The 144,179-nt window shown below is 35.5% G+C and overlaps 3 protein-coding genes, 1 long non-coding RNA gene and 2 pseudogenes across 6 annotated transcripts; 3 read left to right on the top strand and 3 right to left on the bottom strand.

The window, feature by feature from the left end:
- Positions 1-25,949: 25,949 nt before the first annotated feature.
- LOC114194845 (rust resistance kinase Lr10-like) lies at positions 25,950-53,565 on the bottom strand. Its single transcript, XM_085665334.1, has 4 exons — positions 52,717-53,565; positions 52,115-52,153; positions 27,908-27,931; positions 25,950-27,266 (listed from the first exon to the last, which is right to left on the bottom strand). Exons 1-4 carry the CDS (start codon positions 53,444-53,446, stop codon positions 26,005-26,007), a joined length of 2,055 nt encoding a protein of 684 aa, XP_085521460.1. The 5' UTR covers positions 53,447-53,565; the 3' UTR covers positions 25,950-26,004.
- Positions 53,566-70,623: 17,058 nt separating this feature from the next.
- On the top strand, positions 70,624-73,055 carry LOC114194095 (rust resistance kinase Lr10-like). Its single transcript, XM_028084151.2, has 2 exons — positions 70,624-71,462; positions 71,635-73,055. The coding sequence occupies exons 1-2, from the start codon at positions 70,718-70,720 to the stop codon at positions 72,723-72,725; spliced, it is 1,836 nt and encodes a 611-aa protein (XP_027939952.2). The 5' UTR covers positions 70,624-70,717; the 3' UTR covers positions 72,726-73,055.
- A 1,199-nt stretch (positions 73,056-74,254) lies between these two features.
- LOC146884152 (uncharacterized) lies at positions 74,255-76,208 on the bottom strand. The gene is made up of 3 exons (XR_014984020.1): positions 76,100-76,208; positions 75,940-76,002; positions 74,255-74,487 (listed from the first exon to the last, which is right to left on the bottom strand). It is a non-coding gene; the product is annotated as an uncharacterized LOC146884152 (long non-coding RNA).
- A 9,379-nt stretch (positions 76,209-85,587) lies between these two features.
- On the bottom strand, positions 85,588-110,872 carry LOC114193422 (uncharacterized). Of its 3 annotated transcripts, none has more exons than XM_085665336.1 (4): positions 109,998-110,872; positions 109,118-109,138; positions 101,223-101,258; positions 85,588-85,724 (listed from the first exon to the last, which is right to left on the bottom strand). In XM_085665336.1, the coding sequence occupies exons 1-4, from the start codon at positions 110,779-110,781 to the stop codon at positions 85,708-85,710; spliced, it is 858 nt and encodes a 285-aa protein (XP_085521462.1). In that variant the 5' UTR covers positions 110,782-110,872; the 3' UTR covers positions 85,588-85,707. The 3 variants fall into 3 exon arrangements, with proteins under 3 accessions (XP_085521462.1, XP_027939014.2, XP_085521461.1); XM_028083213.2 differs by lacking the exon at positions 85,588-85,724 and adding an exon at positions 95,861-96,048; XM_085665335.1 differs by lacking the exons at positions 85,588-85,724; positions 101,223-101,258 and having other exon boundaries at positions 101,812-109,138.
- Positions 110,873-111,257: 385 nt separating this feature from the next.
- Positions 111,258-125,302, top strand: LOC146884151 (rust resistance kinase Lr10-like; annotated as a pseudogene).
- Positions 125,303-128,622: 3,320 nt separating this feature from the next.
- LOC146884150 (secreted RxLR effector protein 161 pseudogene) lies at positions 128,623-129,372 on the top strand (annotated as a pseudogene).
- Positions 129,373-144,179: the final 14,807 nt, after the last annotated feature.

Raw genomic sequence — 144,179 nt, 5'->3', positions numbered from 1 at the left:
TCTACCAAGGCAGGGAATTCCTTGATAGAAAGCAGGGCCACCATGAGCTTGAGGTCACCACTCAACCCATTCTCAAAATTTCTACACTGCCAGTCTTCTGCCATCTTTAGGGTGTGAAATTTACCCAAGTGTTTGAACTTTTCAGCGTACTCAGACACTGACATGTCTCCTTGCATCAGCTGCAAGAACTCAACCTCCTTCGCATACCTCACGCTATCTGGGAAGAACTCAACATAGAACTTCTTCTTAAACAGTTCCCAGGTGACGGTCTCATGGCTATCCTCCAACATCATCTTCATACTGGACCACCAATGCACGGCTTCCCCAGCAAGAAGATACTCGGTGTATGCGAGCCTGTTCTCTACAGGACATCTCTTAGCATTATAGATTCGTTCCATGTCCCGCATCCACTGATCAGCTCCATCTAGGCTAACTTTGCCATTAAAGCGGGATGGATGGTGTTGTAGGAAATCCTCCAAACTCCACTCTTGCACTCGAGGAAGTGAAGCTTAGGAAGAACCAGCGGCTGAACGGTTTTCCCCTATCTGATGCAGAGCTTCCAAGTGCCTCTGCTAAGTTGCTTCCACTGCTAGTCTTGCAGACTCCATCTGTTGTAAGGCTAGATTCTGCTGATTCACCATCTTAGCATTCTGCTGCTGCATGGCTGCTATCATCGCCTCAATTGCTCCTACCAAATGAGGATTATCTGAGTTTGGGACAGGAGGTGGAGGAGGTCTAGGTGCCATAGCTCTGAGCACACAAGGAGGAACCATTAGATTAGTCGACAGGTACAACAACTCAACCCAAACACGCTATAAGGAACACACAACAGAAGCTAAGCAAGCTCACACATACAGATCCTAGAGAAATCACGGCTCTGATACCAAAATTTGTAACATCCCGTTTTCATAGTTTTTAAACTATTAAACAAAACATTTAAATTTTTGTAATTCAGAAGCGAATGATGACATAGGCCAGTATTACACAATACAGTCATCCTCAAATATAACCATAAGTACACTAATCAACCTATACTGCCCATACATTACTAAAGAGGTTACAAAATACTCGATCAGTCAAGCAAAAGAAAGAAAAAGAGGGGTCACATATGCTACTGGTACGTCTAATGCAATCATCTCACGTCCCGGAGGGTGTATCCTCTCCTGCACGTTTATCTGCTCACGCCATCCAAACGAGACGATCATTGCAAAGATAGAAGACACACACAAACACGCCATAGAAACTAGAAGGGTAAGCTAACTTGAATAAAGAGTAACCATGCAAATTATTTTATGGTAAGACAGAAAAACAGGATTCATTAAACAGTCTATCAAGAATCATCCAACTAATTCCAACTATAACACCACATGCCATTCTAGACTCGGTATCCGGATTATGTAAGTGGCATTGGAGCTCTTGGTGACTTGCACCTGAGATGGTTCCTAAACTCTGCAGAGTTTCAGGCATAAGGGGTATTCACCCAACCACTCTCAAGGTAAATCCCATCACCTCTATGATGGATCGGATTCATAGACCAGGACCTCCTGCTACTTCCCCCGATGTAATCCATTGTACTCTACTTGAGTCTTAATGGTTACTGGAAGCGTCAGGATATCACCAATCTGAGTCCTCATGCCCTTACATTTACTACACCACATTCCTTAGGATTTCCCTTGAAATCCTAACTCTAACATACTTCCATTCACATCAAGTTCACACTCAATTCCTTCATACAGTCTAACATGCATAAGGATCACATACATTATCAATCATTATCATCTTAACGCAACCTATCTAGCATCAAGAAATCAAAACAGTGGGAAAACCAGTCTTCTGCAGAGAATCTCGCTTAGGCTAGAGGGTCTCGCCTAAGCTAGTGAGTCAATTTTGCTTAGGCGAGTTGATCTCGCCTTGGCGAGACATCATACAGTGGTGAATTAGAAATCCTGGGCGAACTCTCGCTCAGGCTAAGCTGGCTCGCCTAGACGAGATGTTATCTCGCTCAGGCGACCCAGCTCGCCTAGGCGAGATTTCGCACAATGACATGGGTGAGCTTTTGGTATTTTCGCTTAGGCGAGACCATCTCGCCTAGGCGAAACTACCAGCAAATCATCCCTGTTCTGCACATGCAAGCTTGCACCAGGACATCCCCCACTCAAATACACACATCAACAGTTTCAAACACCAATTAAACAAGCAATCATGCAATTTAAAGCACTCACGAACACAATTCACATCAAAATGAGTTATAGAGTTAGCTTCCCTTACCTATTCTTGAGTTAAAGTTTTGGGTGAAGACAACCTAGGTGAGGGGCGCAGAATTCCTTAGCTGAACCTAGGAGATGAGAGGCTAAGAGTGAAGGTAGCAGAAGGATTGGCAATGATCACTTCTCCAGAATCTGAGTATGGAAAAACTGAAACTGTGAGATGGTGGTACAGAGCAGATAGGTTGGGAGAGAATTTGGGCAGCGGAGAAGGAGAAAAAGGAAGTGAGGAGAAATGGAGGAGGTGGCTGGTGTTTCTAACAGAGAGAGAGAGTAGTGGAAAAAGGGGGTATCACACATATACCCATCCTATTCATTATATAAAATTCTTGGCCAAGACCCTAACCCCAAGACTTAGCAGTCTTCAAATCATACAATTGGTTAGCCTTGGACTCGGGAACATGATGCTCACACGAACCTGCCCGCTCGTGGTCCTGCCTCTATGAACCTCCCTGCTCGTAGTCCTACTCTACGGACCTGCCCGCCCGTAGTCCAACACATGTGATCCACCAGCCCCGGTACCTCCCCGCACGTGGCATCTCTCAACGTGAGCACGGAACATACGAACCTACCTCGCTCGTATCCCCACGTGAGAGTAACTTGATATGAACCTCCCCGCTCATATCATCACATGTCAATCACATCCATGAACCTACCCGCTCATGGCACAGCATCTCCCGATCCAAGTAAAACATCATTATCAGTTAAAACAACACACACAGCTCATAACCTGGCACGCAAGCGCCTGGCGCATCCACCAGTATCGTCTGGCGAAACAGGTTCAGGCCGCCTGGCGATTTACGTCCCACCGCCAGGCGCTATGGCCTCCAACAGAAGCTCGCTGTCTCGCGTCCGCCTGGCGGGTCTCGTCTTATCGCCAGGCGCCAGCCTCTACAGACTCCCTTTTTGAGTCTTTCGACCGCTTGGCGCACTCAGTTAAGCTGCCAGGCGCTGTGACAGTACCATACCAGTCATGTTTTCATCTCTCTTTCCATCTATCCCACATTACCCTACTCCCTCCAAGGTAACAAGACAATCTTGATTAACTCCACTCTCACTCTGGATTTCCTAGCCAACCTCTTGACGGATTACAGTACCTATAACTCCCATTCCAAACTCCCTATCACCTCTATAATGCACCAATTTCTTCCAACATTATATCGTAAGTTCTCTTATCTTCTAATAAAAGCCACACAATATAGTTTCACATACCATATTCTCTATTCGACTTGTTGTATCACAGCACCACACCTCCTACTAAGTTAATTTTATAATTTATTTTACACAATCATGGTAATACCTCAAATCTTATTCCAACTATCTCTTATTCCAGCGATGCCACTCCAACCAATGTTTTCACGTAAGCTTGAGAGTTATCATTAAAACTTTTATCTTTACTATTTCAAACTAACCTTCTTACAACCTTACCATATCACGTGCATATCCTCACACTTAATTCATTTCCCTTAATTATATACTACAGAGTATTTAACCCTTACTGTTTTACCAACAATCGTCTACAACCATGGCTTGTCCCAATTCTATTCCCTCTTTTAAGCACTCAAACCAGACCTGCACCCATCGCCGCCTGGCGGCACGTAGCACGCCGCCAGGCGGTACACCAGTGTTCTGCAGCAGCGCAGACTCCCATTTCCTATGGCGTACCCAATCCAGTTTCTAGTTTCCATTCCTATCAATTCCATCCATCCGGACGCAACAGACCTGCATTACGCGCTAGTTTCTCTCCTCAATTTGATTCATAAAGGTGTCTCTATGTTTACACTCATGTGTAACCCCAATCGATTCATACCCTATCGTCTCTCAACCTTGCCATACTCTAAATTGGTATTCAATTTCGGTCCAGCAGAGTATTCAATCACACCCACACACATCAATCACAGAACCCATATACACACTTGTACAAATAACATTAAAAACATACAAAGGAACGCGAACGCTGTCACGCCGCCTGGCAGGAATTCATCGCCGCCAGGCGGTTCAAGCCAAAACAAGAACAGACGCCCACCTGTGATGAGCCGCCTGGCGGTAGGGATCAAACCGCCAGGTGGTTTCTGGGAAAAACCCAGAAACCCAATCGATTAGTGCAGAAAAACAAGTGAAAGGCATGTAGTTTCAATCACCAAAGCACAATACAATGTATATATATCTAAAGCATCGAAAACAACTCCCCTTACCTGGATTCTTTGCCCAAATTCGAATCTGTATACCTATCCTCTCACTAAGCCTCCTTAGCCTTTGTTTCCAGTCCAAGCCTTGGTGATTTCAGCCCTACCACTTCTCTCAATCAGCCCCAAAACTCAGAAAAAAACCTTGCTTATGGTGAGTACGAATTTACAGTGCACTATTCCTCTGTTTATGACCTTCTCTCTTACAATCACTCTCACTTATTACCCTTTTAGTGCCTTAGGCAAATTTTAATTAAGAATTACACCTATGCTAGTCCAATGTTCAATTAACCTTCTGTTTTCCAGCCCTTAGGTTACCTCTCCTTTGGCTGCTAGGTTTCTAGTCCTTTCACATTCATGCAAAAGAAAAATTTGGCATAAAGAACTTATTTAGTTCTCACCAAGGTTTGAACCCACACTCATGCACATATCCAACTAAGACCAAACCATCCAACCAATCCTTATTTTCATGATAAGGCCTACAATTCCAAGAGTTTATCATCAAACCGCACATTCAATATATAAACACACAAAAACGCATAATTTAAATAACATCCAAGTGACACCCATAGGACTCGAACCCAAGTCCTTACACACAATAAAAGTACTCTCAACCACTTGAGCTAGTACCTTTCCACGTCATAGTCCCTCACATTTATTGCTTTAAATGTTCTCGCTACCCGTCCTAATTAAATAATTAATTAAATAACTATTTAATTTTCCCGGGTCTTACAGATATTGAGGCAATCTCTTGGCTTTGAGCATGGTGTCAAGAATGATGCTTGGCCAATGGATAGGAATGTGGTTGAGCATAGAATAGATGATCATAAGATCTGCTTCACTGAACTGTGCGTGATTTGTACCACGTGGACATAAAATCCAAACAATAAGGTAGTGAAGTAGACGCTCATAAACTTTGAGAGGTCCTGCTAGCAATTGGCGGCCTATTTCTTGATCTTGTCATCGCATAAAGGATCTATAATCGAATATTCTGTTGAACCCTTCAATGCCAGCAGTGAGGATTAGAGATGTGCCATCATGAATGGGAAATTGAGCAACATTTTCCCAAATATCATCATCTAGAATGATGTCAACACCTTTCACCTTTGTAAAATCCACTCCATCTCTGAATTTGTAATTGAAGTAGAAGGCTCAGACTAAATCGGGGTAGTAGGTGCCTTGCATCTCAGTGAAGAATTTTACCCCTTGTTCAGCAAGAAAGGCAGGAATTGTGAAATGGCGATTGACAAACCATTGAGACTGGATGAATTTCGGAGTGATAAAGGGCTTGTCTTTCCATAATGTGATGAATTCAAATCTTCTATCTTCATCTGAAATGCATCCTTCAATAGAGGCAGTCCTAGGTGCAGTTGAGAGTTGAGGGGCACGAGATGCAGTCCTTCTGCGGGTAGGAATCTTCCTACGAGAGGGTTCAGCCATTATTGAGGTAAAGGAGAGGGAAGCTTTGAGAGTTTTTTAGAATTTTGAGAAAATAAGAGGTTCTTGAGTGTTAAAGGTGAGAAAAGAGTATTCTAGCGACCAAAATGGCTTATATTTATATAGAAGTGTCTCCAACGGCTATATACATGCATTTTAATACAAATCTAGCCGTTGCAACGGCTAGTTTTTGAATTTATTTGGTCCAACGACGTGTAATAATCGATTATCAAAAGGTGATAATCGATTATTGGTTCAAGAACTGGGCAAAATATGAATCCTGACGAGCTGATAATCGATTATCTTAAGTGATAATCGATTATTCCAGAGAGTTTTGAGTTTTGGCTCAAAATTAAGGATAATCGATTACTGCCCTAAATAATCGATTATTCCAGAATGTTTTGGGATTTTTAAGAGTGGCTGATAATCGATTATTGACACTTATAATCGATTATTGACACTATTTTTCGAATTTTTAAGGATTTTGAGTTTTTTTTGGCAATTTTAAGAGATCTCTAATATGCCTAAGTCTCTTCTTAGTTCATAAAATCTATCTTTAGCTAAAGGTTTGGTAAAGATATCAGCTAATTGATGCTTTGTATCTACGTATTCTATCTCATAATTCCCTTTATTTATGTGATCTCTTAGGAAATGATGCCTTATTTCAATGTGCTTTGTCTTAGAGTGCATTATGGGATTTTTGGTTAAGTTAATAGCACTGGTATTATCACATTTCAGAGGTATATGGTTTAGAAAGATATTATAGTCTTCTAATTATTGTTTCATCCAAAGAATTTGAGTACAACAGTTTCCAGCTGCTATGTATTCAGCCTCTGTAGTTGACAAAGCCACACAAGCTTGTTTCTTAGAGTGCAAGAGACTAATGAACTTCCTAAGAGGTGACAAGTACCACTGGTACTTTTTCTATCTATTTTACAACCACCATAATCAGCATCTGAATAGCCTATCAAATTAGGAGATGCTCCTGAAGGATACCAAAGTCCAAAACATGCAGTTCCTTTTAAGTATTTTAAAATTCTCTTAACAGCAGTAAGATGTGATTCTTTTGGATTGGCTGGAAAACGGGCACACACACATACAAATTGCATAATGTCAGGCCTACTTGCAGTAAGATATAACAAAGAACCTATCATGCCTCTAAACATAGTATGATTTACCTTTATTCCTGATTCATTTTTGTCTAAGTAGCAGGAGGTTCCCATAGGAGTACTTGCTTCCTTAGCAGTATCCATTCCAAATTTCTTAAGTACTTCTTTACGGTACTTAGATTGATAAATGATAGTTCCATTTTCCATTTGCTTAATTTGTAGACCCAAAAAGATGTCAGTTCTCCCATCATTGACATTTCAAATTCTCCCTGCATTATGCTTGCAAAGCCTCTACATAGTGAACTATCAGTAGACCCAAATATTATGTCATCTACATAAATCTGAACTAGCAAAATATGCTCATTTACTCTTTTAATAAACAGAGTTAAATCAATTTTACCTTTTTCAAAATCATGTTCTAACAAAAATGTACTTAATCGTTCATACCAAGATCTACGTGCTTGTTTTAATCCATACAATGCTTTCTTTAATTTATAAATGTGATTAGGAAACTTATAGTCTTCAAAACCAGGTGGTTGTTCAACATACACATTTTCTTTTATAAATCCATTTAGGAAAGCACTTTTGACATCCATACGATATAATTTAAATTTCATGAGAGAAGCATAGGCAAGAAGTAAACGTATAGCTTCTAACCTGGCAACTGGAGCATATGTCTCATCATAGTCTATACCTTCTTCTTGTCTGTATCCTTTTGCTACAAGTCTGGCTTTATTTTTGGTGATGTTTCCATCTTCATCCAGCTTGTTTCTGAACACCCATTTTGTGCCTATGACTTGGTGTGATTCATCCCTAGGAATGAGTTCCCAAACTTCATTCCTTTCAAATTGATTCAGCTCTTCTTGCATTGCTATACACCATTGATCATCTTGAAGAGCTTCTTCTACACTTTTGGGTTCTATCTGTGAGACAAAAGCAACAGTCATACAGAAATTTGACATATTTCTAGTAACTACTCCCTTTGATATATCTCCAATGACATTTTCCAAAGACAATCCTCTAGGTGATTTCTAGCTTTTAGCTAGATCTTCAGGTTCAGTCAATGGATTTTCTTTTAGATACATCTCATCAAGAGCTTCTTTAAAATATTCTTCAGTAGATGATGCATTATCAAGATCAATCAAGTAAATGTTATTGTGTCTCGTACCTTTTAAGGTTACTTCTTTGGAGTCCTTTTGATGAATAGTGCAGTAATCACTCTCAAATATTACTTTGAGTCCTTTATCACATAATTGGCTTATATTGAGAAGATTGTGCTTTAGTCCTTCCACATACAGTACATCCTTGATCTCCAAAGTATTTCCTCCACCTACATCACCTGTTCCAAGTATTTTTCCCTTGTTGTTATCCCCATAAGTGACAAATCCTTGTTCCTTTCTTTTAAAGTTCTTAAACTTCTTTTTGTCTTCAGTCATGTGTCTTGAACAACCACTGTCAAGATACCACATTGATTTTCTGGATTTAGTAGTCATCTGCAAAATAAGGAAACAATTCATTTAGGTCCCCAACACTTTGTTTGGGTCCTTGGGGTTAGAATAAAAATTTCTACTTATGAACAGGCACCCAATGATACTTCCCATTTGGAACACCATAATGTTTAATATTGCATTTGTTTGAAGTATGACCCTTTTTCATGTAATAAAAACATGTAGTAATACATGCATATGTATTCATAAAATGAGATGTTCCTTTTTCCACCCAAACTCTACGAGTTCTCTTAGTTTTATTTTTAAAATTATGATTATGACCATGCTTGGTCTTATTTAAGTTTTTCTTGAGATCAATTTTTCACAGTTTTTATTTTCTAAGGCATCTTCAAGATGTTTTTCCAAAATACATATATCAAACATATAACTTTTACATGAAGCATATTCAACAGTTTCTTTTTCTTTATTTTCTAATATTGAAATTTTATTTTTCAAAAATTCTTCTTCAAGAGAGATTTTTCAAATTTATTTTGTAAATCTTTAAAATCAGATTTTAACTTTTTATGAGCAGTATCCAATTTACTAGATTTAAGAAGTAATTGTTGAAAAGCATCATACAAATCATCATAGTCATTTTCATAGCAAGTAGAATTTACCTCACTATCAGAATCATCGTTGTAACATCCCGTCAGGATATTACTAATTTATAAATAAATAAATGGAATAAATAAAACAGCGCGTTTAATAATACCTCATTTTCCCAAAACGCGAGAAAATTTAAAGCTTTATTAATTGAACGGATAATTTTAGACCGTCCATTACATAATTAAAACCACAATGTTATTAAGTCACCCATCCGGGTTTACAAATGTTTCCAAAACAAAGTAATACAAGTAAAAGTTTCCCAAGTCAATCACCTCTCCGCGACTAAGCTGCGCCAGAGCCACATGCATCACCAACATCTGCTCCCGTGTACCGCGTACACGATCATCGCCACACACACACAGATAGGGTGAGCTTAGCAGATAAATCACATATATATACAAAGCTATAAACATATATATATATATATATATATATATATATATATATATATATATATATATATATATATATATATATATATATATATATATATATATAAATCAGTATACATACACATAACATCACTTAACTTAACTTTCCACATTGCCCTATATTTTCATTTCCGCAATCTGATCCCCTATACGGTTATTCGTGTTCTACCTCGTCTGATGATTACTTCAAGGTGACTTGCTGCCATACCTATCGGCCACAACCGATAGAGCACGTGCGGGAAAACATGCTACGGATCATACACCGCAACGCCAGGTAGAGTTCCCGTATACGAACATAGTCCGTATCGTCCCAAGACTACCAAACTCGTCAGCCAACAACTGAGGAGGGCAATCTCTCTGGACCTATCCGTACTGGCCACAACCAGCACACTCATACCGGCAACACTCGCCAACCCGAGCCACAACTCAAGGGTTTCTTGTGTTCATCCGCCATCCCGAGCCACAACTCAAGAGATGCTATTTTGAGCCACAACTCCAGGAATACCACGTGCGTAACTCCTATCCCGAGCCACAACTCAAGGGATACGTTCCGAGCCACAACTCAAGGAACTCCAGCGATCCCACCTTTAAAGTACCATTAGACGCCACATAGATCACACATACACAATCCAAATTCAAAGCCGCAGTAGTGCGAATCGCTTGGCGGGGGACACGTGCCGCCAGGCGCTGCCAGCTTCCAGACCGCCTGGCGGGGACACGTACCGCCAGGCGCCAAGCGCCTCAAACTCATAAAGTCTGCAACCACCGCCTAGCGAGACGGTCTACACCGCCAGGCAGACGTTGTTCCAGGAGCCACTGTTCGTGTTGCCGCCACCTGGCGGAGCCTATCCAACCGCCAAGCGCCATCCAGTCCAGAACCCCATTGAGTCCTTGCCATCGCCTGGCGCTACCCATCCCCGCCGCCAGGCGCTGTATCAGTGCAGCAGCACTCCACTTGAGTTCCCTGTCGCGAGTTTTCATGGTTCACTACTTCTAGCTTCCAATGCTATTCTCACTAACTAACTCATGACAAGTCCCTTAGACTTGACTATTCACAATGCCCTTGCATCAATGGTAGTACCTTACTTGAAACCATTTTCCTAGTCTAGATTCACATACTCTTTTCATAATTTTAGTATAACTCACCCTTTTCTCCAAACAGTACTCATGCTCCTACCATACTTGTCCTCTTTTCTTCCCCCTTTTTATAACCTACTTAGATATACAAGTTCATCTCACTATACTTTATGCTTAATTCTACTTTACTCAGATTACAGTACCACCATCCAACAAGACCTCTCAAGGTCCAATGTTGCCCTCACACAGTTATATGACTCATACCAAAACCTCATATTCACTGTTCCATTCATTTAAGCCTTCGATTAGGTGGTTATACCTACTGTTGATCATCATTACCCCTCTATAAGGATCACCACTGCCTTTTGCCCCGATCAGATTTCACCCAGAATCCCAGAAAAACCAAAAATGAGTCAAAATACCTCGCACCGCCTGGCGGTTCAACCAGTCCCGCCAGGCGCCTCATCAGCAAACCCAGAAAATAGTTAAGACGCTTTGCGTCGCCTGGCGACCGAGAATGTGCCGCCGGTCGGTTCCTCTTCTAGGAACCCAGAACACACCAAATAGCATGAGTCGCCTGGCGGTGGTTCATCACCCGCCAGGCGGTTTCTGGAAAATTCCAGAAACGCAAAATTATGAAGTCATTAACAGTACACAAACATCAATTATACCATATAGTTACACATTTATGATCATATGCATAAATTTTACGGAGTCCAGCTCCCCTAACTTGGTTCTCCTTTGCTTAAGCTTGAAAATTTGTAGGATTCCCCCTTGATCACCCACCTTCCTTGCTTCCTCCCTATTCAGCCACGTAAAATCACACCAGAACCTCTCACAGTCTCTCAGATTTTCGCTCTCTCTTTAGGTATAGTTTACCAGCTTATCAAACCATAGCCCTTAACCTAATTTTCCTTTTTAATATGTGCCTAAACTAAGGGATTAATTACCAAAACGAAAATGGCATTGAATAAGACATAATGTGCCATTCAATCCCTCCCTATGGCTGCCCTTCCAGCCTTCTTTGGCTGCCCACTCACTTAGGTTTCCTTCCCACCTTTCCATATTCACGTCAAAACCAAAATGCCAAAAATGTAAAGTTTAATGTAAGTTCTCCAAGGCTCGAACCCACAACCATGTAATCACCAAGTCTATATCAAACCATTTAACCAATTCATATTTCTTGCTAGGAATCACAATTCAATTATCATAACATACAAGAACATGTTTTCATAAATTAAAATAACAAAACCATAACATCAAAAGTTAGCATACATAGGACTCGAACCCAAGTCCTTTCACACAATCAAAGTGCTCTCAACCACATGAGCTAGCACTTTTCCACATCGTACCAACCATAATTTAATGTCATAATTATTACCCCTCCTGTATTTATTAATTAATTATTTATTTATTTAATTAAATTCTACGGGTCTTACAATCGTGATTAACCATCAAACATAGATTTGCTTCTTCATTATCAGAATCGCTAGAATTTGATGAGCTTGAGGCATTGTCTTCCCATGCTATGTATGCCTTTTTTTTTAAAGAATTTTCTTCCCTTCTTTTCTTCACTTTTCTTTGAATTTGGGCAATCAGCCTTGACGTGTCCAGATTCTCCACATCCGTAACATTTGAAATTTGAGGATGATCCTTGATTATCCTTCTTGTTGTTCTTGAATTGATTTTTACCTTTGGCCTTCATGAATTTTGTAAACTTCTTAATCATAAGTCTAAGATTTTCATCATCATCTGAATCTTCTTCTTCCTTTTGCTTTTTGCCTTTAACCACTTTAGTTTTAAAGGCTATGTTCTTCTTTCTTCCAATATCTTCTTCTTCATTTAGTCTGCCCAATTCAAGCTCATGTTCTCTCAACTTTCCAAATAGAGCCGCCATCGTCATTGTCACAAGATTTTGTGACTCCGTGATGGCTGTCACCTTCGGCTGCCAAGTCCTGTTCAAGGATTTAAGAATTTTTATATTTAATTCATCAGGGTCAAAAGTTTTACCTAGACCTGTGAGATGATTGACGATATATGTGAATCGTTTCTGCACATCGTAGATAATTTCTCCTTGTTGCATCTGAAACATTTCGTATTCTTGGATCAAAGAGATCTTGCGTGCCCTTTTCACGTCGTCTGTTCCTTCATGGGTCACACGTAATATTTCCCACATTTCTGGTGCACTAGCGCAGATTGAGATCCTGTAAAACTCATCTAGGGTTAAGGCAGATGAAATTATATTTCTAGCTTTTACATCATACTAGGCTCGTCTATTTTCGTCTACTGTCTGGCTTTGGTTCTTGCACATCATTTACAATATTAACTGGAACAAATGGACCATTTAAAACAGCATTCCATATACCTCTATTTATAGATTCCAGAAAAATTTGCATCCTAACTTTCTAGAAAGGATAATTTTCACCAGTAAATAGAAGAGGTTTGTTGATAGACGCACCCTCAGCAAAAGTTTGATTTTGTCCATCAATTTTTGAAAAATTTGAATGACTATCAAAGCAAACTCTGATACCAATTGTTGGTATCGTAGAGCGGAATGTTTACGCGTTTGGACAAAAACCAAGAGGGGGGTGAATTGGTTTTAAGTAATAAAATTAATACTTTAAAAATTTTCCAAAATTTATCAATTAAATCAAATATTAATTTCTTGAAACACAATAATAGATGAAATAAAGAGATAAAGAAGAATATTGAACACAAGTATTTATACTGGTTCGGATCAAAAGACCCTACGTCCAGTTGTTAATCTCTCAAAAACGAGATTAACTAAATCACTAACAAATAATAGATTTACAATCAGATAATAAAAGAGTAAGGAAAGAAAACACCTCTCTTGAACACACAAGAGATGAACACCTTTCTCTGAATCACACAGAGAACCTTGACCTTAGCTTTCCTAACAACAACAGCAGCACTCAATCTCCTAGAACACCTCTCAAGAAAAGTTATCGCTCTACCCACACTAGGTTTTTCAAAGCTTCTTTTGAGAACACTCAGAGAACTCTCTTGCAGTCACAACACTAGCACTCTAGCTTCTAAAAAAGGTAAGTGAGAAGTAACTCTGATGTTCGTTAAATAGGGGTTCCAGAAATTAGGTCAAAAAGTTGAACAGTCACGCCCAACTTACCAGGATAATCGGTTATCACTGGTGACAATCGATTATTCCAATGTGGTTTACGAAAAACAAATTTTTGAACAGATAATCGATTAATAGAGGTGATAATCGATTATTCCAGTGCTTTCTTGAAAAAATTGGTTCAGCTCAGGATAATCGATTATCCTAAGTGATAGTCGATTATCACTGATTTTTCGAGAAATACCAGAATTTTATTGTACAATATTGATTCTAACTGATCTAATTACACTTTACAAGATATCTTTAAACACAACAATACATATTCTTCATATTGACTTCCAGATGGCTTTCAGGCTTCTTTTATCATCATCAAAATCTTGCTTCAACAAGCCATTATACTGATGAATGCCCTAGCTTAAGAGGAACTATTATGGAGGAACCATCTTAAGCTTTTGCTGCCAACATGTGTGGAGGAAGTAGAACATCTCAAAATGATTATGACTTGTCCTCCAATAAGTATGATCCAAGTTGGAAAAATCATCCAAATATGAAATGGGATGATCAACAACATGAGCAACCCTATCTTCCTCCTCAAATGCGATAACAACCTCAACCAGATGTTGCATCGCTGGTAGAAAAATTTATGAATGTTATGGTTGAGCAGAATGGTGAAGTAAAAAAGATGATTATTAACTTGACTCAAAAGGTGGAAAAATTAGAATCTAAAGTTAATCAAGGATCAAGTCAACTACCTGTACAAACTGTGGTCAACCTGTGTAATGTAAGTGTTATTACTTTAAGATCGGGTAAGCAGGTACAAGGACTTGAAGAAGCCCAAGAGAATGAAGATAAGGAAAACGAATTTGCACCCATTGATAGAAGTGGAGGATCAGGCAAACCAATACCATGTACACCTGAGACGCCTATACCCACTAATGACTCCAGGTTAGTATCCTCTAATTCTTCTTCTTCTAATTCTTCCCAATCTTATTCTCCCCTTCCTCCCTATCCAAATCGTTTGAAACCGAAAACTAAGAAGTTGGAGGAGTTGGACCAAGAAATCTTGAATACTTTCAAGAAGGTAGAGATAAACATCCCTTTGTTGGATGTTGTGAGGAAAATTCTGAAATACGCTAAGTTTCTTAAAGAACTTTGCACCAATAGAAGGGTGTTAGGGATAATGAGGTTGTGAACTTGGGAAGAAATGTATCAAGCTTGATCAAGAGACCTATCGAAATACCACAAAAATGCAAGCATCCAGGTATGTTTTCTGTCCCTTGTGTTATAGGAAGTACTAAGTTTGACAGTGCCATGATAGATTTAGGAGCTTCTATAAATGTGATGCCTTTTTTAGTTTTTACTTCTCTTCATCTTGGACCTCTTAAGACTACAAGTGTGGTCATTCAACTGGCCAACCGTAGCACAGTTAACCCTGCAGGTTTGTTAGAAGATGTGCTTATCCGAGTGGACAAGTTATTTTTTCCTGCAAATTTCTACATCTTGGACATCAACAACGATGAAGGAATGAGTTCAACTACAATAATCTTGGGAAGACCGTTCATGATGACAACACATACCAAGATAGATGTGCATGCAGGATCATTGACTATGGAGATAGGAGACGAGAAGATGTAGTTCAATGTGTTGGAAGCCATGAAGTACCCGATTGAAGACCATTCTTGGTTTTGTATTGATTTACTAAGTGATGTAGTGAACAATTTTGCTTTTGGTTTTTTGGATGTTTTTTCTGGTTTTTCTTCTTCTTTGGATTTTTCTTTTTCGGATATGTTGTACACAATTTTAGATGACAAAGAAAACTTTAAAACAGGTGATATTAAGGACACAGTTTCACTAGATGATACCTATGTGGCATCCGAGTGTGATGCTGAGGTGGTTGAAATTACCTTAGGCAATAAAATGTTGTCGTCTATGGAACAACCACCCACCTTGGAGTTGAAACCCTTACCATCTCATTTGAAATATGCTTATCTTGAGAGGGATGGGAAACTCCTTGTTATTATATCTGCTTTGTTTACTGATGAGCAGGAACAACATCTATTGCAGGTTATCAAAGATCATAAGAGAGCAATAGGTTGGACGTTGGCAGGTATTCTTGGTATTAGTCCTTCTTTTTGCACGCACAAAATAATCTTAGAGGATGATGTTAAGCCAGTAAGGCAGCCTCAGAGGAGATTGAATCCTCAACTGATGGAGGTTGTGAAGAAGGAAGCCACTAAGTTGCTACAAACAGGTATTATATATCCTATTTCTGACAGCACTTGGGTGAGTCTTGTACATGTGGTCCCCAAGAAATCTAGGATCACCGTGGTCAAGAATGAGAAGAACGAGTTGATTCCTACTCGTATTCAGAAAAGCTGGAGGGTCTGCATTGATTACAAAAGTCTAAACTAGGCCACCAGGAAATACCATTTTCCCTTACCATTCATGGACCAGATGTTAGATAGGTTGGCAGGTAAGTCTCATTATTTTTTCCTTGATGGATTCTCTAGGTATTTTCAGATCTGTATAGCCCAGAGGATCAACATAAGACCACCTTTACTTGTCCATTTGGTACATATGCTTATAGGAATATGCCATTTGGCCTTTGCAATGCTTTTGGGACATTTCAGCGATGTATGATGAGTATTTTTACAGATTTATTGGAGTATTGTATTGAGGTTTTTATGGATGATTTTAGTGTATATGGTTCATCTTTTGATAATTGCTTGTCTAGTCTTGCAAAAGTCTTGGAAAGATGTGAGGAAACTAACCTTGTTTTAAATTTTGAAAAATGTCATTTTATGGTGGAACAAGGTATAGTTTTAGGACACGTTATTTCCAAGAATGGTATATTTGTAGATCTTGCTAAAATTGATATTATTTCATAGTTACCTTATCCCTCTTCCATGAAAAAGGTTTGATCTTTTCTTGGATATGCAGGATTTTACAAGAGGTTTATCAAGGACTTGAGCAAGATAGCCAACCCTATCTCTAACTTGCTACCAAAAGGATGTACCATTTGACTTTGGAGAGAGGTCTAAAGATGCTTTTGATACATTGAAAAAGGCGCTTACCACCACTCTTATCATCCAGCCACTTGACTGGACATTACCATTTGAGTTGATGTGTGATGCATCAAACTTTGCAGTAGGAGCGGTGCTTGCACAAAGAGATGGGAAGCTACCACATGTGATATATTATGCTTCTAGAACATTGGACACAGTGCAAGCTAACTACACCACAACTGAGAATGAATTATTAGCTATTGTGTTTGTGTTGGACAAATTCAGACCGTATATACTTGGTTCCAAGGTAATTGTTTACACTGATCATGCAACATTTAAATTCCTTCTGAAGAAAGTAGATTCGAATCCAAGGTTGATTAGATGGATGTTATTGCTCCAAGAGTTTGACATTGAGATTTAAGATAGAAGTGGGGCACATAACTTAGTAGCTGACCATCTTAGTAGGATTTAAAATGGAGAAGATATCATTCCTATTCAAGATAACTTTCCTGATGAAGTCCTCATAGTATTGACTGCTGTGAAAGGTATGTTTCCTGAACCTTGGTTTGTTGATATTGTTAACTATTTGGTTGTTTATGCTATTCCTCCCTCATTCTCCAAGTCTGAAAGAACCAAGCTGAAAAGTGAGGCAAAGTACTATATATGGGAAGATCCAATCTTATGGCGCATTGGTAGTGACCAAGTCATAAGGAGGTGTGTTCCAAATATTGAGATACCTTATGTGCTTGAGTTCTATCATTCATCTCCTTTTGGTGGACATTATGGTACACAAAGAATAAGTAGGAAAGTGTTGGATTATGGATTATATTGGCCTACTATCTTTAAAGATGCATAGAGGGTATATGAAAATTGTGAACAATGTCAAAGGGCAGCAAGATCCATTACAAGAAGGGATGAAATGCCTCAACAACCCATGCTATATTGTGAGGTATTTGATATTTGGGGTATTGATTTTATAGGACCTTTTCCTCTTTCTTTTGGATTTTCTTATATCTTGCTTATTGTAGACTATGTCTCCAAATGGGTGGAAGCCATAGCTACAAGGACTAATGAGTCTCGAGTTTTCATGAGTTTTGTTAGGTCTAACATTTTTCGTAGGTTTGGGATACCACAAGCCATCATTAGTGACCAAGGAACTTATTTCTGTAATAAGCTGCTTGAGAACATGTTGAAGAAGTATGGGGTGACACATAGCGTTGCTACACCATATCACCCCCAAACTAATGGGCAAGCAGAGATCTCTAATAGGGAGATTAAAAAGATACTAGAGAAAGTAGTGAAGCCTAGTCAAAAGGATTGAGCCACAAGATTGGATGATGCACTTTTGGCACACAGGACAACCTATAAAGCACCTATAGGTATGTCATCTTTTAGGGTGGTTTTTGGAAAGGCTTGTCGTCTACCTGTGGAGATTGAACATCGGGCCTATTGGGTCGTGAAAGCCTGCAACATGGATTTGGAAAAAGTAGGGAAGGAGCGAAAACTTCAGTTGCAGGAACTAGAGGAGATTAGGCTTGCAGCCTATGAAAACTTAAAGTTCTACAAAGAGAAAACCAAGAAGTTCCATGACCAAAAACTTATGGCTAGAAAGGTTCAAGGTAGGCCAGAAGGTGTTACTATACAAATCCAAGCTTGGTCACATGAGTGGTAAGCTGCGCTCCACTTGGGAAGGACAATTCATTGTTACAAAAGTCTTCCCTTATGGAGCAGTGGAGATCAATGAAGAATCCTCAAAAAGAACTTTTAAAGTAAATGGACACAATCTTCGGATATTTAATGAAAATCAAGATATGGTGAATAAGACGATGGATGGGATGAACTTGACTTCTCCCGCATACCTTCCGTCTTGAGGAGGTAAGTACACTTCATACTTTTTCTTTGCATTATATATTGAATACATTGAGGACAATGCATGGATAAAATGTGGGGGTGTGGGGAGAAAATATATTTTCCCCCTTTTTCTGATTTTTTTTCTATTTGTTTTTTTTTCTTTTCTAATTTTGTTTTCTGTTTGTTTTCTTTAAAAAAAAAAAACTTTCCTGCTTTCAATAAAACATGTTGACATTGGATTTTTGGATTTGATTCACTAATTGGAACGATCATAATTCTGGGAAAATAAGAGTCATGTGCTATGAGTGGATTTTTTTTTTGAGAGTTTCTGAAATAAATCTTTTGTGGAAGAGTTTTGACCTTGTGAGTTTTGAGCTTTACTATAAAGGATGGACTACCATGTTTCACTCTTATTTTTCTTGTATGACTTGCTCATGTTTTGTTTATACTCAAATGTTTAGCTTGATTCTTTTGTTTTGTATCTGAGGTGACTATGCATGATTTGATATGACTGATGCATTTCTTGTTTTTAGTTACTTGGCCAAATAAGCTAACCATGACATTGATCCATTGGTAGACCCTTCGAGCTTTAAACCTCTTTTTCTTGTTTTGAGTATATTGCTAAACCTTAAAAAGAAAAAAGACCATGTTTTTCCTTACCTTAGGAAGAAAGAAGGAGCTAGTGGATTATTTTAAGATTGGTTGAGAAATAAAGTGTGGGGGTGAGTATTTCCCCCCACAAAGTTATAAAAATGGTAAAAGGAAAAAAAATTGTTGATGATAGAGTGTTGAAATGAACAATGATTGCTTTTTGAAAAAGAGCAACAAAGAATAAAAGAGAAAAAAAAAGACAACAGGGATTGTTTTTGAAACTATGCTCCATAATTCTTTCTACCTTACTCGTTCAAAAACAAAAAAATCCTAAAAATATTTCCTACCTTTGCCTTGGCCCCGTTATAACCTATGAAAAGTCCTCATGATTTTTGAATGCATGTTTTCTGAAAGCTGTGAATATTAGAGTCTTGCTAAGCATTGAGAGTGTTTAATTGCATGGGTATTTTGAGTTGAAACACAAGCCAAAACACTTCAAATTTCGGTGAGAAAATATACATTTAACTTGAGTGTTTCTCTTTCATATTTGATTATCTTGTAAACTCAAAAGATTAACTCATGTGTGAAAAACTGAATCTTTCCATTCGTATGTGCATGACAACATGATTACTAGAAGATTGATTTGTTTCCATTTGTATTCATTCCTTTAATCCAGTGAAGATATAGAATAAAATACCTTAGAATAAACTTTTGAAATTGTTCAATTTTGCCCAGGAGTGCAAAAGGATAAGTATGGGTGTGTGATGAGTTCAAATTTTTACCTTCACTTAATATTTATATTTGGGGATTTAATAGAATTTTTGTGCTTAAGGATTGATTTAACTAGAATTTGTGATTATTGGATTTATTGAGTACGTAAGGTAAAAATGGCGTAAAAATTGATTTTAGTTGCATAAAATATTGTTGGATATTTTAACGTTTGTTGATGTAGTTGAAGTTTAATTTGAGTCATTAAAAGTGTGGATTTGAAATATTCAAAGTTACAAAATAAGTCCAAAATCAGAAAATTATGGAAAAAAATAATTCAAGAGCTAAATGCACCCCCAGTTTTTACTTTACACATTCCTCTTGCAAGTGGACCACAAAAAACTTGTTCTGCACCCCCAGTTTTTACTAAATTGCACCCCTCCTACCACTTAAACTTCATTCAACCAGATCATGCCATGTGGCAATCCTCCACTAATTAATCTGGCCAACCACATGATGACACGTGTCATGATTCTTCACTCACTAAACTGACCAACCATACATTGCCACGTCACCATCTCCCAAAATGGAGGGCTAAGCTTTTAAGGTCAATTCCACTGTAATTTCTTAACTGGATTCTGAGGTTAGATGAATTTATGTATTTGTTATTTTGATTATTGTTGTGGTTATTGTTTATCTATGTTGTATGCTTCTTAATTGAATAGAAAATAATTATTTTAAATCTATACGCATGCTAATCATATGTATTAAAAGGTTTTAAAATTCAATTGAGACTTTACTTTGATTTTATTTAGAAACTTTCATTTGATTAAATAAGTTTTTGCCAATAATTGAGCCTGTACTTTGATTAAAGGTAATCACTTTAACTAAAATTAGTCAAAACTTTACTTTGATTAATTAAGTTTTCTATTTGGTGAGGAAACAAAGGAATAAACATGATTAGGCATAGTAAAATTTAATTGAGAATGCACTTTGGTTGAATTTACTATGGATAATCTAAATATTCTCACTTTTAATTGAGACTGTACTTTGATTAAAAGTGAGAATGCCAACAAATGAATTGAGACTTTACATTGATTGATTCGTAAATCAACAACAATAATTAATTTAACAATAATCTCTAGATAACTGATGAAGAATCCTATTTTGAAAAAGCAATGAAATTGACCTATTTTCTATTATTGTGTTTACAATCTTTTATTTGTGTGACATATTCATTCTTTGCATATCAAAACCCCATATTTTTATTATTACTAGTTTTAATTACATTTATATAAGAATCAAATATTTGAAATCCATTCTGTATTCATTAAGACACGACTCAGGGTTATCTTAACCCTAACTAGTTTAATCACTACTAATTTGGCAATACTGAAGTTGCTAAAGTTAAGTAGTGGTAATTTGATCAAATCAACGACACCGATATCAGAGGCTCACAGATTTCAAGCTTCCATATATAGTGTCATCTTCAAGTCCATTGAGCACTTTGGTGTGGATGTGGAAGGAGAGATTGAGGAGTCTACTAGTCTTCTAAATCATATTTCCACACTAAATATGCATAAGATGAGATTCACCAACATAGGCAACAATTGGCTAGTTGAAGGAGATCATGGTGCAAATATTGATGTTGGAGCCAATGACCATGAAGCGGTGGTCCTGTTCCTATTGTTAACTACCACCGCTGCTCCAATACATAAAGCAGCTGAAGCTATTGATTATAGCAACTCCATCCCATTCATCACTGCTTTATGTTAAAAAGAAAAGAGTTGTTCCTCTCTCTAGTCAGAAATAGTGTAAGTAAGTGAATCAGGATAGATCGACAAGCTAGTGGAGGAAACCAAGGGGAAGATGAACGCCAACCCATGGCAATTGAGCTTTATAACCCTCCTAAGAACACTGGACCTACATACTCCCAATTTGAGAGAGTGGTTCTCAACCAGCTTCAAGATCTCAACATGGCACAAAAGGCACACCATGCTTATTACACAACAAGGTTTCAAGACTTGGATGATCAACTGCACAATGTTCACGAACTCCTCTCCAATGTATACAATAGAGACAACCCTAGGAATGAGTGAAGAGCATGGCTCATAGGTCATGCATTGCATTTTCATTCTACATTTATGTTTGTGTCTGTTTGTTCCAGTTTTTTAATCGACTATTTTCAACTTTCAATCAACTAATTATATTATCTAAGCTTCATGATGTATTCTTCATTTCTGTTTTTATTCTATTGTGATTGTATTCATATCAGAATCCGTGATACACCTCTATGTTAATGCTTTAATGAAAATTTTCATCTTTTCAAATTAATCTATGCATTTAATTACATTTGATGAATCCAAAGGGGGAAAAATGAGTAAATTTAAGTTTAATTGGAAAACCTGAAATGAATCTGCTGAAACAATGTAATACAACAAACTTAATCTAAAATCTAAGTTGAGTCACATTATTAGTGATAGGGGGAGCATATGCATATGTGATATGTATGTATGCTTGTGTGCTTTTGCTTGGATGTATGCTTGGTATATTGGTATCTTGTATGCAAAAGATTTTTCAGGTTTCTATATGGATCTTAGCTCATCAATTCAACTCGAGGATGTTTGCTTCATCAATTCAAGGGGAGAATGTTGGCACAAGCAAGCTTGAAGCAAAGAATTGATAAAGCCATATGCATGAAGATCATATGTGTTTGATGAAGATTGATGAATATCCACTTGAAGATTAAGTTTTAGTGTGTTAAATCTAAAAATAACATGTTAAATGTAATGTTTTGGTGTTATATCATGTTGGTAGGCTATATGACACAAGTTAGATGATTTGGTTGGATGTATGTTTGGTATATTGGTATCTTGTATGCAAAAGTTTTTTCAGGTTTCTCTGTGGATCTTAGCTTATCAGTTCAACTCGAGGATGTTGAGTTCATCAATTCAGGGGAGAATGTTGGCACAAGCAAGCTTGAAGTAAAGAATTGATAAAGCCATGTGCATGAATATCATAGGTATTTGATGAAGATTGATGAAGATCCACTTGAAGATTAAGTTTTAGTGTGTTAAATTTGAAAATTATGTAATGTTTTGGTGTTATATCATGTTGGTAGCCTATATGACATAGGTTAGATGTCTTATTAGTCTTGGTGTGTCTCTTTTAATTTGTTAAAATGGGTTTTAACAGGTTAAAAGGCTTGTAGTATATAGTTTCTAGTATGAATGCATTCGATTAGTTGAATTATTGTTCAATCGACTGATTTAACTTAAACCAGACTATATATGTTGTGTCTTCGAGAGCAGAGTTACGTTTCTGATTTTTTTAGCACAACACTTTGTTATTCTTCTCTGGAAAACTCTCTCTCTCTACAATACATAGCTGCAACTTATTATTTGAAGATCTTGGTTGATCTTGGAGCCATTTTGACTTGTGAGTAGCTTGAAGAACACATGTATGGTTGGCTAGGGACAACCACCATCAGATTTAGATGTTCTTATGCCTTTGGTTGGTTTGCCTTATGTGATTTCAGGTTTGTAAGTGTGATTATTGCAGGGTGTGCGTCTAGATTTTTGTGTGAGTCAAAAATCTTGTGAGTTTTTTTGTTCAAAAGTGTAATCTTGGGGTGTGATTTGTAAAACTTTTGAATATAGTGAAAATCAGGCTCAGGTTGTCCTGGTAAATTGGATATAGCTCTGTGATTGAGTGAACCACTACAAAAATAATTGTCCAATTCTCTCTTCATCATCTCGCTCACTTTGAATCTCTTTAAAAACTCAAGAAAACCAAGCAATTCATTCTTTGGTGAGATTTAATGCGTTCTTGTGTAATCTGAGGTTGTATACTTGTTAAAAATATTCATTGGAACAAGTCTTGTATGTGAAAGATTATTGTTTGAGTTAAATTTGTGAATTCTGCATTATGCATAAATCTCGAGTATTTTAACTGACTTATTTGTCTTTTTAATCGATTGTTTCATAACTCAAGAACAAATTAGTCTGATGTTTTATTTTTTAACTGATTGAAAGTGTACTGGTATACTACTTTTACATCCTAACTTTCCAGTCTATTTGATTCAATTGAGAAAATGTTTAAGTTTTCAAAAAAGTTTAAAACAGCCAATTCAACCCCTTCCACCTTCTTGTTAATATAATTTGTCATGTCTTAAAATTCCTACTACTGTTTATAGCAAAGTCCTTTAATTCAATTGCCCCTTTATTATATAACTTAAGAATTTAAGATCAGATTCTTGTGGCTTATGTGGACTGACTTTCGTAAATCAAAATTGACTAAAACACACTTCAATTGGTTCTAATTTAACTTCTTCAGAATCTAATTTTAATTTACACATAAAAAAATTTTAACATATGAAAGGCAATTAATTCATTTTATCTTTTTGGTTTCTTCTCCCATGCGTATTTAGATTGAGCTTTTTATTCAAACAAGAACTTAATATTGTGTTAGACATGAAAATTGAATACTTTGAGGTCAGTTTCATATGTCATACTCAATTTCATTTCTTTTTCTTCACCAATGTTTGATTGCAAAATCTTGGTTTGCATTCTTGCTTCTTTTGTTATAAAGATAATACCGGGAGTGCAAAAGATTAAAGACAACCTATCAACATGGATGCTACAGATTACTTCAACATCAACAGTATCTGCACTTGGAATAGATTTTGCCAAAATTTATAATGAATCAACCTTATATGAGTAAGTAATCACAGAACTTTAGTTCTGCTAGATTGTCTTTGAATACTATTAAAATTGATCTCTTTGATTTTGTTGCAACTCAATTATCTGAAACTAAAGTTGTTTGACTCCATATTTGGTCACTAATACTAAATAGATATTTAATATCCTTTTTTGTCATCAGTATATGAAGATACTAATAGTGTTCCACCATACGAGTTTAAGGAGTGCATTTTTGTCGTATGGAATTGGTAACATTGGACACATTGTTTTACTTATACTTATTGGAGAAATTTAGTTATAAACAAACCTGCTAAAATATAAGTTAATATAATATCATTTGTGGATGAAATAGATTTGAAAGACTCATTTTATTTCACACTCATCAAAACTTTTTGTTCTGTAGGCCCCATTCCCCACAAAAGTTGATCCACACTTAAAGAAATTATTACAACGACAATCAGCACAAACCCAAGTGTCCCACGCCATATCGTTGACTATCTTGCGATCCAATGGTTGGAGTTTGAAGTTGTGGGTAGTTGATATGACAATCATAGTGAAATGAAATTGGTGGTCAACAACTGACTAGTGCCAAGTCGCACGTCCCGATCGGTTAAGCATTCATGTGCTAAACTATTTGCTATTTATCTTCAACCAAACGCGTGAGCATGCCTGTGACCATAGTTGCTTTGTCAACAACAAACTGAAAATGACATTGAGACCCTTCTTTGATTTTTTATTCTCCTTGAAAGCAAATCATCCACTTCCCACACCAAACACGATCATAGTTTGACATAACATCGATCAACACCAGACATGACTTGGCATTCTCATCCAACGGTTAGGCTTCGAAGTCGTGGTTAGGTGATGCTATAAGCGGTCGTCCGACCACGTCGGTCGAACGAGAACGTCATTAACCAAGTACATGTCTTTATAATTAAGGTAAAGAGGTCGGTAATCAAGTTTAAAAAGCAGTTGGGCGTGGGCCTCAATTAGACCAACCCTACACCCGAAACATTTTTATTACAATACGTGTTTAGAACTAAATTAAAATAAAGCTAATTAAAGCAAATAATTATATTGATTTGATAAATTCCTAGATTGTTTGCTTACATTCACATATAACCCTTCACTATTACCAAGCTTACAACACAATCTCAATTATTCTAGAATTTAGTACATACACATACCATAATATATATTTATTTAATTTATTTATTTCATCTAAATTTAATTTCTCATTTGTATTATATTTATTATTATACTTAATCGACTTAGGTTTTTATATATACTATAGTTTAATAAACACATCGAAAACTTTGAACAAATATTTAAATTTGGTAAATCATAATATTTAAAGTATGAAGTATAAACATTAGGAAATAACTCACACAATATAAACATTATAGAGGAAAAATGTTCAAGTCAAATAAGTTGGATGAAAATAAATAATTTACACTATCAAATACTTTCATTCAATGGAACATTAGAGGCTACGAAATAACTTGAAGAACCAACAAAGTCAGACAATGTTGTTTCGTGAGAGCACGTTCTTTGACTATCTTCCAATGTTTCATGTGGATACAGAGAAGGTTTTGGAGGTAATTTGAGGTTTTCAATGTCTCCTTCAAGCATTTCCACTACTTTATTCATGGAAGGACGATCATTTGGTTTCAACTGTATACACCAAAGTGAAACAATGATTATCTTTTTTATAATTTTGTTCTCAAAATCTCTAACATCTTCCATTTCTAAATCTTTCCCTTTATTAAGTTGATCATAAATCCAAAATGGAAAGTAAAGTTGACTTGAATGTTCTGCATGGGGGTTTAGGTTTTTCCTCTTGCTTGCTATTTCCATCAAAAACATTCCAAAACTATAAACATCTGATTTATTTGATATTCTTCCAACATTATTATAAAACAACTCTGGAGCCATATACCCAATTGTTCCTCTTGCTGCTGTCATAGTCACAACACTTTTGTCTGTTGAATATAGTTTGGCCAATCCAAAGTCAGAAATCTTTGGAGTGAATTTTTCATCAAGGAGGATGTTGTGTGGTTTGATGTCAAAATGCAAAATTTGCATGTCACACCCATGATGTAGATATGAAATTCCATGTGCTACTCCAATTGCTATATCGTGTATTGTGTCATAGGTTAAATGCATATATTCTTCTTTAGAAAATATAAATTTATCAAGAGATCCATTGGACATAAACTCGTAAACAAGTGCACGTTTTGAGCCTTCAGCACAATATCCAATTAAATGCACTACATTGTGATGATGTATTCTTCCAATTGTTGCAACTTCATTGATAAAGTCTTGTCCATTACCTTTTGATTTTCTTAACACTTTTATGGCAACACAAGGTCCACTCCGCAATTTTCCCTTAAATACAGAACCATAACCTCCTTCACCCAATTTTTCATTGAAACCTGTGGCCATCTTCTTAATCTCCTTATATGAATATCGAATAGGCATCAAGCTATTTTCCTCTAAATAGTTTTCAATATTTTCATATACCGACGAATGCCTTCTTTTCCATTTATGTACCAAAAGTGCAACAAAGAATATCGTGCCAGCAACATATCTATATAGAAAGTATCGAACACAATATCCCAAATTAACTAATCCTGGTTTAAACTGAATGACATATCCGTCCTCTTCAGTGAAATAAGTTCCACCATATCGGTCTGGTCTAAATATTGGTAAAATCAATCCTGTGAATTAATATAACAAATGTGATCAGATTGTAATAAAAAAAAGAAAAAAATTATTGACACCTTTAAAAAAAAAAACACTTACTATGTTCTTTTATTAATATAATAATAAATTATTATATTAATAAAAGTTGTTAAATAACTGTTTAAAAAAAAGTTGTTCACTCTCTTACCACATATACAACATATTGCAATTTTTAAAAGTATATGTTACTAGATTGTTCGGTGTGAAAGGGATAGATGTCATCATAATAAAAGCTTAATAGTAATGTGAAACTATTATAGAACTATTTTGGAAAAAGTAGTTTCTATAAATAAAATTAGTTATGTTTGGACAAATTTTTTCAAAAGCATTTTTATAAAAGAACAATAAAAAGATAAAAATAAAATCAATTTATCAGTAAACTAGAAACAGAAGTTCTAAAAATTAGTTTATATATAAATTAGTTTTAACTTTTAAGTAATTTATTAAATTTTTTTTATATATTTCTTAAAACAAATATATTTATATAGAAACTTGTTCCATCATACTTATTATTTATGAAGTATAGAAATAGAGCAATGGAAGCCTCTGATAGAGATAAAGTAAAGTATTGTTTCCTTTTTACTTAAAACAAATGTATAGAAATAGAGGAACTCACCTTTTATGATACTAGAAATAACCACTGCACAATAAAAATAAAAAATCTGAGTTAATGAATAGAATGGCAAACTTAAAAGTAATGTTATTTTCTAAACCGGGTCAAAATAAACAATGATATAAATCTAGGTGTCGATTTGGTGTTTTACTATTTTTTTAAATCAATTATGTCTTACGGTGAAATCTTGTTTGGATTTCTTAGATCAGCATTCGAGGGAAGTTCCACATCACTTGCATAGATTATGAGAATTCGACTTATATATCTATTAGACAAAATGTCAATTAGTTTCAAGGTGAAAATCAAAATGATATGAGAGCCTCTAACTCATTTGTTAATCACTTACCAGTAAACTCGTTTGATTTAGTAGGCGATATTAAACTTTTCAACATCTTCTCCTTCACATTAGGAGTTGTTATAGCACGATACATTTTTTGTGGGGTTTGGGACCCTATTTGCAGTCTGATTTAGTTTGAGTCCTTTTTACACTATATCGGTTCTATCGTGTCTTCTTGTGATCTCTCATGCGTAACTTTCTCTTCTTCTTTATGTTTCTGTTTTGGTTTGATTTAGGTCATGTACTCTACTTTGTTTTTTGGTTATCTTCTTTGTTGTGTTATTTTTGATTTTATCGTTCTTTGTTATTCTGTTTTGTAAAACTTTGGTTAGTGAAAATTAGGACTCTCTACATTCCACTAGCATATTTGATATTGTAGGACAAATTCAAAAGTTTCTTGTACTTGTCACATGACATGATCCATTCCTCTATTTCATTAAGTATATTTCCTTCTATATGGATCTTAATTTTGGTACCTCACATATGTTGTCATATGGTCCTAAATCATTTTTGTACTCAAATTCCATCTTATATCTTTTATGACTATTGATGGCTCCTTAATTCCATTAACACTACAATAAATTGTTAATGTTAAGAGAAAGAAGCTATTAGATGAATAAACTTATTCACTTTTCGTTGTTGTACATGTGTATTATTCATGTCATCAACAATACAATTTATAAGTTTACAATGTTTGTCTGTTGTACTCACAATGGCTATAAATGGCTAGTACATTAACTACCTGATGATTATAAACGGCTAGTACATTAACTACCCAACGACTATAAACAGTTAGTATACTAACTACCAACAACGACTATAGCATAAACTTTATTCTATTTAAGCTTACCTAACAAAACTCCCCCGTAAACTTAAATGCTTCTTTTATCCTTCATCTCAATAAAATTCTTACAGTTATTAAATAACACAATAGGCAGTGGCTTTGTAAACATGTCTGCAACTTGATCTCGGCTTCCCTCGTGCACTAGCTCCACATTGCCTTCTTTCACGTGTTCTTGAATGAAATGAAAACGCACATCAATGTGCTTGCTCTTTTCATGGTTCACCTAGTTCTTTGCTAATTCAATGGTTGACTTATTATTCACTCGTATTACAGTCCCTTTTTCCTGTTTCATCTCCATATTGCTAATAAGATTTCTAAGCCACACTACATGACATACACACCATTATGTTGCAACATATTTGGCTTCACATGTTGACAAGGTTAATATGGACTTCTTCTTTGAAAGCCAACTGAATGCCTTGTTGCCATGAAAAATACATCCCCATATGTGTTTTTTCAATCATCTACATCTCCGCACCAATCACTATTTGAGTACCCCACCAATTTATATTCTTTCGATCTAGTATAGAGTAAACCGAGTGATATAGTTCCTTGGATATACCTCAATATTTGTTTTAACGCCTTCCAATGAGAGTAGTTCAGTTTCTCAATATGTCGGCTCACCACTCCAACACTTAGCATCAGATTCAGCCTTGTGCATGTCATATAATGAAGACTTTTAACCAAGCTTCTATATTTATTGGCATCTACTTGTTCTCCTCCATCAAACTTTGAAACTTTTATACCCAGTTTCATTGGGGTTGAAACTAGGCTACAACTCGCCATCTTGAATTTACTTAGAATATCTTGGGCATACCTTTCTTGAGACACAAAGATGCCTATCTCAAGTTTTTTGACTCCCAACCCGAAAAAGTATCTCATGTGCCCCAAGTCCGTCATCTCAAACTCTTTCTCCATGGTTCTTTTGAACTTCTTGATTAATTCTGCATCATTACCCATGAACACAAGGTCATCAACATAATGAGCTATAAACAGTATCCTACCTCCATGTTTCTTTAGTGCATGTTCAACTAGGCACTGTTCATATTTATTTTCCATGAAATAAGTGTGAATTCGGTCATTCCAAGCCCTTAGAGCTTGTTTCATGCCATAAAGAGCCTTCTTCAGCCTCAACACCTTCTTTTCTTCACCTCTCCTTATGTAACCGAGTGATTGCTCAATGTCGACCTCTTCCTTTAACATATCATTAAGGAAAGTTGATTTTACGTCCATTTGGAAAATAGGCCGTTTGTTTTGAGCTACTACAGAAATTAGTAGACGAATAGTCTCCATCCTAGTAATAGGTGCAAATACCTCGACATAGTCAACTCCTTCCCTTTGTCTATAGCTTTTTGCTACCGATCGAGCTTTATATCGCTCTATCTTGTGCTGTCATTTTCTTCTTGAAAACCCATTTTACTCCAATGAGTCGAGCTCCTTTTGGTAACTCAAATAGTTCCCACGTGTTGTTACGTTCTATAGCAATAATATCCTCGTCCATTGCCTTCTTCAATTTCTCATTCACCATGGCTTCTTCAAAACTAACATCTTCAAAATCTTCCAAAAGACACGCAACATTTATCTCGTTAGTTGTATTATATATGTCTTGTAGGTTCCGAGTTATGGCCTGCAATGGCTTTTCTTCCTTGTTAGAAACCTCTTGTTGTCTTGCTAGAACATTGGCCAAACTTGTCGAGCTTCCAAAAGTAGTTTTCGAGCTCCCACTTGTCATTGTCGAGCTTTGAACTATTTCTGTCAAGTTGTTCCATTCATTCTCATCATCTATTACAACATCACGACTCACAAGAATTTTGTTTGTTAATGGATTAAACAATTTATACCCCTTTGCATTTTCATCATATCCAAAAAAAAAAAACAAGTTTCTTACTTATGTCCTCGAGCTTAGTTCTTTTGGTGCACTAGAACATGAGCATATGCTACACTACCAAATACCTTCAAGTGAGATACACATGGTTTCTTTCCACTCCATGCTTCATGTGGTGCTTTTCCATTCAGCTTTGCATGAAGGCACCTGTTCTGCACATATACTGCACACTACACTACTTCAGCCCAAAATTCTTTTGACATATTCTTACCTTTCAACATTGCTCGAACCATGTTAAGAATGGTCTGATTATTCCTTTTAATATTTTGTTATGGTGACTATGGAGTTGTTAAAAGTCTTTAATGTTGAGCTCCTCACAATATCTCATGAACTCAGGTGATGTGTATTCACCTCCTCTATGTAACCGAACAACCTTAATTGTTGTGCCCGTTTCATTTTCAACCATTACTTTAAATTTCTTAAACACCCTAAATACTTCAGATTTCTCCTTCAAAAAATAAACCCATGTCTTCTGAGAGAAATGATCAACAAATATTAACAAATACCTCTTACCACTGAAAGATACAAGAGTAATTGGTCCACAAACATCTGTATGCACCAGGCCGACCTATTCCTTCACCTAATACTTAGTTATCTTTGGAAAACAGGGTTCTCTAGTGCTTGCCAAGTACACAATCTTCACATAAATTGTTTTTAAATTCTATATTTGGCAATCGACGCACCATTTCTTTTTGTACTAGCTTTGTCAACCCTCCAAAATGCAGATGGCCAAATCAAAAATGCACTTCATGGTGTCATCCTTGACATCGAATTTCAAACATCTCAATTGTAGTTTATACATTCTATGTTTTTTCATTTATACTCAGGTAATAAGGTGTTCGAGTTTATCTCTCAACTCCAGTTCTCTGTCTTTCATGATGACTGAGTATCCTTTATCCATTAACTACCATATACTCAATACATTACTTTATAGGTTGGGTACGTAATACACGTCCGAAATTTTCCCAATTCATCCATTCTTCTAAGAAAAACATATCGTTCCTCGTCCTTTTACCATCACCTTGGAAGCATCTCCAAATGGCACATCTACAGCCTCAATTTTGGAGAGCTCGTCAAACATGTTTTCATCTCCACACATATGGTTTCTAGCTCCATTGTCTAGATACCAGACCGAGTAGTTTTCTTAACTTAAACCAAACTTGGCATTTGTCCTATAGCTCATACTAAGCTTCGTATTTGAGCTTCTTATTAGCAACATCTCATCTTCATCAATTTCCTCCCTTGCCAAACTCTTCCCACCATGTGCCAAGCTCTTCACATCATGTGCCAAGCTTGCTTCTCTACTGGCCATCAAGAATATTCCTTCTTGTTCTTCAACCTCTTATATAAGAAGATTGGTTGATTTATTTCTTCTATTTTTGAGACCGATAGTCCTTTGCAAAATGACTAACCTTACCATAGCTCTACCTAGTGATCGAGCTTGCCACACTTGTAGCACTCACCATTGTTGCTTGACCAAACTCCTTAGCCTCCACCTCGACCTCGCTAATTTTACACACCAGCAGCGCTGTCTTCGTAATCATGTCGGCCTTGACCACCACGTCCTTGACCTCTGCCACGAGTGTTCTGAGTTCCAAACGCCTTTTTCTCCTTGAAATTTATCCTTGCTTGGAGTGCTTGGCCAAAGTATTCCTCCTTCGTCTTTCTTCTTCTTTGTTCATGGGCTTCTTGGGACCCAACAAGATCCACCGTCGTGAGTTTTGAGAGGTCTTTCGATTCCTCTATGGCACATACAATGTTATCGAAGTCAATTGTCAATGACCTCAAAATTTTCTCAACAAATCAGTTTGTGACAGTCTGCACCCAAGATTTCAACTCAACCACCCTCTTCGTTCTCCTTCATCAGAAACCTTTCAAATTTTCCTATGAAAGCTTGAAGATGAACCGGTTTCACACGATCATCTCCCTTATATGTTTTCTCCAACATCTCACATGCCTCTTTTCAAGTCGTAGCATTTACTAACTTCTGAAGGCTTGTATCTTCCACAACTCGGTACAATGCATACATAGTTGTCTTATCTTTGACTCGTCTTCTTTTCAACACAAAAATCTGGGCGACTGTCTGTTCATCACAATCCGCTGGCTCTTCAAAGCTACCTTTAAATACACCTCGTACATCTTGGGATCCGAGGTAAGCCTTCATTTGCATGCTCCAATTATCATAGTTGGATTTTTGTATCAGTTGGGGTAAGGCCATATTGTTGTTGGCAATCACTCTCTCTTACTGTTTGTTTCACTTAGACACTCGAGCAATTGACTCTTGTTTTTTTTTTACTGAAACATTCAAGAACAACCTAGCTTTTTAGCTCCCTGGCAATCTACCTAGCTCTTGATACCACTTTGTTAGGAGAAAGAAGCTCTTAGATGAATAAACTTATTCACTTTTCATTGTTGTTTATTATTCATGCCATCCACAATACAATTTATAGGCTTACAATTTTTGTCCATTATACTCACAACGACTATAAATGGCTAGTACATTAACTACTCAATGGATATAAACAACTAGTACATTAACTACCCAACGGCTAGAAACGGATAGTATACTAACTACCAACAATGGTTAAAACATAAACTTTTACCTAACAGTTAATTTATCAACGAAAAATAATCTGTTGAGAAAATAGAATTTATCAATGGATTTTATTGATAAATTTTATCAAAAAATTTAATAATTTTCATTATGTGCCGCAGTTTGTGTCTTTCAAATGTTTACTATATATTCCTGATCTCATTTTGAGTATTGTTGTAGTTGATCAATTAGGTGACTTATGTTACTTAATCTTGGTTTTTAGTAATTGTTATGTGTGGGATCTTTAATCTAGGAGGCGTAGATAGGAGTAGGGATGATAATTGGGCGGGACGAGGAAGAGTTTCACTATCCCACACACATCTCTAGAGAAAAAAATCATCCTCATCCTCATACCCAAATCTAATAGGTAATTTTTGTCTCATCCTTATCCTCACCAGGAAAACGACTATATACTCATACCTGTACCAGTTTTCTTACTGTTCTAATTTAAATTAATTAATTTTTATACAATAATGAAAAACTACGGTAAAAAAAAACATAATATTATCAAATATTCAATAATAAAAAGAGAGTTGCTTCTTCAACATCAAATATTTAGAAAAAAATTATAATTGTATATATTTCAAATTACAATATCAAATAAAATTTCACGAGAACCAAAACATTTGTTAAATTTTCAAATATTAATGAACCTAGTTGATAATATTTAAAATATTTTTAAAACATATAAAAAGAAAACATATATTAAAATTAAAAAATATTTAAATGTTTGTTTACTTCAATTCTCAAATTCTAATGAAATATATTTTTTATACACTAATAAATATTATAATGCATCGCTTGATCAAAATCATACAAAGAACCAAGATTAAACTAATAATAATAGAATTTTAGCATAGACTTTTCATATTTTGAACTTCAATATATGTTGGATGGTGATAAAAATATTCATAGCAATTACATTAAACCATTATATTATAGTAAATAAAATTTATTTAAAGAATTTTAATGATAAAAATTACACGTATGATAATGAGTTAGAAAATTAAAGTAATTATATAAAAAATATCAAAATAATACTCTACATGATAAAAATAAACAAAAAATAAAAATATTTAAAAAAATATCAAATGTGTGTCTTATAAACAATTTGAGAGACCATTGAATGAAATCGCATAAAGGAAATCATAAGATGCAAAATACCTTAGAGATGTAAGAAAACTTTTCAAATATCAATCTAATCGATGGTTGAGATATAAAGAAAATTTTTTGAGTGAAACAAATAATAGAATAAAAATGATAATATTTTAATATTACTTAGCAAATGAAAGGTTTATGTTAAAGAAAACTTAAATTAAGACTGTTAAACATTCTCATGCAAAAAGAAAATATACAATAAATAAAAATATTAAAAAAATACCCAATCAATGCGGGGATTTCCCATCAAAACAGGGACGAGTTCGGGCAATACCCATGGGGACGAGTTTATTTGTCATCCCTAGACATGAGGAACTTTATATGTTGGATGATTTGAAGAATGCAGTTGTTGCAACATCCATTGTTGATTTATCATTTTTGTTAAAATTTGAATTTTACATCATTTATCATATATCTATAGTATTCTTGCCTTGGACTTGTTTCTTTATCTTATTTAATTTCCTTAGTCTCCACCTGAGTATTAGGAAAGTTACAAACCAATGATACTTTTTATTGTTGTGGTTGTAATTAAGTTTGTCAAATTTATTGTCTTGCCTTTTACAAGTAGTGTTTGTACCTCTCATACATCTTCTGACTTAGTTCATTATGATCCATAGAATCCATTCCAAAAGTGGATCCTATATCATGTCTTTTTTATTGATGATCATACCTCTTATTGTTAAATTTAGTTTATGAATCATCATTATGAGTTATTTTTATGTATATATTATATTTTGTACTGTGGTAAACTAAAAATAATATTTTTTTTAAATGTTTTCAATGTAATTTGTGAGTACATTTCTAATAAGTTTTTATAAATTACTTATCATAAAGGGTACTTTTTTTTATCATAATTTTTGTACTTATACTCCCAATTAGAATGGTGTTTCTAAAAGAAAACACCACCATAATTTGATTCTACTTGTTCTCTTCTATTGCATGCTTCAATTCCCAATGAAATATAGGGTAAAGTTGTTATATGTGTTTTTTTTTTGGTCATGGGATGGTAAAAAAAAGGATTATTGTTGCTATGATCTGTATAATTAAAAACTCTATGTTTTTTACAATTTATTTTTTCTTGAGGACATTCCATTTTATTCACTTTATTTTAGGTCCCATAACCCTACAAAGTTTGATCTCATTGTATTGATTGCTTTCTCAAAAAATTGGTGACAATGTTTTAAATAATTTTGAAATTGAGAATTATAGGGATTATATTAGTGCTACTACAACTTAAGATGTTACCATGACTTCCTAAGAACCTTTTGTGATTACTGATCTTCCAAACCCTTAGTATCCTCTAGATGTTCATAATTCCACCTAATGATTTTTTTTGGCTAAGTATGTTTTTAGCCCTTGAACCTTGATGCGAAATTGAAAATTTTCACTGTCACAAACTTTGATACATTTTAGACTTCAAAATTTAAAAATGAATGCATATACTCATTTTAATCCAATTACATTAAATTTGTTTTACGTGTCAAACATGTTTCATGCTAGCATTTGAGTTGTTTACATCCTTTGACACGTTCCCACTTCAATGTCTACTAGGAAATGTGTTATTTCATGGGGGTTTAAGTTTCATATTGTCCTAAAGGTTATATTCTCTCTCAGTACCCTTATTTAGTTGAATGTATGATATGTGTGTGTGTCTTTTGATAAATATTGTTGACAATCTAGTATATTTCACCATTACTTGTTGTGATATTTCTTATACTGTGCATATTGTGAGACAATATATTTCTACATAATCATAGTACATAATCTCTTTCTTCATATATCGTAACAATTTCTACACAATCATAATACATAATATCATTCTTCATATATTTTTTTGATTTCTACAAGGTATCAAGAGCTTGAAATGATCCATGATTGAGAAGGAATTCTTGCAATAGTTCCTCTTTCCTAAATCCTAAACCTTACACCCTAAGCCCAAAGCCCAAAGCCCAAAGCCCAAAGCCCTAAGCCATAAGCATCTTTTACAATTTTTAGGCATTTCACCATGTTTCGTTAGTTTTCTGCATATTTTGTTTCATCTGAACGCAAATTCATTTTTTGCTTTGAGGCATTTTGGAAGTTTCCATACCATGTTATTTTTGCCATTTTAAGGTACTTGCAATCCTCTAATACATGGTGACTCGTAAAGATGATTCTCTTTAGTCTATTGGCATGTAATTGAACGGTAAAAATTATTCTTAGTGGAGTTATGTTATTTAAAACTTGTTTTTGTGGAAAATCTATGTGGGGTTATGTTTCAGGTGTTAAGGAATAATCGATTGACACCCAAACTGATGATTATGATACTACTTGAAGAGGTATGAGAAGTTGATAACTTTATAATTATCACTTGGGTCAATAAGATTGCCATACACTTGATTGACGCTCAATTTGAAAAATATGATACTACAAAGGAGGTATGGGATCTGTAAGACCCGAGAAAAAACTAAATAATCAAATAAATAATTATTTAATAAACATGGGTAATGGGAATCTTTATGACAGTTAATGCTGTAAATTATGATGTGGAATAGTACTAGCTCAAATGGGTGAGAGTACATAATTGTATTAGGAGGACTTGGGTTTGAGTCTTGTGTATGTTATTTGTGTGTTATTTTATTTGTGTTATTATTTTAATAATATGCTTGACCGTGATGTGTGATAATATAATCCTAGATGAATAGGAACTATCACGAAACATGAATTGATTGATTTAATGTGCATTGATTTAGCAAGTGGGTGGTGGTGTGTTCGATCATTGGTTTATACGAAATAAGTTCCTTTTTGCCAAATTTCTTTTTGTCATGAATGGGAAGGAACAAAAAACCCTAGCCGTCTTGAGGAGGAAATGGAAGGGTTGGGAAACCATCTAGTAACGACCTTTGAATGGAAATTACAACCATTAATAGTTAAATTATGTTTTTTAGCTATTAATAATAATTAAAGCATAGTTAAGAGGAAAACTTGAGAGAGGGAGTGTTGGTTTTTGAGACTACAAATTATGACTATTGGAAGGAGGGAATTCTAGGCACTTAGAGCATAATTAAAGGCACCTTGTTGCGGGGAGTTCGAGAGTTAGCAAAAAGAGGTCATTTGAATCAAGAAGGAACCCTAGCAATTTCATTTGGAACAAGGAGTACACAGTTAGGGGAGTTGAACTCGCACTTGGTTACGAGTCTGTTAAATGTGTATATTGAATGAATTGTAATTGTACTCTAGTTTATTTTTGGTCGTTTTTGGGTTCATTTCTGGAAATTTTCCAGAAATCGCTTGGCGGGTCTTCAAAGCTGCCAGGCGACTTGTGTGAATTGTTATGTATTTATGGGTTCCTATGGGAAACCGCATGACGCATGAACTGGCCGCTAGGCGACGCAACCTTTCTCACCCAATTTTTTGGGTTTTATATAAACAGCCTGGCAGCGATGAACACCCGTTAGGCGACCCGAGCAAAATTGGCTCGATTTGGGGTTTATGCATGTTCTGGATGATTCTAATCAAGGGAAAATGGTTATTAGGGTTTATTTAATGAATGTACGCTATGAATTTATGATTCATGTTGTGATTTTGATGATTGGATGATGTTAGGAGTCTTTGGATTAAACAAGGTTCACAAGGATCAATAAATTGGAAATTATATTTTAATGGCAAAATGATGGTGAATAAATAATGTAATGTATATTGATGCATGCTAGAAAGTGAATTAGGGTTGAAAAATAATAGTTGAGTTATTGAAGCGAATAGTAGAACAAAATTGATTATCATATGCACTGCCTGACGGTAAGGGAATGCGTGCTGGTTAGGTTGTGTCGTACTGGGGAAAGGCTATCGGGGGAAACTAGTGGACGCAGAAATGTGAAAATAAGAGGGAACCTGGAAAATTAGTCTTTTATACATATTGGAAGGGGTAAAGATGGTTTGGGTATTGGAAGAATAGGGACCCCAAGGATGTACAAATGAGGTTTAGCTGATTGAGAATTGAGAATAAATGATTGGAGAATATATCTTAGGAATTATAGTTCCTTTATTGGGTTGCCTAAGTTAAGTGCATCATTTAATAGTATACTAGAGATTACTTGTTATGTTGCATGGTGTTAGTAGAAATTCAAGCAATGTTTGAGGAACAATGAGGAAAATAGGTATGTCTTGCTGAGTGTGATATATATTTGAGGAGCATAGTTTGTTCTTAGTTAATGTTAAGGAATGGCTAGTTAGGTGTGAGCATACATGTAAGACTATGTATTTGGACAAGTCATAAGAAATGGGGTTCAATATCCTTTGAACGTGAGAAAATTAACTTGGTAATTTTGTAGTGGGTCCATGATGCCTATAGGGTGTTAACATATATTTTGTGGTGCCAAATCAGTATTAGTCACAGTATTGGTATAGCGCCTGGCGGAAAATATTGAACCACAAGGAGACATCTATAAATTCAAAAAACTACTAGAGTGTGTGGCGCCTAGCGGTGAGGTTCATTCTGTTAGGCGATACCTGCAAGGGTTGAGGCTTTTGAGGCGCTTGGCGCCTGACAGCACGAGGTTTCCGCCAGGTGGCCTGCAACTAGTTTTCGCTTGGCAGTGCTTAGGAGCGCCAGGTGATAACGTAAGGGCAACGACTTGTTTTCTTTGCATGATGCGTGGTCTACAAGAATTTGGGTGATACTTTAAGGATGCATCTTGCTAGAGCATTCCATGAGTTGTGACTTGGAATGACATTCCTTGAGTTGTGATTCAAAATGGAGGGTACACATGTGGCGATCCAAGGTTGTGGCCTAATGAGTGGTACCAGTGTGAGTGTGTGAGTTGTGGCTCGTACAGAAGGTCTCCACCTGACTGTGCAATCATATGTTGTGGCCGGTGATGTGCTCATCTTGTGTAGAGAATACGAATTGTGGTTCATAATGGGAACTCCACCTCGCGCTATGGAGTGTGGTCCGTAACATGATATTGTCACATTGTTTCTATGAGTTGTGGCTTGTAGATGGTCAAACCAGGAGTTATGGCCTGTGGTAGTGAAAGACATCTTAGGGTTATCATCTGAAGATGTAGAACATGGATAAACATGGTGATGGCCATGCTTTATGGAATAAGAGGATAAAGTTTCTATGATAAGTGTGTGTATATATTTGAAATGTGTTTTTATATATATTTGAATTGTTAGCTCACTTTATTTGTTTGTGATTTACGATTATTGCGTAATTTGTTACACGAAGCTTATGGTGTTGCAGGTAGTGCTGGTGAGGCATAGCGACGGAGCAGGGCAGCATGGGGATTTCATTTTATTGATATTTCTATTATTATGTAACTCGGATTTGATTTATCAGTTTTTGGAGATGTAAAACTTCGAGTTTTAATTTATAGTTATTATTAAGAAGCGTAATAAAGGTTTTAATTTTCCCACGTTTTGGGAAAGACATTATAATAAATGTAGTTTTGGTTTTCTTTATTATTATTTCTATTTTCTTTTATTTAAATTAATAATATCCGGTCAGGATGTTATATGATCACTTATCTTGATGGTATACACAGATATTTGTGCACTAAAGCAAAATGACATGAGCATTCAAGACTTTTTTTCTGTCATGACAACCCTATGGGATCAACTTGCCTTAATTGAACCTATATAATTAAGTGCTTTTTCACCGTATATTACTCTTAGGGAATCACAAGGTTTGGTTCAATTTCTTATGGCTTTGTGTAGCGATTTTGAAAGTTTGTGTGGTTCAATTTTGCGTCGTAGCCCTCTACCTTCTGTTGACAATTTTGTTAATGAATTATTAGTAAAAGAAATTAGACTTGCTTCCCAGCCCCATACCAACATAGGCTTGCAAATCTCAAGGTACATGATCACCAAATATATCTTCTGACAAATGGATCATTAATTCAGGTGCCACTAATCATATGTCACATCATTTGCCTTCTTTTGTTTCATTATCACCTAACTCATCCATGTCAATTGCAATTGCTAACGGTGCTTCGGTTTCGTTACATGGTATTGGTACCATTCCAACACCATCTTTGTCTTTGTCTAATGTTTACTACATACTTGGTCTTATTATGAATACTGCTTTTGTTGGCAAAATATGTGATTCTGGATATAATATGTATTTGTCACATCATTTGCCTTCTTTTTTTTCGTTATCACCTAACTCATCCATATCAATTGCAATTGCTAATGGTGTTTCAGTTCCGTTACAAGGTATTGGTACCATTGCAACACCATATTTGTCTTTGTCTAATGTTTACTACATACTTGGTTTATTATGAATACTGCTTTTGTTGGCAAAATCTATGATTCTGGATATAATATGTATTTGTCTCTGTAAGACCTGTGAAAATTAATTAATTAAATAATTAATTAATTATTAAATGCGAGTAGAAAGAGCCTTTATGGCATTAATTATTGTTTGGTGTGACGTGGAAAAGTATTAGCTTAAGTGGTTGAGAGTACTTTGATTGTGTGAGAGGACTTAGATTCGAGTCCTATGTATGCCAATTATGTGTGGTTGTTTTATTATTAATTTTAGGTTAAGTATGTTTTTAGTCCCTGAACTTTTACCCAAAATTGGAATTCATCCCTACTCGAAACTTCGATAAATTTTGGTCCCTAAACTTTAAAAATGAATGAATATAGTCCTTTTAACCCAATTTTTGTCAACTTTTTTTTAGGTTTCGAACGCATTTCTCAGTAAATATTGAGCTGATAATGTGTCAAACGGTGTAAACAACTCCAATATTAACATGAAACACATTCGAGATGTTGAAAAAAGTCAACATAAATGGGTTAAAAGTACTATATTCATTCATTTTTAAAGTTTAGGGACCAAAATTGATCAAAGTTTCGATCAGGGATGAATTCCAATTTTTGACCAGAGTTCAGGGACTAAAAACATATTTAACCCATTAATTTTTAATAATATGTATGAGTATGGAATTGGTAATGTAAGCTTATATTGATTGGAGTGTCTCATAAAACTTGACTTGGTTGGATTGGTTGTGCATTTGATATGATAATTGATAAGTTGTGGGTTCAAACTTGGTTGGGGAAGACACTAGAACTTTATTTTTTTTAAGTGTAGTTTTGGAGGGAATATGAGAGGGCAAAAGAAAACTTAGAAGGCGAAGCCAAGAGAGGCTGGAAATCATCCTATAATAGTAATTATATGAGACTTAAACATACCATAAAGCCTAAATTCGTCTCAGCCCATTAACCCAACCATAACACACATATAAAAGGCAAATTTGAGGTGGAAAGGAGGGTTTTTGCAATTCTTTTCGTTTTGGCTTGAGAGGAGAGCGAAAATTGAAGAGTGAGAGACTGAATTGGGTGTGCAAGGCTGAGTTGGGAGAGAGAGGTGGAAGCAAAGAACTTGGTGAACCAAAGGATCCCTATTCTCTTCTCAATTTCAATCAAGAATTCAGGTTAGGGGAGCTAAACTCAAATTTTGTGTTGTTGTATGTTATTATATGATTTTGATGAGACTTTGCACTGAAATTCGTGATGCACATGAGGGAATTTGGGGGTTGTGAGTTTGGTACTGTTTTATTTGAATTTTGAACTAAATGCATGAAGGAAAGGGGTTTATACACTGTATATACGGGAATGGTGTCAAATTGAATGCATGAACTAAATGCACACTGTTTTATATAGGAATTGTATGGAGTCTACATTATACCTATGTGTTGTTGCAATGTGTGTAAATTGAATTGGTCTGAATAGAAATGTGTTTTGGCATGTTGTGCATTGTTTAGAGTGAATTGTGCACGTGAACAGACTTGAAACCTTGTAAGTCTCGCCCAAGCGAGTCCATCTCACCTAAGCGAGAGTTGTAGAGTCTCGTTTTTGGTTCTGGTTCGCGTTACTCGCCTAGGCGACCATGGATGGGGTTGAGCGACTTGGTCTCTCGCTCAAGCGAGAGACACTCGCCCAAGCAAGGTCGCGAGGAAACCTGGATGTTTTGAACGCGACTTCTCGGCCAGGCAAGAGGTTTTGGGGTATTGAGCGACAGGTATGCTCGCTTAGGCGAGAATGGCTCGCCTAAGCGAGGTCACGATGAGACTTGGTGTTTGGTTGCGTGAATCCTCGTCCAAGCAAGGAGCTTTGTGTGTTTCGAGCAACTAGAGGTCTCGCTCAAGCGAGGAGAGCTCGCCTAAGCGAGATGACGAGGTACAACCACTATTACACACTCGCTCAGGCGAGGTGGGCTAGCGTAAGCGAGACTGACGTTCTAGCTTGGGCGAATTGACATGGCTTAAGCGAGAATAGCGCGGAGCCATGTGTTTGTGCACTGTTTGGACTGATTCCTTATTATTTCCTAAAGGATAGGATTTATATGCTTGTGTTTGTGGTTTAGGCTTGAAGGACTAAGTCCAATAGGGGTCTGGGATGTGCTTGATGGTTGGACGCATGATGGGCATGGAACTGTGTAGTTCCCGTCGGTTGCTAAGTGGCGAGGAGTCCTTAGTATGGTGATTACATGTGTCGGGCGCACGATGGGCAAGGAACTGTTATGTTCCCGTCAACTACTATTGGGTGAGGAGTCCATAGTATGGTGATTGCGTGCGTGCCAGGGTCCAAGTTAAGAAGGCTTGGATGTTTTACTACATACGAGGAGTCTGTAGGGCAGGACTATGAGCTGGATAGGCTCATAGGGTTGGACCACGAATGGGTTAGTTTCGTGGGAGCACAGTGAAGTCCCAAGACCTAGTTCATGTATATGACTCATGAAGGACTGTGAGATCATGGATGGGTGATTTGAAATCAATGAAATATTTAGTCATATTATTTTTGGGATGGGTGGCATATTTATTTCATGTATATTTTTATACATTGTGCATAGCTCACCCTTTATGTGTGTGTGTGCCGATGATCGGATAACTTGTTATCTAAGAGCAAATGATTTGACAGGTGGGCCAGGAGATGCTTAGAGGCGGAGTGCAGGGCTATCTGGGTTTTTGAAAGGATTTTCGTATTTAGACTTTTGATTTAAATTGTATTATGTTAGATTTTGGTGAATTTTGTAATAATATAACTGCGAACATATGAATTATGTTATATTAAAGTTTTAAATTTCCCGCGTTTTTGGGAAATGGTATCATATTAACTGAGTTATTTTTTTTATTTCCTATTTTATTTATTAAAAATTAGTAATATTCTTTAGGGATGTTACAATTGGTATCAGAGCAAAAGTTTTGGAAATATTTTAAAAATATTTTGGGGCTTTTGGGGAGTGAGCTTATTGTTTGATTGTGTGTGTGATTTAATTGTATTTTGGTAAGAGATGAACGACTTTGTTTAACTAAGTGAATTGGTTTTAACAGTTGTAATGTGGCGTATCCAGGCTATGGCTGCTAACAGGAGGAGAAGGAGTAGTGGTGTTGATGACATCGCGGAGGCTATTCACCGGATGGTGGATGCGATGCAGACACTGGTAGCAGCGCAGCTTGGAACGGCGATTGCACCAGTTAGGGTGCCGACTATGGAGGACTTCTTGCGCCACAAGCCAGCGGAGTTCACTAGCAAAGCCTCTCCCGATGAAGCGGATGCGTGGCTCCGCAAATGTGAGAAGATCTTCAAAGTGATGAACTACGAAGATGAGCAGAAGTTGTTGTTTGCCACATATTTGTTGAATAAGGATGCAGAGTATTGGTGGGCAGGAATGCAACAGCAGATGCAGACCCGAGAGGAACTGATAGATTGGACAAACTTCAGGACTCGATTCCTAGAGAAATATTTCCCTGACACAGCCAGGCAGGGCAGAGAAGTTGAGTTCCTTGCACTACAACAAGGGGATATGACGGTGCAGGACTACGTGAATAAGTTTGAGCACCTGCGAGATACTCTTCACAGAACATTACTGAGGAGTGGAGGTGCCTGAAGTTTGAGCGAGGACTCAAACATGAACTGAAGAAGGTGGTGACGCCTTTGAGAGAGAGAAGGTTTCCAGTCTTGGTGGAACAGGCCAAGAGTGCTGAGCACCTGGAGAAGGGCCTTGGTCCCGTTGCTAGACATCAGAAAAGTGTTGCAAAGGCGAGGCAAATGAAAAATACAGCCGACCACAAACATCTCAAGGTCCCACTTGCTACCAGTGTGGCGGACCCAATTGAAAAGGAATTGCCCACAGCTGACAGGTGGAGTAGGATGGTCAGGCGACCATCGCAAGTGTTTCATCTGTGACAAACATGGGCACTTTGCAAATAATTGCCCAGAAAAGAAGAGTCTGAGTGTGAAGAAACCCGTAGCATCACCCGTAGAGAGGGCTAGAGCGGTCGGTAGGGTCTTTGCCTTAACCTCCATAGAGGCTACTCGATCAGGTAACCTTATCCTTGAGCCTTGCTTATTGTTGGGTTATTTAGTGTTGGTGTTGTTCAATTGTGGAGCAACACATTCTTTCATTGCTAATGCGTGTGTGGGGAGATTGAATTTGGTGAAACACGATTTTGGGTGTGAGTTGCTTGTTTCAACTCCTTCCTCGGGTCAAGTAGCTACCAGTTCAGTCTGCGTTGAGTGTTCAATGGAAGTGGCAGGTCGCAGATTCAAGGTGAACTTGGTGTGCTTGCCTTTGGAAGGACTGGATGTAATCTTGGGGATGGACTAGCTGTCTAACAATCACGTTATAATTGATTGTGGATGGCGCAATTTGGTATTCCCAGAATATAAGGGATTGGAGTTAATCTTAGCCCAGAGAGCAATAAATGAAGTGGAAGCTGGAACCACCTGTTTTATGATAGTGGCTCATACAGAGAAGAATAGCACTACCGAGAAGATCAGTGTGATTCCAATAGTGGAGGAGTGTGCGGATGTGTTTCCAGATGAAATACCAGAGTTGCCACCGAGCAGGGATGTAGATTTCACCATTGATCTTATCCTTGGAGCTGGCCTAGTATCCATGGCACCCTATAGAATGGCACCAACGGAGTTGGCTGAGTTGAAGAAGCGAATAAAAGACTTGCTTGAGAAGAAGTTCATCCGGTCGAGCGCATCACCTTGGGGAGCATCGGTACTCTTAGTAAAGAAAAAGGACGACAGTTCGAGGTTGTGTGTTGATTACTGTCAGTTGAATAAGATGACCATAAAGAATAAGTATCCACTGCCGAGGATAGACGATCTGCTGGATTAGCTAAGGGGAGCCGCAGTGTTCTCTAAGATTGACTTGAGATTTGGATATCATCAGATCTTAGTCAAACCGGAGGATGTGTAGAAGACGGCGTTCAGGTCATGCTACGGGCATTACGAGTATGTAGTGATGCCGCTCGGGGTGACAAATGCTCATGCTATTTTCATGGACTACATGAACAAGATATTCCGACCGTACCTGAATCAGTTTTTGTCGTGTTTATTGATGACATACTAATATACTCTGAGAGTCGGGATGACCACACAGAGCATCTGAGAGTGGTGCTGTGAATTCTCAAAGAGCATAAACTGTATGGGAAGCTGTCGAAGTGTGAGTTTTGGCTAGATGAGGTACAATTCTTGGGCCATGTAATCTCAGCCCAAGGAATGGCTTTTGACCCGGCGAAGATTGAGACAGTGGTGAAGTGAGAGAGACCACAGACAATAACCGAGGTGAGATGTTTCTTGGGTCTATCAGGTTATTATAGGCGTTTTGTGGAAGGGTTCTCCAAGATGGTGAGTCCATTGACTCAACTCACCAGGAAGGACCAGTCTTTTTCTTGGACAGACGAGTGTGAAGTCTGTTTTGAGGACATGAAGAGGAGATTGACAACTGCACCTATACTAGCTATTCCTGACACAGCCAAGACGTTTGAGTTGTACTGTGATGCTTCATACCAGGGCCTAGGTTGTGTGTTGATGCAAGAGAAATGGCCTATCGCTTATGCATCTCGTCAGCTGAAGGTACACGAGAAGAATTATCCTACACATGACTTGGAATTGGTTGTGGTAGTTTTTGCTCTCAAAATGTGGAGGCACTATTTGTATGGGGCATATTTTCAGGTATTCAGCGATCACAAGAGTTTAAAGTACTTGTTTGATCAGAAGGAGTTGAATATGAGGTAGAGGCGCTGGATGGAATACCTGAAGGATTACGACTTTGAGCTATTATACCACCCTGGTAAAGCTAATGTCGTAGCAGACGCTCTGAGCAAGAAGAGAGCTCATGTGTCGGCCATGATGATTAAGGAGTTTGAGCTGATTGAGAAGCTGCGAGATATGAATCTGGGATTGGATATGGAGGCAGGTCATATACGGTGCAGCATGTTGAGGATCACTAATGAGTTCCTGGATGAGGTTCGGGTGGAACAGAGTAAGGATCAGGAACTACAACAGATTATTAGTGAGTTGGGTACAGAGAAGAGAAAGGACTTCAAGATGGGCAGAGATGGTATCCTGCATTTGAAAGAGAGGGTGTGTGTACCCAACAGTCGGGTATTGAGGAAGATGCTCTTGGATGAAGGGCATAAGAGTCGTCTTAGCATACATCCAGGTATGACTAAGATGTACAAAGACTTGAAGGCGACCTTTTGGTGGACTGGCATGAAAACCGATGTGGCAGATTATGTAGCATCCTGCTTAGTGTGCCAAAAAGCGAAGATCGAGCATCAGAGGCCAGGTGGTACGTTGGAGCCTCTTGACATACCACAGTGGAAATGGGACAGCATTTCCATGGACTTTGTTACACACCTGCCAAGGTCGGTGAGGGGGCATGATTCTATTTGGGTAATAGTGGATAGATTGACAAAGTGCGCTCATTTCCTGCCGATCAATCAGAAGATGTCCATGGATAAACTAGCAGAGTTGTATGTCAGGGAGATAGTCAGGTTACATGGTGTGCCTACTAGTATTATCTCAGATAGAGATCCGAGGTTTACATCGAGGTTCTGGCAGTCGCTGTAGAACACCTTGGGCACTCAGCTGAGAATGAGCTTGGTATATCATCCTCATAATGATGGCCAATCTGAGAGAACCATACAGTCTCTGGAGGATTTACTGAGAGCATGCATCTTGGATCACCTCGGGACGTGGAGTGAGGTGCTATCACTGGTGGAGTTCACTTATAATAATAGCTACCATTCCAGCATTGGGATGGCACCTTACGAGGCCTTGTATGGCAGGAGATGTCGGACACCTTTGTGTTGGCAGCAGGATGGAGAGTCTATGGTACTTGGTCCAAAATTCTTACAACAGACTACTGAGAAGGTAACGGTAATACAGGATCGGATGCGTGCAACTCAGAGTCAGCAGAATCCTACGCAAATAAGAGGAGGATGCCACTTGAGTTTGAGGCTGGTGACCATGTGTTCCTCAGGGTTACACATACCGCAAGTATTAGGAGAGCATTGCAGTCGAGGAAGTTGACTCCTCGATTCATCAGGCCGTATCAGATTACGAGGCGAATTGGACCGGTGGAGTACGAGATTGCATTGCCACCTCACTTGGCAAACTTGCACAATGTCTTCCACGTATCACAGTTGAGGAAGTATGGGGCGGATCCTACTCATGTGATGGAGCAGGATGATGTCCAAGTGCGTGAGAATCTAACATTGGGAGTTGGACCGGTGAGAATTCTAGATTCCCAAGTCAAACAACTCAGAGGGAAGGAGATTCAGACTGTGTAGGTTCTCTGGGACGAGCCAACCCAGGAGATGACTTGGGAGATGGAGGATCTCATAAGGAAGTCTTATCCTCACCTTTTTGCCGGTAAGTCTTATTTTCGAGGACGAAAACTTTTAAAGGTGGGGGAAATGTAAGACCCGTGAAAATTAATTAATTAAATAATTAATAAATTAATAAATACAGGTAGAAAGAGCCTTTATGGCATTAATTATTGTTTGATGTGATGTGGAAAAGTACTAGCTCAAGTGGTTGAGAGTACTTTGATTGTATGAGAGGACTTGGGTTCGAGTCCTATGTATACCAATTATGTGTGGTTGTTTTATTATTAATTTTTATAATATGTATGAGTATGGAATTGGTAATGTAAGCTTATACTGATTGGAGTGTATCACAAAACTTGACTTGGTTGGATTGGTTGTGCCTTTGATATGATAATTGATGGGTTGTGGGTTCAAACTTGGTTGGGAAAGAAACAAGAACTTTATTTTTTTAAGTGTAGTTTTGGAGGGAATATGAGAGGGCAAAAGAAAACCTAGAAGGGGAAGCCAAGAGGGGCTGGAAATCATCCTATAATAATAATTAAATGAGACTTAAACATACCATAAAGCCTATAATAATAATACCTATGTGTTGTTGCAATGTGTGTAAATTGAATTGGTATGAATAGAAATGTGTTTTAGCATGTTGTGCATTGTTTAGAGTGAATTGTGCGCTTAAACAGACTCGAAACCCTGTAAGTCTCGCTCAAGCGAGTCCATCTCGCCTAAGCGAGAGTTGCAGAGTCTCATTTTTGGTTCTGGTTCGCATTACTCGCCTAGGCGACCATGGACGAGGTTGAGTGACTTGGTCTCTCGCTCAAGCGAGAGACACTTGCCCAAGCGAGAGACACTTGGATGTTTTGAGCGCAACTTCTCGGCCAGGCGAGAGGTTTTGGGGTTCTGAGCGACAGGTATGCTGGCTCGCCTAAGCGAGGTCACGATGAGACTTGGTGTTTGGTTGAGTGAATCCTCGTCCAGGCGAGGAGCTTTGTGTGTTTTGAGCGACTAGAGGTCTCGCATAAGCAAGGAGAGCTTGCCTAAGCGAGATGACGAGGTACAACCACTATTACACGCTCGCTCAGGCGATGTGGGCTAGCCTAAGCGAGACTGAGGTTCTAGCTTGGGCGAACTGACATGGCTTAAACGAGAATGGCACGGAGCCATGTGTTTGTGCACTGTTTGGAGTGTTTGCTTGTTATTTCCTAAAGGATAGGAATTATATGCTTGTGTTTGTGGTTTGGGCTTGAAGGACTAAGTCCAATAGGGGTCTGGGATGTGCTTGATGGTTAGACGCATGATAGGCATGAAACTGTGTAGTTCCCGTCAGCTGCTAAGTGGTGAGGAGTCCTTAGTATGGTGATTACATGTGTTGGGCGCACGATGGGCAAGGAACTGTTATGTTCCCGTCAGCTGCTATTGGGCGAGGAGTCTATAGTATGGTGATTGCATGCGTGCCAGGGTCCAAGTTAAGAAGGCTTGGATGTTTTACTACATATGAGGAGTCTGTAGGGCAGGACTATGAGCAGGATAGGCTCATAGGGTTGGACCACGAATGGGTTAGTTTCGTGGGAGCACAGTGAAGTTCCAAGACCTAGTTCATGTATATGACTCATGAAGAACTGTGAGATCATGGATGGGTGATTTGAAAACAATGAAATATTTAGTCATGTTATTTTTGGGATGGGTGGCATATTTATTTCATGTATATTTTTATATATTGTGCATAGCTCACCCTTTCTGTGTGTGTGTGTGTGTGTGCGCGGATGATCGGATAACTTGTTATCCGGGAGCAGATGATTTGACAGGTAGGCCAGGAGATGCTTAGAGGCGGAATGCAGGGCTACTTGGGTTTTTGAAAGGATTTTCTTATTTAGACTTTTGATGTAAAATGTATTATGTTGGATTTTGGTGAATTTTGTAATAATGTAACTGCGAACATATGAATTATGTTATATTAAAGTTTTAAATTTCCCGCGTTTTTGGGAAATGGTATCATATTAACTGAGGTATTTTTTTTATTTCCTATTTTATTTATTAAAAATTAGTAATATTCCTTAGGGATGTTACAGTCTCCATCTAAATGTTTTGTACAAGACCGTACATCTTTGAAGGTGATTGGACTATTTCATAGGCCAGGTGGACTCTATGTCTTGAATCAGTTCAATGACTCAATAGTTGCAATCTCTAATGTTGATATATCTTCGTTTCATTTGTCTTCTTCTTTTTCTTCACCTTTTTATTTTTGGCATTCTTGTTTGGGTCATATTTCTTCCTCTCGTTTAAAGTTTTTAGCGTCTACTAGAGTCTTGAGTACTTTGGACAGTCATGATATTTTTTATTCTAGTGGTTGTAAACTGGTAAAAGTTTCCACTTTACCTTTTAATAAAAGTATTTCTTCTTCTCTTACCCCTTTTAATCTTGTGCATTCTGATGTGTGGGGACCTTCTCCTGTATCCACCAAAGGAGGTTTTAGATTTTGTGTCTCTTTCATTGATGATTTTACTCATTTCACTTGAATCTATGCTATGAAACGTCAGTCTAATTATTTCACAATTTTCAAAAATTGTAGTGCTATTGTAAAGACCCAACACTCTACTACCATAAAAATCTTTCGTTGTGACTTGGATTGAATACACTTTGAATGATTTTACCTACTTGCCTCTAATGGAACTATACATTATAACTCTTACACTAACACTCCTCAACAAAATGACATTACTGAAAGGAAACATCATCATCTTGTTGAGACTACAAGATCATTCTTGTTATCTGTTGATGTTCCAAGTGTCTTTTGGAGGGAAAATATTTCATAAGCAAACCAAACATATTAAAACATATTGTCATTATACTCATCAACATCTTCAACTTGGCACTATATCTTTACCATTTATTCCTTTGTCCCCATAAATTGTAGATATTTACCAAGTCACACTCTGTTTTATATTTTTGTTTTTTATTTGACAAACTCTCAATATATTTAGCTGTGCATTGTGAGTTTAAGGGAATGTTAGCATAAGTCCATGTTTTAGATCTTTTATTTATGATTAGTTTTGAGTATTATATAATACATATCTTGTAACAATTTCCACACAATCATAATACACAATACCCTTCTTTATATATTTCTTATTTCTAAGCCATTACATTTAATGGCTATCATCTTTTCGTCTACTCATATATTGTTGCTTTATTTGAAAAACGTCAGCTCATTAAATATTTTTTTTTTTGACTGATAATGTTTTATATTTCACGTTAATATATCGTGAGTTTTAAGAAAATATTATATATATATATATATATATATATATATATATATATATATATATATATATATATATATAAAGATAATTTAACTTTTATACTGTTGTTATATTTTTTTGTCTTATATCGTTAGACTTCCTACACCTCTGTTACCCTTCTTTATGAATTTTTATCTTTTTGTTGTTTTTTATCTCAATTATCACTATTACAAATCTCCACAAATAATATGTTATAACTATATAATACGAGTTTAATTTTTTTATTAAAAATCATTAAAATTCATATTTATAAATTTTCAGAAAGCACAATATTAAATATATCAATTCAATATTTGACAGAGAAGAAAATTCAAAATGGAGGGGAAAAAAATTTTAAATTAGAAAATCAACATAAAAAAATCAAATTTAAATTAAGAGATTATAAATATGAATATGATAGGTATGTAGAATCAAAATTAAAATTAGTTGTTGGTATTACGTGCCGATTCAAACAGGTAATCCAAAGAGGTAGGATTCTTACCCTCTAAAGAATACCGCAGCCGCGAAGTAGGTGTCGCCTCTATTGAAAAAAAAAGGAACAGAGTATCAATATCAGAGAATCACAACACAAGAAAGACTACTTATAAAATCTCACAAACGTTATGATCATACTGTCTAAATGCTTATATTTCTATTTGATTTTCATTGCTTTTAATGAAAATAAAATAAATAACAAAATTGTCATATTTATAATAACATTTTATATTAACTATTAAATTTTATATTAATAAAATGTCCAAACAAGTAACTAAAATGATAGAACAATACAAATTATACAATACAACTATGACATAAATTAGTAAAGAAGATATCAAACAATTCAAATAAAAAATGTCAAAATTTTGAATATTAAAAAAATTAACTAAAAATGTTCCAATTTAGTAAGAGTTTGAATTTAATTAGAAGTAAAAACAGAAAGCCTGTCTTACATCTGTATATTATGCAATCAAGCGTGTTAATGGAAGAATTGAAATAGCAGCCATGATCTGGATCAGACATTATTTTTAATTAATAAAAAATATTGAAATTTATTTAAAGTTGAAAATCAATTAGAATTAAAAGCAGAAAGCCTTTACACCATACCAGTGATAGTAATGGAGCATTGAATGCTCTGGGTGGAAGGATTCAAAAAGCAGTCATGTTTACCAAATCTACAACGACCCTCACAGAGGAGAGGAAGCCAAGAAATCTCAAATCCATAGGCAAGCGCTGTGTGCATCATGGCGTAGGAATATCTGTTTGAGTGCAAACCCCTCCAAGATGTGGGAGCAACCAGCTTTACTTTACAACCAACTTTTAAATCCTCTATTAATAGGTCATCAGCCACAGCGTATATGTAACCTTTGGACTCCCAATTCACGCATCCACCAGTATCCACGTACTTACGGTTTCCATTCACTGGATGACTACAATTCAAAAACACTATATAGTCATAATAATACTTATCATAAAGAGTTTCGTACATATCTAAGGTGTCGGTGTGAGAATGAGTAAAATTGGATGGAGACAAAAAATAGCGAGGAAGGGAGGAGCAATTTGTTGGTTGAAGTCCAGGATCCACCACTCGGATTGTGAAATTATTGTAGTTGATGGCCTGCACATGAAATCTTCCAGATAACAAAGATAATACGGTTATATTGTTTTCACAAGATAGCTCATACCGACCGCACCCTTCTGGGTCTCCTTTCAACCGTAATGGATACGATATGTTCCTGATTTTCCCACAGGAAGAGGGGGGGCAACCATGATCTTCTCCGTTTATTTTGTGCAGTAGAAACACCAACACCGTCACTGCTATCTCTCTCCACATCATCACGCCCTAACTCTTTTCTTTCTCAACTTCTACTGCCAACAGAGTTAGAAGAAGATGATATTTAAAGGCAAATTTAACAGGGTTTGAGGTAACTTGGTGGGGGAAGAGATGTAAGGCCTATTTTTGCAAAAACTATCATGTGAGTTTTTTAGTTATAATCAAATTGTATTAACTCATAAGTTAAATATATGCTATTTATGACACTCACCTAACTAACGGACTTCATTTTTCCTTAAAAAAAAATAATAATGATACAGTGACATAAAGAATTTGACTATTTATCTTACAACCATAAGTGCCAGCTAAGTGAGTATTTTTTTTCTAATCGAAAATCATATTCACATTGGCAAGAGGCTCAAAGGAAAGAGAAAGGAAAGTGTTTGAACAAAGTGGGTTTCAGAAAGGTTGGACGTTTTAAACTCCTCTCTTTCTTCAAGTCCTCTTCTTCTTCTTCAATTCCTCTTTTTCTTCTTCTTCTTCTTCAACTCCTCTTCTGCTTCAATCTCGCGTGAAGTTCTTGAACTCTTGTTGTTGGTGTTGACTACATTATTGATGTTGAAAGCTCTTTTGTTTCTCTTCAAACCCTTATTGTTAGATCCTGCGTTATTGAAACCCAACTCAATTGTTGAAATTTGTCTTCATCTTCGAACTTCTCATGTTGAAAGTTTGATATCGCTGTCGTTAGGCGATCAAATTACCACTACTTTAGCAATTTCAGTATTGCCAATTTGTAGTGAAGAAAATAGTTAGGGTTAAGATAACCCTGAGTCGTCTCACAACGAATACGGAATTGATCTCAAATATCTGATTCTCAAAAATGCAATTTAAAACTAGCAACTATAAAAATAGGGGGATTTTGATATGCAAAGAAAATGACACGGAAGATTGTAAACACAGTAATAGTAAATAGGTCAATTCCACTGCTTTTTCTAAATAAGATTCTTCATTGGTTACCTAGAGATTATTATTAAATTAATTATTGTTGTTGATTTACAAATCAATCAATGTAAAGACTCAATTCATTTGTTGGCATCCTCACTTTTAATCAAAGTACAGTCTCAATTAAAAGTGAGAATTGTTAGATTATCCATAGTAAATTCAATTAAAGTACAGTCTCAATTAATTTTACTATGCCTAATCATGTCTATTCCTTTGTTTCTTTACCAAATAGAAAACTTAATTAATCAAAGTAAAGTCTTGACTAATTTTAGTTAAAGTAATTACCTCTAATCAAATTAAAGTCTTAATTATTGGCAAAAACTTATTTAATCAAATGAAAGTTTCTAAACAAAATCAAAGTAAAGTCTCAATTTAATTTAAAAACCTTTTAACTCATATGATTAGCATGTATGTAGATTTAAAATCATTATTTTCTATTCGATTAAGAAGCAAAGGACATAGATAAACAAAAACCACAACAATAATCAAAATAACAAAACATATAAATTCATCTAACCTCAGAATCCATTTAAGAAATTACAGTGGAATCAACCCTAAAAGCTTAGTCCTCCATGGCTTTGATGGAATACATGATGATATGAAGGAAAGAAAATAAAAGAAAGAATGAGAGATGTGGTGGAGATGGTATCTGCCAAAACCAGAGAGTTCTAAGTGTCTAAGCTGTAAGCTGTAAATTGTCAGTTCGTGTGTTTCTGGCGTTTGCGTGGTGGTGTAGCAAGCTTCTATGGAGTGCGATGCGGTGAAGATGGAGACGGCGCGGTGCTGCAGAAGTTGCGTTTCGTTTCCGGCGTGGTGGTGTTCGTTGTTGCAGCGGTGGCTGTGCAAACGGTGGAGGCGAGAAGTCGCGTTGCTGTGTTGTTGATGGTGGCGGCACTGCTGCAGTTGCGTGGTGGTGCTAATGGTGGCTGACGAAGATGGTGCATGAAGGCTGCTATTGGACGCGAGAAGAAGATGGTGGCGCCGCCGCTGCTGCAGATTGGTGGTGGCCGGCGAGGTTGGCGGCGGCGGCTGCCGTGGAGGGTGGAAGGGAAACTAGGGTTAGGGTTTCATGTGTGAGATGGAGGAGATGATGACGTGGCAAGATCTGATTGGTTAATTTGGTGAGGGTAGGATTATGACACGTGGCTTGTTCTGGTTAGCTAATTTTAAGAGGTGGGGATTGCCACATGGCATGATCTGGTTGAGTGGAGTTTAAGTGGTAGGAGGGGTACAACTTAGTGAAAACTGGGGGTGCAGAACAGGTTTTTGGTGGTCCACTTTAGAAGGGGTGTGCAAATAAAATCTGGGGGTGCATTTAGCTCCTGATTTATTCTTTTTCAGAATTTCTTGATTTTGGACTTATTTTGTAACTTTGAATATTTCAAAATCACACTATTAATTGACCAAAAATAAATTTCAGCTGCATTAACAAACGTTAGAATATCCAATAATATTTTATGCAACTAAAATCAATTTTTACGCCACTTTTACCAAACTTACTCAATAAATCCAATAATCACAAATCCTAATTAAATCAATCTTTAAGCACAGAAAATTCAATTAAATCCCCAAATTTAAATATTAAATGAGGGCAAAAATTTGAACTCATCACACACCCACACTTATCCTTTTGCACTCCTGGGCAAAATTGAAGAATTTCAAAACTTTATTCTGAGGTCTTTTATTCCATATTTTCAGTGGATTAAAGAAATGAATACAAATGGAAACAGATCAATCTTCTAGAAATCATGTTGTCATGTACAAACAAATGGATAATATTCTGTTTGATATCGCTGTCGTTAGGCGATCAAATTACCACTACTTAGCAACTTCAGTATTGCCAGTTTGTAGTGAAGAAAATAGTTAGGGTTAAGATAACCCTGAGTCGTCTCACAACGAATACGGAATTGATCTCAAATATTTGATTCTCAAAAATGCAATTTAAAACTAGCAACTATAAAAATAGGGGGGTTTTGATATGCAAAGAAAATGACACGGAAGATTGTAAACACAGTAATAGTAAATAGGTCAATTCCACTACTTTTTCTAAATCAGATTCTTCATTGGTTATCTAGAGATTATTGTTAAATTAATTATTGTTGTTGATTTACAAATAAATCAATGTAAAGACTCAATTCATTTGTTGGCATCCTCACTTTTAATCAAAGTACAGTCTCAATTAAAAGTGAGAATTGTTAGATTATCCATAGTAAATTCAATCAAAGTACAGTCTCAATTAATTTTACTATGCCTAATCATGTATATTCCTTTGTTCCTTTACCAAATAGAAAACTTAATTAATCAAAGTAAAGTCTTGACTAATTTTAGTTAAAGTAATTACCTCTAATCAAATTAAAGTCTCAATTATTGACAAAAACTTATTTAATCAAATGAAAGTTTCTAAACAAAATCAAAGTAAAGTCTCAATTTAATTTAAAAACCTTTTAACTCATATGATTAGCATGCATGTAGATTTAAAATCATTATTTTCTATTCGATTAAGAAGCAAAGGACATAGATAAACAAAAAACCACAACAATAATCAAAATAACAAAACATATAAATTCATCTAACCTCAGAATCCATTTAAGAAATTACAATGGAATCAACCCTTAAAGCTTAGCCCTCCATGGCTTTGATGGAATACATGATGATATGAAAGAAAGAAAATAAAAGAAGAGAATGAGAGATGTGGTGGAGACTGTATCTGCCAAAACCAAAGAGTTCTAAGTGTCTAAGCTGTCAGCTGTAAAATTGTCAATCGTCCGTCTGCTCCCTTAAGTCTCTTTATATAGGCTTCCACTGGACTTTGGGCTTTATCTGTCAGTTGCTAAAATCTTTTATTTTTATTTAATTAATTAGCAACTTAATTCCTGCCCAATTTACAATTCTGCCCCTCTCATTTAGCCATATTCGCAGTTTTGACCAGAGTTGACTGCTGACTTTGACCAGTTGACCAATTTGACTGCCCTATCAGATGCTGACACGTGGCAGTGCAGATTCTCTCTCCAGAAATTAGGGTTTCACTCTCACACTCTTCTCCCTCCCTCGTGACGGCGGCTGCTCCGTTTTCCGGCGAACTCTTCTTCTCCGATCTGGTGCAGTGATGGTGTTTTGCGGTGGTGATTGAACAAGGAAGAAGAAGATGCGCGTTGTTCGCGCTGGCGGTGTGCTCGCGGAGGTTGTTGCTGTTTTGGAGATGGTTCGACGGTGCGTCTGCCATGGCTGGAATGGAGCTTGCGCGATGGCGGCAGCGGGACTCACGGTGGCTAACAGATCTGGTGCGGAGGTCGTGGCTGAACGTTGCTGGTGCAGTGGTGACGGAACTGCGGCGAGAAGCTGCGCGCTGTTCTGGTTCGCGTGCGCTGCAGAAAAGATGGAGATGGTGGTGGCGCCGCGCGAGATGCAGAGATGATGGAGGCTGGTTGCGCGGAGCAGTAGCGGATCTGTTGCAGCGGCGTGGTGGTCGTGGTGGCGGCTGCCATGGTGATGGAAGGAGAGGAGAAAATTAGGGTTAGGGTTTTGGGAGATGAAGATGATGACATGGCAGAATCTGATTGGTTAATTTGGTGAGGTGGGGATTATGACACGTGGCGGCTTATGGTTGGCTAATTTTAAAAGGTGGGGATTGCCACATGGCATGATCTGGTTGAATGGAGTTTAAGTGGTAGGAGGGGTGCAACTTAGTGAAAACTGGGGGTGCAGAACAGGTTTTTGTGGTCCACTTGAGGGAGGAGTGTGCAAATAAAATCTGGGGGTGCATTTAGCTCCTGATTTATTCTTTTTCAGAATTTCTTGATTTTGGACTTATTTTGTAACTTTGAATATTTTCAAATCACACTATTAATTGACCAAAAATAAATTCCAGCTGCATCAACAAACGTTAGAATATCCAATAATATTTTATGCAACTAAAATCAATTTTTACGCCACCTTTACCAAACTTACTCAATAAATCCAATAATCACAAATCCTAATTAAATCAATCTTTAAGCACAGAAAATTCAATTAAATCCCCAAATTTAAATATTAAATGAGGACAAAAATTTGAACTCATCAATTAAAGAAATGAATACAAATGGAAACAGATCAATCTTCTAGAAATCATGTTGTCATGTACAAACAAATGGATAATATTCTGTTTTTCACACATGAGTTAATCTTTTGAGTTTACAAGATAATCAAATATGAAAGAGAAACACTCAAGTTAAATATATATTTTCTCACCAAGATTCGCTCAAGTGTTTTGGCTTGTGTTTTCACTCAAAATACCCATGCAAGTAAATACTCTCAATGCTTAGCAAGACTCTAATATTCATAGCTTTCAGAAAACATGCATTCAAAAATCATGAGGACTTTTCACAGGTTATAATGAGGCCAAGGCAAAGGTAGGAAAAACTTTAGGATTTGTGTGTTTTTGAAATAGTAGGGAAGAAAGAGTTATGGAGCATAGTTTCAAAAACAATCCTTACTTCTCTTTTTTTTTTTCGTTTATCCTTTGTTGCTCTTTTTCAGACAACAATCATTTTTCATTTCAACATTCTGTCATCAACAATTATTTTCCTTTTTGCCATTTTTACAACTTTGTGGGGGAAATACTCACCCCCACACTTTATTCCTCAACCAATCTCAACATAATCCACTAGCTCCTTCTTTCTCCCTAAGGTAAGGAAAAACATGTTTTTTTTTTTAAAGGTTTAGCAATATGCTCAAAACAAGAAAAAGAGGTTTAAGCTCAAGGGGCTACCAATGGATCAATGTCATGGTTAGCTTATTTGGCCAAGTAGCTAAAACAAGAAATGCCTCAGTCATATCAAATCATGCATGTTCACCTAAGATGCAAAACAACAGAATCAAGCTAAACATTTGAGTATCAACAAGGCATGAGCAAATCACACAAGAAAAATAGGAATGACACACGGTAGTTCATCCTTACAATAAAGCTCAAAACTCACAAGGTCAAAAACTCTTTCACAAAAGATTTATTCCAGAAACTCTCAAATCAACTCAATTAGTAAATCACAGAAACAATCCATTCATAGCACATGACTTTTATTTTCCCAGAATTATGATCGTTCCAATTAGTGAATCAAATCCAAAAATCCAATTTCAATATGTTTTATTGAAAGCAGAAACTTTTGTTGTTTTTTTTTTAATAAAAACAAACAGAAAACAAAATTAGAAAAGGAAAAACAAAACAAATAGAAAACAAAAACAGAAAAGGGGGAAATCTCCCCACACCCCCACACTTTATCCATGCATTGTCCTCAATGTATTCAATATGTATAAAATGCAAAGAAAAAGTATGAAGTTTACTTACCTCCTCAAGGTGGAAGGTATGAGGGGGAAGTCAAGTTCATCCCATCCATCGTCTTATTCAGCATATCTTGATTTTCATTGAATATCCGAAGACGATGCCCATTAACTTTAAAAGTTCTTGCTGAAGATTCTTCCTTGATCTCCACTGCTCCACAAGGGAAGACTTCTGTAACAATGTATGGTCCTTCCCAAGTAGAACGCAACTTACCACTCATGTGACCAAGCTTGGATTTGTATAGTAACACCTTTTGGCCTACCTTGAAATCCTTTCTAGCCACAAGCTTTTGGTCATAGAACTTCTTGGTTTTCTCTTTGTAGAACTTTGAATTTTCATAGGCTGCAAGCCTAATCTCCTCTAGTTCTTGCAACTGAAGTTTTCGCTCATTTCCTGCTTCTTCCAAATCCAAGTTGCATGCTTTCACGACCCAATAGGCCCGATGTTCAATCTCCACAGGTAGATGACAAGCCTTTCCAAAAACCACCCTGAAAGGTGACATACCTATAGGTGTTTTGTAGGCTGTCCTGTGTGCCCAAAGTGCATCATCCAATCTTGTGGCCCAATCCTTTCGACTAGGCTTCACTACTTTCTCTAGTATCTTTTTAATCTCTCTGTTAGAGATCTCTGCTTGCCCATTAGTTTGGGGGTGATATGGTGTAGCAATGCGATGTGTCACCCCATACTTCTTCAACATGTTCTCAAGTAGCCTATTACAGAAATGAGTCCCTTGGTCACTGATGATGGCTCGTGGTATCCCAAATCTGCAGAAAATGTTAGACCTGACAAAACTCATAACAACTCGAGAATCATTAGTCCTTGTAGCTATGGCTTCCACCCATTTGGAGACATAGTCTACAACAAGCAAAATATAAGAAAACCCAAAAGAAGGAGGAAAAGGACCCATAAAATCAATACCCTAAATATCAAATACCTCACAATATAGCATGGGTTGTTGAGGCATTTCATCCCTTCTTGTAATGGATCTGGCTGCCCTTTGGCACTGCTCACAATTTTCATATACCCTCTGTGCATCTTTAAAAATGGTAGGCCAATATAATCCACAATCCAACACCTTCCTACTTGTTCTTTGTGTGCCATAATGTTCACCAAAAGGAGACGAATGACAGAACTCAAGCACATGAGGTATCTCGATATCTGGAACACACCTCCTTATGACTTGGTCACTACCAATGCGCCATAAGATTGGATCTTCCCAGATATAGTATTTTGCCTCACTTTTTAGCTTGATTCTTTCATATTTGGAGAAGGAAGGAGGAATAGCAGAAACAACCAAATAATTAACAATGTCAGCAAACCAAGGTTCAGGAAACATACCTTTCACAGCAGTCAATGCTAGGAGGACTTCATCAGGAAAGTCATCCTTAATAGGAATGTTATCTTCTCCATTTTCAATCATGCTAAGATGATCAGCTACCAAGTTATGTGCTCCACTTCTGTCTAGAATCTCAATGTCAAACTCTTGGAGCAGTAGCATCCATCTGATCAACCTTGGTTTTGAATCTGCTTTCTTCAGAAGGAATTTTAATGCTGCATGATCAGTATAAACAATTACCTTGGAACCAAGTATATACGGTCTGAATTTGTCCAAGGCAAACACAACAGCCAATAATTCCTTCTCAGTCGTGGTGTAGTTAGCCTGCGCTGTGTCCAATGTTCTGAAAGCATAATATATCACATGTGATAGCTTCCCATCTTTTTGTGCAAGCACCGCTCCTACTGCAAAGTTTGATGCATCACACATCAACTCGAATGGTAATGTCCAGTCAGGTGGCTGGATAATAGGAGTAGTGGTAAGCGCCTTTTTCAATGTATCAAACGCATCTTTGCACCTCTCTCCAAAGTCAAATACTACATCCTTTTGCAACAAGTTGGAGAGAGGGTTGGCTATCTTGCTGAAGTCCTTGATAAACCTCCTGTAAAATCCTGCATGTCCAAGAAAAGATCGAACCTCTTTCACAGAAGAGGGGTAAGGCAATTGTGAAATAATATCTATTTTAGCAGGATCTACAGATATACCATTCTTGGAAACAACGTGACCTAAAACTATACCTTGTTCCACCATAAAATGACATTTTTCAAAATTTAGAACAAGGTTAGTTTCTTCACATCTCTCCAAGACTCTAGCAAGATTAGACAAGAAATGATCAAAAGATGAACCATATACACTAAAATCATCCATAAAAACCTCAATACAATGCTCCAACAAATCTGTAAAAATACTCATCATACATCGCTGAAATGTTCCAGGAGCATTGCAAAGGCCAAATGGCATTTTCCTATAAGCATATGTACCGAATGGACAAGTAAAAGTAGTCTTATGTTGATCCTCTGGGGCAATACAAATCTGAAAATACCCAGAGAATCCATCAAGAAAACAGTAATGAGACTTACCTGCCAATCGATCTAACATCTGGTCCATGAATGGTAAAGGGAACTGGTCCTTCTTGGTGGCCTGGTTTAGTCTTCTATAATCAATACAGACCCTCCAGCTATTCTGAATACGAGTAGGAATCAACTCGTTCTTCTCATTCTTGACCACGGTGATCCAAGATTTCTTGGGGACCACATGTACAGGACTCACCCAAGTGCTGTCAGAAATGGGATATATAATACCTGCTTGTAGCAACTTGGTGACTTCTTTCTTCACAACCTCCATCAGCTGAGGATTCAATCTCCTCTGAGGTTGCCTTACTGGCTTAGCATCCTCCTCCAAGAGTATTCTGTGCATGCAGAAAGAAGGACTAATACCAAGAATATCTGCCAAAGTCCAGCCTATTGCTCGCTTGTGATCTTTGATAACCTGCAATAGCTTTTGTTCCTGCTCGTCAGTAAGCAAGGCAGATATAATAACAGGGAGTTTCCCATCCCTCTCAAGATAAACATATTTCAAATGAGATGGTAAAGGTTTCAACTCCAAAGTGGGTGGCTGTTCCACAGATGGCAACATTTTATTGCCTAAGGTAATTTCAGCCACCTCAGCATCACACTTGGACGCCACAGAGGTATCAAATAGTGACACCACGACCTCAACATCACCTGTTTTAAAATTTTCTCTTTCGTCTAAAATTGAACCCGAAATATTCGAAAGAGAAAAATCCAAAGAAGAAGAAAAACCAGATAAAACGTCCAAAAGTCCAAAAGCATAATTGTTCACTACATTACTCAATAAATCAATAAAAAACAAAGAATGGTCTTTAATTGGGTGCTTCATGGCTTCTAGCACGTTGAACTGCACCTTCTCATCTCCTATCTCCATAGTCAAGGATCCTGCATGCACGTCTATCTTGGTACGTGCTGTCATCATGAATGGTCTTCCCAAGATGATTGTGGTTGAACTCATTCCTTCATCATCCTTCATATCCAAGATGTAGAAATCTGCAGGAAAAATTAACTTGTCCACACGGACAAGCACATCTTCTAGCACACCTGCAGGGTTAACTGTGCTACGGTTGGCCAATTGAATGACCACTCCAGTAGACTTAAGAGGTCCAAGATGAAGTGAAGTAAAAATAGATAAAGGCATTACATTAATGGAAGCTCCTAAATCTAACATAGCATTGTCAAACTTAGTACTTCCTATAATGCAGGGAACAGAAAACATACCTGGATCCTTACACTTTTGCGGCATTCTGACTGTAGGCTTCTTAATTAAGCTAGAGACATTTCTTCCCATGTTCACTACCTCTTTGTCCATAATACGCCTTTTATGTGTACATAATTCTTTGAGAAACTTGGCGTATTTAGGAATTTGTCTAACAGCATCCACCAAAGGAATGTTTATCTCCACTTTCTTGAAAGTATTCAGGATTTCTTTGTCTAACTCCTCCATCTTTTTAGTTTTTGGTTTCAAACGGTTTGGATAGGGAGGAGGAGGAGAATAAGGAGAAGGATTTTTAGAGGAAGTATTAGGGGATACCAACCTGGAGTTATCATTGGGTGCAGGCATTTCAGATGTTGCTTGTGTTGCTTCATCTGATCTTCCTCTTTCATCATTAGGTACAACTTCATTGTCCTTATCTTCATCTTCTTGGGCATCCCCAAGGCCTTGTATTTGCTTACCCGATCTTAAAGTAATAGCACTTACATTTCGCGGGTTGATTACAATTTGTGCAGGCAAATTGCTCGAGCCTTGTTGAGACTTCATCTGATTTAACTCATTTGCCATTTGTACAATCTGGTTCTGCAAGTTTTGATTGGATGCTTCCATCGTCTGTTTCAACTCATTGATATGTCCCTTCATCATGTCAGCCATCATTTTCATCATTGCTTCCATGTTTGAGTCACCAGAGGTTGCAGTTAGTTGTGGTTGTTGCCTCTGTTGAGGTGGAACATAGACTTGTTGGTGTTGAGGCTGTTGATTTCCCCATTTCTGGCTGGGATATTCCTTCCAATCTGGGTTGTACTTGTTGGAGGGCAAATCATGGTTGTATTGCTGACGAGGTGGTCTATTATTGCCATAGATGTTTGCAGCATATGCCTGAGGTTGTTCATTGTCTAACATACCTGTCTCTTTTAACATAGAACAAGCCTCTGTAGGATGATTAGTAGAAGCACAAATTCCACATAAAGTAGAAGGGATAGGCTTTTTCTGTAAGTCTGTCAAGGTCCTTACCATGGCTGCTAAGTCATCCAACTTCCCTTTTAATTTCTTGTGATCTGCAAGATATGAAGCTTCTACTCCATGGGTTCCCTTCAATAGAGTTATAGAATTACTCCTTGTGGAAAATTGTTGATGGTTCGATGCCATAGTTTCAATCAATTGTCTTGCATTTGTTGGCGTTTTGTCCACCAATGACCCTCCACTTGCAACATCTATCATTTGTCTATCCATGATACTCAATCCCTCATAAAAGTATTGAATGAGGAGATGCTCGTTTATTTGGTGATGAGGACATGAAGCACATAACTTTTTGAATCTTTCCCAATACTCGTGAAGACTTTCTCTTTCTTGTTGCCTTATCCCATAAATATCTTTGCGAATAGCAGCAACTCTAGATGCTGGAAAAAACTTTTCCAGAAATAATCTTTTAAGAGTCTCCCAAGTATTGATGGATCCTGGCGGAAGGCAGTATAACCAATTCTTAGCGGCATCTTGCAATGAGAATGGAAATGCCTTAAGCTTGATGTGTTCCTCTGTCACTGTTGTAGGTCTCATGGATGAACAAACAACATGAAATTCCTTCAAGTGATGTATGGGTCTTCTCCTGCTAATCCATGGAATTTGGGTAAAAGATGGATTAACCCAGACTTAAGCTCACATTCTCCATCTGGATATTGGATGCACATGTTTTGTGTAATTGCTGCATCCGGTGAAGCCAACTCTCTTATTGTTCTTTCTTCCATTCTATCTTCTTGAATTTCTGGTTCAGGTGATGGATCAGAAGATATGTTAATCACCGGAGGTGATTCTAGTGGTACACTTTCAGTGGTAGGTTCAGATGATGATGGTGCTCCTTCAGTAGAACACCTGAGATCAAGTCTCCTACGTGATTTACGCAAGTTCCTTTCAAGTTCTGAATCAAGTTGATAAAATTGACCCGGATTGGCCCGAGTCATGCACTATGCAGGGGTGTGCAAATACAATCTTGGGGTGCATTTAGCTCCTGATTTATTCTTTTTCAGAATTTCTTGATTTTGGACTTATTTTGTAACTTTGAATATTTCAAAATCACACTATTAATTGACCAAAAATAAATTTCAGCTGCATTAACAAACGTTAGAATATCCAATAATATTTTATGCAACTAAAATCAATTTTTACGCCACTTTTACCAAACTTACTCAATAAATCCAATAATCACAAATCCTAATTAAATCAATCTTTAAGCACAGAAAATTCAATTAAATCCCCAAATTTAAATATTAAATGAGGGCAAAAATTTGAACTCATCACCTATACAAGTTCCAATTCCTCGTAAAATTTGAAAATCCTAAACCTAATTTAAATTTTTTTTGTCTGTTTTCAATTGGGGGTTTTATCGTAAATTTCTTTGTGTAGTTTCGGTCACTCATTGCACAAGAGTGATATTGGTTGATTAGTAAGCACTCTACCGTTATGCAATGGTTATCTGTGTTTCTTCACCGATTAAGAACAACAGTGAATCCAAATCCCTTAAATGGTGAAGGTTTTCAAATTAACTTAGGTACTTATTGTCAGAAGTACTTGCAAAGTCAAATGTTAATAAGTGTCAACCCATGTGATTCCTTTTGCACTTTTGTGATACCTCTTAGCATACCTAACTAAGTACGTGTTCACTTTAAGGTTTTCAAGTAAACATGATATTTCCTGCATTTACATGTTGGTTGAATTAAGCTCACACGAGGCACTTCATGATTCCATTGTAATATGTATGTCATACACATGAGTAAATAAGTGCGAACCCAGGTATAAGTATTTGGACACCATGTTCCCAGACAAAAAATACTTCATAAAATATCATTTTGACAGGTTGTGTAACATCCCTAAGGGATATTACTAATTTTTAATAAATAAAATTCGAAATAAAATAAATATCACATTTAATATAAACTATTTCCCAAAACGCGGGAAATTTAAAACCATAATTAATACCATACATAATCTGAATGTACCATAGCATTATTTACAAATGATATTAAAATTAACATAGGAAATATTTACATCAAAAACAAAATAGTAAAGTTTCTTTCAAAATCCCAAGTGGCCCATGCTCTCCGTCTCTAAGCAGCTCCTGGCTCACTTGTCACATCATCTGCTCCCGGATAACAAATTATCTGATCATCGCCATACACACACAGATAGGGTGAGCTATGCACAATAAAACATAAACAGACATATGTGGAATAAATATGCTTCCCCACCCAAAATAATATAAGTACGAACTCATAATTTCCAAATCACCCAACCATGACCTCATAGTCCTTCATGACTCATATGCATGAACTAGGTCTTGGGACTTCCCTGTGCTCCCACGAAACTAACTCATTTGTGGTCCAACCCTATGAGCCTATCCCGCTCATAGTCTTGCCCTATAGACTCCTCGCATGTAGTATAAACATCCAAGTCTTACACTTGGACCCTGGCACGCACGCAATCACCATACTATGAACTCCTCGCCCGATAGTAGCCGACGGGAACATCACAGTTCCTTGCCCATCATGCGCCCAACACATGCAATCACCATACTAAGGACTCCTCGCCCATTAGTAGCCGATGGGAACTCAACCAGTTCCATGCCCATCATGTTTCCAACCTCCGAGCACATCCCAGACCCCTATTGGACTTAGTCCATCAAGCCCAAACATCACACCACATGCATATACAATCGATCCTTATGGTAAACAACCAAAACACACTCACAGGCACATAGAAACACAATAGTTCACATAAACTCGCTTAGGCTAGGGACCCCTCGCCCAAGCTAAACCCTCTGCTTCGCTTAGGCTAGTTCGCGTCGCCTGAGCGAGCTTAGAACAACCACAAACACACGTTATCTCGCTTAGGCGAGATTCTCTCGCCTGGGCGAGCTGCACCATCGCTCAAAGTAATACCAACACCTCGCCTAAACGAGAAACCACTTAAATAAAATCATTTCACATCGCGACCTCGCTCAGGCGAATGTCTCTCGCATGGGCGAGATGAGGTCGCTCAAAACACTAATACTTCTCGCCTGAGCGAGATATTGCGCTCAAAAGCGCCCAAGTTTCCTCACAACCTCGCTTAGGCGAGCTGTCCCTCGCCTGAGCGAGACTAAGTCGCTCAACACCAAACCAAGGTCGCCTGGGCGAGCAGTGCGATCCAAACCAGACGTGAGGTTCTGCAACTCTCGCCTGGACGAGATAGACTCGCTTGGGCGAGACTTGTAGAGTTCCCTCACTGTCACACACGCATCATACCAAAATAGTGTCAATTCATGCCCAAAAATATACCACCCAACTTGCAATCGATACTAATCTAATGGTAATGGCAATAGCACCCAAAACCACCCTTTCCAATCCCAAATACAATCAGAAATAATCAAGATTATCAAAACCCTTATCTCGCAACCTATTACACATACTTAATCATGCTTCTAACCCCAAATAACTCCAATTCACAACCACAGCGCAATAAAGTACGAATTTTACCAATCAAATAGAAATCAAAGGAGACACCAATGACTTTAAATCACAACACTTAGCAGTTTATTTACATACTCAAAATACAGCTCCCCTAACCTGAAAGTTTGATTGGACTTGGAAGAAAAATGGGATTTTCCTTGGTTTGCCTATGACGTGCCACAGTCTCTCTTAACTCAGCCCCTTTTTCGCACCCAAACCTCACCTCTCAACCTCAATTTCGTGCTCTCTCTGCAGCAGCTCACCACAATTGCCAAAACCCTCCCTTTTTTCTTAGACTTTGGCTTTTATAGGTGCCTTTCAAGTAGGTTTTAAAAATAAAATGGGATTGGGCTTAAGGTGGGTTTTTAATTCCTCTTAATGTCAATTATTTGATAATTTTTCTAACCCCCTTGGTTGCCCCCACATTCACTCCAATCCAAGTTTAATAAAAATAAAGGTTAAGTTCTGTCTACCAAGGTTTGAACCCGTGACCTTCCACCCACAAGAACGAAGCATATCCACTATGCCAAACCACATTTGGTGATATACACAATCAACATAAGTTTACAATACCAATCACCTACTCATACATATTCTTAAAAATTAATAATAAAATAATCACACATAATTGGCATACTTAGGATTCAAACCCAAATCCTCTCACACAACCAAAGTACTCTCAACCATTTGAGCTAGTACTTTTACATATCACATTAAACAACAATTATTATCATAAAGACGCCTTCTACCCGCATTTATTAATTAATTACTTATTTAATTAATTAATTTTCCCGGATCTTACAGGTTGGGTGAATGAGTAAAGTTTTGGTCATCTTTCTGGAAGTATTTCAAGTTTTTTTTTACTAAATATTACATTGCATTCCACTGTTAATTATTTACAATAAGTTCTACTAATAGACTATTTCTTCATCATAGGAAGAGTTTCAACAATTTAGACAAGACTACGTATGCGTATGGATTCTAGATCCAGAAAATATTCACCGTGATACAATTCTTCACGTATTAGAGTACAACACTTTTGATTTCCCAACAAAGGAATGAAGCTGTAAAAACTTGTAGTATTACCATTTGAATATATTGTAAATGAATATCTTTATAACATTACAAGCTCAACGAAAATAGTTTATGGAAAGTTTGATTGTTGTAGAAGGTAAATTCGTGCCCTCCTATTTGTTGATTCCAATGTGAATATTATGTACCTTCTTTAAAGCTATTTAGTGCCAACCCACGATATTTGAATTGCGCATTATGTGTCGATGTTGATTATACATGTCCCACCATGATTGTGACTGATTCGCATTATTACTAACATGTAACCATAAATGGCTGAAGAAGTTATTTGTCGTATTAACCATGAATAACTAAAGCACTTCTACTCTTTCTAGGTTAGAATAGCATATAAGTCCACTATGATAAGCATTTGTGAACAAGGAGCCAAATAAGTGTTAACCCATATTGTGTGTTTTTCACTTTCTGAACATGGTTAGAATTGTAAATATTTTCAAGAATAATTTTGGACTCCTTACATTATTTATGTACATGTAGTCATGAATAGTTAAAGCACTTGTCCTCTTTTTAGATGAGAATAACATATAAGCCTAGTTAAAACGCAAGTGTGAACCAAGGGTCAAAAAAGTGCTAACCCACGATATGTATTTTTCACTTTTTAAACATCATCAAAAATTCACAACATTTTGAACAATAATTTTGGAGTCCTTGCCTTATTTATGTACATGTAACCATGAATAGTTAAAGCAATTGTCCTCTTTTTAGGTGAGAATAACATATAAGTGCAACATGAAACACAAGTGTGAACTAGGGGCCAAGCAATTGGAGAACTCACCAAAACAACCAAGTTGTGAGGTGAATTCGGTAAAATAACTGAGTAACGTGGATAGGTCGGCTAGACAACAAAGTAGCCCTGAGAGGGGCAAGGAAAGCTCGAATAGACCAATAAGGGGCATGTAAAGCTCAAATGGTTAGGGGAGTTGCCTTGACATATTGCATAACTCGGTAGAACATGTGGATAGCTCGGTGGAGCAAGTGGACAACTCAAAAGGAGATCGGTATGTTGATATGAACTCGGGTAAGAACAAGTCGAATAATAAGATAGTAAAGAACATGGTTAAAAACAAAATTGTCGCTGAGAATGTGAAGAACAAGTTAGCCACAATGAGAGCGAAGTACACGTCAGAACAAAAGAAGAATAAGTGGGCCAAAGAGAAGAGCAAGTCAACTACAAATATAATGAAGGACCTGACTATTAATGAAAGGAGCAAGCATGGTGGAGACTGCATGTGGCAAAGTCGGGATGAAGGGTAGAAAAACTTAAAGAAGAATTTAAGTTTAAAGGAAAATTTTGTTAAGTAAACTTAAAATGGAATAAAATTAAATGAGTTGTTAGTTAATTTGTTTAGGAGTTTTGTGTATTTTAGATTGCAAGGGTCATGGGTTTATTGTATTGGTTAATAGGAAATAATTAGAGAGTTTAAGGCTTGGAGATGAAAAACCACACTTAATCTATAAATTATAATCATTTGTTTATATAAAATATACAAGGAAGCGATTTATTCACATAAAAGTTTATTTCATATATGAGCATAGGGAAAAACAAAAAACTAGGTTTAGGAATTTAAAACCAACCAAATTAAGGATTTTTCCCTCTCACCAGCGTGGAAAAGAAATTGTTAATTGAAAAGGTGACTCATCAGGAACAGCTAGGATGCCATATGAGGGAGTAAAAAAATGTTGTCAAATATGGTTTTCAACAGATATTTTCCTTTTATCTTTTCTATGTGCTTTCCGCAACTGATAAAATACTAGTTAGAAGTTTTAGCATAAACTAAAAGAGGCACCCAGCTTGGTTTGTTAAAAATAATCGCTAAGTAAACGAAATGACAAGTGTGCTTCTCCTCCAACGTGATTCTGTATTGATGAAGCTGTTGCTAATGCTTATTCTTATCAGAAGTGGCAGTCCTCATAACGAGTGCCATGAGAATTTGTCTTGTGGACCGGACGAACCCCTTATCAGATTTCCCTTCCAACTGATGAAGGAGATGGAGGAGCCATGCACTTATCCCCGTCTTTGTCTTTCTTGCACTGAAAAAAATCAGACCATGCTTCTGCTTCCTACCATCAAACTCCAGGTCATTGACATATACTACGAAGATCAGCAAATTTACTTAACTGACCCCGAAAACTGCTTTTCCAACAAGTTTATGCAAATCATAAATTTTGTTCAGAGTTACCAATTTGAATCGCCATTTGATGGACCGCACAACTTGAGCTTTTTGAACTGTACTTCAGCTGGGCATCGACACCCCAGAAACCGCTACGGGGATTATTCATATTCCCAAGATTCGGTCTCCTGTCCCATTTTCATTTTTGATTCTTATGGAAATGTCCTCGATTTGGATCTAACATCCTGTACCAAGATGTTCGACATCCCTTCGCCACTCAATTTCATCGACTGGTATTACTTGGCTTTAACATGGACCAAACCAAATTGTTCTGAGTGCGAAGAAAATGGCAAGAGATGTAAATGGAAAACCAACAACAACACAGAAGGAGACATCGAATGTTTTGAATGCACACGGAAAAGAATTCACGTTCCTAAATCTCTTATTTTTTCTTTTACAGGTCAGATGAGAGACTCTTACACGTTCGCTTTTTAATATTGTTTTGTTCGTATTCCTACAAATTTGAATGCCAACAAGTGAATGGCATTAAAAAGATTTGAAACAAAGACTAAAATAAATAAACAAATCTTTCTGTTCTCTTTTCTTAATGAAGTCTCCAACGGCTATTGTAGGTTCGATCTTTTTGGGGCTGCTGGTCATTGCTGTCTTTAAGAGCTTCCTCTATTTTAGGAGAAAGCAAGAAGATCAAGCAAGAGTAGACAAGTTTTTAGAGGACTACAGGGCAGAAAAGCCTGCAAGATTCACCTACGCTGACCTTAAAAGAATCACCAATGGCTTTAAAGAAAAGCTAGGAGAAGGAGCTCATGGGTCTGTGTTCAGAGGAAAACTTTCGAGTGAGATTCCAGTGGCTGTGAAGATCCTCAACAATACAGAGGGAGAGGGGAAAGAGTTCATCAATGAAGTGGGGATTATGGGCAAAATCCATCACATCAACGTGGTGCGTTTGCTCGGCTTCTGTGCAGAAGGATTCCATCGTGCTCTTGTTTACAATTTCTTTCCAAACGGTTCCTTGCAGAGCTTCATATTTCCACCAGAAGACAAGGACCATTTCCTTGGCTGGGAGAAGCTTCAACACATTGCTCTCGGTATAGCTAAAGGGATTGAGTATCTTCATCAAGGTTGCAACCATCCCATTATTCACTTTGACATCAATCCTCACAACGTGTTACTTGACGACAACTTCACTCCAAAAATATCTGATTTTGGCTTAGCCAAATTGTGTTCCAAGAATCCCAGCGTGGTGTCAATGACAGCTGCTAGGGGAACCTTAGGATACATTGCACCTGAAGTCTTCTCCAGAAACTTTGGGAACGTGTCTTACAAGTCTGATATTTACAGTTATGGAATGTTGTTGTTAGAAATGGTTGGTGGGAGGAAGAATGTGGACATGTCTTCTCCAGAAGATTTCAGTGTTCTGTACCCAGATTGGATCCATAACCTTGTTGATGGAGATGTGCATATCCATGTTGAGGATGAAGGTGATGTTAAGATTGCAAAGAAACTAGCAATTATTGGGCTTTGGTGCATTCAGTGGCAGCCAGGGAACCGTCCATCCATAAAATCTGTGATACACATGCTAGAAACTCAAGAGGAAAACCAGATTGTTGTGCCTCCTAATCCATTTCACTCAGCAACTTCCACTACAGTCAAGGGACCCACTTCGACAAGACCACCTTTACATTTGGAAGTGATTGAAGAATGATTTAGAACGGAAAAAATTATCTTTCAAAGTTATAGAAGATGAAGCAACCTAGATCGAGCAAACCTAATTACAAATAAAAATGAAAGTTTGCGACATAAAAAATTAGTTGAATTGAAGTCCTCTTCTAAAGCTAGTTTCTACTTTACTAGGGTTGCCCGGGTCTTTCTATTAGTGTTGTTGGTACTTTTAGAGATTCAACTAATGAGTTTATTTTGGTGCTTTTACTTTTTTTAATGTTGTTACCAATGCAATTTTTGCTGAGGCTATCACAACAATGATCCCTATTCAACTTTCCCATTTGAAATTATGAAATTCATGGTTGGAATGTTACTCACTTGTCGTGGTTCAAGTTTTTTATTCAAACTCTGAGGTCCCTTGGAAGATTACAAGTAGATGGAATAAATACAAGTCTATAAATGGTTTTATGGATTTTAAAACATCTTATAGTTGATAATTCAGTTAACGTAGCAATTAATGCCATATTTGTTTTTCTTTGGTGAAAATCTTTATCCTTTTGTTTTCAGGAGGTATTTTAGGAATAGATTTAGCTTTTCGGAATATGATTGGTGAGTTTTGATATGCCTAAGTAGTAGGACTAGCAACATTCATAATAATGCAAGACATGTTCTTATATATAAAAAATAAGAAAAGTTTGAGAAAGATTTAAGTACTTAATGAAAATAAACACAGAAATAAATACGCAATTGTAAGGGAACCATAGTTTACTTGAAAAACTTGAACTAAAAATGAAGTTTATGACGAGAGACAACAAAATAAACTTCACTAGCCCACAACATTACAAACTTCGACAAGGATATACAAATATCCTATTTGTTGACCTTTATTTGATAAATATTGTTTACACTATAAATTACACTTAGCATCTAAAACAAACCTTATTGACTACCCACTAATCTTATGAGCAATGGTATGTATCCATTAAACAATTTCTCTTAATGTAACTTTCATCATTATTTCCTGAAAAAACCTCTTCTTTTATTTTACTTTTATGATTTGTCGAACTCATAGCTTTACACACTCTTTCTCAATGTATTTTCAATTATCAGTAAAAATTGAAATAATATGAAAATACATTTCTAGGAGTGTTCTAACCCATATAAAAAAAATGTAAGATACCTGAACAAAGATACAAGTATTGAAGGTTTTGATGAATAACAACATTAGCTTATATTGAAGCTAAAGCAGGCCCTAACTAGTAAGATATGATGAAATACATAGCCTAAAACAAAACTCATTTAGAGAACAATTACAATGAATAGAAAGAATGACAGATAAAGGTTTGTTATGGTCAACAGTATAAGAAGCTTAAACAACTATCATTTCCCTTACAGTAAGCATGAGGCACATTGTCCGTGCAACAATAAGCAACATTGACTTGTTTGCATTCACTTAGTATGCTTTTTTCCCAATTAGGTAGCTGTATAGGTGTTGTGTGTAATGTCCCATTTAATAAATAAATCAAATTAAATAACACATTGCATAAATCATAATATTCAAAGGATACGAGACTTAAAGTATAAAGGATAATACAATCATCCAAAATATCCCAGAAGAAAACAAAAGGCACTACCTAATGCCAGGAACAAAAATATAAGAGTTTCAACTGATGACCAAAAGGTTGCTCATAGAGCAAGAGATTACAATATATTAATAGTTCTTCACAACATGAGTCCAACATCAACCCATGACCATCAAACTGCAGCATCCTCATCGCCACTATGATCACCAGGAATTCCCATGTCTACTCACACCAAGGGATTGGTGATCATTGCAAAAAGAAAAAACCACACAAGAAGACAAACGCAAACAAGAAGGGTAAGCTAGAATAAAAAGGTTTTATCATACAATTGAGCGTGCAATTTAAAAGTCAAGAATACATGAATCAACCAAGCAAGACTCTAAGACTCAATTATTCAGATACATATAATCAGTCAGATTCACTACATGCTTGCACTTGTGGTGGTCTCTACTGCTCTGTAGAGCCATTGCCAATGGGTTTCACCCTACCACGCACAAGGTTAGCCTTCAAACATCTAAGGCCATTATCCTGCCAAAGACTATGGCCTCATGCTACTCTCACCACTTGAGTCAGTACGCTCTACATGAGACTAACTGACTCTTTAGAGTTTCAAGATGCAATCCTTACTTAATTATATACTGAGGCGCCACCACGAAACCTTACTAAGAGGTTCATGGAATTATGTCCATTACCTGAGGCACCACCATGAGCTCTCACCAAGAGGGTCATGGAATTACGTCCATTACATGAGGCACCACCATGAGATCTCACCAAGAGATTCATGGAATTATGTCCTTAACATGAGGCACCACCATGAGCTCTCACCAAGAGGATCATGGAATTATGCCCTTTACATAAGGCACCACCATGAGCTCTCACCAAGAGGGTCATGGAATTACATCCATTACATGAGGCACCACCATGAGATCTCACCAAGAGATTCATGGAATTAGGTCATAATCCATACCATAGTCATGTCTCACCAACCAAACATAGAATTATCATGCATACCAAATCTCATGCCAATATTCAACCAACCATCCAATCATGTTCCTTACGCAAAATCATACCAAACTCATCAATTCCAGTCCCATTGTGTCATATAGGATACATACAAGGCTTCATACATAACTTTATAAAGTAACCAGCCAACCAATCATTAGAAACACACATTTATCAAATCACCACTATCAGTCTCACTCAGGCTAAGGAGCTCTGGCTTAGGCGAGAGGAATCTCTCGCTCAAGCGAGCGGAATCTCTCGCTCAAGCTACCAGATCTCGCTTGGGCGAGATTGCGAACAGTGGGCACGTCGAGGTCTCGCTCAAGCTAGCCTAACTCGCTTAAGCGAGACTACTCTCGCACAAGCGAGTGGCCTTCGCTTAGGCGAGCCCTCGAAACAGAAAGAGAGAGAGATGGGTTACAGCTATTCTCGCTCAAGCGAAAGCTCCTCGCTTAAGCGAGAGCTTTATGTTTGAGCGACCACCTCGCTCGCCTGGGCGAGTTCAGCAAAACCCACCAGCTCTCCCTTATGCGAATGCCAAATTCGAATCACAGCCACATCACAAGCAATTTATTTTCATACGACAAACAACATGAATCAAGCATCCATCACGTAAAACAAACCAAGCATGCAAAGGTAACTTAAAAACAGCAAAACCCTATCTTCCCTTACCTGAACAGAGGCTAGTAGACCACGATAAACACCAAACAGTGAGCACCACAGCTCCGAGAACAGCTTTGTGAGTTGAAAATACAACACCCAAACCAAAATGGGATTACTACGATGAAAGTAAAGCTAGAGAAGAGAAGATATGGGTTGAAGACCAACTTACGTGGAATAGAGATGGAGTTCAACTAGCTTAATGAAGAACAGGGCCAAACCCTAGCAGAGCTCTGAAAAGAGAGATGAGTGAGTGAGGAAAGAGGGGTTGTCTTGCGAAATGGGGCAGAATGAGAGGTTTAGGTCTTGAAAAGGGATTGGGGCACCCTGTAGGCTGATCCTTAGGCCCAACAGATGAGGCTAGGCCCTTAAACTTTTAGGGCAGAAATAAGTGGGTCTTACATTGTGTTAGGCATCTTCCTACAGTTTTACAATCCTTTCTAAAGTCGCAATTAGTCTCCCCTTTGCACTATAATTTGTACCTGTATACTCTTAGTACTTGCATAAATAAAGCTTGCACCCTACACCCCACTAGCTTTGCATTTTGAAATAATTCCTTACTTTAAAACATGGATCATAATTGATAAGTACATTAAGTATTGGATTAGGCATTGATACCGATCACTGCAGGAGAATGTAACGTTTTCTAGTTTATGTTTCATCCAAATCCATACATTGACCTGTGTCATTCCAAAAATTTCTTCTAAGTCTACCCTCCCTTAGTTAGAAATGATTTCGTTCCTATGTTTCCAACACTATTAGAATTTTTTTATATTTCATGAGATTTTTCTTGCAAATTTGTTATTAAATTTTGCAAAAAAAGATTTTTTCTTGTCATTTTTAAGATTTGTAATTCGCAGATAATTCTTTCGTGGATAATTATTTCTTACAAAATTATAGATTTCGTAAGTATTTCTTTCAAATTTTTTTGTCAAAAATGTTTTGTACAAAATATTTTGCAAGAAAATTGGTAGCAATTTCTTGCAAATTATTTTTCATAACAAAATTTGTAAATATTTCCAAAAAAAAATTCAAAACAAAATTGACAAGAAATTTGTTTTTTTAGTAATGCAAATTTCTCAAATAATTGCTAACCATATTGTTTTTCAGATTTCATTTTGTTTTCTATTTAATTGTATAAAGTGAAAGTGTTGAAAGTTAATTCTAAAGTTACCATGTATGTGTAAAGTGAAAGTGTTGAAAGTTAATTCTAAAGTTACCATAATGCACTACAGTTACTCCAATCCATCTATCACATACATCCTAGACAGATTGTGTTATTTTGCATACAAAGAAAAGATGTTTGATTTCTCAATGTATTTAATTTCTTAACTTATTTATTTCTCTTTATTAAAAATCTTGGCAACTATTGTGATAAATGGACCACAAATACTTTTTTCTACATTGATGTTAAGTTTGTAATGGTTTTATTTTTATGCAAGAGAAATATACTTTTAGCAAATTATATTTATTGGGAAATGTGCTTAGGTTTAAAGATAAATATAGTTTAGGAAGTTGGAATTTGCTTATAATTAAGTTCACCAATATTTTGTTTATATTGAAACTAAATAGAGAGTACTCATAAGTCTCTGTGTTTCGTGGAACAAACTAATGTTATTTTGGAACAGACTTTTGTTATATATTGTGAGCATGTACTATTAATTAGCCATCGGCTAGAGTTTTCTGCGTTATTACGCGTAGAAGATAAAAGACAACGTGAATTGGAAAAATTTAACTCACTACACCCAAGCTTCCATTACCCAGTTGGACTTGTGTGACTGTGAATTTCGAAGAATTTGATAAGGTGGTGTTGTATGAGTGTGACTCTTGTTGAATTGTTGTTTGGGGAATTTAATCCTTGGCACTTAATATGCACGGACCTTGACATTGATAGAATTAAATGTATAGTTAATCTATAGTTATGACAGGCACCTAACTAAGGGACTTCACTTTTCCCTTTAGGAAAAAGAAACAAGACCAAGCAAGAGAGGAGAATTTTTAGATATGCAAGATTATACGCTGACCTGAAAAGAAATTTCCATGTTCTGTATCCGATTAGATCCATAACCTAGAACGATGTGAGATGTTAAGATTGCAAAGAAACTATGATGAAATAAATGAAATTGTTAAACTAGTAGTTAAACTAGTCGTCTGACGGGAAGGTTTGTTTCGTACTCAAGAGTCACAACAAGAAGAAAGGAGTTGATATCAGATCAGTTCAAAAATAAAATAAATAAAATACTCATTTTAAATTTTTTAAAAATCTCAAAAAAATTATTTTACTATCATTATTTTTTTAATTAATTATAATATTATATTAAAGAAAAACGGTCTCAATAATTTTTAGTACTCGTGTACTTATATTAAATTAATTATGTTTAAGAAAATAAAGACCTAAAAAATATTACTTTATTACTAATATAACTCTATTAAATTAATTATAAGTTTATGTGTAAGAATAAAATTTAATTTAATTATTATTATTGTCTGTTAATTTTTATTAATATTAAAAATGATATTTAATGAGTTAAAATCATCTTTTAGTAAATTATAATTTTGGTTATATTAGTAATCAATCTTGATTCTATTTTCTTTTTTATCTCTTTATGACTTCTTTTGCTTCTCCTTTATCTCTTCTATTCTAGAGTCCTTTTACATCACTTGAATCTCATATTATTCTTGTGTACCAATCTTTTCATACTTATTTCTTTAGTATTTTTTTTCTTTTTCTATTGGTTTTCTTTTGCATATAGCTTGGTGAGGAACTAAATTTTTTTTACAAAATTGTTAATGAGATTAAGGTTTAGTCTTTTTGTTGGTGGATAATACATTAATCGAAGCATAATTCAAAGATGTCTTTTACATAGAAAGATAATTCAAGTTTAAGTAAAAAAAAACTTACTATCTAGTTGAGAAGAATAATATATTTTTTTAATTATTTTCATTGATGATTAATCGTAAAATAAATTCTGCAAGTTTGTGAAAAAGTTGATACTTGAGAAGGAGTAAGAGACTTGAGACTTCAAGACACTACAAGTCTACTTATTGAGTTTACTTTTGTGATAACCAAATTCAGATTTTATTGTTTTAACTTATTGTTTTATATACTTATCTTTAATAGTGTTTTATATATTATAATTTTTTATTTTATATATAAATATCTAAATATGTCAACTAGAAAATTTGAATTGGACTATTCAAAGATTCATAAGAAGAGAAGAATTAAGATTTTAATTGCATCACAAAAAGGAGCTACGGATAAATTTATAAAAATAGATAAGAAAAATGAATTAGAAAATACCAGGTGGGTGCTCTTTAAATGAACAAAATAATAACAATACAAATATAGGTTAAAAAGAGAAAAGGGAAGTAATTAGTGGTGAGGATAATTTTGATTCTCAAAGCCATAATAAAGAGTATGAGATTGACAGACTAGTTGATGATTCTACTATTGATAAAAATATAAATGATTCAAGTCAATGAAAAAATATTGATACAATGAGAGATTTATTAGTAGAAAAGGGTTCTATTAAAATCAATTATAAGGCCCTATTTTCTGCCTTAGTGTTTTAAAGGCTGCCCTTAACCTAATGGGCCTAAAGGTTGGCCCAAGGAGTAAAAACATACCCTAATCTGCCCTAACAGTCTCACTTTCCTTCACTTTCAAAAACAGTACACTTCTTGCCTCCTTGAGCAGCTACGACGCTCTGCTAGGGTTTTGCCGCCAACATTCTTCGAGCTAGCCCAATCCAGATTCCAACCACGTAAGTCAACTTCGATCTCTTACGTCACCGTTAGGCAAACTTTTACCGTTAGAGTTAGTAGTAACTCGTGCTTATTCTGTATTACCGTTTGTTTCCCAGCTCTTTGGCCACCTTAGGACAGTCGTGCTCGCTGTGTGCATATTGGGGGTTTCCGCTTAACTCTTTCAGGTAAGGGAAGCTAGGCCTTTCTGTATTTCCCTTGGGATCTGCCTATTTTATGAGCTTGCGATGATTTAATGGTCTGTATGAGAATATGAGTGGTTGGGAATGCATTTTTGAACTGCTGGATGTGTGTGAGTGGCTGTTACTCGAGGAAACAGTGGCGAGTGCTGGTTTTCTCGCCCAGGCGAGCTAGTCTCGCCTAAGCGAGATTATCAGAGGTTGCCCAGGACTCTGTCGCTCAATCGTCGCCTAGGCGACTTGCGTTCTTTTTGAGCGAGCTGTGCTCTCGCCTGGGCGAGAAGGAACTCGCCTGAGCGAGATCCCACTGAGTCACATGTGCCCTTGTCGCGCTCTCGCCTAGGCGAGGTGGAATCCGCCTGAGCGAGAGGGTCCCCTTGCCTGAGCGAGCCCTTTAGCTTGGGCAAGGCAGCGGACAGGTTTTTGATGTTGTTGTTGAGTGGTTTACTAATGTGTGATTGTTATCTGACCCAAATGCTTTACTAGAAGTGTTGTATGTTGATGGTATGATTAAAATGTTACATTTGAAATGGAAATGGCATGTTAGTTGTTTGGGTATGAATTGAAGAACATGAGTTGTATGAATTGTTGATTTTACATGATATTTATATTATGAGGGATTCTTAATTGGTGGGTGGAACATGTTTAAAGGATGAGTAGGGCATAATTCCATGACCCTTGTAGTGAGGGATCTTGGTGGCGCCTCATAGGTTGGACGTAATTCCATGGACCCTCTTAAGGGGAGTCCCTAGTGGTGCCTCGACAAAAGGACGTAATTCCACGGGGGGTCGTGGTGGTGCCTCAAGGCCAGGGCGTAATTCCACGGATGGTCACGTGGTGGTGCCTCCTGTAAGGGTATAATTCCATGAAGGCCTCGCGGTGACGCCTCATTGCTAGGACCTAATTCCACTGTCACGTGGTGGTACCTCAGTTAAGTATCCAGATAGTTTAATCGTAGGGTTTATATGGATGGGTATTTCACATGGGAAGACTGTCATGTATGATTGAATATGAATGGTGTGTTGTGAGCCTGTATGATGACTTTTCGCTAGCTTACCCTTTTTGCTTGCTTGTGTGTTATGTGTGGTCTCTTCCTTTACAATGATCATCAACCTTGTTGATGTGAGCAGACGTGAGAACTCCTGGCAGTGGTGATGAAAATAAGGATGCTGCAGCTTGACGCTTTGGACAGGTGTTGGGCCCACTGTGGGACCCATTACTAGTAGATTCTGTTATTTATGTTTCTTGTACGAACCAAACCTAGCATTCTTAATTGTGTTATTTTCAGTTTAGTTCTGGTTGGGCCATGTAGGGCCCTTTTCTTGAAATTCGGGGATATTTGACGTATTGTATACATTCTTACCCTAATCCCTGTACTCTCTGATCATTCATGTATGTGATGTTTTATTAATTGAAGTTATTCAGTTTTTGGGACGTTACGTCAATTATATAGATTTTCCTAAGAATATACATTCCGGACACTTTTCTTCATCAAATTATATTCAAACGCTTATTTTTTTACATAAAAAACTCAAAAAATAAAACTTAAATAAAAAAAAACCTCATTTTTAAAGTATGTTTTAGTTCTTTCAAAATTTTGAGTAAGCCCGGATTGATACAATGATTTTATGTGCGGTATTCCAACACATGTTTACTAGAGTTTTGCTTTCTTTGGTAGTAAGTTACTTGATGTTAACACTATCTATTTCTCACTACAAAATAAAAAACTAGTAGATTACGGACGACTTTCAGTCATTTTTGAAAACTAAGAACTTAACTCTAGTTTTACAAACTGTAACTTTTCAGCAGTTTTGTTCTTGCGTTAGTTGTAGACAGTTTTATAAGCCTGGTCACTTTTTTGTTTCGTTCCCAGTTATTCCTTAGTGTATAGCTCTCAAAAATTAGTTTTCATTATATCTCATCAGGGTTTCAAATCCCATTAGTAACTTTGAAATTACACTATAAATTATATCTTTAATTTAATTAATAACTAAATATTAGTGGTGATGTATGAAACATATTAAAGTTATGAGTTAATTCAATTAGACAATATTAAAGAAGACAACGGGTATATAAATGTGGTCTAAATATAGTAAAGACAACATTTATTTAGACGTTGCTTAAACGCTACTTAAAAACTATCTTAAGCAACATTTATACAAATGTTACTTGTAAAAAGTGTGAGCTAATCCATAAAAATATGGTATAAAGTACACTAAAAATTAAAGCTTTTAGATTAGAAATATCCCCTCCCTCATTGTTTTAATTGAAAATGCAAAATTTAGTTTCAAATGCAAAAATTTGAATTTCTTCCTTCCCTTTGATTTTAGATTGAAAATACCAAGAGCTTATAGATGTGAAGTTTTGAAAACAGTATATCAAAATCATTGCCTTTTATGAGGATTTTAAACAACGATTTTAAAATTATTATCGTACTGAAAACCGTGAATTATTACCTACGGTTACGTTCATCTAGACTATGCTTAAAAGATTATTGTCTAAACTTTAACCCTTGATTTTTGTGGTTTAACTCACAACTTTTTGTTGTTGTTTAAAACGAATTTTGTTGTTGTGATTCATCCTAATAGTTTAAATATCATCATTATCTTTATTTCGTTAACATATGATATGTCGATGAAAAACTTATTTTATAATGGATAAAATTAATCAAAATAGTAAAATACAATAATATGTAAAGTACTTAAAAAAGTTATCTTGTATTTCTTTTAGTTACTTAGTTACAACGGTTATAAAAAGAAGTCGATTTTGTTCCGATAAAGGGGTTTAATTGGTTTTAAAATATTTTTTACTCAAACTTAGTTCAAAACTTATTTCAGACTTCACTGAACCCAATTGATGTAAGATTAAGAAAAACAATAAAATATGATAAAGAAAAGGGCTAAACACACAAACATTCATACGGTTCCGGATCATCATTAATCCATGTCCAGTCTATGTATTTTCATCACGAAAAATTGGTTCAACTAACAACGATAAGAGTTTGTACAAATCACACTGCAGTTACAATACTGTCCTAGAGCGAGAATATTTACTTAATATTTCTTTAATTTAAATTAGTTTTTAAAAAATATTCTAATTTTAAAATATAGTTATTATTTTAAATTAAGTCAGAGATATTATAAATATTTTATATTTAATATATTATTATATTTAATCTATATTAATAAAATACAACAAATTTTTTCATCTAATATATCTCACATATATCATATTTCTTATACATCTTTTATTTCCAAAAGTTCTAAAATTTTCTTACTGAGAAATATCCTGGCATTGAATGTCAGAAAAGGTTTATCACCTATCCACTTGACTCCCTTAAAGAGGATATCAGTCCCTGTCCACTCTTGACCGTCCATCCATAAAATTTGTGATACACATGCTAGAAACTAAAGGGAAAACCAGATTGTTGTGCCTCCTAATCCATTTCACTCAACAACTTCTCGTACAGTTGATGGACCCTTCGACAAGATGACCTTTACAATTGGAAGTGATTCAAGAATGATTTACACCGGAAAAAAATCTTTTAATTTATAGACAAATTATCATAGATTATTTTATGAAATATGACGAAAATTATAAACGTATTTTGTAGTGTAAGAAACTATAATTAGATAAATAAAATTGTTAAACCAGTGGTAGAGCATTTTGTTTGATTCAAGGTTGATAAGTAACCAGGAGCCACAAAAGAAGGAGTTGGTACAATGACATTTTTTGTTGGCTTTTCTGGTAAGTTAAGAATTAAGCTTGAATAGCTACAAGTTAAGACAACCCTTTTCCATAGCCTCCTAGAGGAAGAGATTCAAATGTGTCACTCGGAAAGTTTTGTGTTGGAGGATAAGGAGAATTATATGTGTAGACTAATTAAAGAACGTAGTTAAACGGATTAAAACAATATCATAGACAATGGTATAAGAGGTCTTATTAGTTTATTGTCTCCCAAGGGTATTGTAGAAGGCCTTTTACGATCTTTATCTCTTTTGTCTACCTATTACTTTACATAGATTACATGTTGATTCCATCTCAAGATCAAACTAAGATCAGAAGGTTGAAATCACTTCTTAGTGAATATGAAATATAGGATATGTTCATAATGCAGGTACTCTAGAGATAAAAATATACTTTTGCTTTACACCTCATTTTTATATTTTGTTTTAGTTATTCGTGATAATTATAACAAGATAAGATATCCTATTTTGTGTTCATATCTTATTTTTTCAGTTTTACCCTTAATTATTATTTTAGAAATTAATTATTTTATAAATAATTTATTTTTAACCGTTATTCTAAAATTCTCTTTTGTCCTTAACAATTATTTTAAAAACTTCTTTTGTGTACATATTTTATTTTTCTAATTTTACATTTAACAACTATTTTAAAAATTAATTATATTTTTTATTGATTTTAACTCAAATTTTTATAAAAATAAAAAATGCGAACACATATGCCTATAACGCTTGTGTTTTCGCTAGCAATATAAGAATATCTTTGATTAATGACCAATTTTAGTAACTAATAATAATTAGTCATTATAGCGACCAATTTAAATATCAATTTATAAACTAAAAGTTATCGGTAACTAAAATAGTTTCAAAAGTTAGAATTGATCTCTAAATTAGTAATTAAAATAGTTTCTATTATTAATTGATCTCTAAATTAGTTCGTACCTTTAGCTATCTAGGTTTTGACTACTAAAAATATTGGTCTATAAATTAGTCTCTAATTAGGAAGTTAGTTTCTAAATAGGTCTCTAAACATATGTTTTGATCATAAAACTTGTCGTTATTTAATAATTTCTTGTAGTGATAGAATTTAAAAAAATATGATTATCATTCACTATTATACCATAAAATAACTTTAAAAAAACTATCATTAAATATAAAAAATTATCTGATATAAAATGAACTAGAATAGTTGAAAGTAATTTCTAAAATAAGTTGTAGATAATATAAAAATATAAATATAAATTTAATTTTAATATAATAATATGTAAACATAATTTTAAAATATATATGATATATAAAATGAAAAAAATTGAGAGTCATAATTCCACTATGTCATAAACAAGGTCTCTCTCCGACATCTCTACAGCGGATGGATACTACTCCTACCCGACATGTTTTCATTTATAATAGAAAGATACTTTTTCTAAATTATCATAAAATTATGTTTATGGGAAATGTTTTTTAAGTTTATTAGGGATGTTGAAATTTGCTTATTATATTTAAGTTAACCATTTCTTTTCTAAATGAATGAGAGAATACTTATCGGTCTTTATGTGTTCCTTAGAACAGAGTTCAGTTATTTCTTGGAACAAACTTTGGTATTGCCACATGTAGTATTCATTAGCCTTTGGCTTGACTTTTCTGCGTCATTACTCGTAGAAGATAAATGACAACGTGCAGGAATTTAACTCACTGTACCAAGCTTCCATCACACAGTTGGACTTGTGTGGACGTGAATTTAGAAGAATTAAATAAGGTCGTGTTGATATGACTCTCATTGAACTATTGTTTTGGAATTCAATTCTTGGCACTTAATATGCACGCACCTTGATATTGATAGAATTAAATGTATGCTTATGTATTTATGACACGTAATTAAGGGACTTCATTTTTTCCTTTAAAACAGCTGTTTGAAAACGCAGACTTTGACTCCAGATAACTATAATTATTTTTTTATCTTTTCTACATGGTATCTCCAACTGATTGTTAAAGTACAAAATATAAATTAAAATTGCTAACATAAAATTGTATCTAACATCCTTTAGCAAGATGTTCCACATCACTTCGCCAATCGTATCCAACAACGATAATTCTTAGCATTTGAGTTGGCCTGTTGCAATTCTATAAGTATATGAAGAACTGAAACACTAACATAGAACCCAAAACTGTTTCTAGAAAAATATATTCAAAAGTAGAGAGAATTATAATATATATAAAAAAACTGAAAAATGTAATCTATTCTAATTTTTTCTATGTTCCTAAATTAATTCTAGAAAAATTACATTACATTATCTCAAAGATTTACTATTCTCACATAATTCATCTAAATAATACAATACTAACCTTATCAAGGAGAGATTCAATAATAATACATATTTTGATCTTTTTCTCTTTCAAACTTTTTTTTTCAATCTATTTTTTTTTTCTTAACTTTATTCTCTCACCCTTTCTTGATGATTAACAATGAGAAAATCTTATAACTAAGCACAAAAGTATAATATGTTTTTAACCTAAGTCCACCAAGTTAGTTAATATAAATCTTTATTTTTATTTTATTTTAGATTTTCATAATAACTAACAAATGTTTATATTTTATTAAATTATATTTGGACTCATCATAATATTTCACATGAATCATGTAATTGAATTAATTTATCAATTAATTCTAAGAAGAAAAAAAAACTCATGCAAGTTGCATTTGTAGCGGACAAATTTCATAACATGCTCAAACCCAATTGATTAATGCTAAGCAGAAGTCAAGAGATGTAAATGGAAGACCAAAAGCATCAGAGGAGGCTTTGAATGTTTACAAATAGAAGAGAATTCAGGTTTCTAAATCTTCTATTTTTGCTACTATAGGTAAGATACGAGACTCTTACATGTTCGCTTATTAATATAGTTTAATTCCTTATTTCTACAATTTTGGATGTCAACAACTGAATGACATTAAAAAGTATAGGCGTAAGAATTGAAACAAGTTTAATGCTATGTTCTTTTCGGTAGATGTAGATGCACACGGAAGAACAAATTTCCTTTGTATTTGTTTCAAACTATTATCAATACTATAGCAATGCTCATCAACCACGGCTAATGAAAACATATGAAGATGGTTTCAAATTCGTTGTTGATTAAGTCGTCGTTAAAAGTTTCTCACAACGACGACGGTTATTACCACACCTGTCGTCAATATTTACTAATACCATGATGGTTTGGAGAGCCGTCGTTGAACTTTGAATAGGAACAATATGAGCTTGGACTTGGACCAGAAACCCAAAAAACAACGACGACGATTAGGGTCTTAATCGTCGTGGATTGATCTTTTTTAACGACAGTTTTGGTAATAACTGTCGTTAATTAGTGTTTTTCTTTTTTAAAAAGACAGCTCTTTTTAATGTCTTAATCTGAACCTGTAATTTAAAAAACAGTTCCAATCTAAAATAGAATTTGAATCCAGACAAAGTTCCAATCCAAACAGTTCCATCAAAGTTACAAATAACTTATATGACAAAATAAGTCTAAACTACCTCTAAGTCTCACTAAACCTAACTCTCACTAACTACAAATAGAAAGTACTTCTTCCATGCTTTTTGAACATAAGCTATTGCTCCTGAATCCATTGGACTTGTGTCATTGAATTTTTGCAAAAGTGTTGAAAAATCTAATAGCAGTACATATGTAAATTACTTTAAGTTAAAATTAGTACATTAAATAAGTTAGTATATTACCGCATCCCAACAACTTTCATAATTGCCTTGAACAATTGTTGCCATTAGGGATGTCAAAAAAATTTGTACTCATAGGCATCTGCGGATAAAACCCGCAACAGGTAGAAAATGGATACTGAAAATGGATATCCATGGGTAACGGATACGAGTATTTTTTATACCCGCATGTTAACGGGGCATGTACGGGTATCATAGTATCCGTACGAGTGGATACTTGTACCTGTTATACTCTAATTTAAATTAAAAAAATTAAAAAAAAAAATATTAAAATATTAACACATTGATTTTGAATGGGTTATTTTTTATTAATTGGTTTTAAAAAAATCTCCATTTATTTGTAAGTTGTATTTTAATACTATTTATATGATTTATTTGCACTTTGTTTGAAATTTATAAATGTTATGTATTATATTTTTATTTGAATTTATAATTAAAATTTATTGTTTGTAAAACCCTAGAAAATGGTATTTTAGAAGTGATAGTCGTTTAAAAATAGTGAGACTCGATTATTTCAATATTAAAAGGTTTTAGTATAAATATAATAGTTATAAACGAGTTTTATTATTTTAAAACACATCATCTTTCTAGAAACCACTTTTCTAAAGCTCTATGACTTCTATCTAAAAGTTTTGTTTTTCTAGTCGTTTAATTGAAGAACCGAGACCGTAGGATTGATCCTCTTGGTGAGCTCTTCAATTTGGACAGATCGGTTTCTCTATTCGCATAAGTTAAGTTTCCGTTGTCTTTTTTGGTCTTTTCTATTTTATGTTGCATGTAAGCCATCTTTCACTTGCATGCGTCCTTTTATTTATCAGTATGAGTCTCTACTGATCAATGATCATAATGGTATGTCCTGATCGTTCTTGTGATACTTCAATGTGTAGATCGAGCAACTTGTGGAGTTAAAGGCGTTTGACATTTATAGAGTTTTTTAAGCATGATACTAGGTAAGGGAAACTAATTTCTCTATCTTAATTCATAAACTTGTTAAGAATGCATATTGTATGTTTAATTTGTGATTGATTGATGTATCTGATATGTGAGATTGATTGTGATGTTGAAAACTATGAAGATGTGTGTTTTTCATGTTAATTGAGAATACTTGGTGGTTTAAATGTGTTTTGCATTCAATTGGTATGAATAATTAGATAGAATTGATGTTTGATAATTGAATGATATCTGCATTGGTTTTGGAGTGGTATGGACTGGCTGAAGATGCATAAAATGGGTTAGATAAGTTTCTGTAAAATTCTGCAAAGTTGCACACTCGGTGGTGAGTAGTACTCGCTAGGCGAGTGAGCTAATCTGCAGAATTATACATATTTGCAAACTTGTTAGGCGAGTAATTCTAGCTAGGCAAATTTCCAAGTTAGGAACTTCCAAACCTAGGTCAGTGGCTATAAGACCCGAGAAAGTTAAATAATTAAATAAATAATTATTTAATAAATGCGGGTAGTAGAAGCCTTTATGACATTTAATGTTAATTGTTGTGACGTGGAAAAGTATTAGCTCAAGTGGTTAAAAGTGCTTTTTTGTGTGAGGGGACTTGGGTTCCAGTCCTATGTATACCAATTGTATGATATTTTATTTTATGCATTGTTTTAAGGTTATGATGGAATGTGGGTAGAGATAATGTAATCCCAAAATTATAGGAATTATCACTAAAAATGTATTGGTTGAATTGGTTGTGCACTTGCCTTGTGATTGAGTGGTTATGTGTTCAAACCTTGTTGAGAACGAAATTGACTTCTTTATTTTTGCTAATATAGTTGTGGCCTGGGAAAAAACAACCCATAATGGCCTTTGAAAGACAATTAGAGACATTTAAAAATCAAATTTCGTTTTTTACCATTTAACATAATTAATGATCATATAAAAGGGCAAAATTAGGCAAATAGAAGGGTTTTGGAGTCTGAAAGCTAGAGTGTGGTAAAGAGCACGAGTTTTGGAGTGAAAAGTGAGTTAGAGGGAATCAAGAGAGCTAAATTTGGAGGGCATCAAGGGAAGTCAATTTTTGGGGCAAGAAGAGCTATTACCCTTCATTGTTTTAAGGAGAGGAAAACCAGGTAAGGGGAGCTATTTTCCTGCTTATGACCATGTGTAGGATTAAGAAGCCTGCTCTTATGATTTTGTGCTTGCATGTCCTAAATTTTTCATGCTATATGTGATGGGAATGAAGTTTTGTTGTTTTGATGTTGGTTGAGAAGCCTTTTATGCTTTGGCATGAGAATAATAGAAGTTTTGTGGTGTATGATTGTTTATGACTCAGGCAAGTGCATCTCGCCTAAGCGAGAAATTGAGGGTTGTGAGGTTTTGGTTTGAGCATCTTGCTTAGGCGAGAGGTTCTCGCTTAAGCGGGAACTCGTGCGTGACTTTGTGTTCTTGTTTCACTTGCCGCTTAGGCAAGAGTTTTGGTTTTAGGCAAAGGGCGATCTCGCCTAGGCGAGAAGAGCTCGCCTAAGCGAGATTTCGCAGTGAGCCATTGGAGCACGCTCGCTCAGGCAAGAAAGTTTAGCTTAAGCGAGACAGGTCCGGTCGCTCAAACTAAGGGTTCTAGCCCAAGTGAATATATTGCAGTTTGTGTGCCTTGTTTGTACGCCTTGATGCAGACGTGGATCAGGAGATGGTGCGCCATGAGCGGGTAGGTTCATGGATGGTGGTTAACATATGATGGTATGAGCGGGGAGGTTCATACTCAGTTACTCTCATGTGGGGATACAAGCGAGGTAGATTCATATTGTGGTTAACATATGTTGCATGCGGGGAGGTACGTAGCTGGTGGATCACATGTGTTGGACCACGGGCGGGTAGATCCATAGAGTAGGACAACGAGCGGGGAGGTTCGTAGAAGCAGGACCACGAGCTGGCAGGTTCGTGTGAGCATCATAAATCCTGAGTCCATGGTTGACTATGTTATGTGATGCGAAGGTTGGAATGCCTTGGGGTATTAAGGACTTGGCCAATGTCTAAATTTAATAATATATATCTGGGAGTAATTATATTATTGAACTGATGTGTTTTCTTTCTTATAATAATAAGCTTGCCCTTTCTATTTGTGCTTGGCGATGATTGTGTAATTCTTTACACGGGAGCTGTTGATGATACAGGTGATGTTGTTGATGTTTAAGACGGAGAGTGAGGGCTAGCTTGGGATGGAGCTAGGAATTTTATTATGATTTTTATTATTTTATCAAAAGTGTGGAATTTGTAATAAGACTATTATTTAGCTTTAATTAAATGTTTACACACTGAACGATGTTTTAAATTTTCCCGCGGTTGGGAATAATGAAACTATGAGGTTTTTTATAAATTATGTATTCATTTATTTTAATTAAGTAATTTTCAGCGGGGATGTTACAGTGGCTAGGCGAGTGTTACTCACTGGGCGAGCATGGGCTAGTGTTACTCGTTGGGCGAATTTCCAAGTTAGGAACTTTAAGACCTAGACTAGTGATTGGGTGAGTACTACTCGCTGGGAGAGCATAGGCTAGTGGCTGGGCGAGTTCGACTAGTTGGGTGAGTAAGTGCCTACTTGAAACTTGTGTTGTTAAGTGTTTTGAATGGTATTTTATGGTTATATAAATTAATTGGGATAATGAATGAATGATTTAGATATGAATAATATATGCGGTGTAATATGAGATTCTTCACATGAGAATGAGAGGTGTTAACACTTATTCAAGGAGAATAAGTTATGAATTATGGTAGTGTATGCATTGAGATAGGGATTGTATCAGACAAAGATCCACGTTTCACCTCGCAGTTTTGGCAATCGCTATAGGCAGCACTGGGCACTCAATTGAGAATGAGTTCAGTCTATCATCCTCAGACAAATGGTCAATTTGAGAGAATCATACATTCATTGAAGGACTTGTTAAGGACATGTTTGTTGGATCACCTAGGTACTTGGAGTGATATGCTACCACTAGTTGAGTTCATGTACAACAATAGTTATCACTCCAGCATTGGGATGCCACCATATGAGGCTTTGTATGGTAGGAGATGCAGGACACCATTGTGTTGGCAACAAGATGGATAATCAGTGGTGCTTGGGCCAAAATTTTTACAACAGACCACTTAGAAAGTGAAAGTGATACATGATCGGATGCGAGAAACTCAGGGCAGACAGAAGTCCTATGCAGATAAGAGGAGGAGGTCGCTTGAGTTTGAGGCAGGTGACCATGTATTCCTCAGGGTTACACCAACAGTAGGTATTGGGAGAGCCCTCAAGTCGAGGAAGCTGACTCCTTGATTTATCGGTCTGTATCAGATCATGAGGATGATTGGACCAGCGGCATACGAGATTGCTTTGCCACCTCACTTGGCAAACCTGCACAATGTCTTTCATGTATCACAGCTAAGGAAGTACATTGCAGATCCTACTCATGTACTGGAGGAGGAAAATGTTCAGGTACGCGAGGATCTGACCATTAGAGTTGGACCAGTGAGAATCTTGGATTCTCAAGTCAAGCAACTCAGAGGAAAGAAAATCCGGACAGTGAAAGTCCTCTAGGACGAGGTAACCTAGGAGATGACATGGGAAATGGAAGACCTCATGAGGAATTCGTATCCACATCTATTTTAATAATTAATTAATAAATGCAGGTAGTGGGAGCCTTTATGGCATTTTAATGATGATTTATGTGATGTGGAAAAGTAATAACTTAATTGGTTGAAAGTACTTGATTGTGTGCGAGGATTTGGGTTCAAGTCCTATGTATGTCATTTATGTGCTATTTAATTGATTATTATTTTTATTGATATGCTTGACTGTGATAAGTGATAATATAATTCTATAATTATATTAATTATCACAAAACATGAGTTGGTTGAATGGTTGTGCATTGATTTGATGTTGGCATGGGAATGGTTTCAAACCTTGGTAGATCCAAATTAAGCTTTCATTTATTTTTTGCTAAAATTAGTTTTGACATGAATGTGAAAGAGCAAAGAAACCCTAGTTTACAATGGGTAGCAAAGAGGGGCTAGAAAAACAGCCACTAATGGACCTTGAATGGCCATTAAGTTAGCTTAATGCCAATTTTCGTTTTCCTTTCATCATTGCTAATTAAGACACCATTAAAAAACCAATTTTGGGTGAGAAGAAAGGTTTATGAGTGTGTCATTGTTGAGCAAGGTGATGAGAGTAAATTGAGAGCTATCACTGCGTTCAGAGAAGAGAGTGAGTGTGGTTCGTGAAAGGAGAAAAGGTTGCCATTGTTGATCAAGGAAGACCTCTCGACATAGTAATTTTAAAGCAAGGAATCCAAGTTAAGGGAGATGGAACCGTACCTTTTATTTTGTGCTGTTAATTGCATGAAATGTATGATAAATAAGATGCATATACTTTGCCTATTTCGTGTATTTTTGTGTTTACTAGAATTTTCCAGAAATCGCCTGGCGGGTGATGAACCACTACCAAGCGACTCCTCATTTTTCTAGGTTATTTTGGGTTCTAGAGATGGAACTGCCTGGCAGCACGAGCTTATCTGCTAGGCGACGCATGCATAATTCACCTAGTTTTTGGGTTTTGTTTTAATTTGCTGGTGGCGATGAACTATCGCCAGACGACGCGAGCCAATTTTTACTCGACTTTGATGTTTTTGGGTGTTTTGGGCTATTCCGATCGGAGAGGATGAAACTATACATGATGTTGTACTGGTGAAGTACTATTAATGGTCGAATGGTAGGGTGAATTGAATTAATTAGAGCAAAATTTGGAACAAATAAATTTTAGGGTTGGAAATTGGGGATTTGGAGTTTAGTGATGATTGAAGCACAAATTTCATTGAGAACTCGTGGGTGCACTTTTAAACTAATAACAAATAGTGTTGGGTGTGCTTGTTACCTGCGGAATTGGGGAAACCATTAGAGGAACACATTTGGGGTATTCTTAGAGACATGGCTAATGCAACAAAATATGGGATTTTCCCAGAAATTGATGCACCACCTGGCGGGGTGTAAATTGCCGCCAGGCGATAATGGTTGACCAACAATTGGTGGTTGACTTGGCAGGGACAGGTTGGAGTGTTGTGTGAAAATGTTCTGAGGAGTGAATTTTGACAGTAAGGTGAACTATATAGTGAGTTAGTGTGGTAATGGGAAGTGATATTATGAATTGTGAGACTAAGGGTGGGAAGCCATAGAAGGAGGTCAAAGTCTTCAGATAAATCGGACCATATGATGTCTGGATTGGTGTTAGTAGCAGTTCTAAGAGATTGTGATATTGTGTTCATAACAGTTGTAGAAGGCCTATTATAAACTTAAGGTTAAGTGTGGCTAGATATTACTAAAAACATGAATTTAAATGGGGATTTCGTGATGTGATAATTATGCTAGTGGGAAGGTACTGTAGGCACTCTTAATTTGCAAAGAAATGACCATTGAACTAGTTGAATGTCATTGTTTTGTGTTCAGCATCGGTGTGTACATTCTTAAGGGAAATTGAAGGATATCATATTCTTGAGTGGAGGATGATAGTTGATTACATGTGATAGGGTAAATTGTAAGATGTGAAGGATGTGGATATAATTCCTAGTGCAGATATGGTATATTAGAATATAAGATTTAATAGAGTTATGCTTGGATGCATAAACATCAATACAACTCGCTATACTGGTGTAGCGCTTGGCGGTAAGGATTGGACCACCAAGCGATGGCTATAAAAATAGTGGGCCTTAGAAACGCGTGGCGCCTGGTGGTGAAGCTGGTCCCGCCAGGCGACACCTGCAAGTCAGAGGCATTAGGGGCGCTTGGCGCCTGACGGTACGTGTCCCCCGCCAAGCGGTCTTGAAGCAAGTTTTGTCTGGCAGCTCAAGAACAGCGCCAGGCGATAATGTAGATGCCAACCTTGTGTTTGCTTGCTTTGGATGTGTGTGGTCTACAAGGCTTTGCTGATATCCCGAAGGTCGGCTTGCTGGTGTTCCTTGAGTTGTGGCACAAAACATATCCCTTGAGTTGTTGCTCGAGATAGGGGTTAAACATGTATCATTCCTTGAGTTGTGGCTCAGATGACATCTCTTGAGTTGTGGCTTGGGATGGCGGATGAACATGAGGAACTCTTGAGTTGTGGCTCGGGTTGGCGAGTGTTGTTGGTGTGAGTGTGCGTGTTATGGCACGTACAGGTAGGTCCAGGTAGATTGCCTTCCTTAGTAATTAGCTGACGAGTTTGGTAGTATTGGGACGTTACAAACTATGTTCGTATCCACCTAAAGTTACAGAGTATAGTCTATAGCATGGTTTCCCGAACGTGCTCTACCAGTTGTGGCTGTTAGGTAAGGCAGCAAGACATCTCGAGGTACTCATCAGAAGACGTAGATCACGGGTAACATGGTGGTGACCATGTGGTATGGAATCAAAGGGTGGAATTCCTTTGGTGTGTTTGTGATATATATGGTGTATATATATATATATATATATATATATATATATATATATATATATAGTTATATATGTTTATGTAATTGTAAGCTCACCCTATCTGTTTGTGTTTGGTGATAATCGTGTACGTGGTACATGGGAGCAGATGATGTTGTAGGTGGATTTGGTGAGGCGTAGAGCCGAAGCGTGGGCTAGCTGGGAAATTATCTTCATAGTTTTATTATTTTATGAATTTTAAGGATTATGTAAACGCTTGGATTTTTGAACTTGGTTTTTATAAATGAATTTATAAATTGTGGATTCGATATACTTTATAGTGTAATAAAGTTTTAATTTTTCTGCGTTTTGGGAAATGGTATTTTAATTAAGGTAGTTTATTTATAATCTCTATTTGATTTTGTACCTGCATATAACAAACAAGATAAGTTAGGCACAAGCGTCACCTTACCTCTGTAGTCCGCTATCTCCTTAGTTGGTCTATTCCCGGTTGGCATATGTCGGCTTGGACCCAGGAGGGGTTACCTACAGAAGGAACTCCAAAGCTCAAGTAAGTCAAAGCTCTCAGAAGGTCAAATCAGTGATTAATGGAGTAATGAATGCGTACCTTTAATTACTAGGGTCCACGCGTATTTATAGAGCATTAATTATGTCTGATTATCCCATGGGCCGGGCCTTGGCTTGGGCTCTAGCTTGGGCTGTAAGTGGGCCTGGGCCCTAACCCAGGCCCTCAAGACCTATTGAACGCGGGGACTTCCATTTTATTAAGTATACTAAAGTTATCGGCCTCAACCGACTACTTCCCTTGACGATTTGTATTGCTCGTGTGCCGTCTTAGGCAGGTAGTTCCTCTAGACATCTAGGTTACCGGTCTTGGCGGCTACTCGGCTGCCTTGGTATATGGTGATCGTTTTATCATTATTTTGTTAAGTTAACTTGGTGTGGTACATATTTTATTAAAAAACTCGTAATATTCGGTTGAGATGTTACAACAACCACTTATGGAACACAAATAACTATAGAATTGCTTTGTGCAAAGGTTAACACTTGCAAAGTTTCCCTCTAAACCTTTAGCAAATCATATAAAACACATCAAACAAAGCTTCAATTATGGCCTTAATTGCTCAATGGTCCATCCTTTGTAAAATTTGAGATCTTATATATATATATACCTATTTTATAAAAAACTCATTACACATAGTCCTTTCTTTCGAATAGTTATAAAGTATAAACTTGGAAGGTAAGTTAATACATCTTTAAATTTGATATATATCAGCAAAGATTCCAAATTTTATTATGATTGGGAAACTTTTAAGATACTAGAAATAGCCACTGCAAAATAAAAAAAGAAAACTGAGTTAATAAATACTATGACAAACTTAAAAGTAAAATATTATTTTATAAATGGGTTCAAATAAACAGTGATGTAAAATCTAGGGGTCCATTTGGTGTTTTACTAATTTTTTAATTCCATTATATATATCTTACAGTGAAATCTTGTTTGGATTTGTTCGATTAGTAATCTACACACTTATTTGGAATAACTATTATTAATGTGTTATTAGTTTCAATTTGGATCTATTTTCTTTTAAATGGGTTATGTTATTTGTCAATGGTTTGTTTTTTGTTTTAAATTTATTTTTTAAATTGTCACGTGTCAAATGAGACTATCACGTGGTATAAGTAGTGTGACATGACAGCGAGATGTGACATGTCATTGTTGGTACAAGTGTCATGTGAAAAATCTCAATTTAATTTATATATTAGCTATTTTGTCTCAATTCAATCTCAATTTGTTTTAAACTAGAGCAATTTCATCACTCTAAATTAAGATCAGATTTAAATTTATATAAATGTTATAATGATAGTTTTTGTTAAAGTTAATATTTTTAACAAGATTAAGTTTACTTAAATTTAAATTTTACATTGAACTTTATTTAAATCTTATTTTCAAATTTTAAATAAATATATTTATTTTAAATTGTTATAAAACTGTTTTAAAATTTCACATTTGAATATATAAAGTTGTTATTTTTAAGTCCAACATTTATATAGAAATTATTGGACTTTATTTAAATTTTGTTTCAAATATTTATATATCAATAATTTTTATACAAATGTTAGAGTCGGTTTAAAAATAATAACTTTATAAATTTAAATGTAAAATTTTAAAATAGTTTTATAACAATTTAAAATAAATATATCTATTTAAAATTTTAAAACAAAGTTTGTGACCTTTATACATTATCTCAGTTCTATTGTGTCTTGTTGTGATCTCTCGTGCATAACTTTCTCTACTTCCTTTGTGTTTCTGTTTTGGTTTGATTTAGGTCATGTACTCTATTTTATTTTATTTTTGTTATCTTTTTTTCTTTGTTATTTTTTATTTTATTTTTCTTTGTTATTCTGTTATGTAAATATGTGGTCAGTTAAAATTAGGACTCTCTACATTCATTTAGCATATTTGATATTGTAGGACAAATTCAAAAATTTTTATACTTCCATATGGATCTTCTTAATTTTGGTACCTCACATATTTCATATGATCCTAAATCATTTTTGTCCTCAAATTGCATCTTACCTAAATCTTTTATTACTATGAAAGGCAATTTAATTCCATTAACATTACAAGAAATTGTTATTTTATCGACAAAAAAAATTGTTAATAAAATAGAATTTATTAATGAAATTTATTGACAAATTTTACCAAAGAATTTAAGAAATTTAATTACACCACACCTAGCCGGCCTAGCCAAACATGCCAACACTTATCATCCTTTACCGTCATAGTTATACCCGCAAAGGCTAGGGGATTAGTTTACCACACCTAGCCGACCTAGCCAAATAATAACCATAAAACTCGTCTTTGTAACCACCAAGGACGCAAATAATAACAATCACCATATATATGCTGAGCGAATAAAAGTAACCGGCCTAAGCCGCTAAAAGAGCAACAACGGCCTAACCCGCTAAAAGAGCAAATGGCCTAAGCCGCTAAAGAGTAACCGGTCTAGGCCAGTAAATTTAGGAAACTAAGTAAGAACTTGATAAATTCAGAACATTACTGGTAAGACCCATAGGGCCCACGATGATCGAACTAAGGGACCTGGGCTAAGGCCCAAGCCCACCTACAGCCCAAACAGGGGCCCAACCCATGACGTGACCAAACATAATTAATAATCTATAAATATGCATGGACCCCACAAATTAAAGGTACGCATTCATTACTCTCCTAATTACGAGATTTGACTTTCTAAAAGGTTTTGCTGACTTGAGCATCGGAGTCCCTTCTGTAGGTAACCCTTCTCGGGTCCAAACCAATTCACACCGAGATATCCACAAACGACATATACCAACCGGGAGGAAGCCTACTGAGGAGATTGCGGACTGGGTAAGGTAACGCTTGTGTCTGACATCTTATTTGTTCTCTGCAGGAACATTAATTATGTCGTAGTTTGTATGTTTCAAATGTTTACTATATTCCTAATCTGATTTTGAGTCTTGTTGTAGTTTATCAATTATGCGACTTTCGTTACCCAATCTTGTTTTCTACAATCTGTTATATGTCGGATCTTCAATCCAGGAGCCTTATTGGGCAAGTCATAGATAGGAGGGACTTTATATGTTGGATGATTTGAAGAATGTAGTTGTTGAAACCTCCACAACTGGTTTATCATTTTTTTTTTAAATTTGAATTTTGCCTCATCAATCCTATATTTACATTATTCTTGCCTTGGACATCTTTCTTTCTCTTAGTTAATTTCCTTAGTCTACACTAGAGTTTAAGGAAAGTAAACCATTGATACTTTTTATTGTTGTGGTTGTAAGCTTGTCAAATTTATTGTTTTTCCTTTTACAAATAGTGTTTGTACCTCTCATACATTTTGTCTTAGTTCATTATCTAGTAGTGGTGTGCACAGGTGGGGTCCACCACTTTAGTTAGGGAGGGAATAATGTTTCCTGATGCAATATGGAAATCTGACAATTTTATTTTTTGCGAAAACTACTTAGTGGGTTACAAGTTAATTGATCTTCAGTTGCAAGTTAAGTTTAAGAATGTGCCAGCCAAGTTTTTCCCCAAATGCACCTATACCTTGTGGACCCAAGTGGGATGAACTCTAGTAATGGTGTGCACATGTAAGGGCCACCACTTTAGTTAGGGAGGAAATTATGTTTCCTGATGCAATAAGTAAATCTGATAATTTTATTTTGTGCAAAAACTCCTTCATAGGTTACAAGTTAATTGTTCTTCAGTTGCAACTTAAGTTTAAAATGTGCCAGACAAGTTTTTCCCCAAATCTCTAGCCAGGAACAAGTAACACCATGTCGAGAGAGAAGATGCAAGGAGAAGACCCAATTTCTATCGAGGAAGAAGACGAATGACACCCTTTGTCACAAAAAATCCCCCAATGTCATGCGAGAACCCCGAAAAAATATGAACACCTAAAGTCTTGAGTTAGGGATTGCAAACTTGACACTAATATGAACGAGTTGTTTTCGAAACTTTAAGGTTATGGATTGTAGAGTTTAAACGAGAAGGGAACTTTATGGGGTTTCAACGAAAAGTTAGGGAGAAAGCAAAATAAAACCTCCCTAAACACACACATTTGGTGGGTGTCTTCGTGGGTGCAATGGAATGGGATTAGGGTTTCAAAATGGTAGCAAAGGATTGAGATCGAAAATGGGAGCTTCCACAAACAGGATAGAGATTGGGTAATTTTGAGTCCAAAACTAGAAGCTTCAAGGAAACAACAATGAGAAATTTTCACATGAAAAGGAACAATGGTTTTGTTTGGAAGAATGGAGGTAAATGAATGTGAATTTTTCCCACCACGCGCGCCTGACACTTTTACTTTTCCTCTACCAGACTGTACCACTAAAAGGTACATTGAGAAAAAAATTTAAAATAAAAAACATATTGCCACGTTAGGTAGTAAAGAAAGTGGTAAAAATAATAGTCATCCTATCATTTTCCTTTTTTATATTGTGCATGTTGTGAGACGATATATTTCTTCTCCTACAATAGTGCATTGGGTGATTGTTATAGACATTCTTACATATCTTCATACTCACTTTGAGAGTCTTCTATATCCCTTATCATCTTCTTTAGAGTTGTGTTGTGATTCTAATGTTGATTTTTTTCTTTTCTTTTTTCATATTTCTAGGAGATTATCATATCTCTTAGAAGTGCAAGAAAGAAGTTGTTCCTTTTTCTCTACTCAAGTGGAATATTGTGCAATTACTCTAACCTCTCCTAAGATAACTTGGTTACATTGGCTTCTTTTTGACATGTGTTTTTCTTTTTCTAGATCAACTCCAATGTATAACAAGAATACTATTAAATTTCTCATAATTAAATCTTTCATATGATACAAAACATATTGAAATTGATTATGATTTCACTGGTTATTATCTCCACATGTAGCCATTACAATTGGCTATCATCTTTTCATCTATTCATATGTAGTTGCTTTATTTAAAAAAACTTCATTTGAATAAATATTTTTATTTTTGAATGATAAATGTTTTATATTTCGCATTAATACATCGTGAGTTTTAAGAGAAAAAAAAGAATATATATATATATATATATATATATATATATATATATATATATAAAAGATAATTTAACTTTTATACTATTGTTATATTTTTTGTTATGTCTTATATCTTTAGACTTCCTACCTCTATTACTCCTCTTTTTCTTTTTTATGAATTTTTATCTTTTTTTTTATCTCAATTATAACTATTACAAATCTCCATAATATAATATGTTATAACTATATAATACGAATTTTTTTTTATTAAAAATCATATTTTATAAATTTTCAGAACGAACAATATTAAACTCATGAATTCAATATTTGACAAAGAGAAGAAAATTCAAAATGGAGGGAAAAACAATTTTATATTAGAAAACCAACATAAAAAAATCTACTGCAAGAAAATGTAGTAACCAATTTTAGTGACCAAAAGTTGTTAGTTATTATAATTACTAAATTAGATACAAGTTTACAAAGTAAAAAAATTGTTGGTTACTAAAATAGTTACTATTATGAATAAAAAATTATAATTGGTCACTAAATTGGTTTTTAAAATTTGCTACCATAGTTTTGGCTACCAAAGGAAACTGGTCACTAAAAATTAGCTACCTAAGTTTTGGCTACCAAAATAATTTAGTTACTAAATTGCTCTCTAGTTAAGTAGTGACAAATTTAGTGACCAATTATAATTTTTTATTTATATTAGTGACTATTTTAGTAACCAATAAATTTTAATTTTATAAATTGATTTCTAAATTGATCACTATAGTGACTAACAACTTTTAGTCACTAAAATTAGTTACTAATAAGATATTTTCTTGTAGTAAACAAATTTAAATTAAAAGATTATAAACATAATTAAACATGAAAAATGTATATTTGGTAATATGATAGGTATGTAGGATAAAAAGTTTATGGAAATACGTGCAAATTCTAAAGGTAATCCAAAGGTAAAATTCTTACCTTCTAAAGAATGCAGTAGCCTCGGAGGTCTGAAGGCTATTCAGCCAAAAGAGGAAGAGTATCAATATCACAGAATCATAGCACAACAAGGAAGACTAGTTACATAATTTCACATAAATGCTTTTATTTCGTTTTGAACCCAAACAATGTTTTACATAAGTTCAGGCATAATGCAAATAACTATAAAAGACTGATATATTTAGAAAACATTTAATTAATGGAGTGATACTTTATGGATATAATACGGAATCGTAATTAATCTATAAACATACACTTTTGAAACTTAGTTTTAATAGATAAAAGGCGGCTTTAGTCATCACGTCATGGATGTCAATATATTAAAATTAAAAAGATTATTTTTGTTTATGTATTAATTTATTTTATGTAAAAAAATTGATTTTCATTGTTTTTAATGAAAATATAATAAATAAAAAAATTCGTAATTATAATAAAATTTTATATTAACTATTAAATTTTATAGTAGTAAAATGTCCAAACAAGTAACTAAAATGATAGAGCAAATACAACTATGACATAAATTAGTAAAGAAGATATCAACAATTCAAATAAAAAATATCAAACTTTGAATATTAAACAAATTATTTAAAAATATTCCAATTTAGTAAGAGTTTTAATTTAATTAAAAGTAAAAACAGAAAGCCTGTTTTATGTTTATATTATGCAATCAATCGCGTTAATGGAAGAATTGAAATAGCAGCCATGATCTGGATCACGCATTATTTTTTAATTAATAAAAAAATAAATAATTAATTAAAATTATTGAATTTATTTAAGCGTCATTACAAGGGTAAGTTTAAGGTTTTTCATTAGATTCCAAAAGTTCAGATATTTTCAATTACATTTGTCTTTAGTTAGATTTCTGGTTAGGCAAGGGTGAAAATAGCATAACAAATTGCAATTCCTTGTTGGACTGAGTGCATTGTTGTAGGGTGTATCAATCGTCCCATGATGGAGACTAAGTCAGTCAAGTCACAATTGAATTGTGGTATTTGTGTTGTTATGCTTGAAGTAAAAGAGCTTGTTATGCTTGAAGTAAAAGAGCTGCAACATGATTATAACTTATAACTTTTGACCTGGAGGTAAGTGCTTAATCCACCAATTGGTATCAAAACCAAGATGATGAGTTTGATTTCTAGTGGGATAATTGTTTAGGGTGAGACTATATACTTATCCCCGTGGCATATGTTAGGTGGGTTAAGTCACAATAAAAAAATTAAATTCCTAAAGAGATAACTGTTGCGGTGGAGAATATATATTAGATAAGCTAGAACAACTAGAGGCTAATGATACTGAGAAGAAAAAACAAAGGGATCAAGAAGATGGGTAGTGACGGTAAAATCAAGGTACTTGAAAGATATTATAAATAAATAAGGGATAAGAATGATTTGCCTACAAGAAACAAAAGCACGTTTAATCACTAATAACATATGTTTCACAATTTGATGGGCCACAAATATTGAGTGGGTATATAATGTGGTTAAGAATAAAGCAGGAGGGATCCTAACAATGTGGCGAAAAGAGTGTTTTAAGTGTGATAGGTTTATTAGAGGCAATGGGTTCCCACCAGTGTTGGGCATATGGAGTAAGGATAATATACCTAGTGTAGTTATGAACATCTACTCACCGTGTCTTTTGAGAAAAAAAAAGGAAATATGGAAAGGGATAGTTTTAATGAAACAACAAAATAGTTGTAAGATGTGGTGTTTGTTAGGCAATTTTAATTCAGTAAGAAAACCAGAGGACAGGAGAGGTATAACTATTGATGTGGCTAGTGGAAAGAGATTCGTGAGTTTAATAATTTCATAGACAAGATTAATGTTAGTGACATACTAGTAGTAGGATGAAAGTACACTAGGTATAGACCTAACGAAACACCAAAAAGTTGCCTTGATAAAATCTTAGTAACAAATGAGTGGTTAGAGTAGTGGCCAATAAGTAAACAACACATTTTAGATAGGGTAATATTTGACCATTGCACATTAGTACTTAATCAAGAACAAATTCACTAGGGCCCAAACCTTTTAGAAGTCTAGATGCTTGGCATAGTGTTTGTGATTTTAAAAAGTTTATGAAAACAAAGTGGGGAACCTATAATGTGTATGGCGATGGGATATATGAACTAAAAGAAAAATTCAAGAAACTGAAAAGGGATCTCAAGGTATGGAATAAAGATGTGTTTGGATATGTTAATTTACAAAAGCAAAACATTGTCAATAAAATAAGGGAGTTGGACAAGTTTGATGATGAGAGCACTTTAGAGGATGATCAAAAAGTAGAAAGAAGGGACCTTTTTAGTGAACTCAGTGTAATGAGTCATAGGCAAGAAGCGATATGGAAACAAAAGTCAAGAGCTAAATGGATAGGAACAAACGATTCTAATTCTAAATATTTTCACTCTATACTGAATTGGAGAAGAAAGAAAATCATATCAAAGGCTTGGATATCCTAGGGAAATGGTGTGAGAAACCAGATGTGCTAAAAGTGATTGTAAAGGATTACTTTAAACAAAGGCTTATATACTCAACATTACTTCAAATTAGGTTTGGAAAAATTAATTTCATACCATATCAGAGCAGGATAATGAAAAGCTCACTAGGATGATTAAAGAGGACGAAATTAGAGTAGCTATATTGCAATGTGATGGTAGTAGAAGTCTTGGACCAGATGGGTTTTATTTTGGATTTATTAAAAAAGCAATGGGAAATTGTAAATAGGTATGTTATACAAGCTATAACTGAATTTCAGTCAAATAGTTTCATACCAAAAAGGTGCAATGCTTCTTTCATATCTTTGATTTCCCAAAACAGTTAACCTTATTGGCCTGCATGAATATAAACTTATTTCCTTGGTGGGTTGCATATATAAAATAATAGCTAAAGTCCTATCTAATAAACTTAAGCTTGTTTTCCCTAGTATAATTGACAAAAATCAATTCACTTTTATTAAGGACAAGGGTTTATTGGATAGTGTTGTTGTGACTAATGAAGTAATTGAGGAAGCACGCAATAATAGGAAATAATGCTTGATAGTAAAGTTGGATTTTGAAAAGGCATATGACTTAGTTAGTTGGGATTTCTTATACTATATTTTGGGTACATTGGGGTTTGAAACTAAATGGGTAGGTTGGATAAAGGCATGCCTTGAGTCATCCACAATTTTTGTCCTTGTGAATGATAGCCCAAATCAAAAGTTCACTCCAACAAGAAAACTAGGACAAGAGGACCCTCTAGCACCTCTCTTATTCCTTTTAGTCGTAGAAGGGTTGTTAGGCTTAGTTAGACAAACTGATAACATGAATTTGCTTGAAGGCATAAGGGTAGGGAGAAACAAGTTTAAAGTTAATATGTTGCAATTTGCAGATGATACTTTTTTCTTTTGCAAGCTAGGTATTAATGATCTAATGGTTATTAAAAGTATCCACATATTCTTTGAACATGTATCAAGGCTTAGGATTAATTTCCATAAGAATAAGTTAGGAGGTGTGAGGGTCGGGGAAGATGAATTGTTAAGTGGCTCTAATATACTTAATTGTGGACTAATTAGCATCCTATTTAAGTATCTAGGTATATGTGGGGAGAAGGGGGAATCCTAGAAGGAAGCAATTTTGGGAGCTTGTAGTGAATAAAATAAAGAAAAAATTAAATCCATGTTCCTATCGTTTGCAAGGAGAGTGTGCTTACTTAAACTAGTTTTGACATCTATACCATTGTATTATATGTCTTTATTCAAAATGTCGATCTTAGTTATCAAGGACATAATGAGAATACAAAGCAAATCCTTATGGGGTTGGACTGCAGAAGGGAGGAAAATAGCTTGGCTGAAGTGGACAACATTATGTAAGCGCAAAGTGGAGGGCAATCTATGTATAAAAAATATACAATTATTCAACGAAGCACTCTTGGCTAAGTGGAAGTGGATATTAGGTATTGATGAAAAAGGGTTATGGAAAGATGTTATGGAGTCTATATACGGTTCTTGTTGAAGTTTGGATGATATAAAGATTGTCCAAAGAGAATCTAGATGGTGGAAAGATTTAATAAAGATTAATGGATCTAGTGATGACAAAATTATGGTTCGAAGAGAATATGAACTGGAAAGTAGGTTTGGGAAGTAGGATTTTGTTTTGGGAAGACAAATGAACGGAGGATAGATCACTTAAGGAGGCTTACCATAGGTTATATGCAAACACATATAACAAAGACCAAACAATAAGTAAATGCGGGAAGTGGAACAATGATAGATGGAAAATGGAATTCTTCTTGGAGAAGACATTGGTTTGAATGAGAGAGGCCTCAAATTGAAACATTCTTGGAAAGAATCGATAGCAAGACTCTTGTTAGAGGAAGAAGCGATACCTATATGTGGAATAATGGGGAAGATATGATATACACAATTAAGTCAACATATAAAATGTTGTAAGGTGTATGCCATGTAGATAAAAAACAATTCTTTGAAGGCTTATGGAGAGTAAAGGTTATCCCTTCTACAAAGTTCTTTATATGGTGGTTTATTCTAAATGAAGTGCTGACAATGGTTAAATTAAGGCATAGAGGGGCCATTCTAAGCAATGTTAGTTGTGTTATGTGCGATGAGCAGGACGAGACCATAAATCATCTTTTGTTTAGCTGTAAAATGGCTACCAAAATATGCAATATGTGCAACAAATGATTGGAAACTTAGGTGTAAGTCATAACCATATTCAAGCACATTTTAAGCAATTTCATCTATTCGAGCTAAATCACAAAGGTAATATGTTATGGAATAGGGTGTGGATTGCTATAGTGCGGACTCTATGAAATCATAGGAACAATATTGTCTTTAGGAATAGTGTACCAAACCCATAATAGAATTTTATTTTGGCCCAAGTAAGGGTATGGGTATGGTTGAAAAATAAAATGACAAATGTCAATTTTTCATTTTCTGATTGGTGCCTATGTCTCAGTCTTTGTTTAAGGTCTATAGCTTAGAAACCAATTATCCTTTTTTCACTACTGCGGTAGGGGCAATAATAGGCTAATTGTACGAGGTTTTCTAACTTATAATCTAGACTTTACGGTTTAGAGTGTTTGCTTTCTCCTTGCAGGTGCAATCTTCAACTTACTATCTATGGAATAATCACTCTATACTATGCTTTGATGAGTTCTTTGTAGAGTAGGTGCAGGGATAGTTACTTGATAATCCATATGCAAGAGGAGTGTATGTAGCATATGACAGGTTGAGATATTGTGCTTGAGAGTTGAATAAAACATGAATGAGTAAAAGAATAACCTCATATTTGACTCTACCTGTATAGAATAATTTATAGAGCTTTTCGTGAAAATTTATAGGAAGATGAGCATTATCTTGGTAGCTAAAGTTATATGCTAAATTTGTTGAATTTATACTTGATGAACTAGTTTTTTCTTTGTAAAAGGTTAAAGCACCCCAAGTGTTTTGTATTAATATATCTATTTATTTGCAAGAGCAAAAAACTGGATTAGATAATACCGGTTATAAAAAATGGCTTTTAAATTGCTATAGATGAATCCCGTGTACATTGGCCAAAGTTTATTTGATGTAAAACTACACCTTTTTAATGTATGTGGATGATGTAGTCAGATGTAGAAATGGTTGTTTATGTCAGTTTGTTGTTCGACATAAATGGACGGTGTTTTTACATCTTCTGCATCTATGTCGACCTTTAATATGATGTTACACTAGTGTAATTTGTTGGTTTTTCATCGTCTTATAGGCCTCAATTATTGCAGAACTGAAGCCTATAAGGACGCGGTGACACTTTTGCAATTTTTTGAACTTTTTTGCCTCGGGTCAAAAGTTAACTGAAGCCTATAGGGCTTTTTTGCCTCAGTCAAAAGGCAACCGAATCCTATAAGGCATCAGAGTTCCTCAAAATTTCAAAAATGCCATTGCGAGCAGAGTTTTTTGCCTCGGGTGAAATAGGACCGAGGCAGTATACACTTTAGGCCTTGATTATTAATTGAACCGAGGCTATATATCTTATTTAGGTCCCCAAATCGTGAATTACAATATTGTTCCTCTTCATCCCCAAATCAAACCTCTGCTGCGTGATCTGGTCCAAGTGCCAATCTGGTTCGCGATTGCCATTGGTGGTGGTTTGCGATTTTTTGCACACTCAAACGACTCTCCCATGCGGTGGAGTAAGATATGGTTTGTAGGTTCATGAGCTTCAATCTGGTTCGCAACGACGTGCCTTTGGTTCACGATATGCGATCTATTTTAAGTCACGTATGGGCAGGGCTTGTGAGAGAGAGAAAGTGGGTTTGGGGTTTGCCTTGCAGAGTGTTTTTTGTTTAGTTAATTAATTCTCTATTAATTAGGTTTTCAATTGGGATTAATTTGATTGGAAGAATTTTAGGTGAATATGGTCGACAAATTTGTACGTGGAGGAAGTGTGAAGAAGATGGTCGCTAGGGTTCAAAAACTGCAGATTGTGCTTTGGCTTGAGGCCAAAAGTCATGTCCTTTTGACCTCGCCTTAATATTCCCCGGTTCTGGAATCGGGGCAAAATACAAAAAACAACCGGTGCCAAAAGTCCTTACTGCACTAGTGTTAGTTGAGCCAAAATAGATTAATGGAAAACACTTCTTTTTCACTAATGACACATAACATAAAGTTAATCAAAATTAAAAAAAAAGTATATATTAGTTATCAAAATGTTATTATATAATAGAGATAAAATTGCCAATACCAAAATCGTCCCACCTATAACTATTATGATCGTTGATGGTTCCTTAACGTCATTAGTAGGTACTGAATGTATCTCCACATTTACTTTGTCCCTTTTATATGTTTACTATATTTCTTTTGACTCTTCAAATGTTTACTATGTGACTATGATATCTCTTTTTCTTTTTTCTTCTACTCGCTATATTATGTGCAAGATCCTCATCCTAGAGGGTGATTGGTATAAGTTATAGATAGGGTGACCTTTTATACTTGCCATCAATGACACTCTTCATCAAACTTCATGTAATCTTAGCAAAATGGAGTTGCTTAAAAAACTATCCCTCATTCATGAATTTACACATTCTCTGCTTTGTTTCTAAATACTCATTCTCGTGGTTGTACTATTCTCGCTCTGTATTTGACAACATAATAGTCACATGAGAGGATGTAGACTGGGTTGTGGAGTTAAAAGTACAGGTGGCAAAATAGTTTCAAAGAAGGATTTTGGCTCTCTTTTTTATTTCCTGGGGATTGAAGTTGTAAATTCTCCTCGAAGTTATCCTCTCTCTCAATCTGAGTATATTTCACTATCTTAGCACATGCTCGTCTTTTTTATAGTAGCATATTTGACACACTATTGAGTTCAAAATGTGAAATATGTTTCCTTTAATAAGTTTTTATCTGTTCGTAATACATATAGTACTATTGTTGGAAAACTATTCTATATACAACTTTTATACTTATATTTTTGTGGCTTTCTTAATGTCTTGAATCTTTAGATTTCCTAAATGGTTAATTAGGAACTCTATTACTCTTCTTTTTTATTTGTCTTTGTCTTTTGTTGTTATCAATTATCACTCTTAAAAATCTTCAGAAATAATATTTTCTAACTATAATAAGAGATTAAATATTTTATTAAAAATCATTAAAATTCATGTTTTATAAGTCAGAAAACACAATTTGAATCATATCGGTCAAGTATTTGATAATGTATACATCGATAGAAAAATCATTATAAAAATTGAGAAGAAAATAATTTTAATTTAAAAGATCAAAATAAAAGAATTCAAATCTAAATTAAGAGATTAAACATGAAAGATTAGAAAAAATGCATATTATACGGTTGATATGTAGAATCAAAATTGACGAATTAAAGAGTAGGTAATCCAAAGAGGTAGGATATTTACCCGAAGGCTCCGAAGGTATCGCTGTTGCCCAAAAAAGAAAGAGGGTATCAATATAAGATAATTACAACGCAATAAGGAAGGCTATTTACATAATTTCACAAATTCATAATCTATCTAATAAAAGTCCCTTTAGTCACTGATTAATGAAAGATAAAAGGTATAATTACTGATTTGGTACTTCAACTTTTTTGTTAAGTTCAATTAATTTTTGGTTTGTTCAATTTAGTACCCCAAAATTTGATCATCTTTGTTAAGTTAGAGTTAACACCGTGTCAGTACACTGTGTTAACTCCAACTTATCGGAGATGACCAAATTGAATCTTTTTAGATAATTTGGGTACTAAATTGAACAAACAAAAAATATGGGTACCAAATTGAATTTAACCAAAAAATTGGGGTACCAAATCAGTAATTATACCAAGATAAAATTATCATTTTATTTTAACATAAAATATAAAATTAATTAGAAAGATACTTGTTGATATAAAACTTATAGTTTGGGCAATTAAAATTTTGAATCCAAACGCTGAAATGACACAACTAGCTATGACTATAGCAATAAATAAAATAAGCGTTGACATGTTAAAAGGAATTTAATAAATCATTTAAATCATACTAAAAGATCACAAGAAATTTAGAAAAACTAACCATTCAAAACACTTAAAATAAACTTAATCAGAATAAAAAAATAGTAATAAAAACGTTATTATAATAGGAATAAATATACCAAAATTAATTACATAAATTTGGTATGTTATGTATATCTTTTGCTATAATAAAAAAGTTATATAGATCAATTAAAAGAAATATTAAAAATATTGAAATTTATTTAAAGTTGAAATTTAATTAAAATTAAAAACAGAAAGCCTTTATGCCATACCATCATTTAAGCATTGAACGCTGTGGGTGGAATCATTGAAATGGCAGTAGGTATGATTATCAAATCCACAAGTATGCTCGCAGACGAGACGAATCCAAGAAAGGTAAAATCCATAGACAAGCGCTGTGTGCATCATGGCGTAGGAATAATTATTTGGGTTCAACCCCCACCAAGATGTGAGAGCAACCAGCTTTACATCACAACCAACTTCTAAGTCCTTTGTTAATAGGTCACCGGCCATAGCGTATGTGTAACCTTTGGAGTCCCAATTCAGGCATCCACCAGTATCCACGTACTTTCGCTTCCCACTCACTCCATGGCTACAACTCAAAAACACTATATACTGGTACTGATAATACTCCTCCTCATAAATATTTTCGTACATATCCAAGGTGTCGGTGTGAGAATCAGTAAAATTGGATGTAGACAAGAAATAGCGAGGAAGGGAAGAGCAGTTTGATTGTTGAAGTCCAGGATCCACCACTCGCATTGTGAAATTATTGTAGTTGATGTCCTCCACATTAAATCTTCCAGAGAGCAAAGATAATAGCGTTATATTGTTTTCACAAGATAGCTCATACGGACCGCATTCTGGGTCTACTTTCAATCGAAATGGATAAGATATGTTCCTGATTTTGCCGCAGGAAGAGGCGAGGCAACCATCTCCTCCGTCAATTTGGTGGAGTAGAAGCACCAACACTATCAATGCTCTCTCTATCCACATGCTCACGCCTAATCTCTTTTCTGTTTCAACAATTCTATTGTCAGCAGAATCCAAGCTCATATTTAAAGCCCAATTCCACAGGCTTTCCGATAACTTGGGTGAACAAATTTACTTATATATTATCACAAGTCTTTTTGTTTTAGTTTTCGAATATTCCTCTGTGTGTGTGTGTGTGTTTTTTTTTTTTTGCGCAACGTAGAAGATAGTTTATATTACAAATTGTTTCATATATACAATGTAACCAAAAGTCCAATACACTCCTCTAGACTTATGGCAAAGAAAAGACTTTCACATAGATATAGTTTAGAATGTTGAGATTAGCTTATATTATGTATTAAGTTCACCATTATTTTGAGACCAAAGAGAGAGTACTTACTAGTCTTTATGTATTTCTTGGAATACTTCGGTTATTTCTTGGAACAAACTTTTGTTATTGTCACATGACAATTCATTAGTCTTTGGCTTGACTTTTCTGCATTATTACGAGTAAAAGATATAGGACAATGTGGATAGAAGGACTAAACGACTGGACTTGTGTGGCCGTGAATTTCGAAGAATTTGATAAGGTCTTGTATATGAGTGTGACTAATGAATTATTGTTTGGGGACTCAATCCTCGGGACTAAATAGTTATCCGTATTTATGACGCAGTCCTAATTAAGGGACTTCATTTTTCCTTCAACAAAATTGTGCAGACTTTGTCTTATGAGAAACCATAAGTTTTGTATCTTTTCTATGTGGCTTCTGCATCTGATTTCAAAAATAAACAATAGAAATTAGAAGTGTTAGCATAAACTAAAAGAGGCACCCAGCTTGGTTTGTTAAAAATAATCGCTAAGTAAACGAAATGACAAGTGTGCTTCTCCTCCAACGTGATTGTGTATTGATGAAGCTGTTGCTAATGCTTATTCTTATCAGAAGTGGCAGTGCTCATAACGAGTGCCATTAGAATTTGTCTTGTGGACCGGACGAACCCCTTATTAGATTTCCCTTCCAACTGATCCCCGTCTTTGTCTTTCTTGTACTGAAAAAAATGTGACCCATCTTGTGCTTTCTACGATTAAACTCCAAGTCACTGATATAGACTACCAAAACCAGGAAATTAGGTTAACTGACCCGGAAAACTACTTAACCAACAAGTTTATGCAAGTCATCAATTTTATTCGAAGTTACCAATTAGAATCACGATATGATGGACCAGAAAACAACTTGATCTTCTTCAACTGCACTTCAGCGGGGCTTCCATACCTCAGAAACAACTACATGCGACAAGATATGGTCTCCTGTCCTATTTACATGGCTAATTCTTTTGAAAGTGTCCTCAGATTGGATCTAACATCCTGTACCCAGATGTTCAATATCACTGCACCAATCGCGGCCGTCCACTACAATGCCTTATATTTGAAATGGCCGAAACCAAATTGTGCTGAGTGAGAAGCAAAAGGCAAGAGATGTAAATGGAAGACCGATGGGGAAAACAACAATACAAACAATATACCAGAGAATGCAGCGGATATAATTTCTCCTAACTTGCAAGAATCTATGAGGAGCAATAATCAAAGAGCAGCAATAATATATCACCAAAGGCACAAATAAAGGCACCAAGATTTTTAACATGGAAAACCCCTCAAATCAAGGGTAAAAACACGAGTCGTTCAGACCAAAGAAATAGCTCTACTATGATTAACAAGAGTACAAAAGAGTCTCAATCAATAGCACAAATTAGTACCAACACCCAACCAAATAACAAAGCAACAAAGCTTTCAAAATAGAAAAGAACGAGAGGAAAACCTATAATATCACGGCTGCAATGCGAAATTAATATCTCCCAAATAAGATCTCGTATCAATGATCCGACCGGTCAGAATGAAGAGCAATGAGTTCCGAACCTGCTGTAAAAATATCAGCCCGATCCAACGGTCAACGAATCCGCAGTGCCGAATTTACAGTGAAAACTCTGTGAAAAACATGAAGAGAATTTTCCCTCTACCTCTCCCTCTATGTGTTAGGGCTTTCAGTGTGTTCTGACTCTATTGTTCTGCCACTCTATTTATTTTATAGCCCCTCTCCACTAGGTTAAGTGAGACATGGGCTTTTCAAGTTTTGGGCCTTTTCTCCACATAGGAAGGGAACCAATACCCAACAAATCTCCCCCTCACAACTATGTGGAAATAACCGCCAAACCGACGATCTCAAAACAAACTTCAAACTTGGCTCTTGGCAATGCTTTAGTCATCATATCAGCACCATTATCATCTGTATGAACTTTTTCCAACTCCAACAACTTAGCATCGAAAGCATCACGTATCCAATGATACCTCACATCAATATGTTTGGATCTAGAATGAAAAGTTGGATTCTTACCAGGATAGACAGCACTTTGACTATCCACAAATAATGGATAGTTGTTCTGCACAAAACCAAGCTCCTACAAGAATTTCTTCAACCATAGCAACTCCTTGCATGCTTCACTAATAGCAATGAACTATACCTCTTCAAAACACTCAGGTTCTCCACCGTCAGTCAAGGTTATGTACTCATCACAAGAATATCTTGTAGAAGGTTGTTTCTGTCTATTAGACCTCCTGAGTTGGACTTGAGATGGTTTAGGTACATCACCAAGATCATCATCATCATGTTCCTCTTGAGTATCATTAATTGGAACCTCTACTCCACTTCTAACCTGTTGATCATCAACATCACCATGTTGTTCATTTTCTTGAGCTTCTGTTTCAACATTCTCCAAATTGTAAGCGGGCAACCTCATCGGATTACCATTAGTGAGATTACTATCTTTCTCGGGTGTGGTCTTCTCCACCTTATCAATGTCTTCAATGTTTGGTCTTCCATGAATTGTACATCACGACTTCTAACAAGCTTCTTCTCAACAAGATCATAAAACCTGTAGCCAAATTCATCCTCACCAAAGCCAATAAAGATACATTGCCTTGTCTTTTTATCTAACTCGGATCTTTCATCCTTAGGAACATGAACAAATGCCCTGCAACCAACACACGCAAATGATCATAGCTAACATTCTTAAAAAACCAAATTTTGTCTGGCACCTCAGTATTCAAAGCAACTGCGGGACTGAGATTAATAACATGCACAGCTATAAGCAATGCCTCTCCCCAAAAGTGCTTAGGCAACTTTGCTTCTGAAAGCATACATGTAACCCTTTCAACCAAGGTCCTATTCATCCTCTCCGCCAGACCATTCAACTGAGGAGTTTTAGGAGGAGTCTTCTCGTGTCTAATACCATGCTGCCTGCAATAAACATCAAAAGGTCCACGGTACTCACCACCATTATCACTACGGATGCATTTCAGCTTCTTGCCTGATTATCTCTCAACCATAGCATGAAATTCCTTGAACTTTTCAAGTACTTGATCTTTCCGCTGAAGAGCATAGACCCATAGCTTCTTGGAAGAATCATCAATAAAAGTAACAAAGTAAAGTGAAACACTAAATGACTTTACCTTTAATGGGCCACAAACATCAGAAAATGCACCAATTCAAGCAATTTTGACTTCCTTGAGGGATGATGCTTCTTAAAAGATACTCTTGTTTGTTTACCAGCCATGCAATGAGAACATTTCTCCAATTCTGCATTTCTCAATCTCATAAGCACATCCTTTTTAGCTAAGCAGTTAAGCCCTTTCTCACTTATATGACCAAGTCTTTGGTGCCACAAAGATGCCTCCATATACATAGCATTCACACTGTCTTTAGCAACCAAAGCTTTAGTCCAGTACAATTTAGATTATTTCTCCCCTTTGGCCATAACCAAGTTACCTTTAGTGAGCTTCCATTTACTAGAACCAAAGTGATTGTCATTACCACAATCATCAAGCAACTGCACAGAGATTAAATTAAAACGGACATCCGGAGCATGTTTGACTCCTTTAAGCAACAACCGCACTCCCATGTTGGTTTGCAGGCAAACATCACCAACACCAATCACTTTAGACTTACCATCATTACCCATCATCAACACTCCAAAATCACCAGAAGTGTAAGATGTGAAGAACTCCTTCCTAGGTATAACATGCAGTGTAGCACCACTATCAATAATCCACATGCTCTCATTAGATACAAGATTAACGGACTCAAAGTCATGAAGAAAAACAAGATCACCATCTGTAGCAGTAGTGACACGATCATCATCATGGTCATTCTCTCTCTGCTTGCCCTTCTTATCTTTGTTCTCTTTTTTTCACTTAAAACAGTATTTCTAAATGTGCCCAGTTTTATGACAAAAATGGCACTCTAAATTCTTGTATCTTGACTTGGACTTGCTCCTACTCTTCTCTCTACCACCTTTATGTTCCTTTTTCTGACTTCTTCCCCTAGCTTCTGTAACAAGCATCTCAGACTAAGATGAAGAACCATGTGCCTTCCTTCTCATCTCTTCATTAAGAGCACCGTTCTTTGCCATCTGAAAAGAAACAACACCATTCAAGGCAGAGTTCGTAATTGAAACCCGAAATACCTCATAAGATTCTAGTAGAGTATTAAGCAACCATAATCCCATAACTTCGTCATCAAACTTTATGCCTATTCTTGACAATTGATCTAGGAGCCCTTGAAACTCATTTAAGTGATCAGAAATAGAAGAATTCTTCCTGTACCTCAAATTCATCAAGCAATTTAACAAATATAATTTATTATTGCCCGACTTAGAAGCATGCAAAGACTCAATCTTCTCCCACAAAGCTCTGACATGTGTCTCATTAGCAATATGATTATAAACATTATCTTCAACATATTGTCGAATAAAACCACATACCTGTTGGTGCTTAAAAGTCTCATTCTTCTTCAGACATAGAATCTTGCTTCTGTGTAGTAAAGACCGGAAGATGATATTTCTTGACAAATAATAAATCTTTCATCTTGTCCTTCCACAAATGATAATTTGTACCATTCAAAGCAATCATCTTTGCATTTGCCTCCATCATTCAAGCAAGTAAATATAACCTAACCAAAAGCTTTGATACCACTCTGATGGGGAAAACAACAACACAAACAATATACCACAGAATGTAGTGGATATAATTTCCCCTAACTTGCAAGAATCTATGAGGAACAATAATCAAAGAGCAGCACTAATAAGTCACCAAAGGCACAAATAAAGGCACCAAGATTTTTAACGTGGTAAACCCCTCAAATTAAGGGTAAAAACACGAGTCGTCCAGACCAAAGAAATAGCTCCACTATGATCAACAAGAGTACAAAAGAGTATCAATCAATAGCACAAATTAGTGCCAACACCCAACCAAATAACAAAGCAACAAAGCTTTCAAAATAGAGAAGAACAAGAGAGGAAAACCTATAATATCACTACTGTAGTGCGAAATTAATATCTCCCAACTAGGACCTCGTATCAACGAACCGATCAGTTAGAATGAAGAGCAATGAGTTCCAAACCTGCTGTAAAAATTTCAGCCCGATCCAACGGTCAACGAATCCGCAGTGCCGAATTTATGGTGACAGCTTTGTGAAAAACGTGAAGAGAATTTTCCCTCTACCTCTCCCTCTATGTGTTAGGGCTTTCAATGTGTTCTGACTCTATTGTTCTGCCACTCTATTTATTTTATAGCCCCCTCTCCACTAGGTTAAGTGAGACATGGTATTTTCAAGTTTTGGGCCTTTTCTCCACATAGGAAGAGAGCCCAATACCCAACAAAGACCAATAATGACACAGAAGGATCAAATGTTTTGAATGCAAACGGAAGGGAATTCACGTTCCTAAATCTTTTATTTTTGGTTCTACAGGTCAGATCAAACACTCTTACACGCTCGGTTTTTAATATAGTTTAATTCCTTATTCCTACAATTTCGGATGTCAACAATTGAATGGCATTAAAAAGTAAAAGCATAAGAGTTGGAACAAACACTATCATAAGTAAATAAATCTGTCTTTCTTTTCTTAATGAAGTCTCCAACTTCTATTATAGGTTCGATCTTTTTTGGGCTGGTGATCATTGTTGTCTTTAAGAGCTTCCTCTATTTTAGGGAAAATCAAGAACACCAAGAACGAGTGGACAAGTTTTTAGAAGACTACAGGGCAGAAAAGTCTGCAAGATTCACCTACGCCGACCTTAAAAGAATCACCAATGGCTTTAAGGAAAAGCTTGGAGAAGATCCTCAACAATATAGAAGGAGAGGATGAGTTCATCAATGAGGTGGGGATTATGGGCCAAATCCATCACATCAATGTTGTGCGTTTGCTCGGATTCTGTGCAGAAGGACTCCATTGTGCTCTTGTCTACAATTTCTTTCCAAACGGTTCCTTACAGAGCTTCATATTTCCACCAGAAGACAAGGACCATTTCCTTGGCTGGGAGAAGCTTCAACACATTGCTCTCGGTATAGCTAAAGGAATTGAGTATCTTCATCAAGGTAGCAACCATCCCATTATCCACTTTGACAATCCTCACAACGTGTTCCTTGATAATATTAAAGTATAATGCAAATTCTAGAACAATCTAGAAAAATCTATGATAAAGTTATTGAAATGTAATGAAACTTCTAGAATATTGCAGAAAAGCTTAGGATAGGAAGAAAAGTCAAGAACATTCTACTATGTAGAAAAATCTAGAACTATTTGCTCAAGTTCTAGCTAGAAGCTTCTAGAATAATCTATGGGTCTATAAATACCCCATGTATCCTACCATTTGGAACATCAAGAAAAACTAACACAACATCCAATACAACTACTCTCAACTACAAAATACACTTCTCCAACTACTAATTTTACACTCTACTATCTACACATTTTCTTTATCCCTTCAACTAAAAACCTAAAAATACTATCAGTGGTACCAGAGCTACGTTCGGTCATCTACCGGGCGTAGATAAAATTTTCAACTACTTCAAAAAAACTAGAACTCCATTCTATACTACTTCCAAAATATTTTCTCAACCCATGGCCACTACCAATCAAACATCATCAATTCCAGTACATATTTTCGCAAGAGAAAATTATGATTTTTGGAGTGTCAAAATGAAGATATTATTTCGCTCCCAAGACTTATGAAGGGATTCACTATTCCAAAAGACACTTCCACTCTTACTGCAGCTCAAAAGAAGGAGTTGAAGGAAAAGAAACAAAAGGATTCAAGGGCTTTATTTGCTCTTCAACAAGTAGTTGATGACACAATCTTTCCGAGAATAATAGGTGCCACAAGTGCAAAGCAAGCTTGGAACACAATATAAGAAGAGTTTCAAGGAAGTGATGAGGTATGCAATTTTAAACATCATTCTCTAAGACGAGAGTTTGAATTAATAAGAATGAAATAATTTGAGACCATTAAAGACTACTATTGTAGAATAAAGAAAATAGTTAGCCGGATGAGAGCCTATGGGGAAACTATTCTTGACAAAAAAATCGTTGAGAAAATTTTAATTTCTATTCCCCAAAAATATGATGCAATCGCAACTGCGATTGAACAAACAAAAGATTTGGCCACATTGTCAGTAACACAACTAATGGGCTCTCTTGAAGCTTATGAACAAAGATTGAAAAGGCATGAAGAAGACTCGGTCGAAAATGCCTTTCAATCAAAACTAAAATTACAGTCTCAGAACAAAGAATATGAAGGAAATAAAAGTAGAGGAGAAATAAAGAAAATTCTAGAAGCTTCCCCATGACCCGTCAAGGAAAATATCCCCCATGTGGCATATGTAAAAAGGCAAGTCACATGGAAAAAGATTGTTGGCATTATGGAAAACCTCAATGTTAGTACTGCGAGAAATTTGGCAACGTAGAGAAGTATTGTCGTAATAAAAATAAGCATAAAGCAAACTTTGCTGAAGAACATAATCAAGAGCAACGCTTATTTTATGCCTATCAAGAATCTCCCAGCGGAGGAGAAAGTTGGTACTTGGATAGTGGATGCAGCAATCACATGGCCAAAGATCAAAGCATCTTCAAAGAAATTGATAAATTTGTGAATGTTAAAGTTGGTTTTTTTCCCAAGCTGGTGCAATTTTTTTTCCAATTTCCTAAAATGGTGCAGTTTTTTTTTAAATTCCTGGTAGAGGTAAGTCGTGAAAAAATGACACGACTTCATCTTGAAGAAGTCGTGCCAAATTAAGGCGAATTTGATTAAAATAAGCTGAAGTCGTGCCAACATGGAGAGACTTCTGTGTTATGAAGAAGTCGTGCCATATTCAGACGACTTTAATTAACATTTAAAGCAAAGTCGTGTCAATACGGAAAGACTTCAATATTAAATTGTTAATGAAGAAGTCGTCCCATATTGGAGAGACTTCAGTGTTGTATTGATAATGAAGAAGTCGTACCATATTGGAACAACTTTAGTTCGAATAAAAATTAAATATTTTTTAGTCATGTTAATTAGTTAAATAATAATGCATATAAGTAATTAAAAATTTTATGATGATTTTGGTTTCTTATAATAGGGCATGAAAGTTATCTATGAGAGCCTGTGCCACAAGGAGGTCTTCTTCGGTGTCGTCTAGGTCTTAATTTAGGGCTCTAAACTGGATCGTCATCATCATTATCTTCACCTAGACCTAGACGACACCGAAGAAGACCTCCTTGTGGCACAGGCTCTCATAGATAACTTTCATGCCCTATTATAAGAAACCAAAATCATCATGAAATTTTTAATTACTTATATGCATTATTATTTAACTAATTAATATGACTAAAAAATATTTAATTTTTATTCGAATTAAAGTCGTTCTAATATGGTACGACTTCTTCATTATCAATACAACACTGAAGTCTCTCCAATATGGGACGACTTCTTCATTAACAATTTAATAATGAAGTCTTTCCATATTGGCACGACTTTGCTTAAAATGTTAATTAAAGTCGTCTGAATATGGCACGACTTCTTCATAACACAGAAGTCTCTCCATGTTGACACGACTTCAGCTTATTTTAATTAAAATCGCCTTATTTTGGCACGACTTCTTTAAGATGAAGTCGTGTCATTTTCTCACGACTTACCTCTGTCGGGAATTAAAAAAAAAAAACTGCACCATTTTAGGAAATTGAAAAAAAAAATTGCACCAGTTTGGGAAAAAAACCGCGACTAGGAAACAGTGCCATAGTGGAGTCTCAAGGCAAAGGAATTGTCATGGTGGAGACAAAGAAAGGTACGAAATTCATCAAGGATGTTTTAATGGTTCCCAATCTTAAAGAGAATCTTTTAAGTATTGGCCAAATAATGGAGAATGGATATTCTCTTCACTTTGAGAAAGATACATGCAAAATTTATGACAGTACACTACAAAAAATCTTGAAAATTATGGCAGTTTAAATATGGTCGTTATTTAAAACAACCATTTTTTACAACATAATATGACATTTTTTGAACTACCATATTTTACCTGTGATATACGACGATTTTAACCGCCATTTATTAATAGTGGAAAACTGCCATATTTTATATGTAAAATATGTCAATTTTAACTGCCATATTTTAATAAATCACATCATAAACATTTTCCTGTTCGAATTAATTAGATTAGTGAATATTGACTATATTGAAGCCTTCGAGCAAATCATTTTGCACATTGACTGTATTGAAGCCTCCGAGCACACTGCACATAGATCTGAAGCCTTCGAAACCATTTCCCAAGAAGATATGAAAGGTCGTCGTCGCCATTCGCTCTTCAATTTCTGGAGCTCACTGTTCGGTTCGTTTTGCAGAATATTGTTCGTTTATGGAGCTCACTATTTCGTTCGTGGTCGCGGCGCCATAATGATGAAGGATTGACCCCAACCAAGGATAAAGGCACAAGCTTAAGAAGACTAAGCATGTTTAGAAAGGAAGTTCACTAATCCTTCATCCCTTTCATTTGTGTTTGTTATTTTTGATTCCCTAAGTTGACTTAGTTGAATCAACTTTAGTTGACTTGTTGACCTTTGACTAGGTTTGACTTGTTGACTATAGTTGACTTGACTTAAGCCAACATGCTAATCTATGTTTATTTTCTTTGTAGGTTAATTAGGAGTAAGAAAGCAATGCTAGGTGGCGCATGGTGATTGGGGAGCATAAATGATGTGGAGGAGAGAGTAAAGCAAAGGCATAAAGCATAAAGTAAAAGGCATGAAGCAAGTGTACCTATGTACCTTTGGTCTCCTTTGTTTTTAGCACACTTTGGCCACTTTTTGGAGACATATGAGACACATTCTTTGTCTTCTTTTGTGCTAGAACGAAATTAGCCTTGCACACACCATAGTTGGCTCTTTTGTCTCTCATTTTTGTAACCTTATTTGACCTAGTTTTTAGAAGCTAGGGTTAGGTTTTTGTAGAGACATCCTTAGGTATCTTTTATTTGCTTAGAGGCCCCTAAACTCTTCTATATAAGGGGTGCTCCTAGACATGTAAAACGGTTGAACATTTTGAAGTAAAAACACTCTTGTGTCTCAACCATTTGTGAGAGTTTCCTCCCTTGGGAGTGAATACTTTTAAGCCTTATCTTGCATAGCAAGTGGCGGCACACATCCACTCATCTTCAAGGTTGCCATGGCTTCTAGCCTAGCCTTGTAGTGGCGTGCTTCTCACATTTTTACCATTTCTTTCCTTTTCATTTTATGTTTTCTTCTTCCTTTAATTGTTCTTGGTTTTCTATGGTTTATGTGCTTTCCATTTCCTTTTTGTTTTGAATCAATCCATCATCTTCTTCTCTTGAGCTTTGTGAAAGGAACCTTCACATCTAGATAGCTTGCTATCTTAATGTCCAATGGGGATTTCACTTAGATTTCTTAATCAACTCACACCATATTCAATAATCTTAAAAAGGAACAACATAATCCTTCATCACATAACCCCTTTCATTCTTCAATTTCTGAAGTTCGTTTATTCTGTTCGTTTGCGAAGCTCGTCGTCAACACCGTTCTACGAGGGAAGTTGTTGGTTTTAGGTTTTGGTAAGTTTAGCAAAATAAATGGTGATTTAGGGTTCTGAGTTTTGAATTTCTCGTTGTTCACTTTACTAATTTCTCGTTGTTCTAGTGCTGGGTTAATTTGCTCATTGATATTTCAGGTTAGATGTTAGTTTTGGTCTCATTATTGTTCTGGATTAGAACCATTATTTTATTTCAGCATATTTTTGTGCGAGAGAGACCTCTTCCGATCTGAACCTTTTTGTTTCCAATTTCAATCTGATTCTAAGGGGGTCTGTGTTTGGTGTTGTTGATGTAATGAAGGTGGGAAGCTCGTTTATCAAAACACCAAGAGGAGGGCTAGTAGACTCAAGTGCCCCGCCCCGTCACTATCAAGAGGATTCAAGGGTGTGCTTTTTGTTAACCTTTCAATTCCTTCTTTTTCATTGTGGTGTGTAGTTTTAGTGTTTTGTTATTGACTTATTTTGTTCATCATCTGCACCTATGCTTGCAACTGCTTCAAATATTCTATCACCTCATCCAACATTGAAGCTTTATCAGTCTGCATAGTTAAACAAAATCCAAGTCTATATATGTTTATGTAAACCATAATACATAATACGAAATTCCATACCAAGCCACGCAAAAACAGTTAACTATATGATGAATCTATTACTCAACTAGCTAATATTGCTTAATTTTGTTAATTAATTAATCCATAAATATGATGTACTCAACATTGCATGTTTCTTTGCTTTCCCTTGTCTATATATGATATAGTTAAGTGTGGGTTCTTTTTCTTTGTCTTTCTCCTTCATCTTTGCCTTTGATTTGTATGTTTTTGGTGGAAAATGTTTGTTGTTTTAGTGTTTATCGTATAATTAACATGAGGGCCTACCACTGGAAAGGGTTTCCTGTGGGAGTAGTTGGGTGCCTCTTCAATAAATAGCCTCCTGTCAGAGCATGAAAACAAGTAATTCCACTTCTTGTGGACTTTATAACTGCACATTCTAGAGTCTTTTTTTCTTTATCAAAAACAATAGTGATCATGTAAATTTTTTTAGTGTATCAAGTGTAGCTATATGTAGTGTAAAACTAACTAAATTGATGACATCACATGTTAAGAAATTTTTAGCAGTTTACAAGTTTTGGTATTTTACCAATAATGGGTGGACCATTTGTAAAGGGACAAAGGTAGTAGAATATCATGTAAATAATTTGAACATTTAAATTTTACTAGAAATGTATGATAAATGACATGAAAGTAGATACCTTATCTACAAGGACGGTACCATAAATAACGAAAGTCAAGAATAAACAAACAAAAACATATCATATATATTAAAATGTAAGTACGTGCATATAGAGGTCAAAATAACAGATCTAAGAGCTCAAAGTCAAGTTAAAATAATAAAAATTAATAACAACAATAACATTATGTACATGACTTTTAGAAGAGAAAAAAATCTTGAGAGAGGTAGGGCCATGTTAATTAACTGCCTATCATTTAGGCCTTGGATTAAAATCAAAGACAAGTTACAAATTAAAATTAAAGTGTAGTTTACGTGAAATTGATACAATTATTCTATTTTATTACTAGCAAGAATCAGAGAACATGGAAAGCAAAAACATGAGAGAGATCTAGTGTGAAATGGTATATATAGTGGCTATTGAATCCTCAGGGGACTGCTACTTGAACTCTACGAAAGTAAAACTGGCAAAGAAATATGTTATATTAGTATATAGTATATAACAACTTATTCTCTCACAGATTTGGGACCAGTAGATACTAAATAATTGGCTCAGATATCACATACACAATATCACGATTTCGATGAAAAAAAAAGTTGAAACAAACAATATCATGATTATTCTATTTAAGTATATCTATAAGCATTGGATTATAAGGTGTTTTTTGTATTATAAAAGAATGTTATGTTTCTTGTGTTTTTTATTAAATTTAACTTTTTAGCTCTGAATTCTAAAGTTTGCCTGATAATTGCAGATTCCACATTTGAGGCTTGCGGAATACAAGAGGTCAAGGCTACCTAGAAACCATAGGAGTATAAATCGTGCATATGGAGGAGTTTTTGCTAGAATTGTTGTCAGGGAGAGGTTTGTCTTCACTTTTAACAGCTAGTTATATTTGTAATAACCTTTTTCATTTATTACCTAGAAAGTATTTCATTGCAAGTTGAGGAGTCTCATTAAATTATAAGTTCTTTTACCTTAACTAATTAAGAATCAAATGTTATAATTGACTAAAAAAGAAAATGGTGTAAAGAAAATAAATTAGTTTTTGTTTACTGTTAGAAAATGGTGTAAAGAAAATAAATTAGTTTTTCTTTTTTATTACCTTGGGAACATTTACAACCGAGTAGAATTAAATTTTTGCAATAGTGGGCCCATTTCTTTATTACAATGTGAATTTATAACGTGTGTAGTTTACATCAATATGATAAAGATGGTTTGGATTAAATTCTTATGAATTGTTTGACATGGAATGGCAAAGGGGAGGGGACTCATTATTTTTTGCTTTTGAAAGTGATTGATACTAATTGACAAGCATAAGATTATTTCACAGATTCTTCCTAAAGCTAACTACAAATTAATTTCATCTAATAATTTCATCTAACTGCCAAAAGGAGAAAAATGAAGTTGAATAAACATACAAAAACTTAGTGCATCCTTATTTTTTCATTTAACTTTTGTTTTTTATTATTGCAATAATTTTTTAGTTATTATTAATATGTATAATTTACTTCTCTTTTATAGGCTTAATCTCATAACATTAAACCATTTATTGGATCAAAGATAGTTATCCAGGTAATTTCTCACTCTCTATCTTACTTTATTAGTTAAATATTCCTATGTTCTTCGTGTTTTGGATTATAATATTTTTTTCAAAATAATTGGTAATATAATTAGATAGTTAGCACACTCAAAATTTCTCTCTCTATTATTGGCCTTCAACTAGTATTTGTTATATAATTAAATTTTGTTTTTGTATTTTTTTGTGTAGTCATGCCAATAGATAAATCGTGGATTTCTAAACCACGAAACACCATTGAATATGCAAAAGGATTGAACGTCTTTTTGGATTTTGCTTTTGAACATGGTAATGGTCTTGTCATCAAGTGTTCATGTTCAAAGTGTGGTTTTAAAAAATGGCAAACTAGGGATGCTGTTGAAGAACACTTAACATGTAGAGCTTTCCTCAAAACTACAAAAAATGGTATTTTCATGGTGAAGGATCAAGTGTAAGCGAACCTTTGACTACTACAAGTGCATATGTGGTTGAAGATATTTTAGAATCTCGAAATCAAATGGAAGATATGTTGAATGATGCCTTTAGGTTTGCGGGGCATGATGTTGATGATTTTGACGAGGCTATTGAAGATGATGATGTGCAAAATAATATGGTGCGTGATGAAGGAAATACAAACTTTGATGCTCTTTTGAAGGACAATAACCAACCATTATATGAAAGTTGTACAAAGTATTCGAAACTATCATTCATGCTAAATTTGTATCATATTAAGTGCATGTGTAGAATGAGTGACAAGGCAATGACAATGATTCTAGACTTGCTAAAGGATGCATTTGAACATGCTAAGTTTCCTAACTCCTTGTGTGAGGCTAAGAATGTTATTACCAAACTTGGTCTTAAATATGTCAAAATACCAGCTTGCCCAAAAGATTGCATGCTATATTAGGGTGAAGAGAATGAAGGCTGAGAAGAATGTAAAAGGTGCAAGACGTCTAAATGGAAAGATAAAAATAAGAAGTAATTTGCAAAGATCTTGCGTTACTTTCCATTAAAGTCGAGATTGCAAAGATTGTTTATGTGTTCTAAGACAGCTGATTCAATGACATGGCATGCATCCGGAAATAACCAAGATGGATTAATGAGGCATCCTAGATATTCTGAGGCTTGGAAAACATTTGATCTATTGCATCCAAAATTTGTAAATGATCCTCGGAATGTACGATTAGGATTAGCTACTAATGGTTTCAATCCTTTTGGGAACATGAGTACAAGTCACAGTATATGGCCAGTGGTCCCCATACCATACAATCGCCCTCCTTGGGAGTGTATGAAGCAAACCTCCTTTATCCTCTCTATGATAATCCCTGGTAAACAAATGGTAGGGAATGACATTGATGTCTACTTAGAACCACTAATCAAAGAATTGAAGGAGTTATAGTATGATGAAGTGCAAACATTTGATTATTCGAAAAAAGAAATGTTTACACTACGAACGGTTTTGATGTGGACAATTAGTGACTTCCCTGGACTAGGAAATTTATTTGGATGGAACGCACACTGGTCTTGCTTGCCCTACTTGTAACTTTGATAAAAACTCATGTTGGTTGTACATAGGCAAATTTAGTTTTAAAAAGTCTACTACAAGATTAAGTGGTATGAATTTTGCTTCATCTAGTGGAACTTCTCCAAATACAAACGACAAGTTTGTGAGGATAGAAAATGAGCTTGCAATTATGAAAATCCAAATGCAAGCATTACTTGCCTACATTGCTTTTAAAGAAGATGTTCTAGAATACCTAGCTTCTATTGCTGCAAGTTTGCCACGTCCCTCAGTTATTGAGGTATAATTTACTTAAGTAAATGACTTAAAGTTGTTTTATTTATTTCTTAATTTATTTCAATAAAACATTACTTATATGTTTTATTTACTACAGGTACCAGATATTGGAAGCGGTGTGCCATCTCCAAATGACAACGTAGGATGAAGTGGAGCAAACAACACAAATTGATATTTTGATGTTGATAATGTCTTGATATGTGTATTGTCTTTATTTTGGATATTGACATATGTATTGTCTTTTCTTTTTTTTGGATATTGACATGGATAAGTAATTGTGATCAAATGATGAAAATACTTTGTTATCTAAAATCATCTATAAAATTAATTTTGACTAATTTTTTGTGTACTTTTATAAGTTTATATTTTTGCGTTTATTATTGAACAGGTTTATTATATTATGAAATCATAAATGTATGTCAATTATGGCGGTTCAAAATGTCGTATTTAACACACACAAAACTGCCGTAACTTACATAATTTTTTGTAGTGGTAGAAAGATAGAAATTGGCCAAGTAAAAATGGAGAAGAGAAATAAAGATTTTCCCATATGCTTCAAACCTAGAACTAATATTGCCATGAAGGCAGAAGTTGATGACTCATGGCTTTGGCATAGGAGATTTGGCCACTTCAACACACATGCCTTAAAGCTTCTATATCAGAAAAACATGATGAGAGATCTTCCATGCTTTAAGGAGAATAATGAATCATGCGAAGGATGTCTCCTTGGTAAACAACATCGATTACCATTCTCGACAGACAAAGCATAGAGAGCAAAAGACTTACTAGAGTTTATCCATACTGATGTTTGTGGACCAATGAGGACGCCTTCACATCACAACAATAGGTATTTCATCCTTTTCATTGATGACTTCTCTAGAATGACATGGGTCTATTTCTTAAAGGCAAAGTCATAAGTCTTTGGAATATTCAAAAAATTCAAGGCCCTTTCGAGAAGCAAAGTGGAAAATAGATAAAGGTACTTAGAAGTGATTGTGGAAAGGAGTATACATCTCGCGAGTTTGACAAATTCTACGAAGATGAAGGCATAAAGAGACAACTCACAGTCGCATATACTCCACAATAAAATGGTGTGTCAGAAAGAAAAAATTGCACAGTCATGGAGATGGCAAGATCAATGCTAAAAAAGAAAGGTATGCCTAACAGTTTTTGGGCTGAAGCAGTCTACACTGCACTTTACATTTTAAACAGATGTCCAACTAAGGTAGTCCAAGACAAGACTCCTATTGAAGCTTGGAGTGGAAGAAAGCCATCAGCCAAACACCTACAAGTATTTAGATCTATCTGTTACATACATAGGCACAAGCTTGAAGACAATACTATATGAGGAATATTCTTGGGATATAACACACAATCAAAAGGCTATCGAGTTTACAACCTACAAACAAGAAAGCTCGTCATTAGTCGAGATGTTGAAATTGATGAAAATACTTCTTGGAATCGGGAAGAAGAAAAAGTCGTTAAAAGCAACACTTTAGTCTTAGTGCAACAATATCAAGAAGAAATTCAAGAAGAGGCTGAAGTTTCAGGTACGCTTTCTCCACCTCCACTAGAAGATTCTTCACTAGAGTCCACTCTAAGACGAGTAAGATCTTTGGTAGACATATACGAAACCTACAGTATGGCCATGATTGAACCTGACTGCTATGAGGAAGCATCAAAGCAAGAAGTATGGGTCAAGGCTATGGAAGAAAAGGTTAAAATGATTGAGAAGAATAACACTTGGGAGCTCGTAAACTGTCCTCAAGGAAAAGACATCATTGGGGTGAAATGGGTATATAAAACAAAGCTCAATTCTGATGGAACTATACAAAAGCACAAGGCCAAATTGGTCGCAAAAGGGTACTCACAACAACTAGGAATCGACTACAATGAGACATTTGCTCTAGTCGCACGACTAGATACAATAAGAGCTCTAATAGCCCTAGCAACACAAAAAGGATGGAACATTTATCAACTAGATGTCAATTCAGCCTTTCTAAATGGAGTACTCGAAGAAGAGATTTATGTTGAACAACCTCAAGGCTTCATCAATAAAGGCAATGAAGGCAAAGTACTAAGAATAAAAAAAGCCTTATACGGCCTAAAGCAAGCTCCTCGAGCATGGTATAGCAAGATTGATCAATATTTCACCCATCAAGGATTCAAGAAGAGCAAAAGTGAGCCAACATTATATATTAAAGCATAAGGTCAATATCACCTCATTGTCTCCTTATATGTCGATGATCTTATCTATACAGGAAACAATTTGGAGATGATGAAAGAATTTAAAGAAGACATGATGAAGACATTTGAGATGACCGACCTTGGGTTGATGAACTATTTCCTCGTTATGAAGTGAAACAACAAGAAGACGACATATTATCTCTCGAAAGAAATATTTTAAAGCCCTATTGAAGAAGTTCAAGATGTATGATTGTAAACATGTCGCTACTCCATTGGTGGTAAACGAGAAGCTACAAAAAGATGATGGAGCACAAGAAGCATATGCATCACACTACAGGAGTTTGATTGGAAGTCTCTTATATCTCACAGCCATAAGACTAGACATTATGTATGCTACAAGTCTTCTATCAAGATTCATGCAAAAGCTAAGTCAGATTCATTATGGAGTAGGGAAAAGAATTTTAAGATATCTACAAGGTACAAAGGAGTTTGGAATATGGTACAAAACCATGACTAACTCAAGGATCATTGGCTACACCGATAGTGATTGGGCAGGATCAGTAGATGACATGAAGGGCACCTCAGGCTATGCTTTCTCGCTTGGATCAGGAATATTTTATTGGGCATCAAAGAAGCAAGCAATCGTGGCACAATCAACAGTTGAAGCAAAATACGTGGTTGTTGCTGAAGCAACAAGTCAAGCTATATGGCTTCGAAAGATATTCAAAGATACGGGAGAAAAACAAAGTGGACCTACTATAATCACCTATGATAATAAATCAGCTATCGCAATGACGAAGAACCCAGTACATCATAGTAGAACAAAACACATAACAATTAAATATCATTTCATTAGAGAAGTAGAGACAAATATGGAGATCCAACTCGATTACTGCACGACAGAAGATCAAATTGCAGATATAAGATCTGAACTACTACGAGCTATACTTGGAGTTACTGAATTTGCATCAAGGAGGAGTATTAAAGTATAATGCAAATTCTAGAACAATTTAGAAAAATCTAAGATAGAATTATTGAAATGTAATGAAACTTCTAGAGTATTGGAGAAAAGCTTAGGATAGGAAGAAAAGTCAAGAACATTCTAATATGCAAAAAAATCTAGAACTATTTGCTCAAGTTCTAGCTAGAAGTTTCTAGAATAATCTATGGGTCTATAAATACCCCATGTATCCTACCATTTGGAACATCAAGAACAACTAACACAACATCCAATACAACTACTCTCAACTACAAAATGCACTTCTCTGACTACTACTTTTACACTTTATTATCTACACATTTTCTCTATCCCTTCAACTAACAACCTAAAAATACTATCAGATGACAACTTTCCAAAAATATTTGATTTTGGCTTAGCCAAATTAAAAGGAGAAAGCCTTAACGCCATACCATTATAGCATTCAGCGCTCTAGGTGGAATCATTGAAATGGCAACGGTAATCATTACCAAATCCACAACGATCCTTGCAGACAAGAGGAAGCCATGAAAGTTGAAATCCATAAACCAACGCTATGTGCATCAATGTATAAGAATATCTATTTTGTGTCCAAATCCCACCAAGATGTGGGAGCAACCAGCTTTACATCGCAACAAACTTCTAAGTCCTTTGTTAATAGGTCACCGACCATAGCGTATGTGTAACCTTTGGAGTCCCAATTCAGGCATTCACCAGTATCCACGTACTTTCGGTTCCCATTCACTCCATGGCTACAATTCAAAAACACTATATACTCGTAAAGAAACTGCTTATAATCCTCGTAAGCAAGTAGGTATCCGTTCCAATCGAAGGGTTTGGTGTGAGAATAAGTAAAATTGGATTCAGACAAAGAGTAGCGAGGAAGGGAGGAGCAGTTTGTTATGAGAGATATGAAATATATGAGAGATATATGTGATATGTTATACGAAGGAACATATTTTTGTATTTTGATGATATATCCGATATATAGAGCAAAATATAACAAATATCAAGTATAAAATATTTAAAATATCTCACTCCTAATTTAAAATAATAACAAATTTTTAAAACTGAAATATTTTCTAAAAAGTAATTTAAATAAAAAAAGATATTAAGTAATATTCTCACCATTCCTCCTTGCTTAATATCTGTTTATTTAAATTTTATATCTTCGGATTTGATTCTCCATCTTTTGATGCTTGATTTTCTCCTCTTCCATGGCACCATTCCTCCTCTGATTTATTCTCCAAAATCTGAATATCTTCTTGAGAATCTCTAGATTTGCATACCTTTTCCACATATCCCAATTGACCACATTTGTGGCATTTGACATTTGGCCTCCACCAACACCAGTTGGGTTGATGACCTTTTCTCTTGCAATGGGGACAAGATGGAAAAACCTGTGTGTTGTTGTATTTGCTCCTTCTATTTTTCTTGACTATGAGAGCATTCTCTTTAGTGTAATTTAAATTACCTTCAACTGCCTCATGATCTTCTCTCATCAATCTTCGTTGTTCTTGTGCTTGCAAGGCATGTATCACCTTTGTAATGATAATTGTAGACAAATCTTTTGTGTTTTCTAAGAAAACAATAGATGCCTCATATCTTTCTAGCACTATCACCAGAATTTTTTCAATGAGTCTGGAATCTGAAAACTCATTTCCCAACAATTTTATCTTGTTGGCAATACCCAACAATTTGTTTGAGTATTCTTTAATCGTCTCAAACTCTTTCATTCTTTGCATCTCAAACTCCCTTATCAAGTTCAAAACTTTCATGCCTTGAATCTTCTCGTTCCCTTCATATTCTGCTTTCAAGTATTCCCAAATTTCTTTAGGAGACTTTAGAGTCATGATCCTAGTCATAATCATTTGTGAAACATTAAATACAATCAATCAACAAATGAAAGTCCTTTTTTTATTGGAAATTAAAGTAGAGGTGTTTTGGCAACATTAAATATAATAGTTTCCTTTAAAAACTGTTTAACTTCTTAAACAGTGTAAGTAAAGCACTATTAAGGTTCCATTAGTCTCTCTATCTTCTCACACTCATTTTCAACAAATTTACTTAATAATTTTTCTCTTCTAGAACCCCTCAGGATTCCACCTGGCAAAGATACAAAGCACTAAAGTTTAATATCAGAAATGGTATAAATATACACCATGGTAATTGAATCAAGATTCAAAACATTGATTGGAAAGCCTATTTTTCGAACTATTGATCAAATTGTATCATGAATCTAAAGTTCATTACCAATAATAAGAACATTAAAATCATATACACAACTAACATTGAGTATGGAAGCAGAAATTCATGATTAATAATAGAAAGACACATCAAGGAACAATTTAACATGAAGAAACATATCAAAGTCAATACATAACCCCTCCCAGTTAGATCATAGGACACATCAAGTCACGATTCAGATTCAGCACCATATTTCCTTCAATATTTGAGGGTGTATTGATCAAGTTGAGGGCCAATTATTCGGATGAATTATCAAAAAGCAGAGGTAGTTACGTCCTTCAGAGCACCAACTCTGTAGAATCGAGATCAAAATATCAGCGAGTTCGAGAAGATTGATAATGAAGAAATGGTGAATGATAAAAGGAAGTAGTTAGTTAACATGGTTTAATGAGTAAATGTTTCAGAGAGCATATGCACACATGATATATTGAGATAACAATGGCACACATTCACATCTCAGTAAAATTCATATTTCAATTTCATTATTGGATGCACCTAGTGTCACTTTGAACAATTAAAAAAATTGTTGCCAATTTCATCGATACATATTAACATGTAATAGAAACCAATAACATTTTAATCCATAAAGACATGTAAAGACACCTTCACAAATGACAACCAGGCATTAAAACGATTTCAGTAACCCATTTAAAGAAGAAAAAAAACACCTTTGTGTTCAAGATTCATCACACCCAGTCAAATGTAGGAAGTATTGTGTATTTACAAAGGAATTGCAATTCATCATACCTAGTACCACAAGGCGCTCTTCCAAATCCTCTTGGTACCTTTCCTTCTTGTTCTTCTTACTTACAAGAATATATGCATCAAAACAAACTACTTTTGTTGAATAATGTATTTACAACAAGTCTACAAAATTTGAAGATGTCGAAAGCAAAAGGCAAGTTCAAAACACATTATCCAACAAATCATCAAACTCATGTATAATTCGAAAGAAACTTGACATACCTAGGTTCAAGATTTCAACTCGCCAAAAATTCATTCCCTCCACCTAAAACTCTTAATCACCAAGAACTAGTTGGGAACCCTAAACCATAAAATTAATTAGCAAATAGGGCTTTAATCAACAATGTAGCAAATGGGGCTTCAATCACTTACTTGGATGCTTCAAAAATGGACCTGATGCGAACAAAAACCCATCGCCTAGCAAAGTCCAGGTTTTGCTAATTAACATGCTCCCAGTCGTGCCTCTTAACCATCTCCCCGTCGTAGAGAAGGGAGTCATTGTTCGAAGTGAAAAGGGCAACGCTGCGCTCTTCTTCGAATTTGGAGTTGTTCACACGGAAAGGGGTTGTCACTCAAGCTCACAGAGAAAGTCAATGCTTGCTCAAGCCTTGTCGCTCCTGCAGAACCTCGTCGCTCAAGCTACTATTCATTCGCATTCGCACTCGTTCTGTCTCAAACTCGTGTTCGGGAAGAAAGGGGAACTCGAACTTGTAGGAAAGAAAAAGTGAACTCTTCAAATTTTCCCACCTAATATTAATATAAGTAAACCTAAGAAAGAAATGTTTTTTAATATTGTATAACCTTTGCGTTCACCATCTAACGTCGTTAATTTCATTTTTATGCATCAGTCATCCAACGCAAACGATTTTATCTCTTATTCGTCGGCTAAACTGACGCCACACTAAAATTACAAATAAAAGCATTTTATTAAAGTTGGCTAGTATGTTTTTGAATTATTTTTTTTTATTATAGTCGAATTTGCGTAGGTCAAATTGACGCCTTTGCGTCCTGAACTAATCCAATGCATTTTTTGGAAGCTAAAACTAAAACATTCTTGTAGTGAGAAAACAATAACAACCCATCTCCTTTAGAGGAGAAACTAATATTCTCTCTTAGAGGAGAAACTAATATTCTCTCTTGGAGGAGAAACGAATATTCTCTCTTAGAGGAGAAACTAATATTCCATTAATTCTTCTCTCAAGCAAATAAAGCAAAAGGAATAGAAAGGGAGAGACATTTGGGATGATTTCCTACCAGGCTCCTTTTATAGCATTCAAAGTAAGCTCCAAAGTAAGTTTCGATCGATGTGGGACTTCTTTTCTCACAATCTCCCACTTGAAGATTTTGATGAAATTAATCAAATCTTCACACCATGCTTTATTCTCTGCCTTCATGTTGCTTATTCTTCTAATAGATTTCAGTAGGATCGAATCCACGTAGACTTCATTGACTCATAATTCTAATCCTCTGAAACACAATGCAACACCTGAGGTTCCTTCTAAGGACCTCTTGTCAATACTTCACTGCTCTCCACCAAACCTGGTATAACGTACTAACCACTCCCACTATTTGTGTAATGTCTGGTCTTGTACACATCATAACATTCATAAGGTTGTCCACCACCGATGCATGGTACTCGAGACTTCTCCATCCTTTCCGCTTCACTGCTAGGACTCATACGCGAGGAACAACTGATAGGAAATGGGGTAGAGATTGGCTTGCAATTTTCCATGTTGAAGCGCTGCAAGATTATCAGTAAGTATTTCTTTTGAGAAAGCCAAACATTCCTAATTTTTTTGTCTCGGTGAATTTGCATCCCTGAAATCCTTGTTTGCTGGTTCCAAGTCCTTCTTCTCATACTTCCTAGCCAATTGTGCCTTAAATTCCTAGATTTGAACTTTGTTGGGGCCTACCTCCAACATGTCATCCACATACAACATCAATGGTCTAAACACCCATTATGTTGTAACCGAGGCTTATGAAGGAATCAAATCTCTTGTACGAACACCTAAGCGCTCTTTTTAAAAACCGTATTGAGATTTGTTCAACCATGCAAACCAAGTTTTCTTGTTCTGTAACACCTTTTGGTTGGAGTATCATTTCATTTCTGCTTAACAATAACCTTATGGGTAGTGGGACCCATAGGTGGTACCCCTTCACATTGTTAGCATAGCCCAAGCACTTACTTTCCCTTAGTTTCAAGCTCTACCCGTGCTTTGGATTCCTTGAACTGGTAACAACACATTTGACTTCCTCTTGATGTAGTACACCCATAATCTCTTGGAGTAAACTTTGATTCTCCTAGTGATAACTCTGGTGATTCCCTTACATCAGAATGAACCAAGTCTTCTTGTGTTTTACTTTTTTCTGGTAGTCAAACTAGCAATCTGCAATCTATGACTTTGTTTTTTGGCGTACCCCACAGTGCTTCCACATAGGTAAAACAACCTTCTTGTGCCCGAGTAAGAGATTACGTTCCGCCTGGATTTGCAAACTTCACTCTGACTTATAGCTAAGTTTACGATGTCACGTCAACATCGCTTTTTCTTGACTCATCGATGCAACCATTGCATTAGCTTCTTGCAACGTTTCTCCTAAAAGTACATACACATCTGCCATGATCTCTGAGCTATCATGACTTACCAGATCTCTCCTCTTCTTCACAAAATATCTTCGTCCTTCGAGGTACTTGTTGTACAACCTTGTGAGGTTGATGCCTCAAAGTTATTTCCTTCATTCTTCAAATGCCAACAATCTTTCTTCACATGCCCTCTTTTGCCACAATGGTAGCATTTGAGATGCTCCTTACTTTGAAATCTATCATGAAACTGACTCCCACTAGATCCACGTTTTGTTGATATACCTCTCGTCATCACCAAAGCTTGTGTTTGCCTTGCACTTTCCACCATATCCTCTTTGTTCTTTTCCCTAGATTCTTCGTCAAGAATAGCTCCGACAACATCCTCAAAGTGTAGGAGGTCAGCAACGTTGTAATTTGTAATGTTGATGACAAGTTGACCATATGAATCAGGTAAACTCTATAGTAGAAGCTCCGCACGTTCATTTTCAATTATGTTGAAATTTGTCGCTGAAAGTTGGGCAAACAATGTATTTAGATTGTTGATGTGATCAGTCACCGATGTAGACTCACTCATTCAAAGAGTATAGAGTTTTCTCTTCAAGAATATTCTTGTGTGAAGTAACTTAACCTTGTACAAGCTTGAGAGAGTATCCCAAGGCTTGAGAGAGTATCCCAAATCTCTTTCGCCGTAGTCTTCTCCGCCATGCTGGATAAAACCGCATCTGCCAATGCTAAGTGCAAATTTGCTATAACATCGTTATCTATTTCCTTCCATTTTTGATTTGTAATGCTCGCAGGTCTTTCTTCAACTGCCGTTAGACAATTGTCCTTTCTCAAAATTACCTTCATCTTCAGTTTCCACAATGAGAAATTTTTCCCATTGAACCTCTCTATCTCGTATATTGTTGTCATAGCTTTAAAACTGACTTATGCACTGCTCACTATGAATAGTACTGTCTACTAGAACAATGGAGGTAGACCGTGAACCAGTTCACTAGGTAATTCTGAACCAACAAATCTGATACCACTGTTGGGTATCATAGTACTAGCACAAGTACTCACAACTAAAATAAAAAATGAAAATAAAGGAACAAAAAATAGATAATATATTCAAGGAAAGGAAAAATTACATATCATTCTCTCTAATCCCAAGGAGAAAACAATGACAACCCTCTCTTGGAAATAGGGAAAACTAATACAAGGAGAACCTCTTAGGAGAAACTAAACATTCTCTCTTAGAGGAGAAACTGACATTCTCTCTTAATTATTCTCTCAAGCCAATAAAGCAAAAGGAATAGAAAGGAAGAGACTTTTGGGATGATTTCCTAAGAAAACCCCAGTCTCCTATTATAATATTAAAAGTAAGTCCTAAAGTAAGTTTCGATCGATGTGGGACTTCTTTTCTCACAGTTTGTTGGTTGAAGTCCAGGATCCGCCACACGGATTGTGAAATTATTGTAGTTAATGGCCTCCACATTAAATCTTCAAGATAACAAAGATAAGAGCGTTATATTGTTTCCACAAGATAGGTCATACCTGCTTAGTCTGCACAATTTTGGATCTCCTTTCAATCGGACTGGATAAGAGGCTGGGCAACCATCTTGTCCAACAATTTGGTGGAGTAGAAATAGAGTTGTCAAAATGGATAACCTGGCCCGACCGGCTCAACCCACCACGGGTTGATGATTTAGTGAGCCAACCCAACCCGGCTCACTTTTTAGCGAGCCAAAAAAATTTGAACCCGGCCCGGCCCACCACGGGTTGGCGGGTTAAACAGGTTGGCTCACGAGTTCACTTAATTAAAAAAAATACAATCTTTTATTCTTTTTTCAGTCAAAACTAAATTATAATTCTAATTAAAATCTAAATAAACTTTAATATAATCCAAATACAAACCAAAATAAAAAAAATACAAATTGTTTATGTGTTGGCTAAAAAAAAACCTAACATGACCCAAATGTAAAGCCCAACTTAATAAGAAACTCTTGTGTACCATTTTATCTGCAGGTTGGTGAGCCAACCCGGCTCACCACAGGTTCAACCCGGATGAGTCGGGTTCTAGATGAGCCAGGTCAAAAATCAACCCATATTAAAATTTGTAAAAGAATTTCAACCCAACCCGACCCGAACCTGTGGTGAGCCAGATTAACTCGCAGATTCCAACCTATTTTGACAGCTAAGCAGAAATACCAACACTGTCAACGTTCTCTCTCTCCACATCATCATGCCTAATCTCTTGTTAGTGCTGTCCACAGAATCCAGGCTCATATTTAAAGCTAAATTTAAGGCCGTTCACCAGTGTAAAAAACACGTTTTAAGAATGTAAATTTAATTCCATTTATGAAAAAGCAAACTAAAAGCTAGTTATTGAAGTTTGACTAACATACTTAAGTAAATATATTTTTATATATGTTATCTTTTTTAAAATGTTATCTTTTTAATAGATTTAAATTAGTTTTCTTTTTAAATCTTGTAATTGTTTTTTAACCTACCGAAAAATTTGATACATTTATGCCAAACCCTTGAACCTTTTTCACTTCCAACAATATACTGAAAATTTAAGTTTCTTATTGAAATAGACTCAAAATTTAAGTCTGCTGAATTTAAATAAGTAGTAAAACAGACATAAAAAAAATCCAAAATAACATAATTAAGAAACTTGTTTTGTGGTAGTGATTTGAGGTAACCCGGTCCAGGAAGAGACATAAAGTCTATTTAATTAGAGTTAAATGGTAGAAACTCATAAGTTAACTATTAGTGTTTGGCATACATGTCAATAAAACTAATGTTTTTAAGGACAAAATTTAAGTTTATGTAACTATAATTTTCAATTAACAAAATAATTTTTATTAAAAAATTTAGTACTTTTATTTATTTTTTAAAAATTAAATATATATTTTTTTTGGACAAGTAATTTTATTTAAAATAATTAATTAATCAAATTTATATTTATTTGCTTTTAGATCAGGTTTCTTTTTTTATAATTTTTATTATGTATAATTTTTACGTAAAAATATGTAATAAAACATTGGTTAACGTCGAATGTTTTTCTCTTTTAAATTGAATTACATACGAATAAAAGAAAACCCTGATAAATAGTGGAAGTAATGTAATAATGTATTACAAACTTCGATAATGATATACAAATATCCTATTTGTTCACCTTTATTTGATAAATATTGTTTACACTATAAATTATGCAAAGCATTAAAACTACATTGTTTATAGATGTCAACAGAGTGGATAGAGTGGATAGAGTACAAGTAGTAACTTTTTCGTACACTACTTGTTAGATAAATATTTATCCCGTACTCGTATGTATATTCGTCGGGGTGTTATGTGGGTATCCGCCTATTTTTTTCATATTCGTGGGTAAATATTTAATCATAAAATTCAAATAAAATAAAAAAATACATCAAATTTATAAATTTTAAATAAAGTTCAAATAAACTCAAATTCTTACAAGTCCAAATAATTATAAAAGTAAATACAAGATGACGTTCAACACAATGGAAATTCTTTAATTAGTGTTTTGATTAACAAGTCTACTTTCTCAGATTGATTCCTGAAAAATAAACAAAATAAACAAATAATAAACCTCAATTGCCATGTGCCCAATATTCTTATTTTGATTCCATCATTTGATAACAAGTATACCATAAACATCACTGTCTATATAGGGTTTGATGTATATGTCAAATTTCAAAGAAAGAAAAGAAAAGAATGTCAAGGGGTGTACTTGGAAGAAAACAATGTATCAATACTTGAAGGTGGGAGAATGAAGACAAAAGACTTAGAAAAAATTTTGTCAGAATATTTTTTACTAATATATATATATATATATATATATATATATATATATATATATATATGAGGGTATTTTTGTGAATTAAAGTTTAGTGGGTACGAGTATCCACGGGTATAGATAATATGATACTCGTACCCACTCCGTTAACATGCGGGTATCAAAAATACCCGTACCCACGGGTAGCGGGTATCCATTTTTAATATTCATTTTCTACCCGTTACAAATTTTATCTGCTGATACCCGCGATACGAATTTTTTTCACATCCCTAATTGTTGACGACCCACTTATATTACGAGTAATGATATGTGTCCATTAAACAATTTTCTCTTATTGTAACTTTCATCATAATTTCCACAAAAACCTCTTCTTTTATATATACTAGTGCAGTAAGGGCTTTCTGCCTCGGTTATTTTTCACATTTTGCCTCGGGTCTGGAATCGAGGCATATTGGAGCGAGGCCAAAAGGTACACATTTTGGCCTCAGTTGTTTTGAAACCGGTGCCATATACACCGTTTTCTGCCTCGGGTCAGTTACGACCGAGGCCATAAGTGATAAATATTTTCTTACGTTCCAGTCCCATACCCACCACAGGATTTCTATCGCACAGCTTCTGCACCAGAATCATCAATGTCCCCTAACCGCGACGACACCAGCGCCAGCACCAGTGCGGCCAAAGACGACGCTGTTTCAAAGAAAAAGGTCGAGAACGAAGATCTGGTAAGTTCAAAAGCTGTGCATCAAAATTTCACTACTTCCTCAACTCTAATGCCTGTTAGGCTATTTCTTGAGAGTTAGAAATTAAAATCGATTATTTCTGTCGCAATTTGTGCAGTCCGATGAGGATTTGGCGTTGAAGCAGCAGCTAGACCTTTACGTTGAGAGGGTTCAAGATGCTGACGCAGGATTGCAGAAGGTTGTGGCGGTAGAGGAGGAGGCGGAGTACTCGGAGGCGATGGCGACGGTGCTGCGGAGGTCGCGGAGGAGGAGGGAGAGGTCAAGGGCGAAGGCGATGCGATCGTGGTTGTTGCTGGAGATGCGGTTGACGCCGTTGTCGGTGACGAAAGAAAGCGAGAGAGAGAGAGAGAGAGACCGCGCGAGAGAGAGCAACAAAGAGAGGAACCCTATGGAGGCGCTGGCACGGGGAGGAAGAAGGGTTCAGGAATTTCAAACCCTAAATAAACCCTATGGCTTCGGTTGTTAGAGGAACCGAAGCCATTAACCCCCTTTTGGCACCAGGTCTCCTTGGACCGAGGCCTATACCTTGATTTCCAGCCACTTTTTGGCTTCGGGTCCTACTGGACCGTGGCCTATACCCCTCTTTGGCACCAGTTTTGAGCGAACCGGGGCCTGTACCCCTCTTTGGCTCCGGGTATTTAGAGAACCGAGGCCTAAAACTTGGCTCTAATTGCAAACATGCCACCGCGCCATTATATGCTTCGGTTCCTGGCCAACCGAGGCATATAAGGCGAGGTAAAATGGGAATTCTGCACTAGTGATACTTATATGTGTAAGGCCCATTAAAGTTGCCCTATTACTTTCTGCCCTAAAGTAAAGGGCTGCCCCTTGTGAGTGGGCCTAGGGCTGGCCCAATTGATAAAACCTATTCCAGTTTCATTCATTCGTAGATTTGCAGTCGTCCCCCTCTACTATACCACTAGAGCTCTGCTAGGGTTTGCTTTCCGTCTCGAACCAGTCCGCTCAAAGCTCAAGTAGTGCTTTCTGCTCCATGTAAGTAATTCTAAACCTATTGTATTTACTCCCTAAAGCTTTATCTTCGTATTCCACCATTTAGGGTTCGAAAATAATCTTGTTTTTCCTACTGTTCCGCCAGTTTACAAGTACATCGCTCGAGCTTCTGTGCTCCGTGGTCCCGTGTTGAAACCTCGTGTAACCCTTTCTAGGTACGGAAAGTTAGGGTTTCTGCAAAATAGTTGTTATCATGATTGTTTGGGTATGATTCGCTTGATTTATGATTCTGGATGTTTCCCTGAGTTTATGAAATGTATATTGCATTTGTTTGGAGCTGGTTTGGGTCTGTTATGCGAGTGAACAGTGAGCGGGGACTGATAATCTCGCCCAGGCGAGATGAGCGGGGGCCCGCCCAAGCATTCTCGCGCGAGGGGTCGCCCAAGCGACCAGCTCATTTTGAGTGAGCGAGCTTCTCGCCCAGGCGAGGAGGGTCTCGCCTAAGCGAGACTGTGCAGATGCCACTGTTCCAGGATTTCGCGTTCTCGCCTAGGCGAAGAGAGCTCACCTAAGCGAGATTCCTCTGCATGAGCGAGGAGCTGGGCGAGAATGCGATCCAATTTGGCGTTCTTTTCCGTTCTCGAATGTTTGGCCTGTGATTAATTGGATTACTGTATGATGGCATGATGGGATCGAGTAAATATGATAAGGGGAGGCTTACATGTGATGAATGATGAGTTTAGCTTGAACTTAAATTAAATGGGGTGTTACACTATGATTTTTGTCGAACACATAACTTTACATACTCTTTCTCAATGTATTTAATTTCTTAACTTATTTATTTCTCCTTATTAAAAATCTCGGCAACTATTTAAGTTTATTTAATTGTTTTTCTACATTGTTAAGTTTATTTAATGGTTTTATTTTTGTTCAATATAAGATAGCTTACCTAATTACCCCAATTATATTTATTGTAAAATGTGCTTAGGTTTAAGACAGTATAGTTTAGGACGTTGAAATTTGTTATAATTAACTTCAGCTCATGCTCATGCTAACCTGTGTCATTAGGTACTGCTTAAGGTATAATCAATGAGTATTGAATTTTTTTAAAAGTTCATATATAATTGAAATATTAATGAATTTTGACTTGAGCAATTATTAATGCATTTTTACTTTGTTTAGAGAATAAAAATATTCATAAATATTATACATTTATAATTGATAAACTATTTGCTGCATAAAAAAAAGTTAAAAAATAGTTAAATAATAACATTATTATATTTTAATGTTGTTAAAAATTAGAATATAATTAAACGTATTTTTTTTTTAAATTAACAGAAAATAAAATATTGTTTATTTTTTAAGAAAAAATATAATTAACATAACATTATCTATATTAAAAAATATATATTTTATTCTTGTTAATTTTTTTATTTTTAATTATATTTTAATTTTTTAAAATATTAAAATATAATTATTTTATTGTTTTATAACTTTTTTTGTATCAAGTAAGTAAATTATCAATTACAAATATATAACACATGAATATTTTTGTTCTCTAAATAAAATAAAAATGAAATAATAATTATTAAAGTTATCATTCATTTAATATTATATTTAATATTATAGTTATTTAACAAATTTCAACGTTTATCAATTATACTTTAAACAATATTAGCATTCTACTTTGGTTTATATCGGAAACTACAGAGAAAATATTTTAGTCTTTATTTTTGAGTTTCTTGGAGCAAATTTATGTTATTTCTTGCAACTAACTTTTGTTAATGTCACAAGTACTATTCATTAGACTCTGGCTTGACTTTTGTGGATCATTACGCGTAGAAGATAATGTGAATAGGAAAATTTTAACTTATTATATACCCAAGTTTCCATTACACAATTGGACTTGTGTGGCTGTGAATTTCCAAGAATTGATAAGGTGGTCTTGTATGAGTCTGACTCTCACTGAATTATTGTCTGGGGAAGGCAATCATTCACACTTAATATGCACGCACCGTGACACTTATTCGCACCTAATTAAGGGACTTCATCTTTACTATAAAATATATTGTTTGAAAATGCAGACTTTGGCTCATGAGAAATCATAAGTCTTTTTTATCTTTTCTGTGGCTTCTACTTCTTATCGAAAAAGTAAAAATGAAAAATATAAATTAAAAGTGTTAGTATAAACTGTAGAAAAATGATAGACGAACACCAGTAATTCTGTGTACACAACAACCGGTATAGAAAAGACTTCTTATATCAGGTCTACGATAAGATAGATGATAAATAAATTTGTTCTTGTAGATATTATTCAAACTTGTTCTGTTTTGATAGAAGATCTCAACATTGACTGGATATAAACATAACTATATGAGTATCAGAAATATCAAATTTTTTCAATTGGGTATGAGGATAGAGATGTAAATGAACATATTTGTCTTATCCCTGTCTCCATACCTATCATAATACTCATTTCGCACTATCTTGTCCCCGTTTAAATTTTTAAAATATTCATAAATTTTTTAAGTAACATTATATATTAATACATATACATATATATATATATATATATATATATATATATATATATATATACACACACACACTACACACTTTCTATTTTTTATATTATGTAATTGTTTGATTTGTCATGAAATTTCACATCTCCAAAATATTTTTCCTCTTACCACAATCTTTGTGCAATTATGTTCAAAGGATGTATGTTAATTATGTCTCACATTTGAATATTTTTACTCTTCTTTAATATTTTTATTTTCTTTTTACATGAGAATGTTTAACACTATCAATTTAATTTTTTAATATCATAGAAATTTTATTTACTAGGTAATATAAAAATCCTATATCTTTTGTTCTATAATTATTAATTTTTGTTTCATTTGAAGAACTATTCTCTCTTCCTAAAATATTTTTCGTTATCTCTCAACCGTTCGACTAGGTTGACAGTTGAAAATTTTTCTTAAACCTCTAAGATACTTTTCATCTTATCATATCCTTAATTATATATTTGTTTTCTTTTATGCGGTTTCATTCAATAGTCTATCAAATGTTTTTCATTTGATTATTATTTTAATATATTCATTTATTGTTTATTTTTATCATGTAGAATACTGCATATATATTTTTTATATAATTATTTTTATTTTCTAACTCATTATCATACGTATAATGATATCATTGAGTTGTATAAATAAATTTTATTTACTATAATATAATAATTTAATGTAATTGCCATAAATCATTTTTATCACCATCCAATATATATTGAAGTTCAAAAGATGAAAGATTTATGTTAAATTTCAATTATTATTAATTTAATCTTTGTTCTTTGTTTGATTTTAATCAAATAATGTAATATAACATTTATTAGTATAAAAAAATAAGATTTCATAAGCATTTAAAAAATTGAATTAAACAAACATTCAAAATATTTCTTAATTTAAATACTTGTTTTCCTTTTATATTTATTTTAAATATTTTTAAAATTTTATCGACTAGGTTTCATTAATCTTTGCAAATTTAATAAATATTTTTATTTTTATGAAATTTTATTCGGTATTCTAATTTGAAATGTATACAATTGTATTTTCTTTCTAAATATTTGATATTGAATATTTACTATTTTATAAAACTTAATTAATTGATATTGAAACAATAAGAAAGAGGCTATAGGTACGAGTATTTACCTATTACCCGGTTCAGGTTTTAAGACCCGGGAAAATTAACTAAATATA

Source organism: Vigna unguiculata, chromosome 8 (genome assembly GCF_037176805.1).
Source record: "Vigna unguiculata cultivar grain cowpea cultivar isolate G323 ecotype 2 chromosome 8, ASM3717680v1, whole genome shotgun sequence".
Lineage (NCBI taxonomy): Eukaryota > Viridiplantae > Streptophyta > Magnoliopsida > Fabales > Fabaceae > Vigna > Vigna unguiculata.
This window is presented reverse-complemented; position numbering and strand designations above follow the sequence as displayed.

What these genes read in the sequence shown, in the direction of transcription:
- LOC114194845 (XM_085665334.1), bottom strand. Translation starts at nt 53,446, where the DNA reads ATGATGTGGAGAGAGATAGCAGTGACGGTGTTGGTGTTTCTACTGCAC. An exon ending in ATGCTCCATTACTATCACTG is followed by an intron (nt 52,154 to 52,716) that starts GTATGGTGTAAA and finishes TTTTTTCAATAG; the next exon opens with AGGCGACACCTACTTCGCGG. An exon ending in GCTGCGGTATTCTTTAGAGG is followed by an intron (nt 27,932 to 52,114) that starts GTAAGAATCCTA and finishes TTTATTGTGCAG; the next exon opens with TGGTTATTTCTAGTATCATA.
- LOC114194095 (XM_028084151.2), top strand. Translation starts at nt 70,718, where the DNA reads ATGACAAGTGTGCTTCTCCTCCAACGTGATTCTGTATTGATGAAGCTG. An exon ending in TCTTATTTTTTCTTTTACAG is followed by an intron (nt 71,463 to 71,634) that starts GTCAGATGAGAG and finishes CGGCTATTGTAG; the next exon opens with GTTCGATCTTTTTGGGGCTG.
- LOC114193422 (XM_085665335.1), bottom strand. Translation starts at nt 110,781, where the DNA reads ATGAGCTTGGATTCTGCTGACAATAGAATTGTTGAAACAGAAAAGAGA. An exon ending in CGTTCAATGCTTAAATGATG is followed by an intron (nt 109,139 to 109,997) that starts GTATGGCATAAA and finishes TTTGGGCAACAG; the next exon opens with CGATACCTTCGGAGCCTTCG.